The sequence below is a fragment of the Phragmites australis genome, chromosome 15 (genome assembly GCF_958298935.1).
Source record: "Phragmites australis chromosome 15, lpPhrAust1.1, whole genome shotgun sequence".
NCBI lineage: Eukaryota > Viridiplantae > Streptophyta > Magnoliopsida > Poales > Poaceae > Phragmites > Phragmites australis.
The window spans coordinates 3,114,909-3,237,650 of record NC_084935.1 but is presented as its reverse complement, the minus strand read 5'-3'; the positions used below and the strand labels follow the sequence as shown (position 1 = coordinate 3,237,650).

The window sequence follows — 122,742 nt, the reverse complement described above, 5'->3', positions numbered from 1 at the left end:
ATAACCTCTGGTTGCTTCCCTTGTTTGGGCTCATTGGACGACCACTCAGCCATAAAATAGACCAACGCCTAGGACTTGATAGCCATTCGGGGGACAAACTGAATATCAAACTCCCCGAGCTCTACTTCCCACTTTGTTGTTCTTCCTTCCGCATCCCTGCTATGGTGAATTTATCGACTGAGGAGTGATGATGTTACCATGATTTTGTGGGCCTGAAAGTGTCTGAGTTTGCGAGAGGCTATCAGTATAACATATATAAGTTTTTGAGCCTATGGATACCGAGCCTTCGTATCGTATAGGACCTCACTGACGTAGTGCACTGGTCGCTGAAGACATTCTTGCTCAATGACCAGAATCACACTCGTGACCTAAGAGGTAACTGCAACATATAGCAAAAGCCTCTCATCTGGTCGAGGAGCAATCAGTACAAGAGGCGACGAGATGTGCCTTTTGAGATCTTGCAAAGCACCTCCACCTCTGGCATCCACAGGAAGTGGCCGTTTCTGCTCAAAAGTTTGAAAAGCGGCAACCCCTTTTCTCCCAGCCTTGAGATGAACCTGCTCAAAGTGCCACACATCCAATTAGTTTTTCGACTTCTTTTAACCTAGTGGGGGATCTAATCTGGTTGACGGCCTTGATTTTGTCAGGGTTTGCTTTTATTCCTCGGCTAGACACGAGGAAGCCAAGTAACTTCCCTTATAATACTCCGAATGAGTATTTCTCTAGATTCATTTTCATGCGGTACTTTTGCAATTAGTCGAACGTTTCTTGGAGGTCTGTGACCAGGTCGTCCTTTGTCCTACTCTTCACGACAACATCATCAGCATACACCTCGATATTTCTACTGAGTTGTGGCCGCATAATGAGCTGAATACAACGTTGGTAAGTGGTACTGACAATTTTTGAACCCAAAGGTATTTTTACATAGTAAAAGACCCTAAAGGGTGTTACAAAAGTCATTTTCTCCTCACCTTCCCTATACATGCTAATTTGATGGTACCCCGAGCAGGTATCTAAAAAGCTTAACAGATCACTGCTGATGGTTAAGTCAACCAGCTGGTCGATCTGGGGTAGAAGGAAGAGATCTTTTGAGCATGCCTTGTTGAGATCGGTGAAGTCTACACATATCCTCTACTTACCATTGGGCTTCCGGACCATGACTGGGTTAGCCAACCACTCCAGTACTGCACTTCTCAGATGAAGCCTGCTTTCAGGAGATTATCGATCTCTTCACGAAGTGCTTCTTTTCGGTCTAGTGCGAACCAACACGCCTTTTGCTTTACTGGTCGTATGTCTGGTCACACCAATAATTTGTACTCGATCACATCCCTAGGGATTCCGGGCATATCAGACGCACTTCAAGAAAAGATATCAGTGTTTGCCCAGAGGCAAGTGATGAACGTGAGTTACTATTTTGGGTCTAGGCTGGCCCCTATCTGGACCGTCCTGGATGGGTAGGAGTAGTTTAGGCAAATTGTCTTAAGCCGATCGTCTGGACTGGCGATGACATGGACCTTCACCGGACGACCACTAAGCCCAACGCTCCCGGGCTACGACCCGGGAGTCCGCTCGACCATATCAAGGCTTCTCTTATCGCAGTGCAGGGTCATCTTTTCATCGCCAAAAACAGTGATAGTTCTCGCCAGGCCAGGGATCTTGATTGCTTGGTAAGCGTAGTGGGCGATGGCCATAAATTGGGCCATCGCCGGTCGTCCTAGGATTGCATTGTAAGCGATCCTGAAGTCCGCCACATCGAACAGGACCATTTCAGTCCTGAAGTTACTCGGTGAGCCAAACCTGATGGTAGCTCGATCTACCCCAATGGCTTAGCCAAGGAGCCAGGGTTAATTCCAAAGAAGTGAGGAGATGGTTTCAATGGGCTCCTCGGGATCTGCAGGGCATCCAACGTGTCGGTGAAGAGGAGGTTGATGGAACTCCCACCATCGATTATTAGACAACCCAGTCAGATGTTTTGTACCATGGGCTCGACCATGATAGGATAACGACCAGGACGTCTGACACATGCGGGATGGTTTGCTAGGCTGAAGGCGAGGGGCACCTCCGACCACTTCAAATGCAGGGTCGGGCTTGACGTGGTCTCCCAAACTTCATGGACCATCGACTTATATTCCCTGTTCGAGGAATATATTGTGACACCTCTAAATATATAGTGGGCAATGTGATCGGCCTACTAGAAACCCAGCATCGACTAGTCGAGGTCAGCCCCATTCTCACTATTATCGTTGCACCTAGGTTTACGCTCCTCAAGCTCCTTGTCGATAATACCCTGCACGACCTTACATTCGGTCAGGTCATGGGCGTCGGTGTGGTGGATCAGGCAGTAGCCTCGACCCTTCTTTCTGTCCTTTCTCTCAAAGCGCCAGCACGGTTGGCCGGTCTGCTCGATCGCCATGACATGGGGCGGTCCTGCCTTACATTTGCTCTTTTTCTTCTTCTGGCCGACCCCCTTCAAAGAGGCGGGTTGGTCGGAGGTTGGTTACGGCTTAGGGCCGCTTTGGCACTCTCGGACCTCAGTAGCCTGTGCGTACTTACCTACGAGCCCGAAGAGCTTAGTGGTACTTTGGACTTCCTTGGTGGCCAGTTTTTCGACCATCTTCTGGTCTCTGACCTCCTCCAAAATGTTGTGACTATGGACTCACTTGTGATCCTTGGAATGTTGTTTCAGTGTTTGGTGAAACACCAGATCTAGTCTTGTAGTGACTCACTCTATCGCTGCTTAACTTGGTATAGGTCATCTTCGACCCCTGGGCGGGTGTAGGTCCCCTGGAAGTTGGTGACAAACTGGTCGCACAAGTCCTCTCAGAAGTGAACTGACCCACGGGGCATGTTGCTCATAAGCTAGGACCATGTTGAACCAGCCAAGGCGGTCGAGAAATAGTTGGCTATGACTTTTCTGTGGCCTCCCGCGTCCTACACCAAGGTGGTGTAAATTTGTGGGAACTTCTCGGGATTGGTCGAGCCATCGTACTTTTTGGCTAAGACTAGCTGTGAGGAACGGTGACGTCCTAAGAGGGGGTGAATTAGGACACTTAGAAACCTAAACTAAATTGGCTCTAAAAAATCTATATCAATTTTTATCTAAATGTGCTCTAGGTTTATCTAATGTGTCTACTCTACCGTTCAAAATGATTACAACCTCCTCTAGCAAGGTAAATTACAAGTATGTAAATACGAAAACGTAAATAAGATAGAGAGATAAACTTGGCACAAGAGATTTTTATCATGTGGTATCGATGACATGAATACCACCCCTAGTCCACGTTAGAGCTCCACAAAAGAAATGCTCTTGGTCGTCAAGAGTCCCCCGGTCATAGCTCTTGAGCTACCAAGTCACCAAGACAAGGTCTCAAGCATGATAAGCCACCAAATCACCAACGCAAGGTCTCACCACTAGCCTCTTTTTTGGTCACTTATGAAAGTGCATCTAGCCCCTATATGTGGTTTTGGTAATTAATGACAATACCTATGGACTAACAATGGTGTTGAGTTTGTTAGTAGGATGTTCCATAGGTGATGCATGAATAAGAGACATGCATGAACTCTAGGTGAATAGGAAGATTGAAAGTACATCGAGATGAACGAGCTCTAGGTGATGCTCGGATGTGATGCATGGAGAAGAAATATGCATCTAAACAAAGGAGCTCTTGGTGATGCTCATAAGAAGAAGAAGCTCAATAATATTAGCAATAAGCTTGAAGGCTAAGTTACTTGTGGAGATCAAGTAACTAAAGGTATGACTTGTCAATAGAGTTTTATGGACTAACCCGTGTGCTATGTGTTTAAGAATGAGTGGGGTTAGGTTCTATACGAAGATTGACAATATGCGTGAAGGCTAATAAGTTACTTGTGAAGATCAAGTAACTTAAGGTATGAATGTTGTTATTTAGGTTTTATGGACTAACCCATGTGCTTTGTGCTTGAGAGTGAGTTGGGGTTAGGATCTATAAGAAGGCATAAGTTGAATTGAAATCACATATGCCAAGAGTGAAGAACAAAAGTGGACTCCATATATGAAAAAGTGAATTCCTTGAAGATGTCGAATACAAAGTGGTTTTCTATGGCAAAACGGTGAAGGGCAAGCAAGACTCGGCTGCGATGGACCATCCGTGGTGAAGGGCAAGCAAATGGCTTGGCGCCGAAGGACCAAGGCGGTGGTGAAGAGTGAGTGAAGGCTTTGCGCCGATGGACCGTGCGAGGCTATGGGAAGCTATGGATGATTCACATCAATCATATGAAGAATCAAGAAGAGATGGAGTGAAGAATATATGGAAGTTGGCAACCCTCAAGGTTTGAAAGAAAGAAGCGGTACTTGAAAGTTTTTCAAAAGCTCAAAGTGGTTCAAACGAGTTTTATCTTTGAATTTGAGTATAGGTATGCCGCACTATTAAGAGGGATGCAACGTGAGCTAATTGTCGTGTCTCAGTGCTCAAGAGTTCCCAACCAAACCCAAAGTGAGAGTTTGTTGTTAAGAGTCCGGAGCGGAAAGTGCGGAAGTGTCCAAAATGGGTTTTGGAGTGTTCCTAATTTGATCCTATGTGTTTTAGGTCATGAATTCAGTTGGGATGTGTAGCCCTCTGAATAAGCTTTCCATAGAGTCCAAAATCGTCGAAATCGGACTCCGGGATCAAAAGTTATCGCCGTTTTTCGGAGGTCAGCTGTGCTGTACTCGGAGACTCCGGTGAAGACCGGATTCTCCGGTACCTGGAAAGGCCGGAGACTCCGGTGTAGTCCGGATACTCCGGTGAAGTCCGGATACTCCGGTACCTGGAGTGGCCGGAGACTCCGGGAAGTCTCCGGGGGTGTTTTCTGGGTTAAGTGTCGACCGGAGACTCCGGTGTAGGCCGGATACTCCGGTAAAAGTCCAGAAAAGAGCGTAACGGCTAGTTTTGACACATTCTGTGACCGTTCTGACGCCGTATTTGGATTTAGGGCCGGATACTCCGGTGTTCACCGGATACTCCGGCCAGTTCTATCAAAAACAGTAACGGCTAGTTGTTTGGAGTGGGCTATTTATACCCCACTCACCCCATCCTTTGGGGCTGCTGCAAGGGGCACGAAAGAACACATTTTTAGAGCCAAAAGAACCTCTCCCACTCCATTCTAGTGTGTGATTTGAGAAGAAAAGTGAGTTGGGTTGAGAGATTGGAAGATTGAGTGCAAGTGAGACAAAATCCGATCTTGAGCACTTGAGTTCTCGGCAAGAAGTTTGATTGCGTTTGTTACTCTTGGAGGTGAAGCCTCCTAGCCGGCTAGGTGTTGCCCGGTGAGCTCCCGCGCGTGTGGTGAGCCGCGGGAAAGTTTGTGAAGGTCGATCTCGCCTCCGAAAGGGAAGAGATAAAGCTAGTGGATCGAGGAAAGCGGTTGAAAGAGACCCGGCTCGTTGGAGCTTCCTCAACGGAGACGTATGATTCACGGTGGTGAATCCGAACTTCGGGAAACAATTCTTTGCGTCTCCTCTCTTGTTTACTTACTTTTATATTCTTACTCAAATCTTTGTGCATATTGCTCGATCTACTTGTTTGTGTGTATTTGAGTGTAGGTTCTTCGTGAATCTACTTGGAATCATCTCCGGGAACACACGACATCACTTGGTTTGAGCTAGAACTCTCCACTCATTAATTTTATTCAGTTTCGGGCTCTGTTCTGTACAGAAACCGGAGAATCCGGATTTTACCGGAGTTTCCGGACCTGTACACACCGGAGTATCCGGACTACACCGGAGACTCCGGGGTGAACAGTAATTCCAGGCATATGAACAGTATTTTCAGCCTTTTTCAATTTAAGTTTTATTGCATATCTCTTGCTAGAATTGAGTAATTTTTGTCACCTTAGGATTGTAATTTCCACACTTATTTAGGGTGATTGTGCACTAGTTGAGCCTAGCATATTTAGGTTTTTCTCTTGTGAAAAACTCGTTAGTTTATATTCCGCTGCAAGTTTAGGCCAACGGTAAAAATGGTTGAATTTTTGTAAAAACGCCTATTCACCCCCCCTCTAGGCGACATCATTGTCCTTTCAATTGGTATCAGAGCCAAGTCTCTCTTTTCGGGCTTTACCGCCTAGAGAGTAAAGATGTCGACTAGTGGATTAGTGCACTTAGAGCCACTCCTTTTAGATGGTTCAAATTATTGTGATTGGAGTACTCGCATGCTTAATATTTTTAGGGCCATGGGTCCTCAAATAGAGCGAGTTGTAGATGTGAGCATTTCTCCTCCTAATGATAAACTCATATCACCCGAAGAGGAAGAGAAATGCATACATCTTAATGCTCAAGCTACTAATGTCTTATTTGATGATTTGAGCATAGATGTTATTGAATCGATCTTGCCGCTTGAGGACGCTCATCTCATTTGGACTACTCTCAAAGAAAGATATGACAAGCCCAAATGTGATGAAGAACAACTTCTTCCAAAGACGTTATTTGTGGAATGCTCTACTTCATCATCACACCATGAAGAGCACCAAATGACTTTCTCTTTTGTCCAAGAGGATGTCACTCCGTCATCCACTTCACCAACATTTAATAATGAGCAAGGTAATGAAATGGTAAGTGTGATAAGTGAGTGCCCAATCTCTCATTTGGACTTTAACAACACTTGCAATGAAATTTTCATATCTAGTAATGTTGTTAAACCTTGTATATCATCTATTGCTAAAATTCCTATTTATCATGATGATATAATTCTTGGTCCTCATAGCGATACATCTATTTCCACTAGTACTTGTGAGACTAACCTTTTGAAGGAAATAGAAGTCTATGAGAGACAAAGTCTAGGTGGAGAAGCATCCACCTCTCCAAGATGCTCATCTCTTTACACCGAATCTCCATTATGCCTTATGGCAAAAGGTAAAAGGATATCGGTAAGTGAGATAAATAATGCTAATGCTAGTTCTAGTGCTAGTGATAGTGATGAGCTCGGGTTTGATCTTTTGAGTAAAAAGAATATGTCTAAAATGATCAAGCTCATGACCACCATGGAAGGCTTAGAAGAAAGCCTTGAGAGGCAAGAGGAATTCCTCATTGAGAAAATTAAGGAACTTAAAGCCTTAAATGTGAAATATGAAAAACTTCAAGAATCCCATAATTCTTTGTCTAATCTTTATGGGGATCTTAAAGTTAAACATATTTCTTTGATTATAATTCTTTGTCTAATCTTTATGGGGATCTTAAAGTTAAACATATTTCTTTGATTGGTAAATTAGATGTTATGCCTCGAGTGGATTTAGAAAAATCATGTCCTAATTGCAATATTTTGTCTAAAGACAAATCCACTATTTCTCCTATTGATAATGCTTGTGTTACTAACTCTAATTCGTATGTAGCATCTTTGGAGAAAGAAAATATTGAGCTAAAGGCTCAAGTTGAAAAGCTTACTAGCAAGCATGTGGATTTGCAAGAAAGTCATGATGAGCTTGTGTGCTCTCATAAAAATCTTGTGGACTCACACGCCATGCTAGAAATAGCTCATGAGGTAATTATCACAACGGTAAAATCCTATAAACCTCATGTGGACATTAGCACACATTCTTTGCATAATATCGATTTAACATGTGCTAGTTCTAGCAATTCATTTAATGACAATTCTATATCCAATGATGAATTGCCTACTAATCTTTGTTGCTCTAAAGCTAATATTTTTCCTAGTGTTGCTTGTAATATTAATAGCAAAGGGAAAAGTGAGAAGCACAAAGATAATGGACTTGAAGCAAAATTCAATAAGAAGATAGCTCATATCAAGTGCTTCAAGTGCTCAAGTATGGGACACTATGCCTCTATGTGTTCCAACAAGGTTGATGACAAGACCACACTTCCAAAGAAGAAAACAAGAAGAAGCAAGAGGAAGTGTTATGGATGCAATGAGAAGGGACATGAAATTGCATCATGCCTCTACATGAAGAATGAAGGTCTTATGTCATCAAGGAAGAGGCTCACCGGCAAGGAAGCAAGCAAGAAGCAAGATGAGAAGGCATCTTGCAAGGATAAGCACCGCATTTGCTACACTTGTCGGGCCAAGGGACATATTGGTAAAAATTATCCTATTGGTAACATTCCTAAGCCTAACTCTTCAATTGATAATGATTTATCGCTTAGGAAGGCTAAAAATGAAACTTGTGCTACTAAGTTGATTAGTTCATCATTTGCTAGCACAAAGGCCATTTGGGTGCCTAAATCTTTCATGACTAACCTTAAAGGACCCAACATGGTTTGGGTACCACAAAAGTGCTTAATTTGCTAAATAGGTATTTGGAGATGCAATTGAAGACTTGGCTTACTTGAGAAGAACTATATTGAATATCTCATCTCAAGATTCTTTCAAATTGGGTTTTCTCATGATGTTTGGAAAGAAGTGCCAAGAGTGTGGTTTGTTGGTTTATTTCAATCTTCAATGACATCTCGGTAACAAGTATCTAACTTAAGCCATCTAGCCACTTATCTTAGCATAGGTGCAAATGTTCACAATTCTTAATTATTGGGAACACTTGAAAGTGGCTAGGTAAAATTTGAGCAAAATTTATACTTTATGTAATATGATGCTTTTAACGGCTCTCTAGTGGAGCAAGATCTTGTTAATAATGTAGGTGATGGATACTTTGTGATGGCTATGGAAGATGAACTTAATTTATATGATTTCATGGTTGTAAGTTCATTCTTAGCACAAGTATTTCTATTGTAAATTCATTTTGTACCTTAACTCAAAATATAGGGTAAACTTCTCTAGATTCTTGAATGAACCAAGTGCATATTACAAGCAATTCAAATACTTGGATGCACATATATACGGGGAGCTCATCCTATGTTTTGTGCTTTGAGACTAATATTTCTTTAAGTAAAATTTGTGTTTAGTCTCTTGGTAAAATAGAGGGCATTGGAGACTTGGCTAATTATTTGAAGATTTATCTAATTGATTAAAGAGCCAAGTTTTGTGGAATTATGTTTATTATTGCCCAATGTCACTCTATGGAGGTAACTCTCTATCACAATGCCTTAAATTCATATTCTTGTTCATTGTGTTAGATTTATTGTTCTACACTTTTTCTGGAAGTTTCTAGCTCTTTGCATGTGTAGGTTATGTATCTATGCTTGTTTGGAGCTTATGCTTATGCTAGCATGTGTAGACTTTATTGCAATCTTGTCATGCTTACTCGTTTCATATTTATACATGTCTTGATTGCTTGCTAAGTGTGCTATGAATTTGTTTCTAGTGCATCTAGCTTCTCTTGTCAACTAGTATGTGTAGGATGCATTCCACTTTCATGTGTTGATAGTGGTTTTGGAGCCTTATTTGATCTTACTCGTCTTATTGAATTCTATTTGGCTCTCTTTTAGAGATATTAATGGATTATCACATTATGGGGGAGTATTATGCTTTATGCATCTTAAATACCCATAATTTGTGAACATTTGAGCAATACCATTTAGAATTGATATTATTGTTTATCTAGCATCTATGTGGTATGTCAAGCTCATATAAAGCTCATTTTTGCAAGAATCCATTAATTGATCCGCTTTTGGTTTAAATTGAAACTTGAGATTCGTGGTATTTATCTAGTGACCTTTTCAATCTCAAGATTTTTAATTTGAATCATTTCTCATTCGGATCATATCAATAATTGTTTTCATTGTCCGGAGTCTCCGGTGTTCACCGGACACTCCGGTAGTTGGTGTTTTTAGTCCGGAGTCTCCGAGGTAGACTCCGGCAGAGAGTCTCGGTTAAGCATTTATTTTTGTTGAAAAAGACCGGAGTCTCCGGTGTTCACCGGATACTCCGGTAGGAGAAAATATTTTTGCCGGAGTCTCCGAGGAAGACTCCGCCAGAGAGCCTCGGTTAATATTTATTCTTTTGATAAAAAGGACCGGAGTCTCCGGTGTTCACCGGATACTCCGGTATCTGGAGAACTCGGAGAGTCTGGCAAAGATTCCAAGTCTTTTCTGTGTAGCGACTGAGTGCCACCCGGAGTCTCCGGTGTTCACCGGATACTCCGGGTCAGTTCAACAGAACTGTGTTAACTATTATTTTTATTTGTGTTTTCTTGTAATAGTTGACTTTGTGAGGATTGTGTTTGAAGCATGTGTTTAATTTCTAAAATCCTTCTTTCATGCTTCTTGAAAGAAAGTTGATCCATGCCTTGTTGCAATTACCGACTTGTGATATCTTCATATACCATTGTCTTCTTACAATTGGTAATAATACAAGTGGTAATCCTTGTTGATCATCTTTGTTTCAATTCTTGCTTTCAAGTGACTTCCTTCTTTATGAAAGATTTCATTTAACTCCTATGTTAGGAATATTGGTTTCTTCAAGGAAACTTTCGTCTTGGAGTTCATAGAAGCTTGTTATCTCAATGCTTGAATTATTTTCAATATACTTGCTTGAGATAAATATTTGAGATAAATATATGCTCAAATCTTGCTTAGTTCACTTGTTGAACTTTGAGAGCGATCATTTGTTGATCTTTTTATCTTAGATGTAATTTGGACAATTTTTTGATATTTGTCTTTCATTTGGTATCTTCAAGTCTCATATGCTATTTTTGTCCAAATTATATCTTCATTGGATCTTGAAAGTGACGAGCATGCTTGTTTGACTTAAATGTTAATATCTATAGCATGTTTGCTTTCTTTGATCCTACATTTAGAGTAAGTCTCTCTCAAATGCTTTTATTGTCTAAAATATGCATAAAGCTTTCATTTGACTTCAATTGGTATATACCTTCATGTGGTATATATTTTCAATTGGTTTCTATCTATTGGTATGAACTTCAATTATTATCATATCCATGTCATATCAATATGCACATATCTATGAGAGAGCATGCTCTTTGTGATGAGTTCACTAACCTCTTCGGACCCAATGAGTTTGGGGATCAAATTGTACTTGAATGAGTTTTTAGGTACAATAAAGATGCATTGGATGCTTGGATTAATCATAATGAAGGTCCTTTCAAGTAGAAGCTCATTTCAATTGAAATTCATGAAGATGATTTTATCCTTTCAATTGGATTTTTCATGAAAAAGGTCTTTATCTTTCCATTGGTATCTACAAAGAAAACCATCTCCTTCAATTTCAATTGGAATCAAGAGAAGGACCATATCAAAGTGAGCAATTCAATATCATTCCAAGTAATTTGTTCTTGATTTATGCATTTCATTTCAAAGATTCAATCTTGTGTAGATTGCATCATATCATGAAAATGTCTTGCAAAAATGTGTTTTTCTTGCAAGTGCTTAAAACCTCTTTATTGCAAATATGAACAATTTGAAGTAGCAAATTTTTGTGGGAACTCTATAATGATGTTTATGATTCATCCAATCCCAAATATGCAAAAGATTTCATATCAAATGTTTGAGTTGCTCCTATATGCAATATTGATGAAAATTACAAAATCTTTTGCTTGAGGTGTGTAGTTCGCTTTAAATTGCTCTTTTGGACATATATGCTTATGAGATGTTGACACTTTGTGATAAACGAGAAATTCATTGTATTGTCAACAATTTTGCTATGTTCAACTTAGAGCCTAATCCATTGCATTTGTGTTTGGATATTTATTTTGGACTCGTGCTTGTTTTGCCTTCAATTGAATTAGTTTCAATTGGAATTGGTATCTCTTTCAATTGTTTCAATTGGTATGCTTTGAATTTTCAATTGATATCTCTTATAGGTATTCAATTGATATCCTTTGGAATTTTAATTGGTATCTTTTTAAATTGGTATCTCTTGTAGGTATCTAATTGATATCTTTTGAAGTTTTAATTGGTATTTCCTTTTGAAATCTCTTTTGGCATCTCTTCGAACCCCTTTGACCTATTATATAGCTTGTTCTCCTCACATAGCTCGTAATTGGATAAGTGTATTTAGTTTAACTTAAATTATGAGAAATACACATATTATGAGGAGTTTACACTATATAAGGTCATGCACTAGCCTTCGATGATTCCCTCTTGTGGGATAGGGCTAATGGTGTTTTGGAGAAAAATTTCTCTTTTAGCAAGTCCTATTTCATTCTTACCAATTTGATGTAAATTGGGGGAGAATTCATTTCGATGATTCCATTTTGGCATTGATGTCAATTGGGGGAGAATTTGGACTAGATGTTATATTTTGTAAGAGGACTTTGCTTATGGAGGATAATTCGCTTATATGGGGAAGATGTCAATTAGGGAAGAATTTGAATGATTGCCTTTGAAAGGTTTGCTTTGCATGAGCATATTCATCTTCATACATACTTTATCATGCTTGCTTGATATGTATAAAGAAAACTCCATCCAAAATTTGAGATAGACAATATATGCAATGACATTCGAGATTCATTCACACATGCATAGATTGTGGGGGAGTTTACTATATACATATGTTGGTTTTTACTAACATCAAAACCTTTGTGGTGTTTGATGCTAGTAAAATTAGTTTTGGCAATCTCAAATATCTTTGTGATATTTGATATTTCCAAAACTTGTCCTTCGTATACATTCATCTTCGGATTATATGTATACTTAGAACTTTAAATTTTGTCAAATATAATCATCTAGTGAGATTGTCATCAATTACCAAAATGGGGGAGATTGAAAGTGCATCTAGCCCCTATATGTGGTTTTGGTAATTAATGACAATACCTATGGACTAACAATGGTGTTGAGTTTGTTAGTAGGATGTTCCATAGGTGATGCATGAATAAGAGACATGCATGAACTCTAGGTGAATAGGAAGATTGAAAGTACATCGAGATGAACGAGCTCTAGGTGATGCTCGGATGTGATGCATGGAGAAGAAATATGCATCTAAACAAAGGAGCTCTTGGTGATGCTCATAAGAAGAAGAAGCTCAATAATATTAGCAATAAGCTTGAAGGCTAAGTTACTTGTGGAGATCAAGTAACTAAAGGTATGACTTGTCAATAGAGTTTTATGGACTAACCCGTGTGCTATGTGTTTAAGAATGAGTGGGGTTAGGTTCTATACGAAGATTGACAATATGCGTGAAGGCTAATAAGTTACTTGTGAAGATCAAGTAACTTAAGGTATGAATGTTGTTATTTAGGTTTTATGGACTAACCCATGTGCTTTGTGCTTGAGAGTGAGTTGGGGTTAGGATCTATAAGAAGGCATAAGTTGAATTGAAATCACATATGCCAAGAGTGAAGAACAAAAGTGGACTCCATATATGAAAAAGTGAATTCCTTGAAGATGTCGAATACAAAGTGGTTTTCTATGGCAAAACGGTGAAGGGCAAGCAAGACTCGGCTGCGATGGACCATCCGTGGTGAAGGGCAAGCAAATGGCTTGGCGCCGAAGGACCAAGGCGGTGGTGAAGAGTGAGTGAAGGCTTTGCGCCGATGGACCGTGCGAGGCTATGGGAAGCTATGGATGATTCACATCAATCATATGAAGAATCAAGAAGAGATGGAGTGAAGAATATATGGAAGTTGGCAACCCTCAAGGTTTGAAAGAAAGAAGCGGTACTTGAAAGTTTTTCAAAAGCTCAAAGTGGTTCAAACGAGTTTTATCTTTGAATTTGAGTATATGTATGCCGCACTATTAAGAGGGATGCAACGTGAGATAATTGTCGTGTCTCAGTGCTCAAGAGTTCCCAACCAAACCCAAAGTGAGAGTTTGTTGTTAAGAGTCCGGAGCGGAAAGTGCGGAAGTGTCCAAAATGGGTTTTGGAGTGTTCCTAATTTGATCCTATGTGTTTTAGGTCATGAATTCAGTTGGGATGTGTAGCCCTCTGAATAAGCTTTCCATAGAGTCCAAAATCGTCGAAATCGGACTCCGGGATCAAAAGTTATCGCCGTTTTTCGGAGGTCAGCTGTGCTGTACTCGGAGACTCCGGTGAAGACCGGATTCTCCGGTACCTGGAAAGGCCGGAGACTCCGGTGTAGTCCGGATACTCCGGTGAAGTCCGGATACTCCGGTACCTGGAGTGGCCGGAGACTCCGGGAAGTCTCCGGGGGTGTTTTCTGGGTTAAGTGTCGACCGGAGACTCCGGTGTAGGCCGGATACTCCGGTAAAAGTCCAGAAAAGAGCGTAACGGCTAGTTTTGACACATTCTGTGACCGTTCTGACGCCGTATTTGGATTTAGGGCCGGATACTCCGGTGTTCACCGGATACTCCGGCCAGTTCTATCAAAAACAGTAACGGCTAGTTGTTTGGAGTGGGCTATTTATACCCCACTCACCCCATCCTTTGGGGCTGCTGCAAGGGGCACGAAAGAACACATTTTTAGAGCCAAAAGAACCTCTCCCACTCCATTCTAGTGTGTGATTTGAGAAGAAAAGTGAGTTGGGTTGAGAGATTGGAAGATTGAGTGCAAGTGAGACAAAATCCGATCTTGAGCACTTGAGTTCTCGGCAAGAAGTTTGATTGCGTTTGTTACTCTTGGAGGTGAAGCCTCCTAGCCGGCTAGGTGTTGCCCGGTGAGCTCCCGCGCGTGTGGTGAGCCGCGGGAAAGTTTGTGAAGGTCGATCTCGCCTCCGAAAGGGAAGAGATAAAGCTAGTGGATCGAGGAAAGCGGTTGAAAGAGACCCGGCTCGTTGGAGCTTCCTCAACGGAGACGTATGATTCACGGTGGTGAATCCGAACTTCGGGAAACAATTCTTTGCGTCTCCTCTCTTGTTTACTTACTTTTATATTCTTACTCAAATCTTTGTGCATATTGCTCGATCTACTTGTTTGTGTGTATTTGAGTGTAGGTTCTTCGTGAATCTACTTGGAATCATCTCCGGGAACACACGACATCACTTGGTTTGAGCTAGAACTCTCCACTCATTAATTTTATTCAGTTTCGGGCTCTGTTCTGTACAGAAACCGGAGAATCCGGATTTTACCGGAGTTTCCGGACCTGTACACACCGGAGTATCCGGACTACACCGGAGACTCCGGGGTGAACAGTAATTCCAGGCATATGAACAGTATTTTCAGCCTTTTTCAATTTAAGTTTTATTGCATATCTCTTGCTAGAATTGAGTAATTTTTGTCACCTTAGGATTGTAATTTCCACACTTATTTAGGGTGATTGTGCACTAGTTGAGCCTAGCATATTTAGGTTTTTCTCTTGTGAAAAACTCGTTAGTTTATATTCCGCTGCAAGTTTAGGCCAACGGTAAAAATGGTTGAATTTTTGTAAAAATGCCTATTCACCCCCTCTCTAGGCGACATCATTGTCCTTTCAACTTACCGCCGCGATCACTTCAGAGCTTGAGCCACCAAGGCAAGAGTCTTTGTGTCTCCATACACATGTCTTACTGCCGCTCCACACCAAGTCGAAGGGTCAACAAGCTTGAGCCACCAAGGCTCAAGATGTCGGTGAGTCACCAAGACCCCAAGACGCCGACATACCACTCGATACATGCTAAGATCACTCATTTATCCCTTCTTCAAGCTGCAACACCTAGCTACAACTCACTCTAGGCTTGTAAAGTACTAAATACTCTCTAATCTTATGCTTAACTATCTTGGATGATCACTTAAGCAATTTGGTGGTTTAAATGTCTTCTCAAGTATATATGAGCTTCCTCTAGACTCCAGCAGTATGCCACATCTTCAAATGACTGATTGGAGGAGTATTTATAGCCTTAAACCCACCAACTAGCTATTTTCCCAACGGCTCAAAAAAGTTGTTAACACCAAATGATCCGGTGAGAACAGTAGTACTAACACTGTATCATCCGGTGAATACAAACTCAGAAACTAGCCGTTGTAACTCCACTCATAGCCTTTGTAAACACCGTACACTCCGGTGTGCCTTCAAATCTATCACCAAACATTCCGGTGAGTTATCTTGAGCCATCCAAACCTTTGCAGTCTCTTTATGTAAAATACTCCAGTGCATTCATCCGATGTTCATTCCATTCACACCGAACCATTCAGTGAGTTAAATCTTCTCTTCTTTTACCTGAAAATGTTTCGGTGCAAATATCTCTGTGATCACCGAACTATCCGATGAGTTGATCTTCATTCTTTAATACTTGTAGCCGTCTCTGCAAGAAACGCTCCGGTGCTATACTCTAGTGAGAATAAACCAAGCATTGAACCTTCCGATGGGTTGATCTTCAGTCTTCTGCACTTGCATTTTTTCTCTGTAAGAAATACTCTGGTGTTACCCAGTGCAGATCACCAGACTATCCGATGAGGTCCTCAACCTTCTACCCCATTGTCAGAAATACTTCGGTGAGTTCAACACACAGAGCATCGGACCATCCGGTGAAGTCATCAGCCTTCACTTTGCCTCTGGACAAAATACTCTGGTGAGTTCAGTTCATCTGCATCGGACCTTACGGTGGGGCAAATCTTTCTGGGAATTTTCCAATTTAATCAAAATTTGTCCCGGATACGATGGCTTCTTGATGTATTGCATCCATGATCTACTAACATATATTTTTAACAAACATGTTAGTCTCAATGACTATAATATCATTAATTGCTAATATCACAATCGTAGCCTAATAGGGTCATTTTCGCTACACTGGCCATAACTTGTCCGGCCAGCACACATCTCATAGCCGAGCAGACAAGGCGTTGCACCCGATCCTGTAACAGGGCGTCATTCGCTGATAGGCTACGACGCGTGCTAGGGGAGAGAGATGACGGTCTCGCGGTCCTAGAGATTTGGTAGAGGAGTCCGACGCCTTCCAATGATCTGGAGGTGATTTGTAGGGCTGGTTACCCTTTTTTTGCTCCTGTCGAGCCCAATCTTCCTGCTCCTAGCCAACCCTCTGGCCCTAGATCACACCGCGGAGATCGCATCGATGAAGAGAGTCACGCAGATCAGTGGGTCAGTTGTCCTGGCCCGGTAGGGGTCTCTGATTACTCTCCGTCACAGAGGGAGGACAAAATCTTTCCTACCGCATGGCCTACTGTGATTCTTAGCAATCGCGATCTTCACCAGTCCCTACGACAGATGTGGTTTTTGCCGCCACGGTTTGGCACCGGGTGGTCTCCACCAAGAGGGCGAGGTCGCGTAGCCATGACGCTACTAGCAAACCCTCTGGCATGGCCACTGGCAGGTGGCTGAAGCATTCGTATAGTCTGTAGATTCTGCATGGGTGTCATGGCCTTGTAGTCAAGCTGTTGAATGCGCAACGGTGATATATCATGAAGAGGGGAGTCTGCAAAGCTCTCGTCATGTGATAGTTTAGACGGTGACGCCACCGAGGGTTGTGTCCTATGTGGGGACTATATCAGAGTACCTCCTTGTTTGGTGCCAGACCAATTTTCCCTGGGTGTAAGGCCTGGAGCTCACTAACGGTGCCCGGGACACAAGGGCCTCCGTTGCCCTTACGTCATGGTCTGTTATGCATACTTCATGTTGAGTCTAGTAGCTTTCGGGCTCTGATTCGATGTCCTAGGCTTGAAGAACACCAGACTCATCTGGGTGATATCCCATGATGAATAGCTCACGACGACTGGGGTCCTTGTAACGGAACTCAGCGGTTCCTATGGATCCGACCATGAATAGCCCAATCGAGTTATCAACACTTACCGAAAAGTGAAAACACGCCCCTTACCTGGTGCGCCAACTGTCAAGGGTTAGTCTTTGACAATATATCAGGGGTATGTTGGACGATAGGTGCGTAATCAGTGTTTTCAGTGGTCGTTGGTAAGTATGTGTGTTGAAGGAACTCGAGAACACAAGATTTATCCAAGTTCAGGCCTCTCTCCAGATAATAGTCATACATCCTATATATTTTGTTATGAGTCGGATGATCTTGTCCTCGTTGCAGGCCCGGTCCTCCCCCTTTATATAGTAAGAGATGAAGTGTCCGTACAAGCAGAATGTGCCAAAATACGATGACCGCATTGTACCCGACAAACATAGCTACTTTTAGATCATCATTACGGAGGGCGGACATGCTCAGCCCGGCCTGGTCATCCTGCACGCGTTGTCCCATCCGCCACCCACCGTCATACCCGCTACGCAATCATCACGCTCACCTGCCCGGCCATGCTATGGGATGTGTCACGCTGTCTCTGCGTCGGCCCACAACTTCACTAATTGAAAAGGTGTTTAGGGAAGAAAATTGTATAAATAGATGTTATTAAATATGATTAAATTGGTTATATGAGTACCTACTCCGTTACCATTTTTCCTGTTCACGAGAATTCCATCTACAACTAAGAGACTAATCACACAAGTCTCCTCTAGTCATACAGGAGGGCCATTATTTTGAAACTATCAACCGCCGACTGATATCTACTGGCCTAGACCTTGCATGGCAGGGGATCTTATTCTTCACCTCGACGAGTCCTATAACCAACATTTGCAACCGCGACGACTCGAGTGCAGGCACCCAAAATTTGGTGTGTTCGCGTGCAACGGCATGATGGAGCCATGAGCCGGGCATGTGATTCATCTCCCTGCCTGCGCGGCCGCTGCACATGCTTCAGCATCTGGGCGATAAGTAAATTATTGCGCAGTTCATGCCTCATGCTGCCATTTGTTTCGTTATCCAGTACGTGGTATCGATCGTCTGAGATCCTCTACTTAATTCCGTTAAAAAAAACGAGATCATCCAGCTAAGATCAGTTGGCTAGAGCTTTGTGACAGTTGTGCATCGATCAGTCGGTCGTGTTGGCAACGAAAATCAGTATCATAAAAAACTTAAAGCCTAAAGTAGTAAAACTATTCCACGGTAAAATATATGCTCCACATGTACTATATTTGCTAGAGCTGTATGACAGTTGTGAATATTTGACTATCAATTTTCGGTCGTGTTGCCAACGAAGATCAATCTCATAAACACTTAAAGCTATCGTGAGATCACACCCAAAGGATTCTCCTTGCGGGCTAAATTTCCGTCATGAAAGGACTTTCGTTCCCTTCAGCATTCCAACGGTTTCTCTTTACGGTTCCCGTCACGAAGGGAATCCCGAGGTCATTTCTATCAGGACGGGATTCTCGCTCCATTCCCTTCGTAATTCCCCTCGAAAGAAAGTTGTTGGAGATGAGAGAAAATAAAGAGAATGAGAACGAAAAAGAGAATCGGGAAGAGAACGAAACGAAGAAAATATGGTTAGAGATGGTCTAAAATAGAGAATAGCGAAAATAAGTACGGGCCAACTCTCGAGGTCTTTACTTTATTGCAAAATATATAGTAAACAATACATATGATTCCGCCTTCCGTTGGCTCGTGGGAAAGAAAAATGGATACCATTGGAGGCACCATCTACATACTTGCTTATATGGAGAAACGAGGATGTTTCTACTTTGGAACTACTGTGCTAGAATCAAGACTCTATCTACTGCTAGCAATTTGCCCAAACTAAAGTCACTATTTCACAAAACTCCACATTGAACAGTTAAATCCACGTTGAGCCAGGCTGAGAGTCACCTTTTGCATCCAGCTAGACCCAATATGACATGCTGGTAACCAAACACCTGATACCTGTATTACAGAGCCTAGAGGACTAGTTGTGCGGCTTGTGCCCCTCTGGCAGTCGCAGCTAAAGCCGAGCCAGTGATGAGGAATAAGCAGTGGTTGGTATTAGATTCTAATCCTTAGCTAATTAATATGATGGTCTAGATATGTGATCTGAACAACCAAATAGCGAAAGCAGTAGGCATATCTACATTCGAGGTTGCCATCTAGTCTTGAAGGTGAGGTGATGTAGTGGCACTTGTGGTCGTCGATGTCGGGGAACGTTGATGCAGTGTAGGTGTGAGGAAGAGATCGATGTAGAGGACACCGACGTGAGGGAGAGTTCATTGGCTTGGTGCAGCTAGTAAACATGGACGTCGTGGGTGAAGATGATGGTGATGACCTTCGCCTCGCTGCTACACGCTATTGATCGAGTTAGGGTTTTGCATTATATGTCGCTTAATTGAGCTTCACGAGAACCCTCCTTTTATGTTGCGTAAGGCGAGATGGGACCACAATCGATCATTGGTTATGCTTCTGATCAAAGTGCCATGTGAAGGAGTCGTACCCTTAGGACTCAACAGGTAGTTAGGATGGCGTTAGGCCAAGATCAATCGAACAGTTGGCAGCGGTATTGATGGGATCTGTACAAAGAGGAAGAACGGAACAGTTGCCGGCGGCGGACATGTGGATTTTGTCAGCTGTGGTTGATGGCCGGAGGGTCGTCGGTGGTAGACGTGTACCACATTCATTGCGAAAGAGTCTGAAAAGAGATCTCTAATTCCAGTTTTAATTCTTAGTGGTTAGTGCATCCGACAGCAGCATTCTTTTGGGCCCAGTTTTAACTCTGTGGTTCTTGCCCCAATTTGTAGAACGAAACTAGGCACTCCTGTCCACCTCACGTCTATCCGGACGAGGCCCGCCTGGGGTCAGGTCTCTCTCATGCCAATGTCCTAGGATTGGAGCACATCAGACTCATCTGAGTCATATCCCATGACGAATACCTCATGGCAACCGCGATCCTCGTAACGGGACTCAGCGGTTGCTATGGATCTGGCTATGGATAGCCCAATCGAGTTATCAACACTTACCAAAACATGAAAATACGCCTCCTACTTGGCGCGCCAACTGTCGATGGTTAGTCTTTGACAATATATCAGGGGTATGCTGGACGATGGGTATGTACTCAATGTTTCCAGTGGCCATTGGTGAGTATGTGTGTCGAAGGAACTCAATAACATAAAATATTTATTTAAGTTCAGGCCTCTCTCAGGATAATAATCATACGTCCTATGTATTTTCTTATGAGTTAGATAATCTTATCCTCGTTGCAGACCCGATCCTCCTCCTTTATATAGTAAGAGCCGAAGTGTCTATACAAGCAGAATGTGCCAAAATACGGTGACCACATTATACCCGACAAAGATAGCTACTTTTAGGTCATTATTACGAAGGCGAACATGCTCGGCCCGGCCTGTTTATCCTGCACGCGTTGTCCCTGTTGCATATATTTCTGAAATTTTCAATGTGCTGGAACTCTTCTGGGCTGAATCTTGCAGCTGATATGGGCTTGAGCTCGTGGTTTGGCCCAGCCCATGGCTTCTTAGCCTTAAAAGGCAGCCGGCTGCTAGGGCTTGCGGGAGAGAGATGGAGGAAAGGGATGGCTGGGCACCTGGGCGTGCGGCGGCGGCAACTGCCGTCCACACTGTGCGCCTGGGAGCCGGAGGAGCTGCAGTTCGGTTGGGATTTGAATCCAGCCGGCCAGTGCAGGTTCCCCGATATAGATCCTTCTCCTTCCCCTCTCTGAAGAGCAGACCAATGAAGAGGATTCTCTCTGTGAGTTTTTCCCCAATCTCCTCTTCTTCCCAGTGATCTTTGGCCGGTTGAATCCGAGTCTTTCTCGGCTAGACTTGGTTTTCGGAGATTTGGAAGTGAGCTGTGTTGGTCCGGAGTTGCATACGCCGGAAGTTCGCCCACACGTGCCGTGTGCAGTGTGGTTTGGGCATTGTATCTCCGTCCTCCCTATTGTCGGCGCTACGGCGGGCAATCGGATTTCTGGGACTGCGACCGACGAGTCGTGCCTTGCCCCGATTATTCAATCTCTTCATCTCCTTTCACTGTGAGTTTTTATCCTCTTTTCACATTCTGTACAGCATGCTGAATTCTAGATGCTCTGTGATGATATCATTGATCTTAAGAACAATAGCATTAGGATCTTTGGTATTGTGGATGTGTGAGCTGTGAACTAGTGGTTGGTCTGTGCGGCAGTTTACTTGTCTCAGGTGTTGATCTGAGTGATATCTTCATCACTGTTGGTGGTCTTCTGGCCACAGATTTCAGTGATGGCTTGTTTCGTTCATATCTGGATATGCTCTGTACTGGGAAAATTCAGTAGGTTTCATCATCTGTTTGCTAGTATTACTTTTGTAATGACCAAATACTATTTGTTGGGATACCTCTGGTTTAGCACAGCTCACAATCCAGTGCTCATGCTTGGTATATTGTCCAAGATCCTTTTGTTAGTTGAGATCTTAAGGATAGCCCAATCTTTGATTAGATCAATAGAACAATTCGGGAGCAAGTCTTCAAAGGCTTGGGGCCAATTGTTGAGCTTAATTATGAGAGCAACATCTTTATTCACTTGTTGTCCTAATGTTGAGGTTCTGTCTCTTATAATTCATATTGTTATTTGGCTATTGAAGTTACACATGGAGGGTTGCTTTGTTTTTGCTCTTACTCAGCTGTTACCCTGCCTTATCATGTGTTTAGATAGCTCGTATTTTCATTCTTGTAATTATGCTTGTGGAATATTATATATGCTCTATATATCACAAATTATTCAACAGTCCCATCCGCCAACCACTGTCATACCCGTTACGCTCATCACGCTCGCCTGCCCGACCGTGCTACGGGATGGGTCACACTATCTCTGCGTTGACCCACGACTTAACTCATCGAAAAGGTGTTTGGGGAAGAAAAATGTATAAATTGATGTCATTAAATACGATTAAATTAGTTATGTAAGTACCTACTCTATTTTCAATTTTCCCTGTTCACCAGAATTCCATCTACAACTAGAGGACTAATCGCACTAGGCCATTATTTTGAAAATATCAACCGAGGCTGATTTCTACTAGCCTAGACCTTGCATGACAGGGGATCTTATTCTTCACCTCGACAAGTCCTATACGCCATGGGTTCACGTGTCGTTATAGAATTTTCTTGTTGCGGCATTTCAGGCTCCGACTCAACGAACTGAAAAGACAGGGAAATCCGCGAGATCGTAGTCCTCTGCCGTCCGATTCATTCGCTCGCGAGTTTGGCTTTAGCCGACGGTTCACGTGCGTGGCGCGGTGAAATCAGCGGTGCCCGCCCGCGGCGTCGTGATGGTTTGATCGTGTCCCTTTTCGTTGTCACCCCACCTAGGCGTCTTCGTCCAGCCGATGCCCCATTTCCCAGTCGTGCTGGCGATCGCGACGGCCAAAACCGTCTTCTCCTAACCCGCCGTCTTCCCCAGTTCCCACTATTTCTCCTTCCACGGGCAGCCTCCCCGGCTCTCGATGCCGCCGTCCGCGGAGGGAGAGGCCAAGGGGCGGCGGAGCCACCGAGATGCCCGCGGCCAGCGGCGTAGTTGTGGCATGTGAGCTCATACTCTAACTTTTTTTTTTTTTGCTAAACATTTGCAACCGCGACGCCTCGAGTGCAGGCACCCAAAATTTGGTGTGTTCGCGTGCAACGGCATGATGGAGCCATGAGCCGGGCATGTGATTCATCTCCCTGCCTGCGCGGCCGCTGCACATGGTTCAGCATCTGGGCGATAAGTAAATTATTATTGCGCAGTTCATGCCTCATGCTGCCATTTGTTTCGTTATCCAGTACGTGGTATCGATCGTCTGAGATCCTCTACCTAATTTCGTTAAAAAAAAACGAGATCATCCAGCTAAGATCAGTTGGCTAGAGCTATGTGACAGTTGTGCATCGATCAGTCGGTCGTGTTGGCAACGAAAATCAGTATCATAAATAACTTGAAGCCTGAAGTAGTAAAACTATTCGACGGTCAAATATATGCGCCACATGTACTCCATTTGCTAGAGCTATATGACAGTTGTGAATAACTATCAATTTTTGGTCGTGTTGCCAACGAAGATCAATCTCATAAACACTTAAAGCTAGCATAAAGTAGAGAATAGCGAAATAAGTACTCCCAAGTCTCGAGGTCATTACTTTATTACAAAATATGTAATAAACAATGCATAGTATTCCGCCTTCCGTTGGCTTGTTGGAAAGAAAATGGATACGATTGGAGGCACATCTACATACTTGCTTATATGCAGAGACGAGCATGTTTCTACTTTGAAACTACTGTGCTAGAATCAAGACTCTATCTACTGCTACCAACTTACCCAAACTAAAGCCACTATTTCACAAAACTCCACATTGAACTGTTAAATCCATGTTGAGCCTGAAACTCCACATTGAACAGTTAAATCCACGTTGAGCCAGGCTGAGAGTCCCATTTTGCATCCAGCAACTAGACCTAATATGACATGCTGGTAACTAAACACCTGCTTTACAGAGCTTAGAGGACTAGTTGTGCAGCTTGTGCCCCTCTGGCAATCGCAACTGAAGCCGAGCCGATGACGAGAAATAAGCAGCGGTTGGTATTAGATTCTAATCCTCAGCTAATTAACATGATGGCCTGCGCTACACATGATGCAATGCATGCATGCAGGGGATGGGATGGACATAGGTTGGACCAAACAGTGTGGTGTCTGGGTATTCGATTCAAGGTTGCTCTACTGAACCACGCAAAAGAAGGAAAAAAGGGTGTTTGGGTGCAAAGAAAGACGTCTGCTGTAAAAGAGAAGAGGCTCTCTCTGCCTTGTCTGTTTGCTCTCTGTACTGCAGCGCCAGGAATTGGGTTTCTTTACGACTAGTCTCATCCTGACAAACCCTTGCGCAGAAGTGCTCCTGCTTTGCCTTTGGTTTCGTTTCAAATGCAGGTTCGGTTCAGGAAAGCTTGCTAAATGATCGTCCGGGACGCAGGCCATGCAGCACACCAGTACACTACTTGCAACTTGCAAGCAACAATTTAGGCCACACGGCGCCCTGTAAATAGTTTTAAAAAACATATATAGGCCTCGTAAATATACTTAGTTGCACATGCCATGCCAGGAGCCCACGTTCGTTTGAAACGAAATCAGGCGACCTGCGCTATGTTGCTTGGTTTCCTGCGAGTGCTGTGATGTGAAATGGGTACGGTGCAAAGACGCCAGGCTCTGTCTGCCTTGTCTCTTTGCTTCCTGGCAACAAAAGTACTCATGCTGCTTTGTTTGCTCCGAGCCCGAGCGCTGTCCCCCCAACTGCTCACCGGCCCCTAGCCTCTCTCTCTCTCTCGGGATAGCAATAGATGGATACCACAACTAGGCATTTGATGCAAACTACTGTCTAAATGGAGTATTAATGGCTCCAAAAAGAATTTTTTGTTAGTAAAGAATTCATCAAATGACACCAGTTCTACAGTGTCGCATCATAAAAACACTTTGCCAATGCAATTACTAATGCTGCAAATAACTCAAAGAAAACACCGATGACACAAATGTAGATGTTCTGCTGTGTTCTGCTTCTGAGCACCGGACCATCTGGTGAATGTAACATTATCTGTTTCAGAAAATTTTTGCTCTCTGTAAGAAAAAGTCCGATTGCTTCTAGTGATCTCGTGTTCATCACTGGATAATCCGGTGTGTACTAATTCACCGAACCACCCTTCTGCAACCTCTCTGCAACAAAAGGTCTGATACATTCTCCGGTGTTCCCAATCTCAGCACCGGACTATCCGGCGTACATAATCAAACTTAGCGCCAAAAATCTTCTCTCTGTAGAAAATACTCTGGCACTCTCAAAATCTATCACTGGACCATCTGTTGTTTGCTTTCATTTTTGTTTCATCACTAAAAATGCTCCGGTGCTCACTTCACCGTAACATCGTGCTATCTAGTGTGGTAAAAAAACCACACACCGGATGTTTCGGTGAGGCATAATTCCCTTGACTCTGAAACAGTCTTCTCCAATTCAAACTTTGGTTAGCCATAAATAAGATCTCACACACATAAGTTCATGCTAACCAAAATCATTTCAAATACAGCGTTGTCAATGACTCATCACATGCAAACCAATGCACATTTTAACTTGGTTTCTCAAATTTCCCCTTACTGAGTGCATTGACAACGTTCAAAACACAAAGATTTGGGTTTGGAGAATTGAAGCACGTCTAAGTGACCAAAACTTGAGAAAGAGTAAGAACCATATCACTTGGTATAAGAAAGATTGCAAAAGACCGAAGAGAAGCAAAAGGCCAGCCAAAACCTCAAAAGAGTAAGAAAACTCAAAAACTCAAAAACAAATGCTCCTCCATGATGAATGCACAGTTTTTTATTTTTCTTTAAGGTTTGTTACAAAAATTCTCATTGCTCTTCCTTTGAAGCATATTTATGCATATTCTCATCTTTGTACATATGCTCTCCCCCTTTGGCAATACAAACATCAAGGATACAACACAACTTAGTTCATCACAACTTTACAAGCTCACACGCTATGTTTGGTATAAGTTCACATAATATTTAGACTTAATACAAATATTTAAATTTAGTTCATCACGAACTCATAATGCTAGTAAAATACTAAATATAACATATATACAAATGAAAGAGAGGGTCTTCCTCGGGACGGAACTACCGCCGTAGGGGAAAAAGATGGCGAGGGAGCCTAGCCTTGCATTGCATGCGGCAGCGAACGTGGATAGTGCCACCGTTGGGTCGAGTGGGAACTGACAGACGACCACGTTCCTGCCCTTGATCAGTGTCCCGTAAAACGGCTAACGATTGAGAGAGAAACGCCCATTTAAAAAAGTAAACTTGTCGCGCTCCAGTTTAAAAAAATATTTCATTCTCTTGCTCTCAAAATTCAAATCAATATCAAAATCATCATTAAAAAATCTGAAAATTTCTAGTGATTTAAAGGATATTATGATCTAGCTCTAAAAAAAATTCAGATAAAAAATATGATTTGTACAATGAGAAACAAAAAGACAAATTTTATTGTACATACTATATTTGGAGTTGAATTTTTAGAGCTAGATTATAGGATCCTCTGTACCGTATATTATTTCAAAAAAATTCATGATTATTTTAATGTTTTGAATTTTGAGAGCGTTGGAACGTTGTATCAGCACGTTGGGCTTCGGATAATATTTGAACTCAGGTACTCTGGATATCCGATGCCATTACCGATTCCATCGGAAACTGCTATGCTGATTTCAAAAAAAAATATCCGACACTGATTCCGAGCCAAAAACATCCGATGTCGATTCAAAAAATCTATCTGTTTCTGATTCCGACTCTGATCAGCCGAAAATAATCCGTTTTCACCCCTAGTGACCACATTGGCAACCTCCAGTGGTGTCTGAAAAGAGCAAAGCAAGGTTAAGAACAGAGAAGACGCTCTTACTGTTAAACCAAACCACCATGTAAGATAAAAAGACTTACAGAGATGAGGAACAACGTGATTGCCAGAATCGCACCAGTCCCAGCTCCCATGGCGATCCAGTCTGAGATGTGGATGCCGCACCTACGGCCGGAAAACCAACAAATTTAAGCGAGGATACAACAAAAAACAATGTGAGATTGCAAAAATAATACCTGGACAGGCTCGCATTGGTGAAGAAGTACAGGAAAGAGCACCACCAGAAGACCATAGGAGCGAACCATGATAATGCTCTCGCCGTCCTGCCTCCTGGGAGTTCCGTTGTATTTGTGAGTGATGGTGGTACCAGTTGGGGTAGCCAGATTGATTCTATGAGCAGTGTGCTCCCTCGGCTTGAGGCATAACGATGGCGTTGTATGTTCGCTATGTACTCTATTTGATGGCACTACTACGAAGCCAACCAGCGGCGGAATCCAGATAAAAACTGTAATCTTCTTTTCAGTAAACACAAATCTGTATTTTTAGTGGTATTTACACAGCAGTAGGGGCACAAGCAGCTAATAGTTATTTTTTGTTAACAAACGGTAAAATACATAGCTGAGACGTACATGATGCATCCTCTGCTAAGCTTGTCCATCTTTTGCTGTTTATATTGTGGGATGATGTACATAAAAGTTTGCTTGAATCATACTACAACACTACAGCCTAGAGCTGATGGATTTTACTTCCTTTTCCTTTTCTTTCTGGTCCCGGGAGAATACTACATTTTGCACCGAGAGGATTCTATTCTGGTCCAGCATTTGTCTATGTATGTCTCCTCCAGGTTTCCCATGAGCTCAATTCTTGTCGCCTTGTATATTCATTGCATGGAATTTCAACGAAACCTTCAATTATTTGCTGGGGCGGAGGTGGAAGAAATTGGGAGTAAATATGAAAAGGATTACTTAAAGAATGTTTTGTCCTCATCTTCGTCTGTATCTAGCTCAAGCCCCTCCGCCGCTAGAAGTCTACCGATCTCCTTATTCTTGTCTTCCTCTGCTTTCTTGCGCATAATATCCCTCTTCCGTAAGACAAGGGTATGCCTCTTCAGAGTTGTGCTGTAGAATTCCATAGATGCCTTCTTTTCTTTGGCGAACAGCTTCCTTTCCTCCTCAGGATCAACCTAGATCCAGTATTCAGAAATGCAGGCTTAGAAATGAAAAGGCATGAATACCATGATGGGAGGGTACAGTGTAATGGTTTGTAGTCACCTTTGACCGTGAGAGACGCCGTGCGCGCAGCGTCATTTCACGATGTTGTTGCTCAGTCCAAGCAGCCACAGCCATGTCGCCACGTTTATCAAAGGCTTTCCGCTTTTTCATTACCCACTCCATCCATGCCTGAGAAGCCTGATTGTTGGAGAAGATGGTTTTCAGAACAGCAGGAATACCTCTTATAAACAGGCATCGCTCTGCAACTCAACTATGTGCTCTCAAATTCAAATTATCATAATTATCTAACAGTTCATAATGCTTGATTGTATGCTCCTAGTCGCAGATAATACAATAGAGTGCTTAACTTTTCACGGCAGATGAACGGTATGGCCCAATTGTAATTGTTCTAATTTGGCTTTTGTTACCAAATGTTAGTTTTCGATGAATGTCATCATTCTTGGTCCTGTTTTGCAGCAAGAATAAACAAAGCATGACAAACACCGCTGTTTTGTAGATTATAGCTCGCAGGGATGGAATGGTGCTACCTTTAAGTAATTTCCTTTTTCTTGGTTTCAGAATCATGGAACTAGAATTGAAAACTAATTATGTGATTAAAATGGGTAGTGCTTGAGTATGAAAGTGGCAACAATAAACACAAAGATGCAACTTCATGCTGCACATAATCAAATGACAGAATAAGTGGGCCAAGGAAACTCATACCTTCATTGGGTTCACATGATGCTCTCTATCATACGCCCTTCTTCTTTCATCATCAATCAACAGCTCATATGCTGCTTGGATTTTGATGAAACGGGCTTCAGCAGTTTCCCCTTCCTCAAGGGTTCCCTTACCATCATAAACTTTAACAGAACAACATCATCAGATGGAATAAAAGGAGAATGTTTTTTCAAAGAAAATACATGTGCGCCAATAGCATGAACCCACAAAAAAGTAGTTGCTCCTATATCACTATGGCACCAGCTTCTTTCAAGTTCCAATTGTTTATAGCTGTCGGTAAACTACAGCCAGCCACAGCCTTTACTTGCTAGAGTATTTTGGTTAGTCTTGTGTTTATTTGTTAGCTCATACTCTCTAGTCAGAAGGACTTAAGACTTAAGAGGATACTTAAGGGAATCACATATGTTCAATAAATATGAATTGAGAATTTTGATTGTTATTCCACCACAATGTCTGGAACTCTAATACACTACCACCACAGATCTAGATTAAGAAACATCCACAAACTTTATTACACTACAACCGCTGCTCAAGATAAAGAAACACCCACTTCAAGCCTGCAATGAGACATTTATGCATGGAGAACTAGCTAAATGCTGTGTAATACTAAAACAAAGGAACACATAAATTCTCGATGAAAAAATTATATTGACCTGCAGTACATAGTGATATTGATGTTATACCACTGAATCCACAGCGCATCCACTGAAACCAGATTTTCACATTAACTCAACAATTTAAATGAGGGTCAAATACTGTGAAACAACTGTTGCAGTGCATATGTTTGACACTGATGCCTTGTGGGTGTGCGTAAACTGTTTTGTGGCAGACAAACAGCTCACTGACAAACTTAACAAAGACTATAAGAGTCGTTCATCATGTTCGTAGGAGCATATGAATTGTAAGTCTGGAAACATGACAACAGCAAATGATTGGAATGCCTGGAATGCAGTAAGGAAAATAGCTGAATACTAGGAAAATACAGAAAGATTGACGAACCAACCATCTGGGTGATAGAACTTGGCTAATCTTCTGTATGCTGTCTTTATGATCTCCTCGTCTGCATCACTACCCAACTCTTCGAACAACATGCCACACAAAGAACACATTAGCTTCACCTCTAATTACAAGTCCATACTACACAGGGCATGTTAAGCTATAAAAACAGGGGTAACGTTCTTGAAAAAAAAGGAAATTTGATTATATGTCTCAAAGTTGATCAACATTTGATAATATGTCTGAATTTGATCGTCCTTTGATCATATGATCAAAATTTAGGACCGAACCATAGAAACATGACAACAGCAAATGATCAAAAATTGGCAACCGAACACCAAATTTCGAACAAGCGAAGCCTCAACGGACCAAATAATTTGTCAACTGAATTGATCAGCATCATACAAGCGCGTAGATCCTCAGGATCGACATAGAAAACACCCATATACTAATCCAAGTTCCGAAGCTCTCACTACCATAGAGAGCACTGCGTCGTACCAAGTGTCTCGTACGGCGACTTCTCCGAATCCCAGCTCGCCGCGCGCGTGGACGCCCTCCTCCACGCACCAACCGCCGCTCTCGCGACCTCGTAGAGCACGAACGCGGGCGGCCTCGAATTCGACGTGACCCGGAAGCTCCCGCCGAGCGCCGGCACGAACCCCAGCCGCCTGGCGCCTCGGCCCGCGGCGGTGGACGAGGAGTAGATGTGGAGGAGGGAGGACATCGCTCGTAGGCTTCTCATCGCCGGCGACGGGGTTGCTTAGGGTTAGGGCGTGGAGCCGTGGAGGAGGAACAGGCGGAGCCGAGGCAGGGCCGCCGGAGGCGCGGTTTTGTGGTGGAACAGAGGGAGTAAGGGTGGCAATTTCCCGGGTCGTTCCCGCGGGTTCAGAACTGACTAGGATGGGTTCAGAAGTAAAATCCACCCTGCAGGGCTATCGGATTGGGTCCCAACCGGTTCGAGGCACCCGTTGGCCAAAAATTCGAGTCTCACCTTTAACCGTGTCTCTGTCTCCAATATTTTATCAGATCCTCACAATTCATGCCATAGCAAGATCTAATCCATCAGTGCGCTCACCCGCTCCACCGCCCCGAGTCGGCCTCCTCCCCGCCGCCCCTAGCCTACCTCCTTCCCACCGCATTCGGCCGCTCCAGACCGACCCTCCCTCTATTGGTCTGCCCGCACGTCACACGGGGCTGGGAGGATGGAGGAAAAGGGTGAAACCCCTGCTGGCGTCTCGTCACATCCTGTTGTTGGCGCGCAGGTGAAGAACCGAGTGGAACCCGTGCAGCCGCCATACGCGTGTGGCTAAAGGCTCGACCGCCATGCGTAGAGGGAGGGGGAGACCAAAGGCCCTACTGTGGCCGTGATGCCCGTCGAGATCACATAGAGGAGGCTGTCAAGCTCCATGTATGTGTATCCCCTTCACTTCTCCCTCTGGTTCGACCTCCGTCGTGGGTGTCAGCCATCATGTTGTTGCGCCAACGTTGAGCTATGTTATGTTACTCTGGCCATCGAGCTGTCGAAGCAAGCTTCGGCCGGCCACTGCGTCGTCACCGTCAAGATTTTATGGGATGCTGATTTATTACTCCGACCCGCCTCACCGCGATGCCGTTGAGACTTGGGGGCGAAGAACCGGAGATCGGGAGCGAGAAGACAGAGGAAGGAAGGCAGGGGATATGTGAGGCGTGGGGAAGACGCACGGTGGGCGGATCCCGCGCATGAGCAGGCGCGGCGGCGCCCATGGGGATGGGTAGTAGTGAAGGTGCATCTATCCTCCAAATGTAATTTTAGTAATTAATGATAATACCTATGAACTAATAATTATGTTGAGCATTATTAGTATGGTATTCCATAGGATATGCCTAAGTGATTGAGCATAGTCATTGAGGATTGTCATGTGATCAAGAGAAATATACCTAGATGAATGAGCTTTAGGTGATTCTCAGGTAAGTGATGATAATATTTATGGACTAACAATTATGTTGAGAATTGTTAATAGATTATTTCATAGGTGATACATAAAGGATTGAGTAGGATTCATTAAGGAATGTCATATGATCAAGAGAAATACATTGAGATGAATGAGCTCTAAGTGATGCTCATATGAAAAATAAGAAGCTAGAGAGGAAGAGACCTCGGAGTTCATATATGGTCTTAAGAATATTGGCAATAAGCACAAAGATCAAAGTTACTTGTGGAGATCAAATAACTGAAGGTTACATATGAAGACAAATATTGAATTGAGATATTCAATGTGCCAAGTTGGAAGAGCAAGATCGAGACAAGCTTAGTGAACAACTTGTGTGCTTAATAATTACGGTTCATGCCTTGGTGGTGAACGGGATGAAAATGATGTGAAAAGACAAATCTTACATGCTTGGTGTATGGAAGCAATCAAGTAAACTTCATCGAGCTTGATCAAGAGAGGATCAAGATGGGAAGCGATGATGAACATCATCATTAAGCTTAAGTAAAGAGTTGATACAGCATCATTAAGCTCAAGTAAAGAGTTGATGACAACCCTAGAAGGAATATTGGGACTTGGATGATGTGTTCATCAAGTCTGGCGAGATGGCTAGCTCAAGATAAAGGTATAAAATATAGGGTTTTTTTTTATAGTCAATGGTGATTAGAGAAGAGAAATGGCCCGTAGGATAAATGCATACTATTAAGTGGGGTCTTGAAATTGCTTGAGTTTTACCATATGTTGATAAGTCCAATCTTACATATGCATACTCTCTTTAGTAGGATGTTATAATTTGCAAATAGCTCAAGTTCATATTCCTACTTCGTATGGCATATCACTAACTTTGCAAAGATGTTTTGCAAGTTGTCATAGTGAATGCTTTAATCTTTGGTCGCATGGAACCTTTATGTTGCAAATTTGTTTTGCAAAAGTTTAAGGTTCATGTAGTTTTCATTTTGGTGGATCTTTGGATTATATTTTAGGTTTGATCTAATATGTTTGAGATCAAGCAATCAATTGAGATGTATAGCTCTCTGAATAAGCTTTTTATAGAGTCCAAGATCACCTTAATCGGGCATCGAGTTCAAAAGTTATCGACGTTTCTCTGAGTGTCGGTAGTACTGTTTTGGAAGTGACGGTCCGACCACTAAGAATTCCGGTCTGACCGCCAAGATGGGAGATCTAACTCTTGGAACTAACATAGAACTCATCTCTAGATCGGGTGGCGGTCCGACCACCAAGGAGGCTGGTCCGACCACCGGAGCGTGCAGAGAACCTCCGTTTTCCTAGAGAGGATGGCGATCCGACCGCCAAGGTGGCGGTCTGACTGCCAAGAGGATCAGTCTGACCGTTGGAAAGGTGAAAAGGCTGTAACAGCTAGTTTTAGAGGTGTTGGTCCAATGACAGTCCGATTGCCAAGTGAACTGTGGTCTGACTGCCAGATGCGTAGAGAAGTCAGACTTTAGGCAACGACTACATTTCGGGTTGTAGCCTATAAATACCTTGTGTCCAGCGACTTGAGCAAGTACTCTGCCCACATTGAGCATATTTGAGCTAAGTGAAGTCCTCCCAACATATTTGTGCATGTGTTGCACATAGTGAGGGTTGTGAGACAAGAATCAAGTGTATTTGCATTAATGATTGAGCTTTAGACACTTGGTGAGAGTCGAATTCGTCTTGGCTTGTTACTCTTGGTATTTGCCAACACCTAGAAGACGCGGTAGCGTTGTGATCCGGTGATCTTCTCGAGAAAGTTTGTGAGAAGGCCCGGTGTGATTGTGAGAGGCTTTGTGTACGTCTTGCTGGAGTAGTAAAGTGCAACTCTAGTGGAATCGAGATAATGAGTGGTTCATTGGATTAATCCGACTCAAGATCAAGTTGCTCATGGTGAGCCTCTTCTCGTGGTGAGAATTACATACTTAATAGAGGAGCAGTTAAAAGTTTGAACCCATCTCAATGTGGATTAGGGGAGACCGACAAGTTTCCAAGATCACGATAAAAAATCTGGTATCTCCTTTGTGATTTGGCTACTTAAACTTATTTACTTTGAACAATTTACATTCATAGAATTATAATTGCTTACAGGTCACCGTAGGTTGCAAATCTTGACATAGACATAGATCAATCACTTTAATTTAGATATAGATTTTGGGGGTTTCATATGTGCTGTAACCGATTGCTTTTAATTCCGCATCTTTATCGGTTATATCTTGCTAGAATTTTTAGAACCGCCTATTCATCCCCCTCTAGTCGGCCTCCTTGATCCTACAAGTAGGCAGGGGACGGGGCGGGTCAGTGTGCGAGGAGTGGAGGTTTTGGGTCCCCGACGGGTCTCGGGTCCCCACCGGGCTAGGGGCGGGGGTGATTTTGAACTCGATTTGAGTTTTAGGGCCGGTTCGGGTTTCAGGTCGAGTGTGGGCAGTCAAAATCCGATGCGTGTAGACCTGTTGCCATCCCTAGGAGGGAACACCTCCTGATGGTGACACGTTGATGGATCCCTTCTCAAATAAAATTAGTTTTTCCCCTTCATAGCTGCTATTTACACACTTCTTTTCTAGTTATCTGTAGGCTGTACTTTTGCACACTCGTGCTACATGTAAAATAACTAGCTAAGTGTTTGTATGTTACAACGAAAATATAAATATTAGATATGATAACATCAAGAATAAATTCAAGCTATGAAGATATGGATGCGCTATGGAAGCACCACAGAACGAATACGTCGAGAACGATACTGTAATTTGATTTCAGATGGAATCCGCAAAAGGAAGAGGATATTATCTGCTAATTTTACTCCTAATTTCTTTATTTATTTTCATCCGTAGCCGATAACGAGATTGAGAGATTGGAGGATGAGGATGGATGACAAAAGTGGGTTAATTATTTGAATTTTAGATGTTTTTATTAGATAAGAGGGTAATAGAGCAAGATGTGACACAAGAACCAACTTGTGTTTTATGTAGTAGAGATTTCTTTTCCTTTGTAAGAATAAGTAGGAGCACTCGAAGTATTTTAATTCCTTTCGTAAACTATATAGAAGTTATATTTACAAATTTAGAAGTGATGTAAATATGAGAGTTGATCAACCCTATCCTACTAGCACAAGTCTCTTCTCTGTAGTCTGCATTTTGCACGACAGCCACATTACTACAGGTTGAGATCAGTTCTGTACATAAACCAGATCCTCATGATCAGGTCCATATCTAACTGAAGCTCTTGCAGTGTTCTGACAGCTTGGTCTTCAGAGAATGACTAATAAATAGAAGTCATTTCTTCTTGGCGCCAGCAGACATGGCCCTTTCCCACTGCGCGACGTCTTCAACCTGCGAGGGTGGCGGCGGTAGGACCTCGCGCTCGACCAAATCCCAGCCGTCGAAGATGCTGTCTGGCATGCCTCCGTGCTTCACCGGCTTACCGGTGTACAAGAAGCTATCGTTCGAGTTCAGGAGGAGGTTGTCCAGAGAGCTCGGCTGATCAGAACAGAGATTAAATCAGGTAATGCAATGCGATGGAATAGATGTAGATGCAATGCAAGCAGAAGCATAGTATCAATTTACCATGATAGCTGTGTGCATGCTGTCCATAATACTACTCTCGGATGAGATGGCCGAGCTTGCCTTCCAAATTGATCTGTTTAACTGCTGTACTTGCTTCTCTGATCTGCGAGCAGCATACAGGGTCAGTTTTTCCTTTTGAGAATAAACAATATGTGATCACAGATACGCATTGTTACTATGATACATCATAAGGTACCTTGAAGAAATGTTCGATTCAAGAGCAGCTCGAAGGGCCTTCGATGACGATAACATATGGAGCAACTTTGCAAATGCCTCAAAAGTAGAAAGATTGGATGACACATCCAAGCCCAATGAGTTATAATAGTAGGTAGTAATGGAGGTAACACTCGTCTTTAATAGTGATATTCCTCTTTGCAAGTCTTGATGCCTCTCCATGGAGTGAGAAGATGCAACAGAAAAGTTGAAGTTACTACTTCTCTTGGAATCAAAAGACTGTTTCTTGACAGAATCCACAGAGTCAACACCAAAGTTATCCGAACCACTTCCTGTCAATGAACTTTCCTCGCCACCTGAGCAAATGTTTTGCCTAGGTATAAAAAGAGGGTAAACCTTGCTGGAGAGAAGAAGACAGTTTCATGTCAGTAAGGGTTTTATACGTTCATGTTCATGAGATAGAGAGCTGCTGCTTTTCCCAGATACAGTACCTCTGGGACTGACGTGTGTTCCAGTAGGAACTCCGTTGCCATATATGTGAACATGAAGCCTAATACATCACATTTACAAATATGTTAGCCTAATACATCACATTTACAAATATGTTAGCCTAATACATCACATTTACAAATATGTTAGCCAATGAACCGACTGGATAGCCAATTGAAAGTTCATGCTGCTACTCATGCACACCACAGATGTAGACAAGTATAATTTGCAGAATACACTTGTGCATAGTTCGCATAAAAATGACGTGGAGCTCTGGAGGACATATCCTTATTAAGTGCAAAGTTCTATCAGACAGGTTACAGATACTTCATAATCAAACAACAGATATTCTGGATGAAAATAGCTAAATTTACAGGACGTACTACAGTTTGTGGTACATACTATTTAACTGCCAGGACTAGCCAGTTGAATCTGCCAATCTGGCATTGCAATTATAGATCTATTAGGCAGGTCTATGTGTGATTAGCTATAATTAGCTCTTACTATGTATACTTGATTGTATTCCTTGTATCCCCAGCCATATTGGCTATATATATGAAGGTCAACCCCCCATATTGGGTGTGAGGTGTGTCTCTACATGGTATCAGACGATTAGATCCTATTCTCCCGGTCTTTCCCCCCCTCCACCTCGCGACTCCGTGATCGCGCGACTTCCCCCCCCACGCGCGAGACTTCCTCTCGCCCGTCCTCCCTCTCTCCTCTCCCATGGACACCTCGGCCTCCTCCTCCTCGGCCACCAGTGCCGGCACCCTGCCCGCGACAGGCACTCCCCCCATGCCTGCCATGAGCGCCGGCGCTGCTGCCCCGATCGTGGCTCACAACTACGCCACAGTCAATGTCAAGTTCCACATCCCTTTTACGCTGGACCTTCAATCCAACTACTCCAAGTGGGCGTTCTTCTTCAAGTCGCTGTGCGGCAAGTTCGGCCTTCGCTCGCACATCGACGGCTCTGCTCCCCCTCGACCTGATGATCCTCAGTGGGATGTCGCGGAGTGCTGCGTCCGGGGCTGGATCTCCGGCTCCGTCGACGACTCCGTCCTCGACCTCGCCATGGACAGTGCCGATCCAACCGCTCGTGATCTGTGGGTGGCCATTGAAGGGATCTTCCGCGCCAACCGGGAGCCGCGCGCCATCTTCCTCCTCAACGAGTTTCACTCCATGGTGCAAGGTGACAGCACCATATCGGCGTACTGCCAGCGGCTGAAGATCAAGGCCGCCGCTCTTCGCGACGTCGGCCATCCTGTCCAGGACTCGCAGCTCGTCCTCGCCCTTCTGCGTGGCCTCAATCCTCGCTTCTCCAACACCGCCGACGACATCGCCAACTCCGCTGTACTTCCCACATTCGCCAGAGCCCATGACATGCTGGCACTAAAGGAGCTTCGTCTCGCCAACGACGAAAAGACGGTCGCCAGCACCGCCCTCCTCGCCACCATCGGCTCTGGCTGCACCAGCCCGGGCGGGTGCCGTGCTCTCGCTGCCACAGCCAACTCTGGAGGTCCACACAACCCACACGTGACCGGCTACGGCAGCAACAAGGGCGGCGGCGGTGGCAACAGCAGCGGCAGCAAGGGCAAGGGCAAGGGCCGGCGTGGCTGGAACAGCGGCTCTGCGCAGCAGCGCGGCGGCACTGGCCAGACTAATCAATACCGACCCATGGGCCCCTGGATTTGCTACAATCCATGGGCGCCACAGGGCCCTCCTTCGGCTCGCAGGGCGGCTGGCGCCCAGGCGTGCTTGGCGCCCCTCCTCCTCAGGCTCAAACGGCCTTCGCGCCTACGCAGCCCCCGACGACATTTGCGCCGCTCCACGTCTCCCAACAAGCTCCCATGTGGAACCAGGATGGTCTTGTCGCTGCACTCAATCAGATGCATCTCCAGGGCCAGCATCCCTGGGTCCTGGATTCCGGCGCCTCCTCCCACATGAGCTCCTCGGATGGTATACTCCTCTCTCGCCATCCTCCTCCTCACTCTTCCATTACAGTTGGCAATGGTGCAAATCTTCCTATTTCATGTCGTGGCGAGTCTGTTCTTCATACACCAGAGTCCAATTTTCATCTAAATAATGTCTTAGTTGTCCCATCTCTAGTCTGCAATCTGCTATCTGTCCGTCAATTTACTAGGGACAACAACTACTCTATAGAATTTGACGCTCTTGGTTTTTCTGTCAATGATATCCCGACCCGACGCGTGATGCTTCGCTGCAATAGTGCTGGTGATCTTTACACCTTCCCTGCTGCGTCTTCCGCTCCACACGCCAGCATTGCCATCTCCACCGACCTTTGGCATCACCGTCTTGGTCATCCCAGCTCCGCCACCATTGACATTCTTCGTCGTAATACGTCCATCAGCTGTAATAAAATAGAGCAATTGCTATGTCATTCTTGTCAGCTTGGCAAATATGTGCGCCTTCCTTTTTCAGATTCCAGTTCATATACTTCCATGCCTTTTGAACTTGTTCACTGTGATGTATGGACATCCCCGGTTGCCAGTGTATCTGGGTATCAATACTATCTCGTTTTACTTGATGATTTTACTCATTTCTGTTGGACCCTTCCCCTCACTCGCAAATCTGAAGTCTTCACACATATTGCAAATTTTTGCAATTATGTCCACACTCAATTCAGCCTTGCCATCAAAGCTGTCCAAGCCGACAACGGCACTGAGTTCGTAAACAATACCCTCCATACTCTCTTTGCTTCCCGTGGTATTCATTTACGCCTCTCGTGTCCATACACCTCCCCACAAAATGGCAAGGCTAAACGCCTTCTTCGCACATTGAACAACATCAGCCGCACGATGCTCCTACATGCACACATGCCTGCTCAGTACTGGGCTGAGGCCCTCGCCACAGCCACATACCTTCTGAATAGGCGTCCCTGCTCTGCTGTTTGCCACAGCATTCCATACACTCTCCTCCACAACAAATCTCCCGAGTACTCCCACTTACGTGTCTTTGGGTGTCTCTGTTATCCGAACTTGACCGCCACGGCTCGCCACAAACTCTCCCCTCGCTCCACAGCTTGTGTTTTTCTCGGCTATCCCTCTTCCCACAAGGGGTACCGCTGCCTCGACATGGCCACTAAGCGCGTCATCATCTCTCGCCATGTGGTCTTCGATGAGACTTGTTTTCCCTTCGGGCTTTACCCCTCCAGGTCCTCGTCAAGCGACCTGGATTTTTTGCTTGCAGGAACTACAGTGCCGGTGCGTCCTGCATCCTGCCCTCTGCTGCTGGGCAGTCACACCAAGGTTTCATTGAGGAGCTGACCGACGACCCCGCGATCTTGTTTCACGGCCCCGTACTGCCTGCTGCTCCTCCAACGGCTGCCCCGGCTCCAGCTGCTCCTCCAGCGGCTGCCCCGGCTCCAGCTGCTGTTCACGCCGCTCCACCAGCTCGGGACATCCGGCTTGTCTACAGCCGGCGTCCCCGAGCGCATGACGGGTCCTCTACAGCACCAGGACCGGCTCCTGCACCTGTTCAGCAGCCTCCTGCCCTTGTACAGCAGGCTACTGCTCCTGTCCAGCAGGCTACTGCTCCTGTACAGCAGCCGCAGGTGCCCGCAGCTCCATCAGCACCTCCCGTACAGCAGGAACGACGCATCACGCGGACCCAGTCCGGGGCCATACCGGTTATGCGGTATGTGGGGCTCTCTGCGACAACCACTCCGTCTCCACTTCCCGCCAACTACCGTAGCGGCTTGGCTGATCCAAACTGGCGTGCGGCCATGGCTGAGGAGTACAAGGCGCTCATCGACAACGGGACATGGCGCCTCGTGCCCCGGCCACCCGGCGCCAACGTGGTCACCGGCAAGTGGATATTCAAGCACAAGTACCACTCCGACGGTACCCTCGCCCGCCACAAGGCTCGCTGGGTGGTTCGTGGCTTCTCCCAGCGCCACGGGATCGACTACGACGAGACATTCAGCCCGGTGGTCAAACCAGCAACCATCCGGGCTGTCCTCAGCATGGCTGCCTCACGCGCCTGGCCTATTCATCAGCTAGACGTCAAGAACGCCTTTCTCCATGGACATCTGGAGGAGACCGTCTACTGCCAGTAGCCCCCAGGCTTCGTCGACCCTGTTTTTCCTGATCATGTGTGTCTGTTGCAGCGCTCCCTCTACAGCCTGAAGCAGGCTCCCCGAGCCTGGTACCAGCGTTTTGCGACATACATTCGCCAGCTCGGCTTCGTCGCCTCGACTTCCGACACCTCCCTCTTTGTCTACAAAGACGGGACCAGTATCGCCTACCTGCTTCTGTACGTCGACGACATCGTCCTTACTGCGTCCTCAACGGCATTTCTACAGTAGATCATTGGGCGCCTCCACTCTGAGTTTGCCATGACTGACCTGGGCGCACTCCATCACTTCCTCGGCATCTCCGTCACTCGCTCCGCCGACGGCTTGTTCTTATCACAGCGACAGTACGCCGTTGAGCTCCTTCAACGCGCCGGCATGGCTGAGTGTCACTCTACGACGACACCTGTTGACACTCATGCCAAGCTATCCGCCACCGCCGGTGCCCCTGTTGCTGATCCGTCCGCGTACCGGAGCCTTGCTGGCGCGCTCCAGTACCTCACGCTGACTCGTCCTGACTTGGCATACGCCGTCCAACAGGTGTGCCTCTTCATGCATGATCCCCGCGAGCCGCACCTCTCGATGATCAAGCGGATTCTACGCTACCTGAAGGGCACTCTCTCCTCCGGCCTCCACATTGGTGTCGGCCCTGTTCAGTCACTGGTCGCCTACTCCGATGCCGACTGGGCTGGCTGCCCAGATTCTCGGCGCTCCACCTCCGGCTATTGTGTCTACCTCGGCGACAATCTGATTTCTTGGTCCTCCAAGCGTCAGACCACGGTCTCCCGCTCCAGTGCAGAAGCAGAGTACCGTGCTGTTGCTCATGTGGTGGCCGAGTGCTGCTGGCTGCGCCAGCTCCTGCAGGAGCTCCACGTCTCCATTGCTTCGGCGACGGTTGTCTACTGCGACAATGTCAGCGCTGTCTACATGACAACCAACCCCGTTCATCATCGTCGCACGAAGCACATTGAGATTGATATTCACTTCGTCCGTGAGAAGGTCGCCTTGGGACAAGTTCGGGTTCTTCATGTGCCGTCCTCCCACCAGTTCGCAGACATCATGACCAAGGCCTTCCTGTACAGCTATTTACTGAATTCAGGTCCAGTCTATGCGTCCGGGATCCTCCCGCTTAGACTGCGGGCGGGTATTAGGCAGGTCTATGTGTGATTAGCTATAATTAGCTCTTACTATGTATACTTGATTGTATTCCTTGTATCCCCAGCCATATTGGCTATATATATGAAGGTCACCCCCCCCCCCATATTGGGTGTGAGGTGTGTCTCTACAAGATCTTACCCCAAAAGTTTGCTACCGGCAGCGAATTGGATCTTACCCCAAAACCTGATATATGAAGAGCAGGCGCAGATAGGATACGAACTGCAATGTTGACGAGTTGTAACATGTACCTGTAACAACAAGTACCTTAAGTCCACTAATTCAGAACCAAATTCGCAAATTACTGTTGCAAACTGTTCTAGCGAATAATCTGCACAACCCAAGAGAATGATATTTCAACATCTCTAATGGCTGTAGATAAGGAACACTATTGGTCTCCATACAGTACTCTCTTGCCAGTTACCATGGATTTTCCACTTCCATAAACTAATGAAAATTGGTAATGTTTCTCTTCAGTCTAGACAGCACTTCTTAATATTTAGAAGCAGGCAACTTTACAAAAATATTTTTACAAGAATTAGAGAGCATGCATAAGGTTGAGGTTTAGAAGATCACATAATGAGTTGTACAAGAACATCCATTCATTTAGTCATTCCAATTATTAAGAGCAGAGCATTCCAATTAAGTAAATAACTGAATGAGGAACGTAATGATTAGAACAATAATAAGCAGTAGTTAGAGCAAAGTATAACCCCAATGAAGCCGATAGCTCTTCTGATGGAACCGAATGTGGATCAAGACCACGAGGAAGACGAGTCCCACATATTGCATCGTATGGACCACTGTAGCCATCTTTCTTTTCTCCCTCTTTAATAACCTACATATACATATTAAAAAGTGTATGATATAAATTCACATGTAAGCATGAATGATTGAATATTCCAGATCATATTAGAGAATATCAGAAAGTATTTAAAACACTCCTCATTTTATGTAATAAAATTCCAGTGAACATGCAAAGTCAAACAGCATAATAACACAACCAATATATGATGTTCACAAGTGAAAGATGTTACAGTAGATTATAAAAAACAACATGCTCCAAATGTGATCAAAATTGAATCTTGCCGGGTGAGGTTGCCACCAAGGATCTCAAAAGTGTGTGTGTGTGTGTAATGTGCATGTCTCAACTCTACTCTAGTTACAGTTGCGCCATCCTCAATTACAATCTAAAAACTAATAGAGTTACAATCCACAAGACAAAGAGTTACAACCAGACGTAAATAAAAGCAATTTTGAGTTGCAATTGCGTTATGGCTGAACGTAACTCCTCACGAATTCCTTGTCTAATGATGTACAACCTAAGGAACACTATTGTAATCTTAGTACAATCTAAAACGTAACTCATTAGCTTCTCGTGTTGCAATTATGTATTTCTGGATGTGCGATTGTAACTAGTCTATCTAGCGGATTGTAACTGACAGTTGTTTGAATTGTAATTGGAGGGTGGCGTAACAGTAAACTACAGTGCGCCTATACGTAGAATAGACTCGCCACACACAAACGTAGAAACTTACTCGTCGCATTGGTAACAACTTGCACAGTTGCTTTATAGCTTTTGATTGCATTTTCAGACGTCGTGAGGTGGCTGCCATCTGCCAACAAAGTATAAGCATTTCAATTGCATGATAAAAATGCACATACACATAGTACAGCTGATGGACAATATGTAGTTCTTGCTATGTGGAGCAAACAATAAGAGAAGAAGGGCATATCATGACTCACAAATTGCATCTGTGCGAGTTTCATGGCATTGGTGTGCATTGCTGTTGCATCAGCTCGCCTCTTTTTTAACTGACAGTGAGAAGCAAGATATATGCAGTATTAGTAAGGTGTTATTGAGTTCGATTTTAATAAACACCAAGATATACATATTTATACCGTGACAAAAGCCAGATGCAACAATGAAGTCTGTGCCTTGAGATCACTCGATGCCTGCTCGACCTTGGTCTTGTCTGCGAAAACAACAATACCCAGAACTCAGTATCAATAACCAACCAGCAACTGCTAATAAAATCTATCAAAGGTTAGAGGGATTGATTCACCTATCGCAGTTTGTCTCTTCAATTCATTGAGCCGGTCCCTCAACTGCTTGATATCTTGAGTTTTGCTCCCTCTCCAGGTCCTCTGCTCATCCGCCTTGCTCTGTTAAAAAATACACAAACAGGGGAAAAGCTATAATTTTTTCGCACAAATTCCCCAATAACCACAAAAATGCTACAGCAATTCAAAGTTCACGCACAGTTATTCCGGCCACCATCATACTTGGTTCAGGTATATACTCCTATTGACTCAACAAGCTATTTGCTCATGCTAAAGTTTAACCCAGCAATCATATAACTAATTCAGACTCCAAGCGGAAACTGCCAATCAAGGCAAACTTACCACTGAATTGGGGAGGGGGGGATCATAGGGGAGAAAGAGACCAACCTGGGCCTCGAGGCGCGCAGCGATGCGGGAGTGGAGGGAGTCGCGGAGGCTCCTCATCATGCGCAACCTCGTGTGGTACTCGATCAGCCTGCAGAAAACCGAACCCAAATCAAACAGCGGCGGCAGGAGCGTTGAGGATTACGCTGGAAAGATGCAAACTTTAGCCGAATTCGGGGGAGGCGAGGAGAAGAGCCGACTCCTACCTGCCGTTGACGCACGCGGCGCAGCAGGAGGGGAGGTTGGATCCCTCGCAGAGCGCGCAGCTGCTGCTGCCCCACCGGGACGCCATCCTCTTCGCGCCGGTTCGATGGGAGGGGAGGGGAGGGGTTAGGGGTGGTTCTCTGGTGCCCCCGCTGGAAGAGGCCAGATCACCGGCGGCGAGGCGCGGTGCCGTGCCGTTGCGCCGGGAGCGGGTATGTTACCGTGCGAGTCCTTTGCGTGAGGGGGATAATTCCAGCGTGGAGAGGAAAAGTGGGAAACCCAAGCACAGCAAGAATACGGCGACCCGAAAGTCTTGCACAGCTTGTTTCGGGCCAATGGAAGAGCTTTGTATGAGTTCTTTTCAAAGCCCATAACGAGTACTAAGAGAATACACCCAAGTTTGCACCACGAGAGAGGGAGAGAGACGACGAGGCTGCAGTAGTTCCATGAGCAGCAGAGGCATCCAGGGCACGGTAGACAGTAAAGGCCTGGTTAGCAGAGCTGCAGAGTAGCTTCTCCGTGTAAAATAGAGAACTCTGTCAAACAACTTTTCAATTTTTACCTCTGAATAAAATCTATGAAAATAATTGTCTAAAATAAACTACATACTAAAAACTAAAAATAACTTTTTTTCTTTAATTCACTTCTCACACAGAACCACTACCCCTATAAAATTTACTCTAAATAAAAATCAATTTCAATCATAAAATTACTTTCCTCACGTAATCACCACTCTAAATAATAAGAAAAAACACTACCAACAGACCTAAAAGTGATTCACAGGAGGCGACCCAAATCAGTCGCGTGCCCATCGAGATATAGTTGCTGACAACTTATATATGCATCCACCAATCAACAAGTGCGAATCCAACATATCCAAACAAAAGACACAACCGTGATTACAAAGAAACAAAAACACGAACAGAACAAAGCACCTGCTGTGAGGCAAAACCCGGGAAGAAAGGACTACAGAATTCTGCATTCCACGTCAGAATCAAAGTGGATGTAGACTCGTCCTCGTCGAGGTGAGTCGCAAGGGAAGTACTCTAACATTGTACCTCAATACGAGCAGCAGCAAGACGAACACAACGTGCTTTAGTGCAACGCTCTGAGAACTTGATGCATTTGCAGTATCTCTTGTACACCCAAAATCCCGATGTTATTGATACCATAGTACTTGAGAAACCATGGTATGAGGAACCATCAGGCCTTCCCTCATAAAGACGATACTACTAGAAGTATTTTCACACATTATCACCTAAACCTACGTACCACCTAGTACTTCATAGAGCTGCAGCAGCTGATGGAGTCAGGTGCGAGAAGAGAATCTGTCGACCACCGTGACATTCGTACAGTTGCATATGAAAACAACAGTGACAAGCAAAGAACCAAAATACGAGACGGAGCAGCAAACTAGAGCCCACTATCCCCTCTTTCCATTGTCACGAGCTGCAAGCTTCGCAGACACCTCCTCTTCCGATAAGGGCATATAGTAAATCCTAGGGTAGGCCTGTGTCTTCTTGAAGAGATCATCAAATGTCAGGGCAGGTTCCAGGTTCTTTGGATGAGGAGGAAGCCTCTCCCTTGCTGGTCCATGGTCAGATGTAGGAGGTAGCTTGGGGAGAGGCGGTGGGGTGGGCAACAGGCCCCTTGAAGTAGCAGCAACATGGGGAAAATGAATGGTTTGGTTAGCCTTCGACTGTTGGAAGGGTGCAGCCTCTGGTACCGTAGCTGTGTTGGGAATGATTGGCACTTGAGATGGGGGAGGGAGTTCATGTTTGAGCTTCACCTCTTGTGGATCAACAAATTCAGCAACCAAATAACTGCCGTTGTTTGGGGGCCATTGGAGGTTGTAAACAGCATTCCTGGTGGCCACAGCTTCCTCCAATGAAGTGTACTGAGAATCAGAGAGTAGGACATGCAGACAAGTCAGCACAAAACACTGAAAGCGATAAACAGTATAACAAAGTGACATCATCAAATGCTTTTAAATAAAAATCAAGACAGACCAACACAATGAGACGGACCAACACAACGAGACGGACCAACACAACAACACTATCATCTCAGATTGCATCCTTCATAGATAGTCATATCAAAACCATGTTCTAGCCAACACAGGGTAACATCTCTATTGTTGACAAGCCAAATACAAAAGCAATTGGTCAACGACCAAACCATTAACAGAGACAGATTGAAACATTATTGTTCTCGTGACGCACTTAATAAATTGAAGACGTAAAATTGGCTACTATCAGGTACATGAAAGGCAAAATTTGTGCAGTAAGAAAAAGGCCATAAAAGGAGCCATGCCAAAATGCACTTCCGATAATATTCGGAGCAGATCCTACCTTTGTTGTAGTGCAACTGTTAGCTTTCAAATGAAACTATAAGTTGGAAGAAAAATGTTATGCATTTCCTTTTCAAGAGAAGATCAATAAGAGAGTGGAAACACAAGATATGGAAGATAAGGGCGTACTGTAACATAGCAATGGGTCTTGATATGATCCATCCAAAAGCTACATACAGATCCAGTTTTACCAAGAAACCCTTGCACAGCTTTCAGAGTAAATGGGCGCACAAATCGATCAATTCTTAAGGAAGTTGTTGCTGGTTTTTGAGGAGGTGGTACTGAAATAGGAGATAAGAATTAGGTAACAACAAAGAAATATTTGCTTTGTTAGAAGGACAAAACCTCACCTATTCGCTCCTTTGCAGAATCTCCACTTGTTGAATCAGACTTGCCAAATGAATATTTCCTAGCAGACTGAAAGAGTTCCTTTGGAGTACCAGTGCCAGTTAGTTTGGATGCTTGTTGGTCAGAAATACTGACAGTGTCAGCATTCCGTTGGCACTGACATTTGCTTTGCTCATAACTTGTGGTAACTTCTTGCTCTGTTCGATTAACAATGAATTAGAAGAAAATCAAGAATTATACCAATCATGTAAGCTATATACTATCAACTTGACATGAGGAACATCACAAAAATTAAATATGGTTGTCACTAATCTTACTAGAGGACTGCAGTAAAAAAATTAAATAAGTGTCCTATATCATAGCAAAAAAGTAGAAGAGCAGAAAAAAATAAGGACTATTATTCAATGCAATATATGCCAAAGGAAAAAGAAAGACAGAAGAAGGATCATACAACTCAAACAATCACTATACCCTGGACTCTAACAGCAACTATATGCCCACACAGTTTGGATGTCATAAAATGATAAAAGAAGTAACGATACAGAGACAATACAGAATGTTAAGGTATTCATAAAGTAAAAGAACATTGTAAATGTCAGAATACAATAAGCAAATAAAGAATAACCTTCAAATTTCCTCTTTTCAGTTGGAGTTGGCTTCTCTTCAGCCACAACTACCTCAGTAAGTGCAGAGGAACCCTCAGTAACGGTATCAAGGAGGGTCATCTCTTGTGACACATGCTGTGAGGTAACCTCAGTCTTTCCTCTGGGATCATCAGATTTCATACTGGAATCAGCATGCTTACTTTCCATCACATCCTCATCCATTGATTCATCACCTGAATTCCTGTCTAAATTCAGCTTCTCATAAGAACTACCATCAGTGCTATCCACTTTTCTATCCAAGTCTATATTAGTTGCTGATGCTAATTCTTGCAAAGAGGTCCCGCTCTTATGCAGCTCTTTGTCGCCATCCAACGACAGCAAATCATCACCTACGGAGGGAATGATGGATGATGGTTTGACCATCTCCTGCTTACCCTCTAGTACTAAGTCAGAATTGCCAGCATTCAGGTTTGACATATTATCATGACAAATCGACATGCACTGAATTTGAGACCCTAGATCTGGGTTGACCTCAGATACCTGGTCATTTGGTCCACATAGGATGGTCTTGCAGTCCCCATTCATGCGCTTCAGATCTTCATGGTCCTTGCTATATATCAATGTATTCTCACTGAAACTGTTTTCAGGAATCACGCTCTTTGCAGTCGCAACAACATCAGTGTGCATTGCAATGGCAACTAGTTGTGTGGGTACTTCTTCATGTTCAATTTTGCAGTCTACATTGACAGCTAACTTGACAATAGAACTGGTAAAGTCAGAAGGTACATCATCAATAGCCATTTTCTTGATAGTGTCATCTTCTGCCTCTGTAGCTGCAAAAACGTCAGCATGCAATGCGATAGTATCAGGAGGTGTGGTTACAGCTTCCTGTTCTAGAACTTTGCTGTCCACTTCAATGCCTAACTTGATGTTAATACTGGTAACATCAGACGGTACATCATCAACATCCATTTTCTTGGTGGTGTCATCTTCTGGGGTCTCCTCAATAGTATCACCAACACCTTCAGAATGCGGATGTACTTCCTTCACTATAGTATTGCCACTTGAAGCTGATTTTAGGCCAACTCCATTAGTTTCACAGTGATTTTCATCAGTTGCTGCCAGTGCCACATCAACTGGAGGAGCCTCAACTTCTGCAACAGCATCCAAAGTTCTCTGACTAACTTCCACAGTACCAATGACAACCTCCTGAGTACCAATGACAACCTCCTGACTAACTTCTGTAGCAGCAACGAAACTTTCATCACTAGCTTCTGTAACAGAGATAACATGATCTCCCTGTTTTGTAACCTCAGAAGGACCTTCATCGACATTTTGTTCCATTGAAGCCTGGCAAACAGATGCATCAACAGAATCAGGAGTTTCACCCCTGTTCAGCTCCTCAGCAGGGGGAGTTTCACCATTTGTTTGTTCCCCGTCAAGTATCTCACCCTGAATGGCCTCAAAGAGCCTCTTCAAAAGATCATCCTTCAAACCATTGATAGGAAGATTCCTCCTCTTGAGCTCATCCTTCAACTCAGTGACCTTCCACTGATCAATTGGCTGGTCATTCAACACAGGGTATGTTGACATAGGGACTGCCAAAAAAAAAAATCTCAGTAGCCTCAATAAATATGGCTAAAAAATATTATGAAAGTTAAGAGCAGAAAAATGGACTCGGCAGTTCTAAATGAAACAACATTATCCAAATTATCAGATTGTAGTATCTATAAACCAAATTGAAGGATTGATATATCCTTTAGTTGCAATTACAGAATTAGAGAGTATCTAAAAAGACAGAATCCTATTTGCTTACATTCTAGAAACTCCGAGGATGTAACAGTTTATACTTGAAGCATAATTGTTCTTCACAATCCCTAAGTCTTAGATGTCGATGCAATTTCACACTGAAAACTTGTGATGTCGATTCACATTTTTCATAACGACAAGTTCCATGTCAACACAGAGTTTTTACAGTGTGAATTTGACAAGAGCTGCATGTTGCTAAATGCAGAAAAAATACTCATAACTCTATCAATAACGTACGTATAATATTAAAATTCGACAGGCCATTTCTGCACATAAGTGACATGGCAAAACTACACATGGAACTCTTCAATAAACAACTTGATCCTGAGGCAAAGCTTCACAATAGTAGACAACGCACGTATATATATCCCAGAACAGCAAAGAGCAATCCATAGATCGCATTTTAATCCCTCTCACAGGCATCGTAAACCGAAACCACTGTTAAAACAAAAACCCACACCTAAACCCCTAATACCTTCGACAACATACAGTCCAAACATTGGGGGGAAAGCGCATAGTCACTCGAAAAAACCCTAAAAATCGAAATCAGATGGGACTTCACGTACTAACAACCTCGCTGAGATCTCAGCAGGGCCTAGCGCACACCACCCTTTTCAAAGCCGCGAAACTCCAGAGTCCAAAACCTACAAGCATGCAGCCATCAGATCAAACCACAATTGGCAAAAATCACAAACACAAAACGAGGAACGAACTCACACACCAGACGCCTCGAAACCGCCGAGGCCGCGCGCTTCTGAAACGAAACAACAACAAAAAAAACACCGAAAAGGCAGCAAAAAATTCCAAAAAAAAAAATCAGCAAGGAGGATCGGAGACTGTGTCAGAGAGGAGGAGGAGAGGAAATGAAATTTCGTGCGCTCGTGATTCCGCGATTCCACTCGCGTCGCTTTCGATTTCGATTCCTACGAGGCAACGAGGGTTTTTGCTTTCCTCCGCCGAGAGCGAGAGGTACAAGTGAACAGATGGCGTGGTGTTTCCGCCGGACGCAGGTCCTTGACTTCAGGGGTACGAAGCCACGGACGGAGACGGTGAATACTCGCTCCGTAACATTTGTCTATAGTCTCGTATCTATTTTAAATTATTTATTTATTGTGATAATTAAGGATATTTTATAGTTTATTTTTCTGCTACGATCTTAAATACATGCATGTATTTACTTCAACACAAGTGAGTTACTTGCACTCATTTTTACATTGATTAGGAGTAGTATGGTCATCTAACTGTATTTTTTTACTTAATTTTAGTATTTTTTAGTTTGTATGTAATAATAGACGTGAATAAATATTACGAAACGTAGAGAGTAGTAATATAATAATGAGCAAAGTAAAAAAATACCGTAAGTGAATTCACTGTTCCGATTTACTGTTTAACTGTAGCGTAAAATCAATCCAAGGGCCCATAATTTGAAGTCACGGGCTGGTGAAATCGGGGTATTTGATTTTTTGATACTGCTATTTAAATGAGTAATAAATTTATCATTAAAATTATTTCTATAGATTTAAAAAATTTATCATCTTTAATAAGAAATTAACATTTCGATACGGAAAAAAGTTAAATCTTCCGGAACATCAGCGGACTGTCCACTGACAGGTGGGCCAGGCATCAGTGAATACGCAAATGAAATACGCTTCCACCGTTGGGACACTTATTTTGTGGGCCTACATCTCTCTGCCGTATAAGCTCTTCGCGAAAGGGCTTCAACCCTAACCCCGCAGTCCCCACCACGAAATTCCCGAAAATTACCAAAATGCCACTCTTCTTCTCCAAATTCGCACCACTGGTCCCCCGCCTGCGCCGCCTCTCCACCTCTGCGGCGACCGCCGCCGGCGAGGACCCTAAGCTGTCGCGCATCGCGGACGAGATCCTCGCTCTCTCCCCCGCCGAGCTGGACGACTACGCTGCGCTTCTACGCCTCAAGCTCCGCCTCTCGCTCACCTCCAGCGCCGCCGCGGGGGCCTCCCCGGCCGGGACCGGAGACGCCGCCTCTGGAGCCGCGGGCTCCAAGGAGGCCGCCGCGGTGAAGACGGCGTTCGACGTGAAGATCGAGAAGTACGATGCGGCGGCGAAGATCAAGATCATCAAGGAGGTGCGCGCGGTAACGGACCTGGGGCTGAAGGAGGCGAAGGAGCTCGTGGAGAAGGCGCCCGTCGTGGTGCGCGCGGGGCTGCCCAAGGAGGAGGCCGAGGCGCTCGCCGCAAAGCTCAAGGCCGCCGGCGCCGCCGTCGCGCTCGAGTGATGATCCCGAGCGGAAGGTGTTGTTCCTAGTGTTCTTAGATGATGCAACGTACGCGTGTGACTTAATTTTTTAAATTGAAATTCGATGGGATTCTGTACTCGAGGTATAAGAAAATGCAATATTTGCTTGCATTGTTGTAGCTTTTGACTAGCCTCAAGCCTAATCTCTGATAGATTTTCCTGAATCACACAGTAAGTTGTTCATGTGTTGTGCTCTATTTTACTTGCCTGGATTGATTTGACTAGTCTGAGGGTATAAAAAGATGCACTTGTTGTTGGTCTTACTGTATCTCTGCTTTTTTTAATTTGAAATGGTGCTGAAGTGAAAACTGAAAAGGCCTTCGATCTCTATGTTCTGGAGCATAGAACTATTTTGTGGTCATATTGTTGAGGTTGAAGCTCATGTTTGGTCAGATATCGGCCTTGGGTGCCATTAGTTTCGTGCCCTATTTGAAAGCGATTGTTTAAAGGTTAGCCTGACAATCAATGGTGAATTTCGTATAATTCGCATGTTCAATTGCATCTAAGTTGTCTTGTCTTTTTAACCGACATTGTTTGGGATTTATTTTACAAAGGATGAAATTTTCTTTGTGACATAACATGTACTGAGGATAGCTGATACCATGGATACGATCACAGGTTCATAGGTTGTGAACATTTTTGAATAATTTTGTTCAAAGACATATGGCTTATATGAAGGTTTAGCGAATGAGTTAACACCCAGATAAGACGGATTGTGTCATAGGAAATGTCTAACCAAAGACACTTGCTTACCTGTATAAAGTCCCCCTCATGAAAAATTGGTATGTGTTATGTGTTCGAGTTCTGGTTCAGTCCATCATGAGCTGCAGGAGGCTTAAATTCTATGCAAATCAAATTTCTTGATAGAAATTTTGTGAACAATATGGAAATGGAACCTTGTATCTCTTGTGAGTTCTCTGAGTGTGCTTCTAAATCTAGAAAACAAGAATCTTGAAAGAGTTTTTTTTTTTTTGGGGTGCTATTTGAACTTCCGATGTGGGTAGAGTGGTTAGTCATATGGTACATCGCATGAGGTGAAGGCAGGGCTTGGTGGAATGGCGGGTGAATCATCTCTACAGCCAAAATTGAGCTGCCAATCTTCAATTGTATGTAAAACTTCTACGTGTCAACTCTTGGAAATGAGGGGAGAATGGCTTGATTTACATCTTATAGTCTGTAACTTTTTTCTGTAGTAGGATATCGCTTGTGATTTATTGTGTTGTAAGTTTCCTCTTTGTACTCTGTTTAGCATGGACCTGCTCTAGGGTCAAGTGACGTCGTGTTAACCCTCCTACTTAATGCAATGGCAAACGGATGTTTTGTATTAAAAAAAAAAAGAGATGAATAAGTGATCCATGATGCGTGTCATGAGTGTTGAGCAAAGGTTCTTTTATGTGCACTAGCTAAGATCTTTGACACTTAACTATATAGCTTTTGAAGATGGGCACTTACATGTTACAAATTTGTCCGTTCCCTACTTTGCCGGTATGTGAAGGTAATGGTACTAATTAAAGTATAAGCTTGTTATGGGATCAATTAACTGCTTCTGAAACCAAGGGAGTGCAAATGTTGCGAGTTAATCTGGTGTTATTTGTGTACTCCTTTTACTCAGAATTTGTTAAAAACTAAGGTTGATGTTTCATAATGTTTTTGCTTTTGTCGTGAGATAACATTTCGTCGGTTATTTACTCCGGTAGTCTTCTTGTTGGAGATAGGCTGCTTCGTCTCTGACAGTTTATGGTCTCAAATTCGCCACATAGTTGCTTGTAATGTTGTTTTCTACTTGAATTTTTGTCGTGTTGCTTTCAAGTTGCAAGTGCAACAGCTGCAGCTGATGTTCGGTTGTTCTTGTGCTTTGCCATGTGTAGGACACTGGACAGTGGACACAAACATCTCAGACGTATGCATGGTCAGCATTAGTGGTCATGTGACCACTATAAATTTTGGAGTCCTGAGATTAATGCTAAATATTTGGGTTTTTTTCTCGGTGTACTCCCTTGATCATAAATACTTTTTATTTTGATTAAGATACTATCAAAATTTTAAAACTTTGACCATCAACAGCTTCCATAATATTTAATTTGAAAGCATAAAAATCTTATCTTAAAAAATATTTTTATAATATTATATTTTTATTAGATATTATAACTATATTTTAATAAAAAAATAATTGTTCAAGTTGTACGTCGAAAACAATGAAAAATAAAAATGTCATGCATTTTTTATCGGTGGGAGTAGCATCTTAATTTAAATATCACAGTAATTCAGTAAAGTTGCCGGTGCATTTATTTTCTTCCTAAACGAATCTGATGCATTCATCTGAAATATAAAAAATTTGCAGCTGAAGAACGCGACACCATTTACATGTAAGCACTGACATCACTTAACCCTTACAAATTGACACAACAATGTTCTAACCAAGTCAGCCACTATCCAACAGAAAGAGACAACCACTGACGCTAAAGAAAGAATTTGCAGGACGCATAATCGTTTAGGAAGTTACCAACTCTGAACCGATCTGCCATCCTCGATGGATGAATCTTCTATGAATAAATAAACTTGATCAAAAATTGCATAAATTTAGAACACCTGCTAAAGTCTGAATAGGGTGAAAACGGTTGGATATTTTTCCGTCTGACCGTCCAGAAGTGTTCGGATAGTATTGCGGAGCAAAAAATTAGATATTTGGAAAAAAAATTGAATATTGAAGTTGAAGCTGGATATTTGTATCCGATATTGGATTCGGACGTAAGGTGCTAATTATCCGTCGGATATCAGATATTCGAGAATAAAAATAGATATATTCGAATACTATATGAGCTTATCTTATAGAGCTTATAATTTTTTCATACAAAATCGGATGGAGACGATTTTCATATGAAAATTATAGCTCTCAACAAGATCTACAAACTTGTAGTTGATATTTTTTTCATTTGAAACGGTTAATATATCCAAATAATTAATATAAGTTTTAGCTAGCATATTGAGCACTCGTAACTTCTCCAATTTCGCTAACATAACTCTTTCCACGAGAGTATAATATTGATTTGCTTGTTAGACCTGTTAAGTTATGAACACGTGAAATGATTGAACAATCATAACATGCACTGTATATGGATGTTGCTTTTACTCAATATTAGAAGAAATATTCATGATCAACATTGTCTGCATCTCACATATTCGATCTGGATTTGTGACCGACAGGCCCAACCCTGAGCATGGGCCACAGGTGCAACCACCTAGGGCCCATTGGAGTCAGGGGGGCCAACCCAATTCTACTGGGCCAGCCCAACAACGCACAACGTGTAGCACAATCATTGGCCAGCCTGGACAATAAATGAACGCACCACACCCTCGTCATGCAAATTGCCCAGTCCAGACTCCAGAGCCCCAATTACAAACACTGCTTGACTCGACTGCTCTGCTTGCAGGCTATAATCCTAACCCTATCCTTAGGTCTCCATTCCCTAATGGCCAATTCTCCCTATCTCGGCTCCTGAGGGCAGTGACGTGGTGTTTCCTTCCCCTCCCCTGGTCTTCCCTCGTGGTCTCACGCCCTCACCTCGGGAGAAGGCGACTGCCAATACCTCTCATTCCCCTCCTAAATTTGGCGCCATTAATGGAGGAAAAGAGGATTTCAATTGCCAATCACATCCTACCCGGTTTCAATTGCCTATTTTTTCAATGATATGATTAAAAAAATCTCTCAATTAGCCGTTGCAAGTTTATAAAGTTCCCGATTACTTAACCTCACTTCAACGGTCTATTTGCTCCCTTTTGCTACTTGGGCGACTAGTGACGATGAGTCTATGACATCCCCAGTTCCTAGTTGTTGTGCACTAACCACTGGTGCGACCGCATATGGTGCTGAGGCATGATGCGTGGAGAAGTAGAGTTAATTGTTGAAGACAAGAGGATAGAGGCATCTTCTGAATTACAATCTTCAAGAGTTTTAGGTGATGTTGCACCTTATTTCTAATTATTTTTTTATGTTTATTTATAATATCCTGTGATAAGATGTCTACTCAAAAGTATTTGTCTGATAGTGAGAAAAGAAAAAGAAAAAACGGATAGATGAATTAATAGAATCACACAGAGCTACTATTACCAATTTTTTTAGAAGTAATACATGTTCTTCTAGTAATATTAATGAATTGATCATAACTGTTGTTGAACAACCGCCTACAGAGAATTTTGTTGAGCCTTAAGAGCCTATATTGACCTTGCTTTTAAGTACCTATATATTTCTATATTTATGTTTAATGGGATCTTCAGTTTTGTTTCGTCGAGTCTTGAAACCTAAGGACTGGTCGTGATGATTGATCCTATCTGCATTGGTATCTACATCTAATACTATTTATGTCTAGTTATAATTCTAATTCTAATAAAAAATATAAGATATCCGATCGGATTACGCCGTGGTCTTTTCCCGTTGACCGTCGGATAACAGTCAAAATAGGTTAAATTCAACATCTTCCTCCGCAAGAAAATATCTGCACATCGGTGCCAAAAACGCACATGCATCTTTTCATTATAACAACCAGCCCCCTGAACGCTCTCGCGCAATTCGCACAATTCGCACAATCGGGTTGACGAAGGCATAAAAAATTTCCATTATTACAACTTGGCCCTTCCCCTTCCTCTGCTCCCTCAAACCTCCGTCTCTCGTGTAACAATATAGTTAGGTTACTTCTATTCCCCCCGCCGCCTCCCTTTATCCGCACGAGCGCCGCCAGCTACGGCGAGCCGCCGCCGCAACCGCGACCACCGCTCGACGGGTCGCCGGAATATATAGCTGCCTTTCGCGCCTTTCCTCGTTGCTTCCTCTAGGGATGGCGACCTCTGCGCTGCTCCGGGCTCTCAGGCGGCCCTCGTCCGAAGCCGCGCAGCGATTGGTGAGTCGGGTTGATCTCCTAGTTGTTTGGTTAATCGACTATTACTTTTCGAACAACTAGCTATTTGTTGGCGTTGGTGTCCCAGAAGAGGTTTAGGAGGGGACACCAATGAGTAAAGGTTAAGTTTTTCTGAAATAACTGATGAGCATTTGCTCTCCTCTGCCGAGGAATAGCAAGTTATCTGAAATAGGTGATGAGCATTTGCTCTCTTCTGTTGAGGAGTAGCCACCAACATGGATTAAATTTTGTGGGGAGATAAAAGATGATTTTTTAAAACTTCCATGGGGAAAATTTGTTCAGTTTTGTAGTTTCAACTAAAAAAGGAGCCATTTGCATGCTATATTTGTGAAAATAGTTCATTCCGCTGATTTTTTGTATGGTTGCAGGACGAACGACAACTTGTTTTTCACCTTCCTTTACTATGGAATGCTTGGGTTGATAGATATAATTTCTTGATTTGATGTACTTCACAAAATGAAGTTATATGTGCCTTTTTCTCTCTTCATTATGTGACCTAACCAATATGGGATGCCTCTGGAGTTTGATTTACTATGCACCCCATTTTCATACTTTATTCCTCGAATTACATTGCTTCATGCATTTTAACTGATTGCCACACATTCCTGTTACATGGTGTAGGCAACGAGTGCCAATGTGCGAGCAGTTACAGGCTACAGACATTTGAATAACAGGAATCTAAGTGTTTTCAATGAGTTCTCGAAGCAACTAAAGGGTGAGGCTAAGAGGTATGTGTTACTTTCTAACTTCTAAGGTCTTCACCATCATGAAAACCCAAAAAAGAAAAAGAAAAAATATAACAGGCATATAACAGTTGATATTTCTTTAGGTATTTCTCGATTGGTTATATACTAACGGATCACCTTTTGATGGACAATTATGCCTATCAGCACTTTTTTCGCTTCATTTCTTATTATTTTTTATTGCAGTAATCCTGAATTCCAGAAATCCATGAGGGAGTTTGGTGAGAAACTTGGTGTGGTAAAGGAAGATCTCAAGATAAGGTATAAGTTGGCAAAAGTATTGCACTATTGTCATTTTGAATCTTCTACGTATAGTGGTAAATTAGGATATACTTTTGGATGAAAGAAGCTCTACTTTTGAGTGTCTATTTTGAAGATATCACAATATGACTTATGCAGAACTAAGAAAACGACTGAGACAATTTACAAGAGTGTTGATGGTGTTTGGAGTGAAGCTGAGGAGACATCTAAAAAGGTAAGTCAGCCACAATGTTTCTCAAGGATGATTTTTTGATATAGACAAATGTGTCCTATCCATTTCTATCTTTGTTTTATTCTCGTAAACTTATGGGGGGTGTTCTTTTTTCACTTTTAGGTTACTGCAAATATCAAAGAAAAAATGTTTGCTGCTAAAGAAGAGGTAAGTGATAAATTAATATCACTTTGATACAGCCTGGATCTTGATTTTCCTTAAACATGTATTCTTTGCCTTGGTTGAATTGTTGACAGGTGAAGGAAAGCTTTGGACTAGGAAAAGAAGAGAGCACAAGTTGTAGGGATGGTTTGCCTGAAGCTTCAAAACATGAGAAAACTGAGGCACCCTCGCATTCAGATGGCATGTCCGAAGAAGCCACAAGTAGCCATACATTGTTTGCTAAACTGAAGTCAACAATCTCATCTGCTTCCCCAGTGGTGTCCGGTGCATTTGCAAAGTTGAAGGACACAAGAGCCTCAACTTTAGCTAAGCAGGGATATGAAATCGTCAAAGATGAATTAAGTTCTAGCTCTAGCAGAAAGAAGAAATATCAAGCTAGGCATGCTTCTGCTGCAGTTGAAAAGAGTACAAGAACTGATATAGTTATTATACCAACAAAGAAGTCGGTATTGGGTGAAAAATGGGAAGCATTTAAGAATCAGGTATCTTTAGAGAATGTTGAACTTTCCTCCAATCTTTTTTTACATAAATACCCTTTCTGAAATCCTTTTTTTCTCTATAAGATGCAAGGTCATCCGGTCTATAAGAGATTAAATGAATACACCAAACCTGTTGTAACCCGGGGACAAGAGGTACCATCACAATGCTGTACAGTTGTGTTTGATGTATTTGGTCAAATATAGTTTTCTCTTGTAGTTATGTTCATGTTTTGTTTCTTTTTTTACATGTGTTCATGTTTTGCGTCTACAAATGCAGGTAGCAGAGGATGTCCGAGAAAGATGGGAGACAAGTGACAATCCAGTAGTTCAGAAAATTCAAGAGTACGTGTACTCCTTCATTATTTGTGCTATCTGGTTGCGAAATTTGATGGATTCAATCTGAACTTACTCTATTTATTTCTGTTAGCACTTAGCACAGTGCCTTTTGCTTCTTGAAAGCACTAAGTATGGTGACTGCCAGGTGCATTCATGGTCATCAATTCATTCGTGATTCCACATCGTTACTAACATAAATGGGGATGAAAATAAATGCAATAATCTCTTTCTTGCAGTTGCAACTCACTTGATTTTTTCCCTTTATTTCACCATATTCAATATATTTGCCCCTGATGGGCTGTTGTTCTGCTTTCTTTCTTTCCTTATAGTTTGAACGAATCTTTTCTTGAAGAAACCGCAGCTGCAGTGACATTCAGGGAGATTCGGCAAAGAGACCCGTAAGGCGTCTAACTTAACTTTGAGATACTCAGGAGGTAGCTGAATCATATTTCACCATTTTGTGCACAGGTCCTTTTCCCTGTCCGATTTTGTTGCTGATGTTCAAGACATGATCAGGCCTGTTCTCACTGCATATTCTAAGGTAAACCTTGTCTTTCTAAGGAGAAATTTTTTCATTTGTTGAAAAAGTGTGATTGCTGATTGTCCTAATGGCATAGGCTGCTAATATATTATTTCTTATAATTATTTATGGAGAAATATGAAAGAAATTTTCGTGCTTTGAAACTAGCGAGTTTCAGATAGTCTATAATGTGAAGTTCAAAGGCATCTGTTAAGATTCTGTCTAATTTACATGAAAAGTCATGCACCCACCTAATAGACATTTTAGCAATGTGATCTCACAGTTACATACGATGCTTTCAGGGTGACGTGGAGACTTTAAAAAAGTATTGCACAAAGGAAGTGATTGAGCGCTGCAAAGGAGAGAGACAAGCTTATGCATCACAGGGCATATTTTTCGATCACAAAGTAGGCCATTGTTGATCTATATGTCTTGAACATTCCCCTCCCCACAGATTATATTTGAATTTTATTATTGAAATCTTTGCCTTCTTTTTAAACCCAGTCACATTAGATTGTGCTGTGTTCAGTAGATTTTTTTTCGTGATTGACTGTAGCTTGTTGCTCCTAAGCTGGGAAGAACCACATGGCTTTGTTTAAAAAAAATTAAGAAAAATTCTTATATTCTTTTGCCCTTCCAGATTCTGCACATTTCAGAGGCTGATGTATTGGAAACAAAAATGTTTGGATCTGCACCTGTAATTATCTTACGCGTAAGTGCATTAGTGGTACATTGTTTTAAAATTTTTTTGTCCGTTTTAGTTTGTTCTGCTTACAATGTATGCATGTTTCCAATATCTGTTTCAGTTCCAAACGCAGCAGATATATTGTGTTCGAGATAGAGAAGGACAAGTCACAGAAGGAGGACAGGTAGGCTATTTGACTATTTGTACGGGATATATATAACTATATTTCCATCTTTTCTATGTTTATGTTTCTCATGTGTGGTAGGCTGATTATAAGGTAGTTCCATTGTTATCTCGGTGATTCTGTCTCTTATCATGAACTCTCCCATGCTAACTCCATGCTTGATAGAATCTACCTGGTGAATGAATTTTTGCCCATTTAGGAACCTTGTTTTGCAATTAGGTTTAAAACCAAAGCAATATCGTGAACACTCCACCTGAGTTTGGGTAATTAGTTATGCTTGCTCTGCAAATAATTGTCAAGATGAAATGTTTCCGTATTGGCTCGGAAAGGGCAGTTGGACTTGAACCTGAGTGGTACTGCATGGTTGTACTCTTATAAAGTGTACTATATTATAGCGGAAGTAGGTTATTATATGTTAAGGTTGGTTTATATGAATAGCTCAGGTTTTCATATCTTCTATATTGATGTCCATGATATTGTTAGTCGCTGAATTCTTACTATTGGTAGTAGCAGAATTCTTACTCTCATAGAGAGGATGACACTAGGAGTTGGGGCAAATTTTTCTGGTTTATTTCTCACTTCTCATACAATGCCATGCCAACCTGAGGGGTTGGGGATACATATTTATAGGCCCATGGCCAGCCAAGCATATGCCAAGATGCTGGTCTAAGATGCTAGTCTAAGATGCTAGTCTAAGATGCTGTCCTAGATGCTGTCCTCTAGTCTAAGATGCTGTCCTAGATGCTGTCCTCTAGTCTAAGATGCTGTCCTAGTGTCCTAGATGCTATCCTAGTGTCCTAGATGCTGTCCTAAAGCATATGGGCAGCAAGACCACCATGTGGCAGCCCCACAAAGACCATACAGCAGCACAAGGACTTATCCCATCATTCTCCCCCTAAGGCTTGTGCGTCGTCTTGTGGGAAGATTAAACCATCCCGGTCCTGGAGCAGAGCTCAAGGAACTTTAGCCTCCCAAGAGGCTTGGTGAGCAGGTCCGCAAGCTGATCCTTGGTGTTGATGTAGCTCGCCTTGATGCTCCCTTCCTCCAAACAGCCTCGGATGAAGTGGTACCTCACCCGGATGTGCTTGCTCCGTTCATGGAAAACGGGATTCTTTGCCAGGGCTAGAGCGGACTTGCTGTCCACCCTGAGCTCCACCGCTCTAGTGTCTCTGCCGAGGAGATCACCAAGCAGTCGAGCGAGCCAGAGCGCCTGAGTCGAAGCGGTGGAGGCCGCTATGTACTCGGCCTCGCAGCTGGACAGGGCCACCACCTGCTGCTTGACCGACTGCCAGCTAACGAGGCACTTGCCGAGGAAGAAGAGGATCCCGCTCGTGCTCTTGCTGGTGTCGATGTCGCCGGCGTGGTCGCTGTCGCTGTACCCGACGAAGTGTGCCGCCCCAGGGCACCTAGGGTAGTAGAGGCCGTGGTCGAGAGTCCCCGCAACGTAGCGGATGATCCTCTTCACAGCCTGCTGGTGCTCCGTCGTCGGTCGCTGCATGAACCGACTAACGTAGCCGACGGAGAATGCCAAGTCCGGCCGTGTGTGGGCGAGGTAGCGAAGGCTCCCCACAAGACGCCGGTACTGCGTAGCGTCCACCTCCTCCGTCGTGCTGTCGCGGCTCAGCTTCAGCCTCTCCTCCATCGGAGTGAGAGCTGGGTTGCAGTCGGTGAGCCCAGCTAGCTCAACGACGCGCTTGGCGTAGGCGGTCTGTCGAAGCGTGATCCCGGAGTCATCCTGGTGCACCTCGATCCCCAGGTAGAAGGAGAGAGGCCCCAGGTCACTCATCTGGAAGGTGGCCTTCATCTCTTCCTTGAATGCCGCCACCTCCGCATCCTTGGTGCCGGTGATCACCAAGTCGTCGACGTAGACACCCACCAGCAGAGCAGTTCCTCCACTGCCCCGTCGGTAGATGGCCGCCTCGTGCGGGCTTTGCTCGAAGCCCATCCCCTTTAGCGTGGAATCCAACTTGGCATTCCACGCCCTCGGCGCCTGTCGCAAGCCATAGAGGGCCTTGCGCAGGCGGAGCACCTTGCCCTCCTTGCCGGGGATCGCAAATCCCGGCGGCTGGTGCACGTAGACCTCCTCCTTCAAGTCGCCGTTAAGGAACGCCGACTTGACGTCCATGTGATGAACACGCCAGCCCTCCTGGGCAGCTAGCGCAAGGAGGAGTCGCACGGACTCCATCCGTGCCACGGGAGCGAAGGCGTCGTCGAAGTCGACCCCCTCCTGTTGCACGAAGCCTCGTGCCACCAAGCGAGCCTTGTGCTTGACGATGGCGCCGGTTTCATCCCTCTTCAGCTTGAACACCCACTTAAGGGTGATCGCACGGTGACCACGAGGGAGGTCAGCAAGCTCCCAGGTGCGGTTCTTCTCGACCGCATCCATCTCCAACTGCATCGCGGCGCGCCATGCCGCGTGTCTCTCGGCCTCTGCAAACGACCGAGGCTCGCCATCGTCACACGCAAGGTGCAACTGCGCCTCCAGATCGTGAGGCACCAGTCCCGGCACCGGCTGGTCGCCGAGAAGGTTCTCCATCGTACGGTACCGCAACGGCTCGCCGTCGTGGTACGCGTCGATGCGCTCCTCGTCGTGAGAGAGCGGAGTAGCGAGCTCAACCGGGCTGTGCTCGACACGAGCTGGTGTTGGAGTAGACGTGCCCGGAGAGGTGCCTGTCGGTGCTGGAGTGCGTGGCGTTGCCGGCTGTGGTGGAGCTGGCGAAGAACTCATCGCAGCCGAGGTCCTGGCTGGAGAGCGTGGTGCTTTCGAAGTAGCAGGCGCCGGGGTCGGTGGAGGCTCGGGGACTGGGGTAGACACGCTCGTCGAAGAAGAGCTGCCTACTCCCCCAGCTTCCTCGAAGTGGACGTACTCGACAGTGAAGTCGTCGTACGTTGGAGCCGAGCCGTCGTCCACCGCCTTGTCCCACGCCCATCCTCGCCCTTCGTTGAACACAACGTCGCGCGCCGTGCGCACACGCTGTGTCTTCGGGTCGAGGATGCGGTAGGCCTTCGAGCCCTCCGCGTAGCCGATGAACACTCCCGGAGTGCTCCTGTCGTCGAGCTTGCTGATGTGGCCAAGCTCCTTGGCGAACGCGAGGCAGCCGAAGACCCGCAAGTGGGAGACCGCCGGCTTGCGCCCATGCCAAGCCTCGTACGGCGTCCTGCCGTCGAGCGCCTTGGTAGGCGAGCGGTTGAGGATATAGACGGCCGTCACCACCGCCTCTCCCCAGAAGACAGCCGGCATCCCCCTCTGCTTGAGGAGGGCCCGAGCCATCCCCACAACCGTCTGGTTGCGCCGCTCGACGACGCCGTTCTGCTGCGGGCTGTACGGCGCGGAGTAGTGGCGCTGAATGCCCTTGTCAGCGCAGTACGACGCAAATTCAGCCGCCGTGAATTCGCCGCCGTTGTCGGTGCGCAGCACGCGCAGCTTGCGGCCGCACTCCGCCTCCGCAGCAGCCTGCGCGCGCCTGATGGCGTCCGCAGCCTCTCCCTTGCTGCCGAGGACCATCACCCACATGTAGCGGGAGAGGTCGTCGACGAGCAGCAGGAAGTAGCGTCGTCCTCCCGGTGTGACCGGTGTCACCGGGCCACACAAGTCCCCGTGCACAAGCTCGAGTCTCTCCTTGGCTCGAAAGCTCGCCTGCTGGGGAAAGGGGAGTCGCCTCTGCTTCGTCAACACGCAGACGTCGCAGAGCTGCTCCACATGGTCGAGGCACGGCAGGCCTCGCACCATCTCTGCGGCACTGAGCCGCTTCAGGGCCTCGAAGTGAAGGTGCCCGAAGCGCTCGTGCCACTGCCACGCCTCGTCGTCCCGACGAGCGGCGAGACAGAGGGGTTGTGCCACCTGCACGTTAAGGACGTAGAGTCGATTTGTGCCTCTGGTTACCTTGGCAAGAAGGCGACGACGGCGATCCCAAATCCTCATGACTCCATCCTCAACCACCACGCGCGAACCGTTCTCATCCAGCTGTCCCAAGCTGATGATAGAGTTCCTCAACGCGGGAATGTAGTAGACTCCGGTGAGCAGCCTGTGCTCACCAGACACGGCGGTGAAGATGACGGAACCGACGCCCTTGATCTCCACGCCGGAGGCATCCCCAAATTTGACGGAGCCTCGGACGCTAGAGTCAAGCTCGGTGAAGAACTCCCGTCGACCGGTCATGTGATGGGTGGCGCCGGTGTCGAGGCACCACCCGTCAGTCTTGTCGCTGCCGGAGCCGTCACCGAGGAGGGCGTGGGCTTTTGGCTCGTCAAGGTGGAGGAGAGCCGCTGCGGCCGGTGCCGCTGGAGGTAGCTCTATGCTCGCATGAGCCATGAACAGAGCCGGCTCCTCCTCCTCCGCTTGTGCGACGTGGGCCTGGCCGCGTCGTGGCTGACGACAGTCCTTGGCCCAATGGCCAAGCCGGCCACAGTTGCGGCAGGTGTCGTCTCGTGCCGGCTTGTGCTTGCCGGCGGCGCCGCCCTGGGCGCCTCCGCGGGCATCACCCTCGGCACGTCCTCGCGCCCCGGCCTCGGCGTCTCTGCGCGCCTTGCGCGGCTTGCCACGCTTGCGGCCGCCTGTCGTGGAAGAAGGCTCCCCCTTCCTCCGGTCACCCTGGCAGGCATCCCACTGCTCCCGAGTGAGAAGGAGCTTCCCGCCAGTGGTGATGGGTCCCGAGAGAGACTGTGGCTCATCGCTGTCGACGACCTTGAGGCGACCTATCGCCTCCTCGATCGACATCGTGGAGAGATCCAGCAGAGACTCGATCGAGCGAGCCATCTGCTTGTACTTCTCGGGGACGCAGCGGAAGAGCTTCTCGACGGCTCTCTCCTCGCCGTAGGTGTCGTCGCCGAACTGCACCATCTTCTGCAACAGAGTGTTGAGACGGAGAGCAAAGTCATCAACGTCCTCACCTGGCTTGAAGGCCAGGTTCTCCCACTCCTTGCGAAGTGCCTGCAGTGTGGATTTGCGGGCGCGGTCGCTGCCGATGCGTGCCGCAGCGATGGCATCCCAAGCCTCCTTGGCAGTCCGCTTATTGGTAAGCGAGAACTGCATCTCGGACGGGACTGCAGCGATGAGGGCATCCAGCGCCCGTCGATCCTGGTCGTAGTCGACGTCGCCGTACCGGACTGCCTCCCACATGTGCCGCACCTGGAGCTTTACCCTCATCACCGCAGCCCACTCAACATAGTTGGTCTTAGTGAGGGTAGGCCACCCACCGCCGGGGCCGACGTCCCTGACAACAGCCTGGAAACCGTGGTGACCACGGTACCGATCCGGGGAGAGAGAGCCACGCCGCCTGTGAAGGCCGCGCTCTCCATCGACCCGTCCGCCACCGTTGCCGTGCGCGCCTCCTCCAGGAGCGCCGCCGGCGCGTCCGCGCCTGTCTGGGCTGCCGCCGCGCTCGTGGGTGTGCGCGGCTGCCCACTGTGCCGCCCGCTCTCGCGCTGCCTCTGCCTCCGGCAGCTCGAGATCCGCGTCGGCGCTGTCGTCAGCAGAAATGGAGCTGCCGGTGCTGCCGCGCAGAGCCTCGACCTCCGCTGCCGCCGCACGCGCTGCATCCGCCGCCGCCGCTGCTTCTGCCTCCGCTCTGGCTGCTGCCAGCTCCGCCGCTGCTAGCCTCGACGCCCTTGCCGCCGCCGCAGCGGTCTCTTCCGCCGCTCGCTTGCGTTCCTCTGCCGCGGCAAGTTCGACCTCCTGCCGACGCCGCGTGCTCGAGGCGACCGAGCGCTGAGACTGCCCTGCGGACATGACGCGCTACCGGGGGAGAGCTGCTGCGTGGGGAGAGGGCTGCTTCAGACGAGCTGCTGCTCGTCTGTGCAGAGGGAGAGGAGTGAGCAGGAGCAACCGGGGCTGCTGCTGCTCTTAGCTGGGGCTGCTGCGAGGCTGAGGGGGGAGATGAGCAAGAGATGCTCAGGCTACAGGATAAACAGGCTCTGATACCAGTTGTTAGTCGCTGAATTCTTACTCTTGGTAGTAGCAGAATTCTTACTCTCATAGAGAGGATGACACTAGGAGTTGGGGCAAATTTTTCTGGTTTATTTCTCACTTCTCATACAATGCCATGCCAACCTGAGGGGTTGGGGATACATATTTATAGGCCCATGGCCAGCCAAGCATATGCCAAGATGCTGGTCTAAGATGCTAGTCTAAGATGCTAGTCTAAGATGCTGTCCTAGATGCTGTCCTCTAGTCTAAGATGCTGTCCTAGATGCTGTCCTCTAGTCTAAGATGCTGTCCTAGTGTCCTAGATGCTATCCTAGTGTCCTAGATGCTGTCCTAAAGCATATGGGCAGCAAGACCACCATGTGGCAGCCCCACAAAGACCATACAGCAGCACAAGGACTTATCCCATCAGATATATATACGGGTGAAAAGCGCACATGACTTCCTGCACCTCTTAAATATTTCAGTTCGGAGTGTTCGGGAATGATAGTGTACTCGTATTGACATGTGACATTGTAGTTGATATTTGTAGTAAGTACAGTAATAATTCTGTTTTCGGGTTGAAATGTGCTAGGATACCATCCAAACTGTATTTTATTCGTGGGCTATGCAACTATTGGAGAGTGATGAGGTGCCAGAAGCAGAATCATATTACCCAGTTTGGCGGCTGCGTGAGATGCAACAAGCTGGCGTCAGAGCTCTCATATAGGACAGGTCTTCTTTTTCTTCAACTCTTCATCGGATCAACTGTTACCACTTTCACCGCTCAACGAGCTATGGGCAAGAATGCTGTCCTCTCAGTGCAAGCAATTTTCCACAGATTGTTTCTTTTGATGTATACTGGTAACTGATGGCAGCAGTTTCTTCCTATTTTTTTCCTCTGATGTATCTAACGCGTGTGTTACTCGGAAATCAGCTGTTCTTTCCACCTGTTGGCTGAAAACGATTGTAAGCAGCAAGCTCGATTTACTTTTGGTTCCGAATTGAAAAGGAACACTCCGAGATGATCTTGGACGAGGCTTCTCTTTTCCTGAGCATGTTCCCGTCCCCTGTATCCTAAGCCTGTTGCCGCCCCTGTTCCCGTCACGTAGCCCCTTCCAGTTGGCAGAGATTTCCTTGTGGCACAGCACGCCGTGCCATCCCTAAGACTGACCAACGGAGTCGTCAACCATGGCTAAACATTTGGTAGCTGAGCACGTAGAGAAGGTCCCCGGCGTAATGGTGCCGCAGATGTCTCCTTACGTAACATTATTTCTATAGCTGTCACATGTCTTCAACATGGATATCTCATCTAAATAAAAAATCATCTTGTATACTTATTATTTAGACATATATAATTAGCGTTAAATAAATCTTATCCACAATGTTCAGGACATATGACAAATATTCAGACAGTACCACAGTAGGAGACATCTAAAACACCACTGTATAGATTTTTTTTCATATGCTCGCCGCAGCCGTGTTGAGGAGGGAAGAGGGGTACGTTGCGACTGGAGAGTGGAGCGCCACGACACTTCCATCTGGTTGCTGTTCGGCTGTGCCATTCTTCTGCGACGCTGCAGCCAAAGTATAGTAGTAAAACGCACGCACATGTTAGTTCTACAACTACACGTAGTTTGAAGAAAGCGTTCATCTGGAGATCACCGGAACCCATCGAGAGTCCCGTAGACGACGAGCACATCGCAGTTCTTTCTGTAACGTCACGCCGGAGGAGCTGAAGATATCCGAAATAAATCGGAACCCAGTGCGATACCCAGGCGTGTGTGTGGGATGAGTTCGCACGTTCATGTTCAGATACTACAGCTGTATTCAGTGGTGAAGAGTCAAAAAAAAAAAAAGCATCACACTACTGCTGAGGTTTCTCGAGGATTTACTGTGTAACTACTCAGGGTGCGACGCGTGCCAACCATATGTGACAGCACAGGCGAGCCGAAAGTGCGGCACAAGCCGAGCTCAACTACAAAGGCCTCGATGTGACGACTCCAGCGGCTGAGTAGCTTCTTATTTCTGCGTCCATCTCTTGTTCGTCCCATTGCAATGCGATGCAAGAGGCCGATGTGATCTTTGGGGCACCTGCCGCCTGCATCTCTTCGTCGGCACGATGATCTTACCTTAAGTTTGGGTTTGGTACATTCGTCTTCATCATGGTTGGCTGGTGTGGAGTTAATTCTGAAATCTATCTCCCTACCTCAGATGCTAAGCTTTTTTGGAATTGGATCAGTTGGTGTGGGCACGATGAAGCGTCTTGTATTGTGTCCCAACAACAAAAGCTCCATGAATAAATTAAAGAATTGCACAGCGATTTAGTCCTACCACTTCTTCTAAATCGGATCGTGGTAGAAAATATTTATCTAATAATTTGATTTATTTTATAAGAAATATAAAATTATTTATGAGAGAACATCTTCTTATTCACCCCAATCAATGGTGTAGCCGAGAGAAAGAACTGTACGTTGATTGACTTGTTTAATGCTGCGCACTACATGTTTATCTAAGGCATAATGGAGAATAACTTGTTGATTTCGTGTCATGTTCTAAATAGAGTTTGTACTAAGAATAAGGAGAAAATCACATATAAAAAATGAAAAGAAAGAAAACCATCACTTTCTTATAAGCGCACTTGAGGATGCTAGGCAAAAGTTAATATATTAATAACTAAAAAGCACAAGCTGTGATTTAAAATAGTGGATTATATCTTTATGAGATATGCTCATCGCAGTATTGTCTATAGGTTTTTATTAGTTAAATCTGAGGTACCAGAAAATCTCAAAGATAAAAATTTAAACAAAGCAATCGATTACTCAAGCTTATTTACAGTTTAGAACTGAAATCGACAGCAAGCAACAACACTGCAACGACATAACACAACCCAAAAACTGACAAACAACATGAGAACACAAAACATCGACGGATACTGAGATATGTTGTAGCTTCTGGGAAGTCATTATGACTGCATATAGCAACTTCTGCACTTGCGAGTATCATAGCTTAGCATCATATATGACTTCACTCACGTAGTAGACCACTTGTTAGGGTTGAGCTTCCCATCATACTTCTGGATGGGACCCACCTTAAACTTCTCGAGCTGTTGTATCGACCGAAGCTCAAGTGCGAAGGCTTCACAATCTCCATCGAATTCTACGGGAGGAAGATGGGGGAGGATTGTCATGCATGTACCTTTGGACAGGGGAGCCACATCTACCATTCTGCCCTAGAGATCTACAATCATTGTGGCGATGATTGTCTCACGGTGCTCTTCACGACGATTGTCAATCACTTCTCGTAAGTCATGCCCACCATGAGGGATGCAATTACTCAGGTCTTCCTGGTTCCTACGCCTATGGATAGGACAGTTGCAGTTTGACCCACAGGGCCATGCTCGAGCTCGATCACGTGAGCTTCCCGTTTGCGACCACTCGACTTAGGGGTGTCTGCATCCGTGGCTCCTCAAACCAGCACCTTGCCAGCTGGGGTGCGCAGAGTTGCTAGGGTTGTTTACTCAAGTGGTCGGGATCTAAGCAGCATCGAGTAGAGTCCTCAGCTGGTTGAACATTGGGGTTAAAGGATTCGTTGGATTCAACTCGGGAAGAGACCTTAGAATCATATGAGCCCCTTGGACGTTGGCCTCAGGAGTGCTGAAAACATCACTACCAAGGCTTGGCTGTGGTCAAGTTGATGTTGCCTCGTGGTTGCTATTCTGAGATAGTTCATCCCTTGGTCTCAGAACTGCTGTCGGCGGAAGCATTGACTGACCATGGGATGTTTCCGTGATAAGTCATCATCGGGTATCAAGATTCACCCGAATATCTATAGTCCATCGATGAAGAGTAGTATCGGGGATCTGCGGTGCTCCTACTATAGATGTCCCTAGCGATAAATCTCTGGCAACGCTGGTGCATGGGGGCGATGGGCGCCGCTGCTGGATCTTCAGGAAGACCCATTCCATTATTTATTATTGCGTTTGGATCTCCTAAGTTATGTTCGACAGGTGCTCCATCAACTTTCTTGGCTATGAATACGAATCAATCTGTTTGACTGCTCTAGTCACTGGTGGAGCCATTGTCATTCCTCTTGTGATCCTCACCGTCGCTATAGGTATCCATGAATTGAAGAACATTAGGCTCTTTGGGATCCCAGTCATGATGTCCCACTTTGCAGTATGCATCCAATAGGCTGGACTCGATAATATCGGTGTGGATCAGTCCACCCTGATCGTCCCAGTGCTACGATGTGGTTCCTAAGGTGATCTCAGAGCCGACAGGAGGTGATGTGGAGATGGCTGCCACCGACTCGAAGTGGTCGTAGAATCCGACGTCGGAGAACCCAACACAAACGTGCACTTGGGACATGATAGATCCTGAAAAGCAGAAGAAGGCTCCTACCTTACATGTTAACTGTCAAAGATTTATTCCCAATAATATATTCTTAATTAATCGGGCTACATTCGAGATCAGGGATCTCGTAGGAAAAAAGTCATACAATGTATACAGGTTCGGGCCTCTAATTGGAGTAATACACTATGTCCTGTGTGGATGATGATGTTTCTGTATTGTCTCGAGTATAAGCAATGTGGCTAAACCTATTACAATTGAGTAGATCAGATCTAGACTAATCTAGGGTTGAAATCGCTGAGTGTCTCTAATGGCTACGATCTTGATGCTGCTTGTGTCGAGTTGCATATGTGTTGTCTAGGAGTTGAGTTGTCCCGTTGGGGGTCTAAGTCCCCGTCTTATATAAGGTCCTGGCGCTGCCTTGGATCAGTCGTAGTCGATAGGGAGTTCTCTGTCTTGTCGGTCAAGATAAGGCAGCCAAATCCAACTTGAATACTAGTTGCATTCGAGTCAGGTAACCAATCGAAACCTTCCTAATACGTGTCTTCCAGATCTCTAAGCATATCAGGCCCCGCATATTCGGGTTCACAACATCCGGAGTTGTTATGTATGTATACGGTATATCTCATCTGTATATAATATACTTCTTATATATATATATACCACATAGTTAGATATTCGACAGCCTCTATCGGTTGCTGCGTCGCTACCAGACGTGCCTCGTCGGCTACCTGCCAAAGCTCGAGGCACCTTACGCCTACCGCCTGGTCACAGTCCCGAGGGCTGCCACTCCCTCCATGTTCATCACCTTCTCCAGAGGCAGCCCGGTAAATGCCACCACGGGCACCACGTGCGACGCTCCTGAACCTTAACGGTTGAACGACGGTCAGCAGGCGTGTGGCTTTTGGATGGCGGCGGAGGACGAGAGTGATGATGTGTGCGCGCGTCCTCCAATGCGTGCTGGTGTTGTTGCGACTTCGACAAAGGGAGATGTGGCGCACCGTCAGTAGGAGCACGACGACGGACACAGGTGTTGAGGTGGTCACAAAACAAGATACAGTAGCACACCAGTACACCAAGTCAACTTGATGCTTCTGCTGAGACGATTCCTGAACTAATTTGTTCCGAACATCATCGACCAAATGATCACTGTAACTTGATTCGAGTTCAATTTGTAATTTGTTCTGAACATCATCGACCAAATGATCACTGTAACTTGATTTGAGTTCAATTTGTTTAACGAAGTTCTTTGGTTTCTCCGCTATTGTAGTTTGTATTGTTTCATTGTTTGAAATGCCACAAATTTCTTGTTGCAGCAGTTGCTATATATGCTCTTTTTTGCAGGTAGCCGGGCTTTTGAGTAATTATCAACCTCTTTTGATCCGATACTATCATCAGGAATAGAAAAAAAAAACAGTTTCTGGTAGTGTAAGGTGTAGACATGAATATGCGAGTCGTACAATCATTCGGCAATATGTGCATCCCTTTATATGGAATTTCTTTTTTTGAGATGTAAAACGGGTTTCCAAATGTATAGACAAGTTGTAGGAAACTGTTTGAATCCTGAACCTATGTGCCTCTGTACCTGAAGACGAGCACAAGCTATCTGATTTTGCTATTCCATACTAGTACGTAACAAGTAGCAACAGTGTGAATCTGAAATGGTCTTGGCAGAGCCTCAGAGATGCCAAATCCGGTGTTGAGGTACTGATTTGTAGAATTGTAGCTATTCCAATTGGACAGCCATCTTACCTAACTAATCCTCCTAATTAGGTCAAGAACATATCTACGTTTTGCATTTTTTTTTCCTTCAACTTGTGAATCTATTTTTATTTATTCCTTTCAATCAGATTACAAATATCACGAGTAGTGCTTCATTCTGGCCGTATTTTTGCATGCCAAGTATATACTTTTTTGCACTACTTTTTCATGCACGTTTCATTCTATAATATGGTGCTGCAGTGAGACAAGTGAAATTAATAGGATCCATTGAGAACCCATAGAGCTACAGTGTGCCTTATGTGAATGGCTTTAAGTGTAATTATTGCTCTCTTGATATCAAGAGTGGAGTGCGATCCGTCTAAGGGAGCATCTGGGTGCTATACCTGGGAATGTGACGGCTTGCAAAAATGTACCGCTTAATATTAATACATTAATTCGCGAATCGTTTTACAAATTTTTCGTTCATCGATGATCTTTTTTGTAAATTGGATATTTCATTGCCCTCCTAAATTCTTGAAATTCACAAAATTTCACAAAATTTTTGATGAAATTTTAATCCCTGACTATCTGGTACATGTCTTCATTCACATTGTACATTAAATGAGTAAATTGTACTAAAATTTGTAGCTAATTACCCTCCGCTAGGACAGCTTCATCCACGAGAGGATCTTGTGAGCGCTTTACCAAATAACAGAAGAAGCCGTCCATCGGCATTACAAGTGATCATGGTATTTCGTTTCGCTGCAACAAGGCAGAGGCGTTCAGAGCCCTCCCTTGGAAGGCGTCCAAAAGGTTGATTCGCCAAACTCAAGGTGCTAAGGATCAGCAGTGTTTTTTTTAAGCAAATCATAGGAGCTTTGTTGCACTGAAGCAGAATTATGAACAACTGCATTTGCGTATTGATGTGTTGACAAGAGTGTCAATAAGAAAACTGTTTCAGCAATGGACCACATCAACCACAGCGAGGCAGGCAGGTCTTCACTATTGACGCAAAATCATAATATCATCTCCAACCATATTCTCTTCATTTCATTCCTTTCCCGATTCCCTTTCTCGTTCTCATTCCTTTTATTTTCTCTCATCTCCAACTGCTTCCCTTCGAACGGAATCGCGAAAGAAAAAGAGAGAGAATCCCGTCCTGAAGGGAATGATCCTGAGAATCCCGTTATGATAGGAACCGTAAAGTGAAACCGTTAAAACGCTGAAGGGAACGAAAATCCCTTCATAACAAAAATCTGACTCCTGAAATGTATCCCTTGGGTTAGTCTAATGACCCATGTCCTCTTGTGCTCTGCAACCAAACGACTGCCCCGAATGCTTGTCTGGTATAAGACCATCTGCAAGGATTCCATGAGGGACTAAAATCTTTTTACAAAGAAATTTTTATTTTTTTTCTTCAACAGTTTCCTTTTACGGTTCCTGTCACGAAAGGATTCTTAAGATTATTCCCTTTAGAACGGGATTATATCTCATTTCCTTTCACGAATCCTTTTAAAAAAAACTGTTAGAGATGAAACAAAATAAAAAGAATTGTAACCGAGATGAAAATTAGGAAGAAAATGAAATGAAAAAAATATGATTGAAAATGGTCTAACAGCCTTGCCCCCCTCTGGGAGGCTGGGCACTGGGACCCGCCAGCGTGCGCAGACGTCCCCGTCCTGCTCCACCGGTCAGTCTCAGTGCATGACCCTATGGGGCTCAAAGCCAATTAGCATCATCGCAGCTGCCAGTCGATGGCGAGATGAAGAACAGATTCAGAGGTGGAGCGGAGAAATTTGGGCCAGGAGAACATGGCGTTTCCTGTCTCTCCAGCCTCTGCAGCGAAAATTGAAGGCTGCAGCATGGACCGGTTCAGGAACGCCTCCCTGTGTTCATTCAATAAATCTTGCGCCAGTATGGTTGCTACAGGTGGCACTAGATATCAAACACACGCTGTAGCTGCTCCAGAACTGCATGTCCCTCGTGTAAAAGCCAGTAATAGTCAGGCCAAATCGAAGTAACTTCACACGAGCAGCAGGTCAGTTGCAGGATTACATGTTGCAGTAACAGCATCGGGAAATGAGGACAACGGTGTACACTGTACATTTCACAGGAAAATGTCCTGTGGAAAAAATTGATTACTGGACAGGAAGACAGCATTGGTGTCGAACTCAGGAAGAAAGATGGCAAACGGTATCAATCGATCAATGGGCGGATCGAATCCTCTTTACACTAACAGTTACCAATCAAAGAAACCCTGGCTACAAGGCTCTGGAAAACCCACGAAAAAATTTGGGACGAACGAAAAATCGGTTGGTTACATGTACACGGGAAATCAAAGGGAACTCACACTGTTATGGAACACAGATCGTCACAGACCGTCTTCATGTTAGGCCTCTCATTTACAGGACGGATACACCTAAGCGAGATCGAAAGCAGCTCGTCCATTATCCTCGGAGATTCTTCCAAGCCTGTGATGTCTCGGTCGAAGCAATCGGTTCCCCGTCCTTCCCTGTTGCACATTTGAACCCAATCGGTCAGATCAACTGCACTGGATTGGCCTGAGATGATGTCTCCAGCACTCTTCCGTGTCAACATCTCCATGACAATCACCCCAAATGCATACACATCAGCCTTAAAGGACGGCGCAGGCTTGGTTGCGTTTGCTAGTTCTGGGGGTCGATACCCTAGTGCTCCTAAATTCAGTATTTGCTCGGCGGTGCCGCTTGGAGTCATGAACCTATGTAGACAGTAATCCACCAGCTTTGGGGAGAGGTCAGGACCAGTCAAGAATATATTAGTTGGCTTTAGGTTGCCATGAGGCAGGCCCTTCTCATGGTGTAGGAACTGGAGACAACGAGCCAGATCAATGGCAATTTTGAGCCGTTGACAAACTGACAGTTGGGAGTATCTTCTTGGAGTTGATTCTGTAGCACAGGCAAGGAGATCATATTTTCAGCGACAGGAAGTAAATGTTAAGTCTTGTGAGAAATGACTAAAGAATTAGATGCAACATATTCGATATTAATATATATAGCAGTAGAAAAACAATGTAAGTGTAGGTACTCCATTGTAAATGGGCAATGTATTAATCAATCTAACAAGCAAAAAATTAAGAAAAGATTTATTATTCAAATGAAAATGAGCATGAGATAGTTACCATAAAGGTAAAGTGCCAAGCTATCGCCATTGACATAGTCAGAAATAATTAATCTTTCTTGCTCCTTAGGCCCCCAATAGAAGGTTCTCCATGAAATTATATTTGGGTGCCTGATAGAGCCAATCCTCTTTATCTCCTTAGTGAACTCCTTTTTCTGCTTCACAAGACCAACACGCAGCCATTTCACTGTCAGCACATGCCCACTTTGTAGCACAGCTTTGTATGTTGTGCCATGACTGTTCCTTCCAAGAACCTGCGCTGGTGCACGTGACAGGTCTTCAGCTGTAAAAACCAAAGTGCTGTCCAGGAAGATCAATTCTCCAACTAACCGGTCTGGTGAGTATACTTCAAAAGTTACAGGCTCCTCATGGAATCTAGAATCAACAGAATGTGGTGATGTTGGCAATGCAGACTGTGGAGAAGACTCCCGAGCTTGGACTGAAGCTGTAGATCCAGCAACTTCCTTTGGATCAGCGTAGCCATATCCAACAGCAGCTTCAGCCAAGAACTCTTTCTGGGCAGACATTGATCTAGCTGCAGATGTTAAGAGATGGTCATTTGAGAAACTTGTTTTACTTGGTATAACATTATCTTTGGGCGACTTGAACAGGTTTGGACAGCTTAATCTCCCCTTTAGATCTCTGATAGTAATCTGACCTCTAAATCCATTTCTTCCACAAAGCTCTTGGGACCTGACCACATAGACTGCCAATGATATGAAGATCACTAGCAAGACAGCTCCAATGCAGCCAACAATAAGGGCAACCCGAACACCAGCCTTGTGTCTGTGAGACGTCCGACTCTGAGCAACTCCAGTGTTATCATCATTTCCAGCAGGCAGACCATCTGGGAAAACTAATAAGTCATTTCCAGGTCGAAAGCAAGATAAGGGGAACTTCTCAACACTTTTAGGAACGGTTCCTTGCAGATTATTGTAAGATACATTGAATATCTTCAAACCAGTTTGAGGCATATCGGGAATTCTGCCTGTTAAGTGATTGTATGATAGGTCAACATACTCCAATTCTTGAAGCTTGCTTATCTCACTCGGAATCTCCCCAGACAATTCATTCATCGCAAGAGTAAGAAACACAAGTTTTTGCAAGTTAGAAATGTCTGGTGGCAACGGACCAGACAAAGAATTACTAGACAGATCAACAATCTTGAGAACAGGTTGAGATGAGAGAAGTATTGATTCCGTTGAATGGGTGCTCTGAAATGAAATAGTTCCAGTAAAGCTGTTTCCAGAAAGATTTAACACTGTCAAAGTTGGTGACAAGAAGAAAGTAGGCAAAACAGATCCGCCAAGTGCGTTCAGACTGAGATCAAGGACGGATAACTTTTGATAGGTTACCAACACCGAAGGGAGAGATCCTGACAATGAATTGTTCCGCAACTTCAGGGAGATTAAATTCTGAAACTGGGAGGCGTCATTTGGGTAGCTTCCCTCCAGTTTGTTTGAACTCAAGTCAATAACCTCCACAATCCCATCCCAGGAACGCAATATGGCTAGTTCCCCAGAAAATAGGTTCCCGCTCAAATCAACTGAGGTACACTTGCCAACATTGGCTGGTAATGATCCTGATAGAACATTGGAGGAGAGATTCAACACCTTCAAAGTCGTGGAGTTCACAGTTGGCACTGACCCTGCAAAATTAGAGGGCGTATGCATAATTTACAGTTTAAACCATATGCCAATGAATATAAAGGATACATGGTAAGCAAGATAAGAAACATGGTAAGTTGGCATATTATTTAAACTAGTACATGCTCAAGTGTCAAGATAGTTCTAATGAATATAAATTTCTGATAGTCGATCTCGTGTCATAGCATTGAAACAGTTTGCATTCTTGATTGAACAAATCCCCTGTGAAAAGTCATGTTAGCTGGCACGTATCCAGCAAAAGGTCTAAATTTGAAGAAATCAAGAGTCAACATGATAGTTTGTTCAATAAGCATAAAGATGTTTAGGGGCTGTTTGGTTCTTGCCCCCAAGAAGCTAAGCCAAAATTTTGCCACGCCCCGGAAAAATTTGGCTTCTGCTTGGGGATCAAGGCCAAAATTTGGCCGCGCCCCGAAAAAATTTGGCCGGCCAATTTTTTTTCTATAGCAAAGCTAGGCAAGATTTTGGCGCCCAAATTGGCCACCCCAATTTTTGGCCGGCCAAAATTTTGGCTTGGCTTCGTGAGGGCGAGAACCAAACAGCCCTTTAGTAATTTTAAGTTTAAAAATCACCAGCAGTCAGAAAATTGCTGGTTAATGCTTTATAGTATGCTTAGTTACATAACTAATTCATGCTAATATGACAACTGCCATGAAAGCAATACATATGACTAAAACCCAGGACAAAAAAAAACAGTTGTTAAAATCAACTGTAAGCCAGCAATGCACGCAAGGGCAAGGTTGCTGATCATCTCCGTCTAAAGGAAAATGGCATACTCTCTACACTACGACAAGCGACATTCATGCAAGAGTCAATTGTTATGTGTGCTCATCAAATGCTACAAGCAAATGGAGTCTTCCAGATTCAAGATGCAGTATTTTGCAATGTCGTCACAAGGAATTCGTGACCATCAGAAATATGCATGATGAGAATGACACCAATGCCCACAATCTGATTCGCAGCTTGCGATTTAATTTAAGCACCATGGCGTGGGAGCTCACTGGCTATCCACATTGTCAAGGCATCCAAACAGCACAAGAAACAAACAAGATCACCATGATTCAAAACACGGTGGGATTCCTACTGATAGATCAGAACAATTCAACAAGATGTGTCCATTGACTAGAAAAGGGAAGGTACCTGAGAAGCCATTCCTGCTGAGATCAACCTCGACAAGCCGCATCAAGTTCTGGAGGAGTGCCTCGGGTATCATCCCAAATAGCCCATTGCCGGCAACCCTGAAAATCTCCAGTGAGAACCACGCATCGAGCCTCGGCACTGTCCCACCAATCCCATTGTTGCTCAGATCAAGGACCGCCAAGTTCTTGAACGCCCCAACCGTCTCATTCCGGAAGAAGCCACCATCCAGCTTGTTGTGGCTGAGATTGAGATACTTCACCGTGTTCCCGATGCTGGTCAAGCTCTCGAGCTCCAAATCGACGCTCCCGGTGAACAGGTTGCCGCTCAGATCGATGTACTCGGCATTTCGGAGCTCAGTGAGCAGATCGCCGGCATTGCCCCAGAAGGAGTTGTTGCGGATGTCGATGCGGCGGAGGTTCTGGAGCTGCCGGATCCCGTCGGTGGGGAAGCCGGAGGAGAAGTTGTTGTGGGAGAGGTTGAGGTGGACGAGGCCGGCGAGGTCGGCGAGGCGGCCGGGGATGGGGCCGTAGAAGCGGTTCGCGGAGAGGTCGAGGTGGTGTAGCGAGGAGAGGTAGCCGATAGCGGGGGGCAGGCGGCCAGAGAAGGCGTTTCCAGCGAGGGAGAGGTTCTGGAGCGCGCGCATACCGGCGAGCGTGACCAGCTTGAGCTCCCCGGCGAGGCCGAGGCCATCGAGCGCAACGCTGACCACCGCGCCGCCATCGCACACCACGCCCCGCCACCCGGAGGGGCAGCCCGCTCCGCCGTTGCCAGCCTCGGTCGTCGCCGGAGTGGACCAGGACCCCAGCACCGGGTCCTGGCTCCGGTCCGCGATGCCTTTCTTGAACTCCAGCAGCGCCGCCACGTCGTCGCCGGCGGCGCCCCCGAAAAGCAGTACGAGAACAAGTATGGACAGAGCAGCCATAGATGCAGAAAAGTGGTGAGACCGAGCTAGGGTTAGGGTTCATAGGAGGAGGAGGTGGTGGTGGCGGTGGCGGCCGCCATTGGAGAGGGGGCGCGTGTTATGGAGAGAGAGGTGGTAGAGAGATGTGTGAGAGAAAGACCAAATTTTTGGAAATGGGAGGGGATGGATGGGAGTATTAGAGAGAGAGAGAGAGAGCGCGAGAGAGTACAGACTGGCAAGTCACAAGTGGGAGGGGATGGATGGTTGTGTGAAGAGTGTGCTTAGCAGTTTAAGCTAGCTGTGACAGTGCTGTGACTTGCTGTTTACGGTGGTATGTGGAGTGCAAAAACTGTGATCAGCGATTACGCATGTATTTCATATACAAATAAATTCAATCTAAGATATAATAATTTTAAAAAAATAAAAGAATATATTAATTTGAAAAAATAAAAGAATATAGTACAACAAGGAGAGATTTATATATCAGTCTTTTCAAAAGCACACATGTTTGGTTGTCAAAAGGATAGCGCCATCATTGTTAATTTCTTAATTTGTGGGCGGAGAGATGAAAGTATTTTTGAAAGAAAGAATGGGATCTAATTTTACACGGCGATCATTTAACTAACTCGGGTGGGCGATAGAGACGTTCGGATTTGATCTAATTCATCTATTTTATAGGAGTATAGAAATGTATATTAAAATAATGCTAGCATTAGGCATTTTCCTATCATTTATTTATTTTTCTTGATTTTGGCTGTCTAATGTGAGGGGGTGTGGGTGGTGTTCATTGTTGTGATTTATGTTTTTTTTTTCTATTGTTGTCGATAGGGAACGTCCTCTTTCTATGTTCAGAAAGTAATAAAATTTGGATACTTGTTATCTATTCATGAATCATTTAGTATGCACCTTTTTGGGAAAAATAGCCTGAAATTTTTAAACAACCAAGAAGATACTTACTCTTCCATTCTTCCAAGCCAAAGGAGGCAAAAGAAAAACGAAAGAATCTACCAAATGATATGTGCAGCCGCTGGGCACTGGTAGGAAAGTAAGAGCCCCACATGCCCCTAGGCTGTTCCAGACTTTGACCCCTTTCCTCCAGCTCACTTGAGCTGCCTGGCTTTCTCCCCCTACCACTCAACAATCCATTCCAAACAGGACAACAGCTACATAAAAAAAATCAGAACAAATCTGGAAAAAAAACAATGCGTATCAAATTTACATTTTTGGTGAGAAGGACAGGTGGCATCAGATGAGTTACTGCTGCTAGTAATCTTTTTTCCAATGTTGCTGTGATGAAATAGAGTTTGAGTATTTAAAATTTCAGTAGCTTACAGAGTTTCAGATAGACATGGGCCTTAGATTCAGGAGCATGTCCACATGTCCAACTACTATAAATTTCCCTACCAGGTAGATGTGGATCGGGGGAAGAGTTTTACATCTGCAGCAAACTTAAGGGACTTGAAAAATTACAAGACAAAACACAATCTTTTTTAGAAAATATTAATTTGCCCCACCTAGTTGCTCAATAATTTTTTTTTTCTAAATTCCAAATTAAAGTCAGGTATATTTTCTATGGATTGTCATAATCTGGATTTTGTGGAGAAATTAATTTCCACCAAGTAATGGATAGTGAGATTTTGTAACACAACATAGAGAATAAACTTTTAGATTGTGACTGTTTGTTTTTATAGAATCAGAATAAAAATAAACATGAGCTAAGTGGAGTCTGACTTTTTTTTGGAGTTTGAGGATGACAAAAAAGGGTACTAGATGATATCCTAATCCGGGTTGCTTGCTGTTAGGAGGAAAGCATGCCCTGAAAATGATTGCGCGTCTTGTATTCATCAATCCGAGAGGGTGACGGGCGTTAGGCCTTGGAGTTTCTTGGCATCCATCCAGGAGCTGTCGTGACAGGGACACGAATGAGTGCTGGGAAATTATTAGGAGTGATAGGAAAGAACATGAAGCTTAACTCGCTAGGATTGTAAAGCGCTAGGTCAGGACAGGGAATATATTTCTAGTTTAAACTTTAAGACGATCCTGCATGCATAATTGGAGCTGCACAAGTCAAATATTCTTCGTAATTTCCTCCTTTGATTTGTATGATGTGCATGAGAGAGAGAATGAGTGTGGCCTGGCTAGTCCTGAGCTGGATGCAGTTCCTGCATGGGATGCCTATTGGTGCAAGGACCGAGCTTAAATTGTAATTAGTACACAAGACCATGGGTTAGAAGATGTTTGTGATTACTTAATTAAAGTGTACAAGCCTAGCTTGGTTCCTATAGTTGCTATCTGTAAGAGACGTGTACATATCACTCATAGATAGTACAATAATTAACTTTCCTAATAGTATAACTATAGCAATGTCTATAAATAAATATAGGCACACATGTAATAGACTATAATATTATTGTATTTAATATGTAGACTATCTACTAACCATTAGTTAGACTTTCTATCTTTCCATTCATTCTCTCCTTCATGTGGGCAAAAATCTAACGTGACATCTCTTATAACTCGCTGGCATGGATGGTTGAAAATGCCCTTATTATCCAGGTTGACAAACGAAATATGCACTTCACTCCAAATGATGTTATGGAAGAATTGGACTAATCGTAATGCAATCACTCATGGACGGGCCAAGTATTCCACTAGAGGCTCGGTTAATTTTCTGAACTCCCTGTGTGGAACTATTTTCCAAATAAAGCAGGCTTCAATCCTGATCTTAAAGGGGGGAAAAATATGGTGTGTGAGATCTCAAACAAGGTGCGTTCTTGGCCGCGTGATTCAGTTCCTGTGTGCACAAGGCCAACTAAACGTTGGAGAGCGCCTGGCCCTGGATGGATCAAGATCAGTGTTGATGAATGTTTTATAGAACAATCTGGCCTATGAAGTGCTGGTATGATTGTCAGAGATGATGAGGGGGAAATACTAGTTTCAGATTGGCGCCTCATCTGGAGATGTGCATCAGCTGAGGAAGAAGAACTGATAGCCTGTTGTAAAGGGCTTAGACTTGCACACCAATGCCCGGGTGGCCCTGTGATTCTGGAGTCTGAATGTGCAAGCTGCATCACTGCACTCCCAACATCCTGACATGGACGGTTCAACTTATGTGGTGATCATTCAAGACGCTAAGGACTTCGTGCATGCTCTTGGAGAAGTGCGTGTCTCTCAAGGTGAAGAGAGATCAAAATAGGGTAGCTCATGAACTTGCCTAACTTGCTCGTCGTGTTCACAGCACGGGGACATGGCTGGCTGGCATCCCTGAATGCATTGAGCCTTTAGTGGTCCAAGATTGTAATCCTACCCGTACTTGATCAATATATCTCTCTTTTACCCTGTGAAAAAAAAAACACATTACGCACCGTATGATCAATCACGAAAAAAAGAGAGAAAACCATCTCATTTGATTTGAACGTGCTATGAATCCAATTCCCACATCACACACACAGAAGAAGAAAAAAATCCCTAGTTATCGCTGTGAAGTGCTCAGGAAGTTTCTTAGCTTGATTAGGTGGATTCATTAGTATATATCATGCCGTGTTGTTCTGAATCGCAGTTCTTTGAGCAAATCTGATGCAATTCCATTCGGTGCTAGTAATTTATGCAGGGAAATGAATAAACCAGGCGACGTTTCACACGTACTGAACCGAAGAATACCGAGTGGAAATTGGTTGAGGCTACCAACCCAACTGCATGAGCTGTACGTGACCACACCAAACCGTGTAGAGCATTGGCAAGCAAGACAAAACAAGTGCGACTCGTTGCTCCAGAATTAGATACCCGAACAAATATTCTTGCCAAAGTCGGTGAGTTCAGGAAAGAATTATTGTGGCAAATGGGAAAGGACAGCAAAGATATGGGCAATGCAGAAGGGCGCGGATTTACCAGGACACTTTGGCTGAAAAAAGACGATCAACTGGGGACTATTCACGCCACTCAAAGCTGTCACCGATGGCCAGGGACAGGGAGCTTTGCTTCGATTTGAATCATATGATAAAGTAATTTCTCGCTCGATGAGATGATAGTTTTTCGCGTGTCTTTTGGCAGCTTAACCTGGGTTGGGTCGGTTAAATCGATGAGACATGCATCATGGTGGTGCGGTAGTCACGGGGAAAAAAAGGCAGAGCAGGGTCTGAGGCTGAGTCTGAATATCAATGGGAAACAAAGTTTTACTGTCAGCACACACAAATTTTGCGTGGATATGGTGTTCCCGTTTCTTTTCTCGTGGGCCCCGGACACTGACAGTCGGTTCTGTCCACTAGGAAAAGGCTCTGAGCCTCTGAGGAGGGTGCGCCTGACATGGCAGAAGGATAAGAGTAGAGACTCTCTTCATCCCTGACTACCTGAGCTGCATGGAGTAACAATTTGCTTTTCCAAAAACTCTAGTCTTCCAGATACAGAGAGAGGGAGAGCGAGATGATCTATTATATTATTATATGAGAAGGAAAAGAACCATCATGATTATTTTTAAGATCATGAAATTACTATATTAATTTAAGAAATTACTATATTAATTTAATAAAAAGAAAAAGATCTCGATCACTCGTTGCTACGAACATTTGACGGTTTAGATTTAACAAAAAATAAATATCAAATACAATTAATAAATTGCTAAATTCGAAATTAAAATTTATAAAAATTTGCCGTCAATTTTCATACGATCGAAGAACCAATATATCTAAATGAAGATTCTAAATAAAATAAATAAATAATAAAAATAGATTAATTTTTAATTAAAAATTATTGTGATAAAATATTATAATAAAATTAGCTTCGTTATTAATATGAACCGCCTTACTAGTTTAAACAAAAGAAATAAAGCATCGAAGCGCAGCAAGAAAACAAGTGGTTTCCGCGACGAGAGAATATCTGGAAGGGAACGAGGCAGGATTAGGCCGCCGCCCCGGCGCGTTCCATTCCGTGGCGCCATCTGCTGCATGCGTGCTTCACAGAAGAAATCCCCGCGGATTACAGCGCATGCACCGTGCATCCATGATCCATCTCATCTCCGTCCTTGTCGTCCGCCGCGACTTGCACCCCGGCCAAAGGTGTAATATATATTTCTATATATATTTATATTTTTATAAAATAAATAAGTTAGATAGATCTTAACGATCTTCACAGTACAACTTATACGATTAAATAGTTCATGATTAAAATTGATCATCATCTCCTTTACTTCTTTTCCGCTTCTTTCTTTCTCTGCCGGTCAAATTATTTATCACTTAATTTAGAAACATCAATCAATGTGCACGCTAATTTGGAAAGTCATGTTAATTTAGAAACGTCTCTTACACTGCAATTAATTCTCTACTCCCCGCCTCTTACGTATTATTATTAATTTTACATGTGTAATACGTACGTGGTTACTAGTATAATTCAGATAAAAAAAAGTATGGATATGTGGCCTCATGTGTTAACAGGCTCATCGTAATTCGTATCCGTGGGTCGAGTGATCGAGTGTTCTGAACGGTGAGCGAGTTCGTTCATGTGAGCGGTTGGTGAATTGAAGATTGTATGTGCTTGAAACCTGATCGCATACTTCATAACTGAGGACGCAACTCGGTGTAACCAAGAAAGAACAACAAGATGAGTCCCTCGCGATTTTTCTTTGAAAGGGCCAAGGGAGCTTATGGTATACTCTTAAGGAAGGAGGCGGGCAACGGGTTTGAGCCCAGGGTTATTTTTTTCCTTCTGCAACGGAAGCCTATTTTTCTAGTGCAGGTTCAGGGGTGAAGGGGAGAGTACTCTCGCAGTGAACCTGAAACTCTGAAAGAGAGTATTCGTAGCAAAATCTAAGCTTCGATATAAAGAAAAGGCGAAGCGAGAAAAGGATATATCGAAACCGGAACCACGTTGCGTTTCGTGCGAAATGATGCTGGTCATAGGGGGTAGGTTCGGCGAGGCAGAGGCAGAGACGTGGCCGGCTAAGCCCGATTAAACTATCTGGACTAAGGAGGTCTCGGCGCGTCCCAATCCATCGCGTACTATAATCGGCACCCTCGTGGCGGCTCCACGCGATGCCAGGGAGCATTTGGGGCCAGTCATCACCGGACAACTAAGGATGTGAGAAACGGTGAAGTTGTAAAAGAGATAAATTATGATATTTAAAAATTAATGGTTTTAAAGATTTTATAAGATAAATCTATCTAAATTTTTACCTAAATATGATATAGTTTTATCTAGTATGTCTACTCTACCGTTCAAGAGAATTATAACATACTCTAGCAAAATAAATTGCAAAATATAAATACATAAACATAAATAAGATAGAGAGATAAACTCGGTATAAGAGATTTTTATCCTGTAGTATCGATAGTATGAATGTTATTCTAGTCTATATTGGAGCTTCATCAAAGATATATTTCCGATCGGTACCCGATCATGACTCTTAAGCCACCAAACCAAAAAGACAATGACTCAAGCCGGATGAGCAACTAAGCTACAAAGGAAATGTCTCACCACTGGTCTCTCTTCCGTTCATTTGCCATCGTGATCACTTCAAAACTTGAGCCACCAAGATAAGAGTCTTCGCGTCCTCATACATGTGTTTTGCCGCTGCTCCACACTAAGTCCGACGGTTAACAAATTTGAGCAACTTCGGCTCAAGTTGCCGGTGAGTCAACAAGATTCTAAGACGCTGATGTTCCACTTGTTATAAGTTAGGATCACTTCTTGACCCATTCTCTATGCAGCAATTAGCCAGCAACACTCTCTTTAGGCCTAAAAGTATTAACCACTTACTAATTTTATACTTAATTGCCTTGAATGATCACTTTAAGCACTTTAGTGGCTTTAATATCTTCTCAAGTGTATATGAGTTTTTCTGGATTCCAACAATGTGCCACACCTTCAAATGACTGAGTAGAGGGGCATTTATAATCTCAATCTCGCCAACTATTCGTTTTCCTAACATCTTAGAAAAGACGTTAACACCAGATGATCCGATGAGAACAGTAGTACTAACACCAGATCATCCGGTAAGTTAACTTGAACCATCCGTGCCTTTGCAGCCACTGTGTGTAAAATGTTCCGGTGTATTCATCCTCAGAGCACCGAACTTTTCAGTGGGTTATTCTTCATTCTTCAATACTTGCAGTCGCCTCTGAAAAAATATTCCGATGTTATACTCCGGTGTGCAAAAACTAAGCACCGGACCATCCGGTGGGTTGATCTTCAGTCTTCTACACTTGCATTCTTCTTTGCAGGAAATACTCTGGTGTTATCCAATGCAAATTATCGGACTATCCGATGATGTCCTTAGTCGTCTCCCCCTTTATCAGGAACACTTTGGTGGTCTTATATCCTATTCACCATACTATTCGATGAGACTATCAGTCTTTGTACATAATGCTCCGGTGAGTGCAAACTCCTATGCACCGGACCATCCGGTAAGGTAAATTTTTTAGTACTTTTTTAATTCAATAAAAATTTATTCCGGTTATGGTGGCGTCTTGATATATTGCATCAATGAAACATACTAACATATATTCTTAAAAAATATGTTAGTCCCAATGACTATGTTATCATTAATCATCAAAATCACAATCACAGTTTAATAGGTTCATTTTCACTATAATTTTCTCATTTTTAGCGATTGATGACAACACAACCAAAGCAAGTAACAAATAATAAATAATATCAATCATAAAGAGTACAAAGTTTTATCACATTGCTTGGATGCATGTTCTTACCATTTAGTACCCGTATTATTGTGGCTCCTCCTTTCTTCATTGTCACTGTCTCTCTTGATTGACCCATACAAGAACTTCTCCTCTTTTGTCAACCTAAGTGACTCATGTTGCTTCTTGTATCTTATTCTTCTCCCCTTTGTCAATTTCAACATTCATAAATATCTTGTATCTTGTTTCTTGCTTTGATCGTTAAACTTCTCTCATTTATCAACAATCTTGAAAAAGGCTACAAACACATGTTGAGCTCGAGGAAAAATATTAGAGAACATGAGAGAGAACTTTATAAATCAGGATCCAATAAAATGATACAAAGTGTAAGGATATAAGACATTGATATCAATTGAAAAAGACAAACAAATATCATAATTCATTAAACTCACATGATACAATCTAAACTCTCCCTTTATGTGTGTATACACATAACGAGACTTACTTGTGAATACCATTTGTAAGAATATAGTAATATATGCACATCTATATAATAAGTAGATGTAGAAAGTTTAAATCATATCATGTATGGAGATAGCTTAAATGTAAAAATGAATTGACAATGATACCAATTTAAGTTTTTAAATATTGCATATCTTTGTGGACTTCTTGATAGCTCTATAAGACTACAAAAGATATATCTAGCAACGCATATTAGTATCAAAATTACAACATATAGGATATATTCCCCTTAAATATATGTATACAAATACTGAATACTTGCGAGACATATGCACTTATTATTAATAACTATAGGAAGGGTACCCTATAGATTAGTTTATGGCACATAAAAGATATCAATTGTGAAACTAGTGACATGAAAGAAACTTACAAGTAATAAATCATATATGTTGCTCATAGGAAAGAGAAAAACACAAGCAACCTGCCATATGAAAATATACACTAGGTATTACAATAAATTAGAATATACACATGCAATCCTAGACAAGACAAATGAGTTATAACAATTGAAAGATTTTGTATCTTAATCCATTACCTTTTTTACCTTTTGATAGAGATTTGAGTATATAATGATCATAATCTTCATCAAAATGCTCAATCTTATACACCTGGATTTTTTATTTAAACCTTCACTTCATTTTGTGAGCGAAGTCTTCAAATCCTATAGCCATCTCAGGCTTCAAGTCTTCTTTATAATTCAAACCGATTGACGCCTCTTTATATTGATAATGACTTCCTTGACACCTAAATAGGTTGGTTTCACCCATGTTCCTTTCTCCTAACTATATGTACAACTATCTTATCATTTCTCTTTTTCTTGAGTTTGTAATAGTTGCTCTTGATTTTATTCTTGTAGTTAGGTTTCGTGTAGATGTTGGAGGTCTTGTTAGGGAGTTGTATGATCTTCTTCTTCTCTTTGATCTCCTTCTTGACTTGCTTTAATTAGAAGGACTTGTGAGCTTCTTGATAACATTTAAAGCATGTCACAGTGGACTCCTCTGCAAGTTTTTTTACCATATTAGCATGGTTATATTTGAGGAGGTTGAATATGGTTCTTGCCTTTTTAATCTTGCCAGGTCCTTTGTTAGCTTTTCCACTTCTTACTTGAGTTCATTATTTTCTTATGCAATGAGATCATCACATGTTTCTACAATAATATTTTTAACACATATCTCATTACAAAGGGGTGAACTAGATAGATCAATAAATCATCACAAGAAGTGCAAGCATCTATCTTATAATTGAAATTAAATAGAGAGATAGATTGCTCGAACAGAGCCTTAGATTGAGATTCAATACACTCAAATTTTGCCTTAAACTCTTCATGCTTCTTGTTTAACAAATTGAATTTGCTCAATAATTGCTCATAATTAGAAATAAAGGTAGCATGAATATCCTTGGAGCTAAGTCCCTGAACAAGAAAGGCCTTCGTCTGGAGGGAAAGCCGAAGGCTCCTGGGTGTGACACGTGTTTAGAAGGTGAATAATCTTAATTTCTCTGTCACCTCAAGTACAGTATGACCCTATTTATAGCCTGTACTCAACCACTCCACGCTAGGATTTACAGTTTCACCCCCTTAACTCCCGCATTCTCAGCATATTTAGGAGCATTATGGTACTATCAAGTACATTTGCATAATTACAACTGTACCCTGAGCGACTATGTGGGCTTCGACATCCACTGGGCGCCTTCGGTCAGTCTCGTGACTGCGCCGCGGGTCTCTCTTCGACCTCCAACCAAAAGTTCGCCACAACCTTCGCTCCTCCTACTCTTCGGCGCCGCGGGTCGACCTTCGGATTCATCAGTGCTCAGCCACCGGCGAACTTCGACTTGCCATCCAAAAGGGTACAGGAGATCATCCCCCAACAAATATCATTGAGAGCATTAAATTTTTTAAATTCCTTAAATTATTTTTTAAAGACCTTTTATTGCTCATTGATCAAATAAAAAAGTTCATCATAGGAGTGAGAATTCTCATCAGATTTATCATTACTTACATCGCTATCCATATCTTTGGTCGGCACTTGTATCATAACTTGCATGATGACGACTTGCGTGATGATGACCTTAAATAAGAGCTTCTCTTGTAAGAGTGGGTGGCAAAGCTCTCATCATTTGAACTTGAATCTTCATCTTCACTTGCTCATCCTCTCATGCTTGCAAATGCTTTGGCTCTTTCCATTGTCTCTCTCTTGCTTTTAGTATTCTTCTCCTTCTTGATGTAATCAATAGTTTTAATCAAGTTTTTTATGGAGATTTGATAATCAATCTTGGTATCGATCCTCTTAATATCCTTACCTTCATATATTGACATTGAGCTTGCTTGCTTATAAGGGCAAGATTCTTAGCGTCGGATGAGGTAGAAGCTTTAACCCCTATTTTCATAATTATCTCATGGGCGGTAATCTTGTCGAGCATTTAACTTGGAGTCATCTTCTTGATGTCGTTGTTGTCATAGATGATGAAGACTATCAACTTGTACTTTAGAAGAAGAGCTTGAAGTACTTTTCTCACCACTTGATCATTATCAATTGCGTCAAACATAACTCATTCATCTCATTAAAAAGAATCTTCTACACTTGCATTCTTCTTTGTATGAAATACTCTAGTCTTACTCAGTGTAGATCACCAGACTATTCGATGATGTCCTGAGTCTTTCCCCCTTTGTCAGGAACACTTTCTCATATTATATTCATCGGAGTATACAGTGAAGCTATCCGTCTTTAGACATAATGCTCTGTCAAATGCAAACTCCTCTACATCAAATCATTCGGTGATGCAAATCTTCGTGATATATTTTCAATTCAATCAAATTTTATCCCGATTGTGGTAGCTTAACTTATTGTATTACATCAATAAAACTTACTAATATATTTTGTTAACAAATATGTTAATCTTAATAAATATATGTCATTAATTATTAAAATCATAATTAAAAATTAATAGGACTAGTTTTGCTATACGGGGAAGCCGGAAGCTGACCACACGGGGTGCGGAAGATGCCGTCCGCTCCGCCGCTCAACGAACTAGCCCCGAGGAGCAGACAACACCTGTGCGCGCATGATAAGAAGGCGGGCGCATCGGTGCTAGCGTAAAGCGGCTGAGCTAGACACGACAGGCCGCTGCGGAACCGACCACCGGCGCCAATCGTGCGTGCCTGCGTACGTGCACCTTCCCTTCGGAAACGAAGCGCTTCGATCCGGTACCTCTCTCCTCGACCACTTACTGAGGAACACGGGATGGAAACAAAGATTTTTGTTTCAACAGCTTCCTTCCAGCACGAACGGCGAACATATCTTCGACACGCATGCGTTGCGTTGCCACTCCCCCTATTTACTTGCAACAGGGCATGCGCTACACCTTATTTTGGACGAGCAAAATGTGCCAGACTTACGAAGTCAGGTGTTCATGTGGCGATACTCGATAGGATGGTCCTGATGGACCCGGGACGAGTGGCCCTGCCTGCGCCCTGCAAGAGCCTCGTGGACTGCCGTGTCTGCAGGTGGAGCGCACGCACCAGCACCAGTGCAGCACCCGTCCTGTGGAGCGAGCGTTTGGTCCCCACGCCACGACGGATCTCATCTCATCCCCTGCCTGAATCCCCAACCGCATCTATCGTCTTCCCCCCATCCCTTGCTCCCCAGTTTGTTTCTCTCCCTCACACATCGCCACAACATGGCCACCCCTCGCGATCTCTCATGGCTCGTCGGGCTCATGGGCACGTACGTACACGCATGCCCCACCCATATGGGCGCACAGGTGCATGCCGGTATGCCCGAGCTGCTAGAGCCAAATGTGCAACGCTACAAATGCTAAGTGCAAACACGAAACTAAGCATGGCACTGGGCCCGGCCTCCTTTCAATTTGAGTGGATGGACAGGATCTGTATCTGGTAATGACCACTCGGCACAGCTGTGAGCTGTTCCCTGTGAATCATGGGAAGAAGACCGGTCTCACTTAGCTGCTGGACAGTGGATACTCGCCCTGAATTGGCTATGAAGCAAAAAGGCAACACGATTGATGTAAGATATGGGAACTGAACCGAGAGCTGAGTTGTGGTTCTTTCGCTTCCAGAGATTACCGCAGCACAAACAACAATGTTGATGTTACAGTTACAGACTACAGTCACGGTACACGAGTGAGGGAGCTCCTAGTAAATGAACAGGATTGGATCGGCCAGCTTGTGTAATCTGGGGCGCGGAAGCTGTCGTGCTTAGCCTTGCTCCTTGTAGGGAGTCCAAATCAGCTTGCTAACGTCGACATCCAGGCCTCCCCGACCCGCGGCCTTGAGGTGGCGGTCAAGTACCTTCGGGTCGGCGCATATGACGTGCTGCCCTTTCCGGTACTGGATTAGGTCCAGGCTCTGCAGCGTGCTCAAGATGTCGTCTGCTTTTATTGCCGTCATATCGCTAAGTTCCTGCATGCATGTGCAAAAGCTTGTTAGAAACCAAACGGTTATGACCGCATATAAGAAGCATATGTTAGAAACTGATGAACAGATGACGTGGCAGCGCTATGCCATCATTTGGATTTCTTCGTGACTTCATTTTGTAAAAAGTGAACTCTAAAGATGGGTGAATAAACACCCACCGAGAGTATAGCCGGGCCGTGTCAGCTGCTAAGGAGGAGATATTAGATTGTTGGGAAGACATAGGAGAAGGGACCTGGGAACTAGATTGATTTCTTTTGCTGGATCGATTCCTTAATCACGGCTGGCGCTGTGTATATACAACCGGCCAGGAGATAACCTAGCTGATCCACAAAGTCCTAATTCAAATCCATCTATAACTTATCTCTAATATCATCTCTAACTCTCATCTGATTTAAACTAAAACCCTAAGCCCTATTTAAACAAACAGATCTCTAATTGAATCTGATTCAAACTAACAAACCAATCTAACTAATCTTATCTCTAACCAATCTTATCTCGTGCTACAGCACCGCGTTTACTGTTCATGCGAGCGTGCAGTAATTCCTGCACATAATAAAAGATCTGCTACAAGCATGTGCACTCTAACAACTAACACTGTGGTACAGGTCAGAGACAAGAAGGAAACAACAATTGACGTTCAGAATCCAATTGTTCCATGTAGTATCATCAAATGGTCTGCTTTGCATACGTCCAACAGTTTTCAAGGGCTAGAGCAAAATGAACAGGATGACACATGGATCAAATGTCCTTCCATGGAGGAAGTTTCTGCAGATTACACTAGTTGCACGTGATTCTGTCAACACATATTGGATTCCAGAAATAAAGCTATTCAGTACACTTTTTATTCATTAAGGATATAATTCAGCTTTAAGTATCTAAACCTGACCTATTGTTTGCTGTAATCCTTCGATTCCTTAAACTTCATATATTACAAGTAACAGCTCCCTATGATATACCTATGACATTAGAAGTTATGACTGCCCATGATATTACAGTGGTGACAGCAACAAACAAGATTCTTAGATATGGAAAGACATTGACTACACTCATAACCACTTCGATTTTCCACTTTATTACTATTTTTTACCGCGAGAAACGTTGAACCAGGTTTAAGAATCTAAAGCCCCAGTTCACCATGCTGAACAGTGAACATCACGAATCTACTGTGGCCTCGAATAGCAACACTGTACACTGTACTGAAGACCAAAATCCCATAGACATAAAAAAAAAATCCAAATGTAGATATGTAACATCAAATGGTCTGTTTCACATACATCCAAAAGTTTTCAGGGCCCAGGTAAAATGTGCAGGAAGGCTACGGTGAAAAGCCAGTTAGAGGGGAGGAACTTGCTGCTGACTCCACTGGCTCCATCTGACCTTGGTCTGTTTGGAAAGGGGGTTTGGACTTGAACTGAATCCAAAAAAAAATTCCTGAGGTGCATACATTAAGTTCCTGAATACTACTTCTGAACGTCCTAATTTGGGGAATGTTTGAGTAATGCTGCATTGCAGCATAAAATATCCCCTCTACTTGTTTCAGTGCAATCTTTGAAACACAGGGGGCACTCTTTGTCATCGAAGAGATTACCGAAGGTTTAGGTAGGGTAGTTTTAGGAATTATACACAAGCGAAAATAATTATTTCCAGGGCTGTTGTGACATAATTCAATCAGCTTTCAAAATGGGTAAAACAGAAACAAAAGCAGCAGACCTGGGTAGAAGGAAGAGAATTACCTTTATAGATATGTTGCTCTTGTGTTTCTTTAAAATTTCTAGAAGTACTCTAGTCCAATAACCTCTATAACTGAGCAGACCAAGATCAGAAAGAGGGCGCTCCGGTGTCCCAACTTTACCTTCCTTCTTGGAAAGCTCATATGCTGCGATAGTAAAGACAGTTACCCTGTGAACAAAATGCTAGAGTACAGAAATAGTTTTGGTCCACAAGAGAATCAAAATTTAGCAATTATATAATGGAATATGTAGCACAAGAATCAAACTTACAGAAAGCAATCAGGAACTTCCCATATCCTTTCCTTTGGTATGGAGGGAGAGTGAGAATGCAAGCCAAATTATAAGATTCCTCAGAGTGTTTTTCCTGCAAAGAAAAAAAAAACCATTTAACAAAAGGTGGCTCTATGTTTTTAGCATCAAATGATTAATCTCTACTAATGTGACTCATATCTCGTATACAAACTACGAAGCAGCTTAACATAATGTAATTCAGTTTGTTGGTAAAAGCAAGTGTAACTATAATAGGCTCATAAATGCTTATAGAAATCAGTGTGAACTTTACCTTGGAGAAATATCCCACCATATGACATCCCCGATCATCACATTCACATAGGACATAAAACAAGAACAAATCAACATCGTAGTATAGTGTCTTGTGATCAAGAAAAAGCTTGGCCAGATAACAAAGGTTCTGTCCATAAACCTTGTTCTTCTTGCCATCAACCTGCCATTGTGGAAGCACCCTTCACGTTACTAATACTAATAGAAATGAACAAGGGAGAGGACTTCCAAAGAGAAAATTCAGACAGTTCAGCGACAGAATTAGTTTCTTCATAAGAAAAACTGCTGAATGTCACGAATTGAACTCCTGCCAGACATGCTCTTGAATAATGCATGTCCATGATTGTATTTCGAAACATCAAAACAACAGCTCTGAAAAGATTTTTTCAAGTTTTTTAACGGTTAGTGCAAATCGAACAATAACAACTGAACCACCTATTTCAACAGGACAGGATATTTTTTCCAGAACCAACAAAGTGGATAGAATTGCTAACGCAAATCCCTGGCCTTTTATTCCACTTTGCCTGAAACTTAAGACATTCTGCCTATAATGGGAAAACTGTTAGCTATAACTACTGTTACAATAGATGTGCATAAGCAATTCTTTGTGTATCTGCAGCTCAATAGATCTTCTCTAAATGTTTGCTCAAAAGCAGCAACAGTAATACTTTGGTGCCCAATCAGCGTATTATGTGGATAAGACCAACAAAATCAAGAATCAAGATGTCCCAATAGCAAAATACCTTTAGATAAAGTTAAAATGGATAGCAAACTTACCTCAAACATCGACAGAGTTCCACTTCTGTAGATTTCATCACCTGGGGGATGTTTAAGATCACACTTCTTCTGCAAAAGTAAAGAAAAAGAGATAAACACATTTGGTTATGCCTTACAGTAGTTTAGCATGCATGAGAACCAGAACTCATCAAAATAAACTATGTACAAACAAACAAAATGCAAGAAATGCATTAAAAAATGATCATAGATCAAAAAGGGAATGTAATATGTTGCACATGCTATGATGCTAGCAACGGTTCATCTTAGATATGGTATTGTAATGACAGTGAATTGCAGCCATGGTTTGAGCTTGTTAAAGAAGGCTTTACTGAGACATCAGGAAAATAAGTGGTGCTCAGGGGAGCCCCATTTAGGAAATTTCACGAAATTCTATAGTAACAGGGGTTTTACTTAACGTATTTCCTTGCACTAATGAGTGAAAACTGATGTGATTGATTCTTGCAGGAACTGCCAGAAGGTGCATAAATCTAAAGATAACATGGTGGTGTCTTGTGGTAGATGTACAAAAATCAGTGATGGATGAGTTGAGACAAACACGACGGGGAGTTAAGTACAAGGAGTTTTGATATCATATTAGCAGCACATATCTGACAAACAGACAAATTATAAAGCAGAAACAAATAAGTATAGCTCACCATGTGCCTCTGAAGCTGTTCTTTGCGCTTCATGAAATTGAGGCAAAATTCACAGAAGAACAGCTTTGGGCAGTCATTGTATTCTGGTGGAAAAGGAGAGAAATACCAAGTATCTATCTCATATCTCCCAAGTTCTATCTTCGCTATATTTTTCACCTTTGTGAACTCTTCATGTTCTCGCAAGCTGGCAGCATCAAGCTCCTCATGTCCTTGCTACAAGGGCAATTGAGGTCAAGTGAAATATTACTTTCAAATAGTTAACTAATAAAGAGGACATAAATCAAGTACAAGGCAACCAATGGATCCTTTTCAATTTTTCATGTATATATTTCAAGGATATCTCAAAGTTGGTGGAATAGGCAAGAAAGATTATTTGCATCAAATGCATGGCAAACTAATGCCTGAAGTACCACTCTCAGATGATAAATCTTCGCATAATAGTTTCACAAGAATAGTAAAAGTGTAATGAGTAATAATAATTTGTAGCATACCTCCACATGTGTTTCATCAATTTTACGTTTCTGGTGTCGTGTCATCTTTAAGCTTGTTGCCTGGATACATGTCAAATATAATCATATAAGCATTCTTTTAGCAAAAGCGTTGCTGTCAATTATATGCATTGCTTCAGGAAAATTATAGCACCAATCGGAGCAGCCACTGACAAAATGTTAAGTAAATGGTATAGATATCATTAGTATGTACAACAATATAACAGCATGCATTTCGCTTACCTTATCATCTACCTTCTCATCAACATCGGCTTCAACAGTATCAAGATCAAGTTGCTCAAGCTTAACCCACTCGTCGAGTCTCCTATTGACTGCAAGCTCAAATCATTTAAGTTGCAGTTAGTCCTCACTCAAGGACCTGAACACACGGCAAGTATTACAAGCGGATAGCTCTAGTTCCCAATAAAACTATTAGTAGAGGTTGTGATTATACTAAAATTCTCGAGCACTAAAATGACCATTGCCGAAATGTGCCAAAACGAATGGAAAGCTCAATCATCGCTAGAACCTTTCGAATTGGAATCCTTCTAAACCCAATCAACCAGTTAATTGTTAAGCCCCAAGTTCCCCCATCTGAACTGAAGCCCCCCAACCTAACCCTAGAAACGAAGCATCCTGATGGGGGCGAAGCAGGGAGTCTCCGTACACTCAGTGTAGTGGACGTAGTACTCGTAGTCAGCTGGGGAAGAGGAAGAGGAGCCCTTGCGGCGCTCGATGACCTTGACCGGGTGGAGTTTCTGGTCGCGCCACCGGCACATCACGCGCGTGCCCACCTCCAGCGGCAGGTGCGCCGCCCACGCCGCAGACGAGGTCGAGGACCTCAGCCTCCTTTCCAACCCTCCTCCGTTCGACGTGGCGCCCGTGCCGTTGCACGCCGCGCCGCCCCCGCCGGTGGCCGCGCCGTTCTCCGGCGCGGTCGACGCCTCCATCGAACCCATCTCGTCGTCGGAGCCGGAGCGTATCAGAAAGTCAGAGGTTCGGGGTTGGGCCTTCTGGCCCGTTTGGGCTTTCGGGGCTGAATCTTATCCTCTTGCGGAGTTGAGGACTGGATGGATCATTGGCCGGACCCACATGTAAGAAAATCTCTCTGCTGTGGTGGAAGCGCGTGGGGTGTATGGACTAGTTTGTGCCACGTCGGCCCATCTACGGTAGCTACTGTACAGCACTATTGGGCCTGATCAGTATCATTATTCGGCCTTATCAGGAACTTTTATATTCTCATATTTTTTAAATAAAAAATTGTAAATATGTGCGCTCATTTTAAAATTACAAATCTAAGACTCACGTAGTCCCTAGATTTGTAATTTTTCAAATAGGTGCATATATTTTTATTTTTATTTAAAAAATAAAAAATAAAAAATCACCTTATCAGCTAGTAGCGACAAAATTCTCTTTTTTAAAAAAAGTGATTCAATTCCACTCAAAAAAATAATAATCGTGATAAATTTCTTAATATCCACAGGTGATGGAATACTGTTCAGTTCTTTCAAGCAATAATACAAGATATTGTTTCTTTTCACAATTTTGTGAGGGACGTTGAAGACCTAGGGAGCTCCATATTTTTTCTAGAGAAACGAATGCCATTCAAGTTCTAACACTGTGGACCACCGGAATTTAGTTGAAACGAAATGTTATCCTCTCAAAAAGAAATGATGAGATGTTACAGTGGCTCTTGTCGCCGTCTTGTTGAGAACTTGAGGTAAGTTGTATGTACATCCTACAGATGGTACTGCTCACAAAATTAGCAAATTCTCCTACTGAATGTGATTGTGTGACTTGAATTTGGAAAAGGAATATACAAGTTACAATCTACAAAAAGATAAGATGCGCTTGTCACTCAAAAATATGAAATCCCTAGGCCAGCCCACTCAAATAGGTGTAAATTGACGCGTGAACCAACGCGCGCGCGGCCTTGCTACGACCGTCCCCTGTCCTTGGCCAGAGCTTCGGCCGTCCTCCTCTAGGACACCAGTGCGCCATCAAAGGCCGAGCACCAGCGGTCACCGCACACATACAAGCCGTCGCCGACCCTCGGGTCCCTCCCGGCCAGCGTCGTGGGCGGTGTCTGGTTCGGCTGCGCGACCTCTCTGGCGCCGAACCACCCACCGAGCTCCCGAACCACCTCGTCGGCTAGTTCAGCGTCCTCCCGGTCTGCGAACGAGCCGACGAGGAACACGGACACCAGCATCTTCCCCGCCGGCACGTACGACGGCGCCACGTTTGTGGCGAAGAACATGTTGTTCACGATCCCGACGGAGTCTTGTACTGGCGCCCGGTCGGTGGAGAAGTAGAGGCACACAATGCTCCTCTTGGAGTTCTTGGGCTTTTATTGATTCGATAGCTTCGGCAAGAGCTTCTCGGCCTCCTGCTGCTTGACGACGATGATGACGCCAAGCTCGCCTAGGATGGTTTCGCCGGTGTCGAGCGTCACGCCCGACTGGCCGATGGCCGCGGCGTGGGAGTTCAGGCGGACTGATCCTGCAGGGAGCTGCGTCACGATGGCGCCGATTCCTTTCTCCGGCAACGCATTATCGCTGAGGGCGAGGCGCTTGAACACGAGCTTAAGAGGCGGGACGACATGTCAAGCGCCGGATCGAAGAATATCCCGACGAGGAACAGCCGTCGGAACCGCTCCACAATGTACGGAGAGACCCCGAGCACCTGTGTAGGTGCCTCGTCGTAGTCGTCCCTGACGATGAGAGGATGACATTGTCTAGGGTGGCAGCTGTGCGGAGCCAGGTTAGGCCGACAAGTATCTTGTCAGATAGGGTGCCCACAGGGGAGAAGTCCGCGGAGAGAGAACGTAGGGGAGACAAAACGGGTCAGAGAGCAGGTAGAACGACTCATTGGCAACGACGAAGACGAGCGCACCAGGGTAGAACGGCCTGAGCCGCAACACCAGGAAGTCTAGGAGGCGCCAGCACTCCGGGTACGCGGTGAGGAAGATCTAAGCCTTAGTCCAGGCGGTACCCATCGACCTCGTCAGTGGTGATGCGGCTGTCGAGGCGGTCCGAGGCCTCCACGAATGGAGAGGGAGGTCAGGTGGGTCGCCGCGGCGAGGCCCGGGAGCCCGCTACCGATAATGACGGCCTTGCGGGTGGCGTCCGCAGGGCTCACCGATGGCGTCGCGACGGAGGCGGACACGGTGAAGCGGAACGCGGTATGGTCGAGATGGCAGCAGGTCAGGTCAGGGTCAGGTTGAGTTAAGCAAAACTACACCTGACCCAAAACCTGCTAGTCTCGATCTTACCCACGTCTAAAATGACAAACAGGTAAAAATTAACATTAGAACCCGCACCTGTCAGGTGGCCGTTGGGTTTCTGGTGCCCGACAAGTTCAGGATTTCGTCTCTGAGTCCTAATTCCCATTTGGAACAAGAAAGATAAGGCTATATCAATTCTACAAAAACTCGTAGCAGTTCACATGGCACGGATCAGGTTCCTGTCATTGACATGGGGTAGAAAGAAGCAGGCAAAATCGGGAGAAAAGAAACGTGTATGCGCACTCTTGCCAGTTCGTGGCCACAGGAGAGAACAAGACGGGCTTTGCTCTTGCTCTTGCCATGTTGCTGATGCTTCTACTCGCCTTCCACTCCCATCTTCTACGCATCCACCACCTGCTGCTGCTGATAAAAAGTACCTTGCTCTATGATGACCGCACGCCTAGAGATGGCGAGGATGGGGCGATCACCTCGAGGCTCGCCTTCCCGGCGACCGAGTGGTAGTAGTACAAGACTCGATGGCGAGGATGAATTTGATGAGGGGAATGGGACGGGGGAAGTGGGCAGGTGGCATTGGACGACAGAGAGATGTCGTGCAGCCGCGATGCAGCATCGCCGCAAGTTGGCTGGCGTGCATACCAGCTCCGGCGGCATGCAAGCAGGCGCCAGGCGCGTATGGGCTGGCGCGGAGGATGGGGGTGGCACGGAGGGGTCTAGCGCAGATGAGCAGTGGGGGATTGGCACGCAGCGGTGTAGGGGGCGGGCTAGCGGTGTGGTCACCGGTCGCGTGGAGGAGAGGTCAAAAGGGCAATTGAGAGAATGGATGAGGTGGGCGAGTCGGGTGCCCACAGGTTACCTATGAGAAAAATATCAAATTCATACTCACATTTACTACTGATTGGGTACTTAGAGCCGTCAGATTTGTAGATGGGATTTAGAACTCAAATCCGCACCTATCAGGTGTAGAACCTAAGGGGATCTCATATGAATTATAGCAAAATTCACTTTAATTTAAATTTTTATAATTAATTAAATCAAATAAAATCAAGCAAATATATATATAAATATATGTATACATGTATGTATATATTCATACATATTAAATTGGCTAAATATTCCAATTGCACTAAATTAAATTCTAAACTTCTTCATACATTAATTGAATCATATGTATTTGGTTTATTACTTTTATGGTTCTTTGAGTGGATATTTAAAATTGAATGCCTCTCAATTTTAAATCTATTCTTAGTTTTCTTTCAACTCAAATCCAATTTGAATTCAAATCTTTTAAATTCAAATCATCTTTCAAATCTCAGAGCTTACTCCCATTTCATAATTCAAATATCCTATTTGAATTTATACCAAGTCCAAAGTCAAATCCAAATTCAAATATCTCTTTTGAATTTGTCCCAAAACCCTTTTCCTTTTTCCTCCTCATCTTTCAAATCTCAGAGCTTTACTCCCATTTCATAATTCAAATATCCTATTTGAATTTATACCAAGTTCAAAGTCAAACCCAAATTCAAATATCTCTTTTGAATTTGTCTCAAAACCCTTTTCCTTTTTCCTCCTCTCCCCGAGCCAATCTCCATCCCCTCTCTGGTTCCTCACACCCCCACCCCCGCTGTTTCCCTGCTCTCGGCCCACGGCGTGCCTCACTCAGCCCATTCCTCGCACGCCTGTGTGACCCGGCCGACACGCTCGCCTGCACTCGTGCGCACGCGCAGCTGCCCACTTGTCACCCATCCATCGATCCCCCGCCGACGCCCACCGTCACCCTCCTCTATTCTTAGTTTTCTTTCAACTCAAATCCAATTTGAATTCAAATCTTTTAAATTCAAATCATCTTTCAAATCTCAGAGCTTACTCCCATTTCATAATTCAAATATCCTATTTGAATTTATACCAAGTCCAAAGTCAAATCCAAATTCAAATATCTCTTTTGAATTTGTCCCAAAACCCTTTTCCTTTTTCCTCCTCATCTTTCAAATCTCAGAGCTTTACTCCCATTTCATAATTCAAATATCCTATTTGAATTTATACCAAGTTCAAAGTCAAACCCAAATTCAAATATCTCTTTTGAATTTGTCCCAAAACCCTTTTCCTTTTTCCTCCTCTCCCCGAGCCAATCTCCCTCCCCTCTCTGGTTCCTCACACCCCCACCCCCGCTGTTTCCCTGCTCTCGGCCCACGGCGTGCCTCACTCAGCCCATTCCTCGCACGCCTGTGTGACCCGGCCGACACGCTCGTCTGCACTCGTGCGCACGCGCAGCTGCCCACTTGTCACCCATCCATCGATCCCCCGCTGACGCCCACCGTCACCCTCCTCCAGCGCGACATCGCACTGCGCTATCCCATCATCACGACGGCCGACACAGTTAGTGCTCTGGCCACTTGCTCGCCACCTCGCCCATCCCTCCGCGCTCTCGCTCTCTCCATCCCTCTGCTCTCTCACACGCGCAGCTTGAACCGCCTGCCACCCGTGACTTCCTCACCCGTTGTACGTGCTCGCCGGTGCGGAGCCGCCACCACCGCGTGAAATCCGGTAGGCGCCGCCATCGAGCCATGCTGCACCTTCTCGCCCTTGCCGCCTTATTGCCGCTCCCTCTCTCTATATATAGAACCCCAGACTCTCCATTTCTCTGTTTTCCAATCTCACCACCACCACAGCACCACCGTCGCACCATTCCTAGCCGTCATGACCTTATCGTCGTTGTTCCGTCCCTGTGAGCTGCCGAGAAGCTTCTGGAGATCGATGTCATCCCTATGTCGCCCTTCATTGCCTAGAAGCCCAACAGGAGCGCGCTCGAGCCGGAAGCCAAGCTGTGCCACCACTGCATCGTCGCATTGTCGGCCTCCATCCAACCTCTCGCCATTTTCGTTCCCAGTGGCGCAATAATTCATTGCCGCTACTGGACTAAGGGTTGAAGTCGGACGACACCGCCGCCATCACGCTCGAGCTCGAGCTATCTGAATTCCTCGCCTGTGAGGTGGGGCTAATGGGTCTCAATGGCTAGAGCTCCCTCACCACTAGTCTTGTCTCCTGCCTACTCGCCCCCAGGCACATCACCTCACCGTCGCGACAAGAAACATCGTAGCCATGAGCCAAAACCCTCTCCTCTCGCATCCTGGCCCATGGTGTGACACTTCATTCTATTTTTGCTAAGAGGTATGCACCCATTTTTTGCTAAACTATTTACAACCATATTCTTTGTGTTCCCTTTCTAACTTGAGATAGGTTCCCCTTGTTACTAAATTGCAATAATTCTTCTATGCATTATGTACAACTAGCCATTGTTAGGCTTACTTATCTTCCTGTGTTTCACAATCATAATGCCCTACAATTTCATGGTTACAATGCCAAATATTAGTGAATTTTCTTCTCTACAAATTTTTAGAAGCCACTGTTAGTAAAAGAGGGTAATGCAAGTGGAGTTCTAAAAAGCATAATCTTAGCATACTTTATTCCTCTTCAATCAAAATTGTGACAGTAGAAGTCAATCACTTTAATTGATGTAGAGTTCATACATCCCGGTTACGTATTTCACAAGGTCATGCTGGTGAGCCTTTCAGGAATGCAAATTCCTTTTCCTATGCTTATTTAACACCACTATCTCAATTGTTTTGTAAGAAGCATTTCATTTATGCACATATGGTCATATCTCTTGAGTCTTGACATGTATTACATCTCATAGTGTACTGTTTTTAGCATAATTGCAAGAATCTAGTTTAATTTAAGCATGTGCGCACTTCATTCTATTTGATTGGTGTATATGTGACACTAATGAAAATCTTTCTCTGGCCTCAAGCTCGTCCATGCTGCCATCCCACATGTCAAGTCTAGAAACACATGATTCGATGCATCTTGCAACGGAAGAACACATGACGTCCCCGGTAGCTGCCACTTCGCCGGCATTTGGATTTCGAACATCCACAACAACAATTGGCACATACACCTCTTATGGTGAGCTTCTAGGCACCTTTTAGTTCAATTCCATTGTTTCTTTTTCCATAAAAGATTCTAAGAAGTACCATGTTATTTTCCTACTTGTTCTTTTTCATTATATTTCTAGAAAAGATATGAAGGAAGAGTGAAAAATCAGATTCACTATTCTTGTTGATAGGATTAAGCGAAGATGTTGACATGTATGATGTTGATGGGGAAAATAACAACAATGATGATGATAGCAATCAAGAAGATGAGATTGATGGAATTGATCCATCTATTGCAGCGGTAATTGCAAAGGCTAAAAAAAAAATTCAGATCTAAGTGTTGGAAAGAATTTGAGCTAATAGTGGTTGATGGAGTAGTTGTAAAAGAAAGATGCAAACATTGTGATGGTATGATTGGTGTCAGGCGTGGTTCAAGAACAAGTGCTCTGTTGAACCATTTGAAAAGATGTAAGAAATAGAGTAAGGCTCTCGAGATTGTGCAAGACTTGAGTTCCACATTAAGGTCTCCCAATGGTACTCGTTTGAAGGATTGGAGCCATGACCCAGATGTATCACGATGTGAGCTCATATGAATGATTTCTTTAAATGGGATTCCCTTCCTCTTTATGGAATATGATGGATTCAGAAAATTTGTTGCAAGTCTGAACCCATTGTTCAATGTGCCTTCTTGGGCTACATCTAGGAATGGCTGCATTAGAGATTTTATTGAGAAGAAATCATAACTTCTGAAGGTCTTTAAGGATTCAGATTGTAGATTTTCACTGACAGTTGACATGTGGACCAGCAATCAAACATTAGGCTACATCTGTGTTACATGTCATTTCATCAACAATGACTTAAAATTGCAGAGAAGGGTTATTAAGTTCATTTATGTGAAGACACCCCACACTGGAGTCGAGCTATTCAACAATATTCTCAATTGCATCCAAGATGGGTGTATTGAAGATAAACTATTTAGGGTCACACTTGATGATGCTGTAACAAATGGTACAATGATCGACTTGTTGAAGCGGAATCATGTGGACAAGAAGGTTCTACCTATGAAAGGGAAATTACTTCACCATCGTTGTGCAGTGCATGTCATCAGTCTCATTGTGAAGGATAAAGCTAAAGTTTATGGAACTGGCTATTGTCAACATTCGTGAAAGTGTGAAGTACATTTTTTCTCTAACGCGCAAGAGAGTTCCGTGCCATTTCATTAAGAAGAGGAAAAGAAAAGGTAACCTATTTACAACACACACCTGGACTCACACACACCCAAACTCACACTCACTCACCCAAGACAGTTCTAGGACATGAGCGCCACAGTGAAATGACCCGAACTCCTCAGGAACAAGAGGATCTCTCCCTACATAGCTAGCAGGACCTGAAGGTCTTTGACACTAGCGGCACACCAAAATACACATTCTTTAGAAACTGATCTCAGCACCTTGTCAATAGTCGGCTCATCCCCGTTAAACACACAATCATTATGGTGCTTCCAAATCTCACAAGCGACCAAAATAATAAGGGGGTTGAGACCCTTCTTATACTGTTTATCAATAGCCTTTATGGCTTGGCACCACCAACTAGAGAAAGACCTTGAACCCAGCTAAGGAGCAACATATCGGAACCCAACATACTGAAGGATAAGAAACCATACTTGTCCTGCAAACACACAAGATACTAGCAGGTGCTGAATTGATTCATCATCTTGATCACAGAGAGCACATGCCGATGGGTGCGCGAGGCCTCATTTTGCCAATATGTTTGATGTCCAACAATGGTTAAGTAAGGCAAGCCAAATGAAGAATTTGCACCGTAGCGGCGCCCAAGATTTCCACACATTCTTCCAAGGCGTGAATCTGATGGACCCAACGAAGAATGCATTGTATGCCGACTTGCTGGAATATACTCCCGAATTAGAAAGCTTCCAAACATGTCGGTCTTATACACCTTCCTGAAGTTATGTTCCTTCTACTATATCCCATAGCTGTAGATATTCCATAATAGCACTTACAGATAAGGCACCCTTGATGTCGGCCACCCAGCTACAATCTCGAAATGCCTCTTGTACCGTGCGCTGGTTGGTTGCCTTTGTTGGAACTATGGTTAGTAAATGAGGAGCTAATTCAACAATGGATTGTCCATGAAGCCAACAGTCTGACCAAAACTTTTTATGGTGACCATCCCCAACAAATGTGGATGTGGCCATAGCAAACATGGCCCTTGTATTGGGTGAACTTGAACCGGTAGGCCTGCCCATGGTCGACCAGGTTCGATCTTTTCAAGCCATATCCACCTCATCCAGAGAGCCCATCCCAATGTCTCCAAATCATGTATGCCCAAGCCACTATATTGAATTGGGCGGCACACACGCGGTCAAGAAACTAAACAATTATCACCATTAGCTTGCTCTTGCCCCTTCCAAAGAAACCCTCTTTGAAGTTTATCTATAGCTTTAGGGGCTCACTTAGGAAGGTCCATCGCGATTATTTGATAGACGGGAGTCGCCGTGAGAACCACTTTTACTATGATTAGCCTGTCCGCACGATTCATCAATGAATCCTTCCATCCTGGTAGGAGATCAACTACTTTATCAACTAGCAGCTGTATCATAGCTTTGGGGGTTTCTTAATTGTCAAAGGGAGGCCCATATATATGCATGGGAAGTCTTTTACTTCACAGGGCAGCAGATCTTGAATGATAGTCATATCCTCATCTTGGCAAAGAATTGGAGTCATAGAGCACTTCAAAATATTGGTCTTTAAATCTGATGCCTCTCGAAAAATATGTAGCTAACCTTTGACCAAATTCAAGTCATCTGCATTGGGCCAAAGAAACAGGACAATGTCATCAGAATAAAGTGAGACCTGATGATTGAGAACCTGGGTTGCTAGAGGTTGCAGCAATACATCTCGACTAGCACGGTTGATCAGGGAGTTTAGCACGTCCATAACCAATATGAAGAGCATGAGGGAGAGATGGTCACCTTGTCGGAGCCCTCTTTGATGCACAATCACATCCCCTGGCTCACCATTCACTAATACCCGAGTGGATGACAATGACAGTAAATTGCACCACTGTCTGCCGAAGCTAAAAAATTTAAAATCTCCAAGAGAAAAGGCCACAGAATTGAGTCAAAAGCTTTAGATATATTCAACTTGAGGAGAATATGTGGCTTCTTTTGGCTATGAAGACGCTTAGCAATTTGTCGCACTAATAAGAAATTATATTGAAGACATCTCCCCCGTATAAACACACTTTGATTCGATGAAACCATGTTGGACAACTTTGGAGCCAATATGTTAGCTATAATTTTTGTGATCAATTTCGCAAAGCTACGGATTAGACTTATAGGATGAAAATCCTTTACTTCTAGAGCGTCAATTTTTTTTAGGTAAAAGTGTGAGGAGCGTCGTGTTAGCTTGGTTCCTTTTCCTTGCTGTACAGCAAGCAGCGCATCCACTAAATCGCTCTTGATGATTGTCCAACACGATTTATAAAATCTCCTGGTAAAGCCATCCGGCCCTGGAACTTTGACTTGTGGCAAATCTTTAATGGTCGCCCATACTTCATCTTTTATGAACAATTCATCCAGAGAATCAAGTGCTTGTTGATGTTGGTGAAAAGCATCAAGATTCAAAGATGTGCTCCTCTGAACAACCGTGCCCAATAAGTTGGAGTAGAAATCCATAACAACAGCTTGTTTATCGTCTTGGCTAGTCAAAATCTGATCACCCACATGCAACTTAGGTACGAAAATTTTCCTCTTTCGATATCTGGCCTGTTGATGGAAGAAAGAGGTGTTGACATCACCTTCCTTCAAATAAAGAATTCGAGTCGCAGCCGGGCAATAGTTCGCTCGAGGGAGGCTAAACCCAGACAATGTAATTTTAGTTTCTTACGCAGCCATTCCTCTCCAACCGAAAGTTACAAAGCAATATATATATCTAACACTCATTTCCCTTAACGCTGTGGACTAAAGCAATACCAGCTGGATCTTTTTTCGCACAATGATGTGCATTATGAAAGCCGAAAAATATCTTCTCTTCCATATAGCTGTACGGTAATGAACCTATTGATAAGAAGCATTTTCAGGATTTTGGCTGCTCCAGTTGATTGTTTCCAATAGGATTTATTACGAGAGGCATAATCTATATTTCTTTTTTTCTCTGGCGTGGCCATGCAAAATATAACCAAACATCTTCTATTTTCAGGTTGCTGATTTGCAGCAAAGGAAGTGCAGTGTTATCTTTGATATATCATGTAGTCTTGCAAGGATCCTGGAATTCTGTACCCGAGAGATTCCTTGTGCATTCCTCACGGGACCAGATATGAATTTGCCAAGATTGACTGAATTGATTGTCTTTATTCTGAACCACATCATATCAGCAGCTGATGCTGAGTTCTTTGACATGTAAGTCAACATCTCGATTTGATGTTTCTGATTTTTTTTTTAGTGGTACAATGGCCTTACTAAACATCTGAAAAATACCAGTGCTGCAATTCTTGTCAGTTGGTGTGTATCTTTGAAAGTTAATCATTTTAGTGTGTTTATAACCAAAATAAGCTTCTACTACTATTCAGTTGAGCTTCAGCGAAGTTGATTATGAATCAATGTGCTTTTATTTTGGTAGCTCTTTTATGTTTTACAGTACGCCTAAGAGGCTTCCTTTGTTTGCTGATTCAGCAACTAATATTATTTGTACCAAAGTAAATGGCTATATTTTTTAATCAATACGAAGCTTGTGTACGCAGGACTCTAAGACGGCCAGGGCAGCATAAAGAGAAAACGAACCGTACTATGATCTTGGCTCCTCTTGTCGGTATTATTCTCAATCTAATGGAATGCAGCAGCACATCAGAACATAGGGAGCTAAATGATGTGATTGCCGTGTTCGCAAGCATGGATTGCCCTGCCACAATCCATTTTGGGTTGCAGTACCTACTGAGCTACAACTGGGTTAGATTTCTTTCCATTCTCTCTCTCTCTGTACTTGGTTGCAGCCGGGCTTCTAGAAACCACAATGAGGCCAGAAACCCTCCAAAACTGGTCCGGTTTAAAAGCTCAATTTCAATTTTGTTAATTTCAAGACCTTGTGGAGTGAAAGTATGTGCTAGCCGCTAATATGCACATTTGTATACTGAGATTTTCCAAATTTGTGAACAGAAACACTTTTTTGGGTGTATGTTGTTCTTATGGGTGTTTTTTTGGGGGGGGGGGGGGGGCCGGGGGGGGGGGGTTCTCTGGCTGTGACAATTTTTCCAGTTATAATTGTGTTATCTGTTTGGCATTTTGTTAACACGGTGCTTCGATGTGCTTGTCTTTTGGTAGAGCAATGTTCATCGAGGGGACTCCTCCCTTGCGAAGCTAGCACAGCTTGAAGAGTTCTCCCATTACTTTCGACGCATTACGTCGTCTGTGGACAGTGAAGAGGAGCATAGTCTCAGCACAGGTGACGAGGAAGAAGATGACAGCTGCTGCATTTGCTACAACTGTGATTCAGATGCAACTTTCCAGCCATGCCACCACAGGTCCTGCTTTGGTTGCATAAGCAGGCATCTCCTGAACAGCCAAAGATGTTTCTTTTGCAATGCAGTAGTAACTTCAGTTACCAGGATAGGTGATTCGTGAGCGACACACTAATGGACCTGGTCCCATGCCATTGATTTGTCTATCCATTTTGCTTGACGGGAGGCGCGGACGGCTCGGAGATCATTCCTTTGCTTTCCCAGGTCGACTACATTGCTGTTGTGCAAAGGTCGGAAGCGGTCCTCTCTTTCCTTGTGTAAAGTTCAGATAGTAGTAAAAAGGATTCAGTAACATTATCGCAGGAGGAGGTTTCTGTACAAGGTGGGAAGCCAGTACCACCGAAAGGATTCACGGAATCACAAATTTCTTGTAGGTTTTAGGGAAATTCCACGATGTAAATATGAGATATAAACAAAGAAAGGGGGTGATCCGATCAACATCAACCTTTTGTAATTAGCAAAAATAAAAGAACTAGGTGCTTTCTATTGGAGAGGGCTCTAGTCTCTTTTTTTTTGTTCCTCACCACGGTGTAGCGCTCAGAGCGAATAAAGTATTATGTTCAGCTTGTAAGATGCAATCGGCTGTAATACTTAGGTGATCAAGGTTCAAAAAAAATCGTGAAAAGCTGCTCCTTCAAGCTGCATACGTATACGCTACACATATAACATTGTGCAAAGACACGCACACCTTCTAATGTAGGTTGGCTTTGCAAAATATGAAGTAAGAGACGTATTTCAGGGAAGGCGTGTTCTAGAAGTGTACTGTCCTGGCCTCCTGGGGGATCCACATGTCATGCGGGTCCACACGTCAGCGTCCCACGATTCCACGTGCCTGCGGGGCCACGAGAGGGTGTCTCGTGATCTGACGCCTCGGCTCACGCGAACCGGTCCGCGCGCCAGGCCCCGACATGCGGGTCCCACGTGTCATCCCCCACCGCCCTTATCTCGCTCTCTTCTTCTTCCCCTCCCCACTCCGCTCCGCCACGCTCGCCTGTCCCCTTGTCGAAATGATTCTCGCGCGATCCCTCACGCTCCCGCTGCCCACGCCGTCGTCCTCACCTCGCCGCAGCTTCCTCCTCCCTCCGCGGCCGGCGCGTGGGCTCCCCGTGCGGGTCGCTGCCTGCCGCGCCACGAACGCGATGGCGGTGGCTCTGGACCCCGCCGTGGCTGCGGCCGTGGGCGTCGGGGAGGAGCTGCCGGAGGGGTACGATCAGATGACGCCCTCCGTGGAGCCAGCGCGGCGGCGGCGCGCTGGCGTGCTGCTGCACCCGACGTCGCTGCGGGGCCCGCACGGCATCGGCGACCTCGGCGACGAGGCGCTCGCCTTCCTCCACTGGCTCCGCGACGCCGGCTGCACACTCTGGCAGGTGACTACTGACTAGTGCCGCACACATTGCCTCCATGGTTCAGTGATTTTGCTCGCAAATTAGGTTGCGATTAGAGTGTTATTAGCGAACTTCATCGCAATTTTGCTGGGGCTAGGATCGTGGGATTTTGCGTTGCAGTTGCGGCCCCCACCGACTCCCGGCAGAGGTGGGCCGTGCCATCGTCCTCTTTACACTGTGGGCTTAGGAACGAGACAAACATGGGGGCCCAGCAAGTGGGATGTGCCTACATCTGGGCCCATGTTCATGTTCAGTACGTGGAGCTAGTGTCGTCGTCCGTTTTTGCTTATTCACTGTGAAACTTGTCGTTTTGTACCGGGATGGTAGCTGCAAGTTGGTTGAGCTACGTCGTTATCTGTTGACGTGATGGGTTATGGAAGCCTTTGATGCTCATACCAATGAAACAAAAGAAAAAAAAAGTTAAACCATTAAAAAGAGAGTGTGAGAAGTGAGTAGTATCAAACCATAATCTTAGAGAAAAGGTAATATTAGACAGTGCATATGGGTTCTAGTGTTGGCAGTGTACAAACTTAATAGTGTAATATGCTTGCTGCACATTGTAATGATAAATTGATAAGGGGATTATTTCGAGATCCTTTACTATCAAGAATGTTGATGGTGCACAAACTAGAACCATGTGGCGTAATAAATTGAAGCAATGTTTGTACAAAAGAGTTGAAACACAAAAATGATCTCATGTATTTCTTTTGACCATTGATATTTATTTAGTTGCTTCATTGCCCCCGTTAACGATCCTAGTTTTTCGGCACAATGAATTTGGTGTTTTGCTTTTCTTTTCTGCTATTGTGACAACTGAGTTGTATTTCTGAAATCTGATTATTTGTGCGGTTCATATTTGCAGGTTCTACCACTTGTTCCACCAGGGAGGAAGTCTGGGGAGGATGGCTCTCCTTATTCTGGACAGGTGATGCTGTATGCAAATTAGAATTGACTTCTGTTGATTTGGAGTTAACTTTGTGTGCAGCTAGGCTCTCCTATTTATGACAGTAATTGAGTTGTTATGCGGATACTTATATGGGTTTGCATTTGCAGGATGCCAACTGTGGTAATACCCTTCTGATATCTCTTGAAGAGCTTGTAAAAGATGGTCTATTGATGGAGGATGAACTTCCTGATTCCATGTGAGTTTGAATCCCTTCTTGATCATTTTGAAATACATTTATAAGTATGTCCCTTACTGCCCTGGGGCTGGGGTGGGGAATGGAGTTAACTTTTTTAAGTTTTATTATTAACGACAGTGACATGGAGTATGTTGAATTTGACGCCATTGCAAATATGAAGGAACCTCTTATTGCAAAGGTTAGCTGTTAATCTTTGTTTGTTTATTATGCTTTTGTCATGTGCAGGTCCAACGGAGTTGGCGTGAACAGTACCCGCGTACCCTGTAGCACGTGCTGATAAGCATCCTTATATCTAGTAGTTAGTTGGGTTGTTTAGATAAGAACAGCAGTTAGAGAGATAGATATCGATTAGAGATAAATTAGTAGAGGTTTGTTAGGAGCCATGCCTAGCTCTATAAAGAGCAGCCAGAAGTCTTTGATTTTTTTTAAAAAAGCAAGCAGAATATCAATCTATCTTCCCAGTCCCTTCTCCTATCCCTGTCCTTGTGGTGCAGGCGTGCGGCTGCTGCCTTCCGGTGAGGCCGCGCTGCTTGGGTCCAGGGCCATCTACTACGGTTCATCACATCTGGTATCAGGTTGTGCCATTGTTGGTTCCGTCATCGCTATCCCCATGGGCAACGCCACCGGGGGTAGCCATGATGCAGCAACTCATCTCCCAGCCCTTGTCACAGGGCAATCATCTATCAACATGACGGGAGGCGGCTATCGACGGCATAAAGACCTGCTGCGCCGACATGCAGGCCGGCTGCTCCAAGATCCTGGCCATCCTCGAGGAGATGCGGGTGGAGATGGAGAGGCAGCAACTGGCTGCAACTTCACTACCAGCGCCACCACCGACAACACTATCTGCTGTGCCAACTCCGAACGCTGTCACCATAGTGCCCAAGCCGGTCGCAGCAGTACCTAATGTTGTCACGACGCTTCTTGGGCTTGAAGTTGCGGCATCACATGCGGCCACATCGGCTGCCTTAGCTGTGGAACACCCTTATTTGGTGAACCGAAAGGTGGCAGCGGCAGCAACAACATGTTTGCAGTTTGCTGCAGCAGCAGGTGGGTTGCCAAGGGCTGCCACTAATCCGTTGGGGGCTGCCACGGTGCTGCTAGTATCGCCTCAATTGTCCATGGTGTTGCTACATAGCCTGCCGCACAACCGGTACTCGGCAACATGGGGCTACCAAGGGCTGCCGCCATGACCACCACCACAGCTCGAGGACAAGCTATGTCGGAAGGAGGGAGGAAAAGGAGGAGCTAAGGTGCTGCATGGCACAATAGAGACTAGAGATAGATATCGATTAGAGATAAATTAGTGGAGGTTTATTAGGAGTCGTGTCTAGCTCTATAAAGAATAGCCAGCAGTCTTTGATTTTTTAAAAAAGCAAGAAGGATATCAATCTATCTTCCCAGTCCCTTCTCCTATCCCTGCCATTGTGGTGCGGCTACTGCCTTCCGGCGAGGCCGCGTTGGTCGGGTCCAGGGCCATCTACTACGGTTCATCACAGCTTTTGTTTATTTTTTTAGTTGAGCTTAACTTGTATGAGTGCTACAATAAGCAAGATTGTGCATGCTTCTATTTTTTGATCATTCACAATTGTTCTTCATTAATGAAATCATACATTTTTTTTGGCTACCAAGTTCTGACGGTTTGTTTAGGCTAAAAATGGTACAAAAATTGAGCTTTGATGCAGCTTATGATAGTAATATTATTACCACAAAGTATTGAATTGATGTAAATGAATCTTTTGCTTAATGATTGGCTTCATCGAAAATCACAGATAAATCTTTTCTTCTAGGCAGCAGAGAGGCTCCTACTGAGCCATGGAGAGCTCAAAACACAATATGACTGCTTCAAGAAAAATCCAAATATATCAGGCAAGAATATTTTATACATAGACTTTCAAACCATGTTTTTCTTAGTGTTCATATCGTTCTCTTATTGTGAATAGCATATATACCTACTGTCAAGATAAGTTAAACGATTTTCTTAAATGAGAACATAAACCACTACATTGCATTTTACGAAATAAAAAAGATATAAGGAAAATCAATGCATTTTACGATAAGTACTAAATTGCATCTCAGTAATAACTGTTGTACTTATACATAGCTAAATATTAGAGAACTACTAAGTTTATCAAAGAAGTAGCAACCTCAATTCATGGGACATCCTTTACGAAAGCACGGCTTTTCCTCTCAAAAGGGGAAATAGCAACGACCTATTGATACACAGTATAGTGGCTTAGTGTCTCTTATCCTGTCAGGTTGGCTTGAAGATGCAGCACTTTTTGCTGCTATTGACAAAAGCATCGATGCATTGTCCTGGTACGAGTGGCCTGAACCTCTGAAAAATCGCCATCTTGGAGCCTTGGAAGATATATACCAAAAACAGAAGGATTTCGTAAGCATTTGAAACTATAGCACTTGTTTTGTAGTGACTTTTTCTTAAACAAAAATGTCAGTAGATTCACTGACTTCACATGTGTGCAGATAGAGATATTTATGGCTCAGCAGTTCTTATTTCAAAGGCAATGGCAACGGATTCGTAAATATGCACAGAAGCTGGGTATCAGCATAATGGGTGACATGCCTATATACGTTGGCTATCATAGTGCAGATGTTTGGGCAAACCGGAAATCATTTTTGCTGGTACACCTCAATTATTTTCCCAAAACAATCTTTTGTTTGTTATTTGAAAACATAAAACGAATTGTGTTTTAGTTCTTAATTGTTGTCTCTGATTGTAAAGGACAAGAATGGTTTCCCCACTTTTGTTAGTGGTGTTCCACCTGATGCATTTAGTGAAACTGGTCAGCTATGGAACAGGTGGAAGCTTCCTTCCCTATCAATATAGTTTTTCCTAGTCCTTATTATGTGTATCTGTAATCCACTACCATAGGGAAAAAATTCGACACAACATTTCCTTTGTTATTGTTCTGCAGTCCCTTGTACGACTGGAAAGCTATGGAAGCAGGCGGCTTTAAATGGTGGATAAAGAGGATTAGACGTGCCCTTGATTTGTATGATGAGTTCCGTATAGACCACTTCCGGGGGCTTGCGGGTTTTTGGGCAGTCCATTCTGGTAAGCTGAATACATCAGGGTGCTAGCTCCCTTTATCCTATTAAATACTTTTACTGTAAGTGAATTTGTTTTATGGGAACATGGATTTCATTTTGCTAACTTATTATATGTGCATAATGTAGACTCAAAAGTAGCACTAGTTGGAAGCTGGAGGGTGAGCATCGACTTGATGAACATGGTATAGCATTTTTCCATTTTGTAAATTCTTTGTTGCTGATATGTGCTTTCCTGTTTTCTTTGGCAGTAGGCTGGACCAAGGAATGCCTTTTTTGATGCGCTCTTCAAAGCTGTTGGTAGAATAAATATAATAGCAGAAGACCTGGTATGCATCCAACTTTTTCCTTTAATCTACTTAAGTCCAGGATCCAATTCATCATTTTTTTTGGTGTACTATGGGTGTCGAGATTAAAAGAACTTCTCATGATTTGTAACAGCCTCATTCAAGTAAATGTGCAAAACTATACACTTTTTTCGCTGACTAAATGTTAATATAGATACATGGAATTAGCTGTGAAATGTTAAAGTGTAATTTGAACAGGGAGTTCCTAGTAAAGATCTTGGTGCTCTACAATGGTTGAAGTATAGTGCCAGTTAGAACATTTGTTCATGCTGATGTTTATCTCGTCTCATGAATGCAACTTGTAGGGGGTGATAACTGAAGATGTTGTTGAGCTTAGGAAGTCTATTGGGGCCCCTGGGATGGCAGTTCTCCAATTTGGTAATATTTTCAAGGCAGCACTGAGAGTATACTTTCGTTTTGAAAAGAGCATAATGAATAACTTGACTTGTTGATTAAATATTTGATGCTTAAATTTCATCTTTAAATGTGTAACAGCTTTTGGTGGTGGTTCTGATAACCCTCACTTGCCCCATAACCATGAACTGGATCAAGTTGTGTACACTGGAACGCATGATAATGACACGGTATAGTTCCAAGTTTTTCAATGGCTGCTTTTCTTTAAAATCTTTTTAGGACTATTACTTAAATAAGTAAGAGTGAATTGCACAAAACTACAAGTATTGTATCATTTGTAACACAAAACTACAAATATCGTGCCTAGTAATACAAAACTACTAGTATTGTACACCAATTTCACATAAAACTCGATTTTAATTGGATTCACTCAAAAATGGTCTTATATTTCTACAAAAACTCCTATAATATTTTGTACGTGTTCCATAATCAATGTGCAGTCCATTTTAATTGGATTCATCCAAAAATAATATGTAGGACTGAGGCTCACTTCGCTTAATCTTTATTATTCTATTCAATGGGCCAGCTACTAGTTTTCTGTTCTGCGCTATACATATTCTCAAGTTTTAAACTAAAATTCTCCAAAAAAATGTTGTTTTTATAACTTCTAACAATTGTTATGGCCTCAAATAAAATCCAAAAAATATGGAAAATTTTATTGATAATCTTCTTATATAATTGACTAATTTATAAATTATTTCTAGTCATAGGTTATATGGTGGAAAAGTGAGTTCCTTTGTGGTGAGTTTCTTTATATACTTACAAAGGAACTCACTTTTTCACCATATAACCTAGGACTGAAAATAATTTTAAAAATTAATCCATTATATAAGAAAAATATTAGTGAATTTTCTCAGATTTTTTGGATTTTATTTGAAGCCCTAACAATTGTTAGGAGTTATAAAAGTAACTTTTTTTGAGAATTTTAGTTTAAATTCTACACAGGTTTTTTGGGTGAATCCAATTAAAATGAATTGCATATGGATTATGAAACACATACAAAAAAGTTATAGGATTTTTGGAGAAACATGACTATTTTTTGTGTGAATCCAATTAAAATCGGATTTTGTGTGAAATTGGCGCATAATACTTATAGTTTTGTGTTATTAGTCATAATACTTATAGTTTTATGTTACAAATGACACAATACTTATAGTTTTGTGTAATACACTCAATAAGTAAATACATCATCCTTACACTCCTTAATTATATTTCTTTAAAAGGTTCTCGGCTGGTGGCAAAAATTACCAGAGGAAGAGAAGCAAATTGTCAGTATCTCTGAATTTTCTTGAATTAGCATATATCACGGCACCGTACCTGGTACTGTGTCTTTGTAATCTTATCTCGTACTATAATTTATTTCAGGTGCTCAAGTATCTACCAGAAGCCGAAAATACTGATATCTCGTGGACATTAATTACTGCTGCTCTCTCTTCTGTTGCAAGGACTTCCATGGTAACCATGCAGGACATTCTCGGCCTCGATAGTTCGGCTAGAATGAATACTCCAGCTACACAGGTTATCTGTTGCACCCCTTCCGACCTTCCGCTTGTATAGATAACATGTGCTCCTGAAACAACAATGTTGCAAAAGCTTTATTCTCTACTTTCCCCACAGAAAGGAAATTGGAAATGGAGGATACCAAGCTCTGTCGGCTTCGACAGCCTCAGCCCAGAAGCAGCAAAGCTGAAGGAAATCCTTGCGTTGTACAATCGGCTGTGAAGGTCGCGATACTATCTTCTATTGTCTATAGCGTGAGATGTCAGTAGTTCCTTTCATAAATGGCTGCCAAACGTGAGACTATGATACCGGACTACCAGTCCCCGAAGGCCCGAATAATCGTCTCGTGTATTGGTTGGCAGGTAACTTGCATGCTTGAGCTTGAAGGTCTTGCATTGCTGGTTCCAGCTTATGCTTAATTGCTTATATACATGTATTCCCATTTTGCTTATCCTCTCTCACTATGATGTGTCTATACAAGTTTTCTTCTCAATAAGCATCACCATCCATTGAAAAAGAAAGAAAGAAAACAAGCATCACCAATTCACGCGACTTACATCTGTGTCAACTTTTACCGTTTAATATCTGCATTAAGTCTGATGGCCCACAAAACATATAAAAAAGTACCCATAAGAGCGCCTTCAACAGTGTAGCTAGTTGCTATATGTTCTATAGCACAATTAAAATTTTAATTAGTCTATCTATCCATATTATCTCAATCAATCACATGTATCTTTTGTCTTATATTTAATGCCTCATGCGTTAGAGTCCATCTACAGATTAAGAGCTAATATTTCTCTTCTTTTTTCACCTCCTTCCTCTACCTGGACAAAAATCTGATGTGTACAATTTTATAGCTAGCTGATATGTATTGTTGGAATACTGGACTGGATGATCTCTGTTAACCACAATTAGAGTGTCTCCAACAATCCATATTAGCTAGCTATAAGAGAGGTCATGCCAGATTTTTTAGATAAATGAAGAGAGATAAATGTTAGCTACTGATTAGTATATTGTGTACTCATTAAATACAATAATATTATACTAGGAGAGTCATTTTTAGGACCATTCTTTTTCTCCTCGCGAGCCAGTACCGTTATTAGGAAAGTAGGGACTTATTTTAAGTTCATAGATATAGTCTATCAGGCTAGTTGCCTACATTATTTTTGTAAACAATGCTATAATTATATTATTAAAAAAATTGACTATTATGTACCATTTATTAGTGATATGTATAATTTTTATAGATAGCGGCTATCTATATTGTTGAAAATGCTCTTAATAGTGAGCCGATTTGTTGTTATCCTTGAACATCCAAACGTTAACTACTCCCATGATTTGGATCGATGGGAGGTCATCGGTCTGTTTGGATCGATGGCTCATACTGGTCAGTGCAAGACGACGTCATTTAGATTTAAAAAATATTCATTCAATATGGTGTGGCTCTGCGAATTTGGTGAAAAAAGTAAGTTCATTTGTAATACTTTATTTATATGTATTTTTATCACACTGTACAATTCATCCAACATCGACCAATTCAGACAATAAAATAGAATCTTGCACTAAGTTATCCTATTTCATATAACTAACAAAATATATTCTTATATCATCTCATACATCCAACTAAGCAACTTACCACCTCATTCAGCATCATTCCATCCAGCACCATCTTATCAGAAACATCTTATCCTATTCAACTTTGTTTAACCAACTAAACACTACCTTATACTCAAAGTAGCCTCTTCAGGCTTCAAATGTGGAAAAGGGCATTGGTTAGGACTCAGAACTTCATATATCTAGATCTAGTATCAATACCACATCAGCGATACGGAGCAGCCAAAATTATCTGAAGTTTGATATTTTGAAGGGAGTTTCCATATAAAAATATTTATGTGAAAAAGAGATTGACATTTTGCTATATGTCAATGATGCATCGACTTTACATAGGCTATAAGTTTCGTAGAGGACCATACGAGGGCAAAGTTATTTCGAGACGATGGTTCGACAGGATTGGCTTGTTTGTTACAAACCTCCATCTCTAATCACTCAACACTTGGTGCAATAGACTTAACAAATGGAGAGTACTCAATTAGAAGGTACAACTCTAGAAGAAGCTGGAAGGTTCTAGAAGAAGCAAGAGAGAATCCGAGGGAGATAGAAGGGAGCCGGGGGAGAAGAAGGAAGCCGGATTCTTCAGTTCTATTCTCGTCCCTCTCGTTTGGTGTTCCTCAATCCCCTTCTGTAGTGCCCCCACAGTCATCCCCTTTGCATGGCCCCACTTGACAGCTGGTCCCAGGAGCCCGTCCGTGACATTCTCCTCCGCATTACTGAAACTTTGTAGGTCAGTTTTCATAGGCGGCCATGTTTGCTTCAGCTGACCTTTAGCTTTGTGGTGGCACTGAAAGTCGATGGTGCACTTCTTGCATGCCTTGAAGGTCAACTCTCCAAAGCTATCACCAATATTCTTCCTAGCAATTTTGTACCAACGCAAGAGATTCTGCACCTGAATTTGAATAAGCTTGCTGGATCATCACCCGTTGGCTGCTCAACCCTTTGCTTGCTCCCATTCATCATAGCCACATAAGACAAGATCATAACCAAGCTACCAAGAGGAAAAAAATAGCTCTTCACCCCGAGAAAGCTTTCGGCATGCCAAAATCTCATTCCTTCGGTTGAGCCTGGTGGAAGTTGCTCCCTTTCATACAGCCCCACTTAGAAAAGCTCATGAACTATGCTCCCAGGCACAACTCGAATGCTTGCAAAGGGGCTAAATGATAGGAAAACCGCAACCATTTCTTTGCCAACAGTGAACCAAAACAAGGTAGCATCGTTTCCTTTGTTCTGCTCATTGTCAAGAGTTGCAGCTGAGCATTCTTGTACTATTCTCTGAGATTTCTCATTATCAATGAACACCCAACAAACATACCGCGTGATAGTTGGAGTTCACAACTCTGTCACCATGGTGGAACTAGAGGAGTGTAGTTCAACAGATATTGAGTTATGGGAAGAGATTCGAGAGAGCTCACCAATTAACAGTAGCAATGCCATCTCTAATGGACCAAATTTGAAACTGACACCTTGATCAAGTTCTGCAGTATAATTGAGAGAAGTGAATTGCTGGTCCTTCAACATCACAATTTCAAGTGCTCGTTCTTCTTTGCACAACCAAAATATATCAGTGCCTTAAGGTAGCTTCAGAATTTCTCTCATGTGCCCCTTACCTCCATGGATATCAACAAATGTGTCCATTTGCCTGTTTGAGTTTGTAAGAAACTTCTTCATTGTGCATTGCAATGGCATAAGAAGCAAGAAACCGAAATACTTCTTGGACAATGCAGCAGCTATTCTCAGCCATCAATACTTGTGTCACCATTATGAGCTCTAGATCATTGGAAACAATATGACGTTGAGCTCCATCAAAATTCTAACAGTGAAAAAGGAGCACAACACCACCGGTTGCCAACTGCTTGGCCATGGTGCTTATACAAATCAGTTTGTTGTTAAACCAATCACTTATGTCCATACATGCATTTCTTTTAGAATCCCTGCTCTTTCCAACTATGACTTTTAGCTGACCTGTTTGAACAAGCAATGAACAAGGATAAGACAAGTCCTTATCTCGAGAGCCTAATATCAACATGTCCCTTATGCCAATATCTAGCATTGCTTCAAAACATGTAGTGGCATCAGCATTTGTATCCCTTAGTAACATCACATTTGCATCACTGAACACCACCTTATGATTCTTATGATATGCACTGCCACTGATAAACAAGTGCACATAAAAAACTTAAGGCAGGTGGTCGCATCATGGATTTCCTCCATATGGCTCGCTCTTGCTTGTGTGGTGGCAGCAGCCAAGGTGGCATGAAAGTCGCTGTCTGCTTGCCTTTCCTGCACTTTCCTCTATCAAACACATGCGGGTCCATGGAATCAAGCATACCTGAGCACCCAAGCCTTCTGGGATGTGATTGCAGTGGTCCATGGTGGCCAGGGAGGCGGGTCGATCATGTGATCTAGGAAGCCAGGTGTGTAGTAGTAGCTGCACCCCTCTTACTTAATTTTGAGGACCACGGTGTTGCCATCAGCAACCATGGAATACAAGCAGCATTCCATTGAACACGTGGTGAGCATTGCTGCAGTGACATCCACAGCTGCATTGTCGATGATGGACAGGGACACCACAACGTTTTCTAGGTTGCTGGAGGTGATGGCGCGCGTGGTGGAGTAGAGCGTCTGGCGCAGCAGGGTGGCCGACACCCCGGAGAAGAGCCCCAAAGGGCCCTCGGAACGCAGGATCTGTGCGCCGACAGTGAGCGGCCCGGGCCTCCTCGGCGCCGGAATGTCGTGGTGGTGTGGGAGCACCACGGTGCGCGTGCCCGTGTGGAAGGCGAGCACTGGGCGCGGCACCAGCTGCGGCGCGGCCGTGGCTGCTTCCCCCTGTAGCTGCATGACGCGGTCGATGTTGAGGCTCGGCGTCAGCAAGTGGTGGGCGTGTTGGAGAAGAGTCTACCCTTTGTCCTTGCGGTGGTGATTGCTGCAGCAGTGGGCGTCGACGAAGTAGGCATGAGCTCGTCCTCTGAGTCGCGGCTCGCTCGGTCTTCATCATGGCGATCATCTGCTTTAACATCTCGAGGCATCGCTCCATCATCTCGAACTATGCCTTCTCCTCGTTGGTCATGGCAGCCCACTCCTCCCCCTAGCATGTGAAGTGGTGACGACGCCGGCGACAATGGTGGTGTGGTGACGACATCGGTGGCGGTGAGAGGCTCTGATAACCAATTAGTACAAACCTTCATCTCTAATCACTCAACCCTCGGTGCAATAGACTTAACAAATGGAGAGTACTCAATTCGAGAGTACAACTCTAGAATAAACTAGAAGGTTCTAGAAGAAGCAAGAGAGAAACCGAGGGAGATAGAAGGGAGCCGAGGGAGAAGAAGGAAGTTGGGATTTTTAGTTCTACTAGTAACCGTGCACATGCGAATAATTATATAACCACGGTTTCTAAATTATACAAACATCTTTTATATTCTGAGTTAATATAAATTAAGTAAACAAATATAATAATACTTAAGCCATCCTCCAAAAATATTTAACAAAACACTACAAGCATAATAAATGCTAATTTAATTTAATTATTCTACAAGTCTGCAACTACCACAAATAAAAATACATATAGTGCAACTCTAATATGTCTCACTACTCCAATACATCTCTATACACAAATTCTTGGTGCTCTTTCCTATGGAATTGTTTAGGAAAGTTGACGTGAAAGAAAAATAATATTACGTGAACACTCATGTCTGATAGATGAAGAAGCACACGAATTGTAGGATGATGCGCGAAAACATCCAAGGCATCATCAAGTCGACGATCCAACTGGTGGTGAGGAGGGGCCTGTTGCTGCCAGGCTAGGAGCCATCACCAGGGTGAGCTTCACTGGACCCCTGAAGCCAGGTGAAAGGACTCTCAGCACAACGGATTGGTCTCTGAAGTTATCCTGTGACTTCAACCACCGAAGTCAGGAGATCTCAATCCCAATTAAAGTAGGGCCACAGTTTGACAAAGAGCGCGGTTTAGGAAGCAAATTTTAGGGAGGAAATCAATGAATTTGAAATCGAGTGAGGAGAGGGTGAAGGGACATCACAATTTCAGTCCTTGGATTTAGATATGAGTAGTCAGGTTGTTCAGTAAACACTTGTTAAGGTGCACACACGACACGCACAAGTAATTATACAAACTACGGTTTTTAAATAGTAACCATGCATGTACGACACACGGAGAAGTCAGGTGGGTGCAGAGAAGGCGGCGGGCGGTGGGGCACGGAGAAGCTGGGTGGGGGGACTGGCAGCGGGCGACGATTTCAGGAGCGGGTGGGGTGGGCGATTTCGGGAGCGGGTGGAGCGGCAGTGCGAGGGTGTTGAGCGAAGGGGACCATTGGATTTGATCGGAGGGGAACGCAGAGAGATAGAAAAAAATTACACATTAAGGTAGGAAGAGTAGGAGACGTTGGATTCTATCCGAAGTTGGATGTATTTCTTATCATTAAATATAATCGTGCTTTTATAGTTTAGATTTAGATTTTCATCTCTCTGGTTTGTCGTGTTCCTCAATCCTCTTTTGTAGTGCCCCTACAGTCACCCCTTTGCATAGCCCCACTTGCCAGCTGGTCCTAGGAGCCCGTCCGTGACATTGTTAGTTATTTTATTTGTGTGTCATGTATTTCAAATGTAAGACGTAAGTCATTCAGTAAAATTTGATAAAGTATTTTCCTACTAAATTAAATTCATTCACATTTTCCTTTTTGAAAATGTCTCTAACTTTTCTTGAATTTATGACTTGTTTAGTGCAAGACGTTTACATTTTGGCCTGAATGCTGAATGAACCATATTCTCTACTATATAATTATATAAATTTTAAAACGAGACGAATAACAACTGGATTTGTAGCATAATGTAGCGCGTCTTAGGGTCTATTTGTTTCAGCTTTGGATTGTGGCTTTCAGCTTTTACAATTCGAAGCTGAAACAAACAGTCAGTTTTTAGTTATAAATTTTTAAAATCTGCTGGTTGGATTGTGGAAATCTGAGAATAGTTTTTCTTAGCTTTTGATAGATTGTGAAAGTCCATTTTACTAAACTGACTATCAGATTTTTTAGAATCTACAATCTAAAAAGCTTTTCACAATCCAACTTTTTACAATCCAATTTCTATAAATTACTTTTCAAAATCTCCGATTGAATCAAACATACCATAACTCCACGTCAGGACGTTGCGTGTTCTTCTCACGTCG

The 122,742-nt window shown here is 43.9% G+C and overlaps 9 protein-coding genes and 1 pseudogene across 10 annotated transcripts; 4 read left to right on the top strand and 6 right to left on the bottom strand.

The window, feature by feature from the left end:
• Positions 1–27,333: 27,333 nt before the first annotated feature.
• LOC133893495 (uncharacterized) lies at positions 27,334–30,657 on the bottom strand. Its single transcript, XM_062334524.1, has 6 exons — positions 30,283–30,657; positions 29,792–29,866; positions 28,771–28,910; positions 28,108–28,245; positions 27,802–28,019; positions 27,334–27,707 (listed from the first exon to the last, which is right to left on the bottom strand). Exons 1-6 carry the CDS (start codon positions 30,524–30,526, stop codon positions 27,662–27,664), a joined length of 861 nt encoding a protein of 286 aa, XP_062190508.1. The 5' UTR covers positions 30,527–30,657; the 3' UTR covers positions 27,334–27,661.
• A 4,098-nt stretch (positions 30,658–34,755) lies between these two features.
• LOC133892594 (uncharacterized) lies at positions 34,756–44,189 on the bottom strand. The gene is made up of 12 exons (XM_062333461.1): positions 43,871–44,189; positions 43,668–43,755; positions 43,283–43,382; positions 43,119–43,192; positions 42,963–43,031; positions 42,755–42,832; positions 41,930–42,054; positions 41,395–41,467; positions 35,974–36,032; positions 35,505–35,882; positions 35,309–35,411; positions 34,756–35,221 (listed from the first exon to the last, which is right to left on the bottom strand). Exons 1-12 carry the CDS (start codon positions 43,954–43,956, stop codon positions 35,018–35,020), a joined length of 1,437 nt encoding a protein of 478 aa, XP_062189445.1. The 5' UTR covers positions 43,957–44,189; the 3' UTR covers positions 34,756–35,017.
• Positions 44,190–44,918: 729 nt separating this feature from the next.
• Positions 44,919–50,005, bottom strand: LOC133893707 (uncharacterized). The gene is made up of 5 exons (XM_062334800.1): positions 48,988–50,005; positions 47,192–48,769; positions 46,569–46,763; positions 46,348–46,499; positions 44,919–45,765 (listed from the first exon to the last, which is right to left on the bottom strand). Exons 2-5 carry the CDS (start codon positions 48,762–48,764, stop codon positions 45,292–45,294), a joined length of 2,394 nt encoding a protein of 797 aa, XP_062190784.1. The 5' UTR covers positions 48,765–48,769; positions 48,988–50,005; the 3' UTR covers positions 44,919–45,291.
• A 693-nt stretch (positions 50,006–50,698) lies between these two features.
• Positions 50,699–51,518, top strand: LOC133892766 (uncharacterized). Its single transcript, XM_062333716.1, has one exon. The coding sequence runs from the start codon at positions 50,749–50,751 to the stop codon at positions 51,235–51,237; it is 489 nt and encodes a 162-aa protein (XP_062189700.1). The 5' UTR covers positions 50,699–50,748; the 3' UTR covers positions 51,238–51,518.
• A 4,335-nt stretch (positions 51,519–55,853) lies between these two features.
• On the top strand, positions 55,854–66,732 carry LOC133892770 (mitochondrial import inner membrane translocase subunit TIM44-2-like). The gene is made up of 14 exons (XM_062333720.1): positions 55,854–56,152; positions 56,792–56,898; positions 57,100–57,174; positions 57,313–57,388; positions 57,509–57,553; positions 57,643–58,050; positions 58,132–58,200; positions 58,325–58,389; positions 58,713–58,781; positions 58,852–58,924; positions 59,206–59,310; positions 59,544–59,615; positions 59,710–59,772; positions 66,270–66,732. The coding sequence occupies exons 1-14, from the start codon at positions 56,090–56,092 to the stop codon at positions 66,402–66,404; spliced, it is 1,425 nt and encodes a 474-aa protein (XP_062189704.1). The 5' UTR covers positions 55,854–56,089; the 3' UTR covers positions 66,405–66,732.
• A 7,177-nt stretch (positions 66,733–73,909) lies between these two features.
• On the bottom strand, positions 73,910–78,813 carry LOC133892911 (probable inactive receptor kinase At5g10020). The gene is made up of 3 exons (XM_062333901.1): positions 77,691–78,813; positions 74,888–76,534; positions 73,910–74,654 (listed from the first exon to the last, which is right to left on the bottom strand). The coding sequence occupies exons 1-3, from the start codon at positions 78,610–78,612 to the stop codon at positions 74,074–74,076; spliced, it is 3,150 nt and encodes a 1,049-aa protein (XP_062189885.1). The 5' UTR covers positions 78,613–78,813; the 3' UTR covers positions 73,910–74,073.
• An 11,948-nt stretch (positions 78,814–90,761) lies between these two features.
• LOC133892677 (putative MYST-like histone acetyltransferase 1) lies at positions 90,762–96,420 on the bottom strand. Of its 2 annotated transcripts, none has more exons than XM_062333577.1 (9): positions 96,050–96,420; positions 95,626–95,714; positions 95,386–95,445; positions 94,895–95,107; positions 94,239–94,307; positions 93,463–93,624; positions 93,171–93,264; positions 92,904–93,046; positions 90,762–91,155 (listed from the first exon to the last, which is right to left on the bottom strand). In XM_062333577.1, the coding sequence occupies exons 1-9, from the start codon at positions 96,339–96,341 to the stop codon at positions 90,952–90,954; spliced, it is 1,326 nt and encodes a 441-aa protein (XP_062189561.1). In that variant the 5' UTR covers positions 96,342–96,420; the 3' UTR covers positions 90,762–90,951. The 2 variants fall into 2 exon arrangements, with proteins under 2 accessions (XP_062189561.1, XP_062189562.1); XM_062333578.1 differs by having other exon boundaries at positions 96,123–96,256.
• Positions 96,421–97,138: 718 nt separating this feature from the next.
• On the bottom strand, positions 97,139–101,526 carry LOC133892997 (uncharacterized; annotated as a pseudogene).
• Positions 101,527–102,766: 1,240 nt separating this feature from the next.
• LOC133892995 (E3 ubiquitin-protein ligase RKP-like) lies at positions 102,767–108,202 on the top strand. The gene is made up of 5 exons (XM_062333975.1): positions 102,767–102,856; positions 103,425–103,607; positions 106,776–106,975; positions 107,317–107,521; positions 107,894–108,202. Exons 1-5 carry the CDS (start codon positions 102,767–102,769, stop codon positions 108,191–108,193), a joined length of 978 nt encoding a protein of 325 aa, XP_062189959.1. The 3' UTR covers positions 108,194–108,202.
• Positions 108,203–108,990: 788 nt separating this feature from the next.
• LOC133892841 (4-alpha-glucanotransferase DPE1, chloroplastic/amyloplastic) lies at positions 108,991–116,398 on the top strand. Its single transcript, XM_062333807.1, has 16 exons — positions 108,991–109,457; positions 110,338–110,400; positions 110,529–110,617; positions 110,735–110,795; positions 112,408–112,486; positions 112,876–113,012; positions 113,102–113,260; positions 113,361–113,437; positions 113,554–113,693; positions 113,816–113,847; positions 113,941–114,015; positions 114,339–114,411; positions 114,529–114,617; positions 115,671–115,715; positions 115,813–115,965; positions 116,065–116,398. Exons 1-16 carry the CDS (start codon positions 108,999–109,001, stop codon positions 116,167–116,169), a joined length of 1,836 nt encoding a protein of 611 aa, XP_062189791.1. The 5' UTR covers positions 108,991–108,998; the 3' UTR covers positions 116,170–116,398.
• Positions 116,399–122,742: the final 6,344 nt, after the last annotated feature.

Coding starts and splice junctions, on each gene's coding strand:
- LOC133893495 (XM_062334524.1), bottom strand. CDS start 30,526: ATGAGAAGCCTACGAGCGATGTCCTCCCTCCTCCACATCTACTCCTCG. Junction 29,867..30,282: donor GTCGCCGTACGAGACACTTG/GTACGACGCAGT, acceptor TGTTGTTCGAAG/AGTTGGGTAGTGATGCAGAC. Junction 28,020..28,107: donor GGCGTCTCTCACGGTCAAAG/GTGACTACAAAC, acceptor TACTGGATCTAG/GTTGATCCTGAGGAGGAAAG.
- LOC133892594 (XM_062333461.1), bottom strand. CDS start 43,956: ATGGCGTCCCGGTGGGGCAGCAGCAGCTGCGCGCTCTGCGAGGGATCC. Junction 41,468..41,929: donor GAGCTATCGGCTTCATTGGG/GTTATACTTTGC, acceptor TTGTTGTTACAG/GTACATGTTACAACTCGTCA. Junction 35,412..35,504: donor GAATCGAACATTTCTTCAAG/GTACCTTATGAT, acceptor TGCTGCTCGCAG/ATCAGAGAAGCAAGTACAGC.
- LOC133893707 (XM_062334800.1), bottom strand. CDS start 48,764: ATGTCAACATACCCTGTGTTGAATGACCAGCCAATTGATCAGTGGAAG. Junction 46,764..47,191: donor TGAAAAGAGGAAATTTGAAG/GTTATTCTTTAT, acceptor TTAATCGAACAG/AGCAAGAAGTTACCACAAGT. Junction 45,766..46,347: donor AGACCCATTGCTATGTTACA/GTACGCCCTTAT, acceptor TCTGATTCTCAG/TACACTTCATTGGAGGAAGC.
- LOC133892766 (XM_062333716.1), top strand. CDS start 50,749: ATGCCACTCTTCTTCTCCAAATTCGCACCACTGGTCCCCCGCCTGCGC.
- LOC133892770 (XM_062333720.1), top strand. CDS start 56,090: ATGGCGACCTCTGCGCTGCTCCGGGCTCTCAGGCGGCCCTCGTCCGAA. Junction 58,925..59,205: donor TTCTCACTGCATATTCTAAG/GTAAACCTTGTC, acceptor CGATGCTTTCAG/GGTGACGTGGAGACTTTAAA. Junction 59,616..59,709: donor CACCTGTAATTATCTTACGC/GTAAGTGCATTA, acceptor TATCTGTTTCAG/TTCCAAACGCAGCAGATATA.
- LOC133892911 (XM_062333901.1), bottom strand. CDS start 78,612: ATGGCTGCTCTGTCCATACTTGTTCTCGTACTGCTTTTCGGGGGCGCC. Junction 76,535..77,690: donor CAGCAGGAATGGCTTCTCAG/GTACCTTCCCTT, acceptor CTAATTTTGCAG/GGTCAGTGCCAACTGTGAAC. Junction 74,655..74,887: donor CTTGGCACTTTACCTTTATG/GTAACTATCTCA, acceptor CCTGTGCTACAG/AATCAACTCCAAGAAGATAC.
- LOC133892677 (XM_062333577.1), bottom strand. CDS start 96,341: ATGGGTTCGATGGAGGCGTCGACCGCGCCGGAGAACGGCGCGGCCACC. Junction 93,265..93,462: donor TGGTGGGATATTTCTCCAAG/GTAAAGTTCACA, acceptor TTTTCTTTGCAG/GAAAAACACTCTGAGGAATC. Junction 91,156..92,903: donor AGAGCAACATATCTATAAAG/GTAATTCTCTTC, acceptor ACATGCATGCAG/GAACTTAGCGATATGACGGC.
- LOC133892995 (XM_062333975.1), top strand. CDS start 102,767: ATGTATGATGTTGATGGGGAAAATAACAACAATGATGATGATAGCAAT. Junction 102,857..103,424: donor TTGATCCATCTATTGCAGCG/GTAATTGCAAAG, acceptor TTAAAATTGCAG/AGAAGGGTTATTAAGTTCAT. Junction 103,608..106,775: donor GGAATCATGTGGACAAGAAG/GTTCTACCTATG, acceptor TTCTATTTTCAG/GTTGCTGATTTGCAGCAAAG.
- LOC133892841 (XM_062333807.1), top strand. CDS start 108,999: ATGCGGGTCCCACGTGTCATCCCCCACCGCCCTTATCTCGCTCTCTTC. Junction 110,401..110,528: donor GCTCTCCTTATTCTGGACAG/GTGATGCTGTAT, acceptor TTGCATTTGCAG/GATGCCAACTGTGGTAATAC. Junction 113,261..113,360: donor ACCGGAAATCATTTTTGCTG/GTACACCTCAAT, acceptor CTGATTGTAAAG/GACAAGAATGGTTTCCCCAC.